The 144,179-nt window shown below is 41.8% G+C and overlaps 1 protein-coding gene and 1 long non-coding RNA gene across 3 annotated transcripts; one reads left to right on the top strand and one right to left on the bottom strand.

Annotated features, from left to right (window-relative positions):
* Nucleotides 1–11,222: 11,222 nt before the first annotated feature.
* Nucleotides 11,223–22,103, top strand: LOC140002341 (uncharacterized). The gene is made up of 2 exons (XR_011808715.1): nucleotides 11,223–11,374; nucleotides 20,487–22,103. It is a non-coding gene; the product is annotated as an uncharacterized lncRNA (long non-coding RNA).
* Nucleotides 22,104–40,094: 17,991 nt separating this feature from the next.
* On the bottom strand, nucleotides 40,095–94,093 carry KIT (KIT proto-oncogene, receptor tyrosine kinase). Of its 2 annotated transcripts, XM_038178686.2 has the most exons (21): nucleotides 93,905–94,093; nucleotides 76,481–76,720; nucleotides 72,567–72,845; nucleotides 69,027–69,163; nucleotides 65,682–65,841; nucleotides 62,631–62,820; nucleotides 61,928–62,043; nucleotides 57,385–57,499; nucleotides 55,971–56,164; nucleotides 54,743–54,849; nucleotides 54,524–54,650; nucleotides 54,162–54,266; nucleotides 53,964–54,074; nucleotides 52,104–52,257; nucleotides 50,258–50,346; nucleotides 49,818–49,945; nucleotides 46,787–46,909; nucleotides 44,412–44,523; nucleotides 44,224–44,323; nucleotides 43,438–43,543; nucleotides 40,095–42,258 (listed from the first exon to the last, which is right to left on the bottom strand). In XM_038178686.2, exons 1-21 carry the CDS (start codon nucleotides 93,978–93,980, stop codon nucleotides 42,133–42,135), a joined length of 2,895 nt encoding a protein of 964 aa, XP_038034614.1. In that variant the 5' UTR covers nucleotides 93,981–94,093; the 3' UTR covers nucleotides 40,095–42,132. The 2 variants fall into 2 exon arrangements, with proteins under 2 accessions (XP_038034614.1, XP_012948602.1); XM_013093148.5 differs by lacking the exons at nucleotides 76,481–76,720; nucleotides 93,905–94,093 and adding an exon at nucleotides 74,363–74,487.
* Between the last annotated feature and the right edge of the window lie 50,086 nt (nucleotides 94,094–144,179).

Consider the following 144,179-nt stretch of genomic DNA (forward strand, 5'->3'; position numbering starts at 1 on the left):
TTTTTTTTTTTTCCTGTACATCAGTGTCATGCCCAAAGGATGCTGCAGTAACCAGTTGTGTTACTGCAGAGTAACCAGAGAGAGCTCTTTTGTCAGAGATGTGACTTTTTTTTTTTTTTTTCTTCCAAAAAGGAAAAGCAAGAGGCTTCTCCATGCCCTGCTGTGACACATGGCACTTTTCATGCCATATCTGTTCATCTGCCATCACATTGACAATTTATGTAATGTTTCTGAATTCATTTGCTTGATGGGATCCCACTTGCTCAAAAGGGCTGAAGATATATAGTTAAGATCAAAGGCTGCCTCTGAAACTTTTCAGTCTCCTCTAGCCTTAAGCTGAAGCCAGAGCAGAATATTTAAAGACAAGCTGCAAGCTGTGGGCAAAATTCAGTCCTCACTCATCCACATTGACTAAATTTCAGTTATGAGGAACACAAGCAGCAAAGATACGATCCTTACCTCCCCAGCTTTTGCCTCCATTTTGCCTCCAAATTGCCTCCCCAGCTCTTGCACCATGTCACTCACAGGCATTGTGTTTATTTCCTCATCTATTTAGGTATGTACAGAAGATGACCTAAAAATCAAACAAACTATTGACCTTCTTTTGGAGAATTCTTCGTTGTGATTCCTGTTTGAGCTGCCCAGATCTGGCCTGGATAATAGGTGACTCAACCAGGGAAAAAAAAAAAAAAGTAAAACATCTGTGGTTCATTTTGAAAACATCATAACAAACAATATAAAGTGTGAAAGTTCATGCAGCTTTATTTGAAGAGGCTAAACCATCCCTAGCTCACTGTGTTTCTTTTCCCTCAAACTGCAGCACAGAATTAAGTTTGTCATAGCCCCTTGGCCTCCAGTTGGGTCTGCAGCTGGGTCAGCTCTCAAACGTAGAGTTGCTGGAAAGTTTGTTATTCAAAAAAAAAAAGCCCAAGGGGAGAAAAAGCAGTAAGTAACAGCTGTTACTTACTGAAAAGAAAAATTAAACTGAGATACTTTGGCCACTTTTCAGGCACAAGCATAGCAGCAAAAGTAAGGAATATACAGGTCTGGGTCACAGCCCAAGATGCAGGACAGTCTCTCCTCTCTACTTGCTGGCATCCTCCTCCATCACACAGTGAGGAGCACTGTGTGATACTCTGTGTATGTATGTGTGTAGGACATCCTCAGATTTCACTGAGCAATATTTGCACAGAGTCCAGTACATGTATGGCCAATGCCAAAAGCGATGCCCCTGTGCAGGTGGGATTTGGCATGCCATCTGCCCCCTGATAGCTGCCCTTCCGCCACAGCATCCCTCAGCACTACCTGGCTTGTGGATCTGTCACACCACAGGTTCACCTCCCCTCCTGCTGTGTGGCCATTGCTTCCCCTGAGAGCAGTTCCCAGGAGGAGCCCAGAGCCCATCTGATTTCACCCAGAGGTGGAAAAGGCTTGACCTCCCTGGCAGCCTGCTGTCACTGATAAAGGCCCTCAATCAAGTGCTGTGATCAGATCTAGACAGATTTGGCTTCCACCTGAAGTTCTTGCTTCACCTCTGGGCCCTAGATTCATCTCCCTGTAAAGGTAAATTCTGCATAATCAAACCACCTTCAGTTTTCTAGCCTTCCTCTCTCACTGCAGCTCTCTTCTGAACTACAATGGCCCCACTAAAATGTGGTCATAGACCTGGACATCTCCATTACTTCTTTACATAGGGAAAAATAATGCTGTTCCTTTTCCTTTACATATGCCTTTGAAGTTCATGCTAAACTTCTGTGGTTGCTACAGGTAAGGATTATTTTTGTGCACAATATTTCCACTGGTATTGACTCAAGAATCAGTTCATGTAGTGGAGTCTTGCCCTCGTTCTGCAGCATGGCCTGATTCCTGCATTCATCATTTGCACTTGGTGTTAAAATCCACTTTTTTGAAGAGCTTGCACATATAATATGCATTAGTTTGCTTTGCTGCTCTATCCTGGAGTTATTTATGCATACATACATACATACATACATACATACATATATATATATATATATATATATATATATACCAGTCCACCAAACTCAGTGGCATCCAGAGTTTATCAGCAATTTGGCAGTATTTTTTCTAAGTGCTCAGGAAGCACGTGCTGCCTCTACAGCTCTTGTATGCTCAGGTGAAATTCATAGCAGGGTGCTGAATTGCCTGAGGCCAAGGAAGAGAAGCAGTGTCTTTTCATCTCCTTATCTATTGAGTTGCTTTCAGCACATGGAAAAAAGATGTTAACAAACCCACTTCCATCTGATGATGCTGGTGGGCAAAGAGACTGGTATAAAGCTTTTGGATGTAGGGGATGCGTCTCACCATTTAGTATGGTGCTTTCTTAGTGCTGTGAGATCCTATCCTGCTTCTGTTCTGCATTAACACATACACAAAATAATAAAGGTGATGCTAATAAATGGGACCAACAGCTCTCCATCAACTGTTTCACACTTTTATTCCATAGCTAGGATAAAGAGGCTGGGGCATCTAACACCACACAGTATCGTACAAGCCTATATGATGAAAATTGACTCTATCCCAGGCCAAACCATGACATGTAGAGACAAAACTGAAGTTTCACAGAAGAGTGCAATAAACTAACTAAAACATTCCAAAAAATGTAAAACTAAATAATATTTCTTGCAATACAGAAATCTCTCCTAGCCATGGGAGAAGTACTTAATGCTGTATATACCTGATTTCAGGAGGAAAACACTGGATATTTATTGACTAATGGAGTCCTTGAGCAACAGTAGCATGGAGAATATTAGTTCATATCTCATCCTCCACCAGAGCATGTCCTACACGTGTGTCAGGATCCAGTGCTCTCAGCAGGGATTTCTCTGCTGGTAACACAAAAGGAAGAGATGGGAGGTGGATAGGAGGTGACAAATGTAAGCACGTAGCTACTAAAGGGGAATCACATCACAAGAAGAAAGGGGACTAATTGACATTATCTCTCTGCACTGCTAAATTCCATGTATGTGATGCTGAAGGATACTCTGGAGGAGTCATGACAGTCTGATGCCATAGCACACTGCTCTCCCACCTCACTTTGTGCAGCCTCCCAGAAACCCCATCATCATTCAGATTTTTCCTAGTCTATTATTAGGTCTTTTCTTCACTCTGATGCACACTCTTTTTAATTAAGCCATCGTTAGTGGGTTGGCACAAAACTAAGAGAAGGTCTACCTGGTAATACGACAATAATGCAGATTTTAAATTTTCCTGTCTGAAGAAATATTTCTCTCTCAACCATGTGACTAAGGAGTGTAATGAGAAAATTTTGGTTTGAAAATTGCAGTGTGAATAACATATTCAGGTATCATTCAAGTGTATTGTTTCTGTTATTGGCAAATATCTGAAATAGGAACTTTAATGAGCTTCTAAAAGATAAGCATGCTATTTATGCAAGCCCGTGTAAGGCCTCTTCATAAAATCTGGAACCTGGATGCATACAGATAATAGTGGATAAGCCCCTGAAAATGAGAAAACAGAGATTTGATGCGATGCACCAAGAGGCAGGAAGCCAGTGACAGGCCTCAGAGAGAAGTGACAAAGGAAGAAAAACAGAAAAGGAAGGTGACCTGCCCTAACAGCAGTGTTTTGGATAGATTTGAAAAAGGTGTAGTTCCCTACCAGAAGACCAACAAAAATATGGAAGGGTAGCTAGAAAGTGGCAAAAATCTGAGGAAGTTTTTAGTGGCTTATTATAACACACTGAGATATGAAGGGCATTCTCTGTGCCAAATGACTCCTGAGAGAGTCTGAGCCTACTGTTAACTTCTCCTCCAATAACCTGTTACCTTCATCTTAATGGCTTTCTCAGCACCAACACTTTACAACAAAATCTAGAAAGCTCTGACTTCAGTGGATCTCCTACTGCCTCTCTGACATAAGTAAATTAAAATTCCCCAAACTCAAACTACATTCAGTTTGCCTGTCCTTATGCCCCATCAGCTCACTGCTCATTCATTGTTCTTCTATGAAACTGAAATGACATTAGTGATTTTTACTAAAATGATTCCTTCTGCCAGCAGCGTATGTGCAGTGCTATGAGAATCAAGTCATTCATGCACTTCAACTCTCGTAAAAATAAGGATGAGAATCTGGTCTATTGAAAAATTAAAACGAACTGAGAATCCACATTAAATACTAATCTAGGACATGCTGCTTTCTGAAAGCAAGTAGTTTTTGCAAAACTAGTTTAAATCTCAGCTTATATCTGTTCAGAAACCAGTCACCCTGTCACTACAGGAGGTCCTGGGGACTTTGATTTTCACCTCCTTGATATCTTCTTCCTTGGCCCGAACTGGTATTGATTAGCAGAAAAACTCTCAACCCACCCAGAAATGAGAGTAAGTTTGGGAAACATCCTCAGACATAGAAAAAAATGTGAAATTCATCCTTAAAATAACTTCTGTAAAAAGAGCCAACAAATGAAATTTAATGTGGACAATACTTACTGTTCAAATTATTTATGACATATTAAGTCATTAGTTAAAACAGCTACAGACTGACTACATTTTTCTCTTGTATTTTAACTAGCCTACCTTTATACTGCATATATAATAAAACAATGTATTTTTTATGCAATGCATACAATAATCTTCAATAAAATATTTTAAAGGTTATTATGAAGAACATACAATCAAAATACATTAACATATTTAAAAGTCTTAATCTAGGAGAGATCTTCTCTTGCAGTGTTTCTCTTCCTCTTTAATAAAGACAGACTGAAAGCATTAGGTTCACCTTTGTGTCCAGTTACTGTATTTTGCCAGAAAACAACAAAACATCCAGCACAGCAGACTTTCTTCGAGGTTGTAGAGCCATCTAGTGTCTGAACGACAAGGCTTCCATATATATTTTCTATTTAGTCTTGACTCCCCAGTCATTTCCCTATTCCATACTTTAATATATATTTTTTACTTTTTATTTTTAATGTATTTTCTATAATTTTTAATAATTTTATGTATTTATTTCTATACATCCTTTATATATATTATATATATAATTTAATATATATTATAAATTATATATATAATTTACATATATATTATATGTATATAATGTTTCCTCAGGCTCCTTTCTATTCTCTGCATTGCATTCCTCTCTCTTTGTTTTCTTTTCAGTCTTTAGAAATCTTTGGGTATGAACAAACTACCTGACAGTACTTACTGCCCCATCCTGGTACAAAAATGATGCTACATTCAAATTTTTATTCTCTCTATTGGTTTCTTCTTTAGAATAGAAAAGCTACAGAAACAGAAAACAGAAAAATATAAAGATGGATCTGAGCTAAGAGTTTTAAATCCAATCCTCTGTGTAGGCTAAGAGGTCAATTATATATAGGATAGCCCATAGCAGATGTTTGTTCATCCTTTCCCTAAAAACATCCAGAACACTCCTATTCCAATGGTAGGAGTTTCATATTCTCTGTGTTCATCCTTTTCCCTATGCTTATTCATTCTTCTTGGACAGTTTGCTTTCAGGTCTAGCTTCAGTCTCTTTCTTGCAAGTTTAGGTGGATTTTTTTTTATTTATTTATTTTTTTGTCCTGCCTTAATAATTGCAGAGATATTTGATGAAGGCTGCCTTTATGGTAGCATTTATCCATTAGTGGAGGTGCCTTCAACTTTGCTTTTCTCTCTCGTGGGTATATAAATCAACATCTGAAGAAGGATGAGAAGCGTGGAGCTAATGAGCTTCTCTGTTTCAAGCTGAGGTTTTACTGCACGACATTTGGCTGCTGCTGCTGCTGCGTTTCATTTGTACGTATGGTGCTATATGTTGTCCAACACGATCTGCAAATAGATGTATCTCTATCTTAAGCAAGACAGGACTTCAAATGAATGCCTTTTATACCAACTTTAGGTAGAGCAGATTTCACTGATCCACTTTGGAACTGATGAAGAAATAATGGACATAGGCAAGAACAGGGCAAATATAAACACAAAACTGAAAAGGTCCAGTGATAGGAGAGATACAGTTACCTAACCATGACCGTCCATGTTAGATAACGAGAGGCATTTATCACTCATACCTCTGTGTAAGTATCTGGAAATACCAAGCCCAACAACATTTTGAAAAGCAGTCTGGCAGAAAGTGGGTAACCTCTGATTTCCGCTGACATAGTTTATTTTTAGTCTGGTTTCCTAAGAAACAAAGCATGTGTGATTACACTGTCTGTCTCCTGCTAATAACTTCTGAACCCACCGGACAGATCTGGTGGAAAACCAGCAATCTCAAAGATATGAAATTCCTCTGTGTTCCATGAAAGTCAGTCTCTAGGTAGAGGAAGGAGAACCAAGCGAGTATCCCCACAGAGAGACGAGTCATCTGATGAAGTTAGCTGTTCTTGGTATGTTTTGGTTTACCAACTGGGCAGTAAGTACATAGGTTCTGAGCAGCCAATAAATAAAAGTGTGTGCACATTGCAGATCCAGGCACTGGCTTTTGCAGCTGTGCTTTGTGCAGCTGCTGGGACCTGGGTGTGACAGGGTGAAAGGAGGGATGTGAGATAGAGATGGTGGCACTATTTACTGAGAGGTGGAATATTTACTTAGAGGAGTATGAAGGACTGTAGCTGTTGCTGGTGAGTGGAAGATGCTGAATGTAAATTTGTGGGAAGCCAGGTTTTGATAGCTCTATGTTTATGGTAGCATGCTCTTAAACTCAGAGTGTTACCTGAATCTTTATTTCACCTTTTATTACTGTCTCCTTCTTCCTTCTTTTATTTATTTAAATAAAGCATCCTAGATTTGTCTTGGCTTTTGTTTGCGTTAACTACCCAGTAACCAATGACTTAATTAGAGACTACTATTTTGGAAAGTGTCACTCACTAGCTCTGTCTTAAAATTAAAGGTGTTTATAAAAGATTTGGCTCACAATAGCTTTTAGGACATCTGAGTGGCAACAGAAGCACGGTCAGACAGACAGCTGCCTCTCACACGGGATGCCTAAGCCGAGCATATAAATGGGCAAAACCGTGGTGTTTTGCACATTTGTCCACTGGAGGCCTCCCTCGGTGCATCGAGAGGCGCCTGACGCCGCAGGCAAAGCTGTTTAGGAGCATTGGGTTTGGGGATACCTAAATGGGCAGATTTCTGGCTCAGTGGCTCACTTAAGAAACAGCAAGTCAGAGGCAAAAGGAGTGCTCATCGTAGCGAAAGGCAGCCAGGAGTCACCTTCATGGAGGCTTTTGGAGCTGAGTGTTCATGAAGAGTTGAATAACTTACATTTCAGTGATGCTGAGTTCTGCGTGATGGACTAAATGATCAATGATGGACTTAATTCACACAAGATTGGACTCAGAGGAGCTCGCTTCTTCGGTTCTATTTTTTTTTTTTCTTGTTGGAAAACAAATGTCATCAAAGCTGTCCCTGGGAGAGCAGTCTTCAGTGCAAGTAGGCACAAGAATGAGAATTGCTCTACAGCTGTCAAACTACATTTTCCAATACTTTATATCTCTGTCTTACAGGTTTTGTGTGTTTGTTTGCTTGTTTTGCTTTGTTTGTTTTGTGGATTCCTGTTGCATCTGTCTAGAGTGAGGTGGAGAAGGTATTATCGTATCCTCCTGTGCTTTTTCCCACACCTAAGTTTAGCCTGCTGGTGAAGAAAGACCAGAAAGCAAAGTTTAAGACCACAAAACAAGGTTAAACTGCAGGGCTATTAACCTGTAAAACTCTAATGAAGGGTTGTTTGCAATTCCTTAACAAAAAGTATATGGATTTTTACAATAACATAGCAAAAAATTGTTTTATCCCTCATTCTTTTCTATCCTTTCTGCTGTGACATACCTGATGGGAAATGTAAGTAATCAATGTAAAATTTATATCGCTGTATGTTGTATATAGCATACACACATGGAAACCCACTTGGCCCTTCTTTGGAGGTGAATTCTCCAGGTCTATGTTGTGACTGTGTCACACTGGACGTGTCACCTGGGTAATCCCGGCCTTCAGAAAAGGACGTCAGCAGCTTCTGCTTCATCTTCCTAGACACAGGACAGCATTATCTGGGCAAGTTATTGACTGGGAGACCTCTGCAGCCAACACCATTGTCAGCTCCTGGCTTGCTGGTGTCCCCTAACACTGGTGAAGCAGGGAACTCTCATGGTGCCCAGAGTGGAAGTATTTGGGTCAGCATGTGAAATCTCTGCAGTGATCTGACAGGAGGAGCTATGCTCACTGGGTGCTTGGGTAGGGCAGGTAACCACAGCATCTCACAGCTGCCCTGCAGCTCTCGCCAGCTGTGGAAGAACTGCCTGGCTTCTCTGCCAGTGAGCAATGAAATGCTCACCCAGAGTGAGTGACCTCCCATCTTACTGCTGCTCAGTCCTGATCTCTCAGTTGTCCCTGAGTTGCTGGGACTTATTGCAGTGGTCTTCCCACACTGCTAGAGCATGCAGCCACTAAATAAAACTAACCCTTGATGAATCTTTCTGGTGACTGCCCTGTGGTGTCATGCTTCTCCTCTCTCATCAGTCTCTGTTTTTTCTGTCCCTTAGCAAACTCCACAAGTTGCAGCCTCCGCAAGTTGCAGTTCTGGTACAGCTCCTACCTTAATTGATATTTCTTGCATGGCACCATGTCAGATGCTTCACAGAAATCAAAACAGAACAAATCTGCTGGGAATCTCAGCTGTCTTGTCAAAGGAAGATACGGGGTTAGTGTGGCACTATCTGTCTTTCAGAAAGCCTACACTGCATTTTCCCCCTGTTTGTAGTTTACTTTCATGTCTTCAAGCACAGCTTCCTCTCTGTCAGGTGACAGCTCTTGGAAGGGAAAAGCCCTGTGCTCAGACCAGGAATTAATTCATCACAAAAAAATCTACACTGGTGTCATAGTCTGGTATTCTACTGTGTTTTTATTTTGTTTTGATTTTAAATATAAAATAGAGATGGGCATCAGTAAGGAGCCTTATTGCTACTGCTGGTTGGAATAATCGATCAATTCATGTGCTGGAAAAATGTGTGTGCAAACATTTTTCTCCCCAGCGCCAGTGGTTAGATGAAGTGATGAGTGAAATTTCTTTTATTCAGAAATGATTAGTGAAGATAGCAATCAAAACATGGGCAGTGACTGGAACAAGCCATTGGGATGGCTGTGGTAATATAACCACCGTTCACGTTATTCGGTTACAAATTGCCACTGTTACCAGGCTCTAAATTCAGTTTGCAAGCAAAATCTGTTTGCTCATGTGAAATCCTTACAGACCCACCAGCTGCAGGCTTAATGATTGCCCTTTCTCACAGTGCCCAGAGAGACAGCTCCCTTTCCCTTTTTTCACCAAGGCACAATTACAATGCCCAGCATCATGTATTCCTGCAGAGACTTGAGATGGTGTAGCCAGGACCACAGTTCAGTCTTCTGCATGCGTCCCTGAGGTATGGGATTGTTCTCTTTTGTCTGCACCTGAGGTTTGGGTCATGGCCACGCAACACAAGGAAGCCTGGTTAGGTCATATGAGATGATCAAATGCTATTTGGCTGATTGACAAGTCTTGTTTCCCATGAAAAGGAAACAATGACTGGACTATACAGGCTGTAATCTTTCACCCTTGCCCTCTGCAGGGTATAGAGTAGATAGCAGGAGAAAGGATACAGTAGCAGATCACTGCTCATTTTTAGTAAAAAGCTCAGCTCATTGAAAGCAATGCCTTTTGTCTTTCAAACAATGTCAACAGCTAATACATGAGAATTAATGCAGTAATGCAGCCACAGGCAGTGTGTCCTCCCTTCTCCCAATACACTGAAATAAAGTGATTGTTTCTGAATAAGCATGTGCAATCAAAGCCTTGATTCTGTCTGAATTAATAAGGAATTATCGTCAGTGATTTTCACTGCCATTCTTCTGAAGCTTACAGGCTGCTATTCTGCATCAAGGAGATAAACACAAGCTTTAGGAGTCCCCCACATATTTCCCACATACAGTGATGTCTTTTGGAGACTTCAGAATAACAAAATTGTTATTCTGAGTCCAGTCAGACTGAGCAGCACTGCAGAGCTGCTGAAACTGGGGAACTGGCATGGGACTGCCTCTGCTTCTCCTGCACAGCAAGCTTGTGAGTTTTACACTGCACTTCAGCATTTTTGAGCAAACACAGAATTCTCTGTCTTTAAGCAAACTTCAATAAATACAGTAGACTGAAAGCTCTGATTTTAAAATGTTTGGGTCATCAGTCAGGTGATGGTTATATGCAACAGAGTCACAAGGGAAAGATAGCTTAAACATAACCTTAGATGCCTCTGAGGCCCTTCTATGTTCCAGCTTAGTGTCTAAGCACCCTTCAGTCAACACAGTCAATGAAACAGAGAGAGCAATTACTCTTGCCTGAAATTGTTTATTAGGTTTGACCAGATGGATTGTGAGATCTCAGCTGACTCGATCTCCTCTGGCAGGATGGGCACATGGGCACCAAGGTCAGAGATGGGCAGCTGCCACTGGGGTGGGCATCTAGCACCAGGCAAGATGAGCGTGGTTCAGAGATGTCGCCCCTCCTCAAAGCTACCAGGTGCAACTACTACAACAAGAATGAGGAAGATGCCATTAGTGGCAACTAATATGGTGCCAAAGCCAAAGCTTTTCTGAAAGAGATGAGTTCTCCACTACTTACTGACAGGAATACAAACCGGAGAGCCTGTAAATAACGAAGCTCCCAGAAGGCTTAAAAAGAAAGGAAACTAAAGGCCTTGCCTGAAGAGCAGAATTCAATTATTTATAAACCACCAAGAAAATGTGTCTCTCTGGCAGCACTCATGGCATGCCTTCACTTCAGGGCTAGTGCAGGGTGATGGACAAGTCATCAGCATCTCCCCAAAGCAAAGCCCTGCATGGTAGGGCCACCCTGGTGAGGCCCATCTAGAGCCATGTTCCCCTGCTCCTTAGGCCTCTACTGGCTGGACAAGGCTCGTTGGTCATTTTGGGATGAGAAGAACAGAAATGGGAGAAGGAAGGCAGCCAGTGCTTGGGTCTGAGCGTGAGATGAAGCAGTTGGTACTCACCCATTTCCCCCAGGCCTGGGGAGGTTGCCCAGCATTGGGTGCTTTCCAAAACACACCAGGGCTGCTCTGCATGCATCTCAGCAGCAGCTGCATCCAATTGCAGAGAAGAATCCTTGTTAACTATAACGAGCAATTTGGCTTTTCTTTTCTCAGGACTGTACTTAACTGCTTACTAATTGAAGCTCATCCTTCCTTTGCTTGTACCCTCCTTTCACAGAGCTTTCAGGCATAAGCAGGAATCCCTGCTGCCCCTTCTCAGGGGTCCCCTTTCTTTCCTTTCTGTCCCTGATGATGGTGGGGCCTGTACAACACCTGAAGTATAGACAGTCCGTGGTCATGGGCAGAGGACAAAGCTTCATTGTGGTAAAAAGACCTCAGTTCTTTTCTTAGATGTTTGCCTCTTTTGCTCATCTTTAAAGAAAAAAATATTATTTATAGATGAACTAAAGTAACCAAAGATGACAAATTATATGCATGCCTACATGTATTTATATCACAGGTTACCTATATGTGTTTGTATGTGTTATTGTGCATATTCTGAAGCTGAAAATATTCTTCCTCTCCTTTTTACATATTTTTACATATAATATTTCTCCTCCTTTTTACATCCTAGCAGTGAAAAATTTAAACATTAGTGATGACTGTCCATGATTGTGGAATGACAGTATAACCACTACTAGCCTGCACAGAACGCAGATATTTACCTCTATCAATTGTTTATGTGTAGAACATGCATTAGGAAATATACTTCAAGCAGTCTTCAGTTCAGACAGAATTTTGTTTTAAAGAGCAAGTGGAATCAGACAGACATTAGCATATTTAGGCCATTGTGTTAAACAATATCAAGAGATTTAATTAAGGAAAATTACCCCATATTGTGAGTAACACTGTGATTGTAGGACTGAAAGACTTGAGCAGTTCTTTGATGAACGCTGCCTGATAGGTTACTAATGTCAGATGAATAAATAATGCTGTCCCGTGCTTTCAAAGCCTCGTTTCTCAGCAAGGAGGCTCCCATAGTGAAATGCTACAGAGAACAGTTCAAAGATTTACATAGTCCAGGATGTAAATCTCAGGGGAAGTAACAGATTTCTCCAAGCAAAGAAACAGGAAAGGGAAAAAAAGAAGCTTTCCTTCTTCCGAGTGGGGAAAACAGATAAAGAGCCCTGGTGACTCTTGCCAAGTGCTCTTGCCCGGTGTGCTGCAGACAGTCCTGCCTTTCACAGCCTCAGAGCAGCCACCATTCATTCTCAGCAGAGAATTAACAACCACTTCTCCCATTTTCTTTTCTTTTGAAATTAAAAAAAAAAAAAAGTCTCTTTGGGATAACCTAAATGTTTTGTTAGCTGTACCATAGCATTTATGATCAACCAAGAGCTTTAAAAAGCCGACCAGAAATAAATTTTGTTTGACTGGGCCTTCTTTCCCATCCCCAATAATTATCAGCCTCTGTAGTTGATAATTACAGATAGTGTGCTAGAGATTGAGAGCCTCAGCTGCCCTGGAGCTGCGGCTCACAGGAGCCTGCTCTCCTCAGGAACCAATGGGGCCTGCGGGCAAGAAGTGGTAGGGCGCTGGCAAAGTGAGATGGCAAAACGGGCACATTTCCTGAGGAGAGCTTCCATCTTGATACCCTGACAGTTTCCCACGCAAGACACGTCAGTGGAAATTTGATTCATTTCTGTGTACAGCCAGACTCATCCCCATAAGGCAGATGAATGTTAAAAGCCAAAAAAAAAAGCTTTGTTTGGCAGGGATGGTTTCTATTGCACGAGTAAAATGTTGACCTTTTCCTGATCTAGTTGCTCTGAAATCTTCAGCTGGTGAAATGTGCTACAGTGGATGTAGAAAGGAGGCTCCTATCCTTCCCCAGAGCATCACTGTTTTTAGTGTTGTGATACTGCCAAAAAAAAAATTGTATCGGTTTTATAGTCCCAGAGAGGATCAGGGCTACAGCCAAAGAAAGATTGAAATGCTTGAAGCAAAGCTTGGAGGGACTTTAATCAGCAGGGTGGAAGTTTGTTACAGAAACTTTGATCTCCAGCCTGTGTACAGTGGTTTTGGGATTACACCTCTAAAGCACCTCACTTTTCCCAAACACAAAAAGGGGGGGGGTAGGTGTCTGGGCCTGGGCTTTGCATTTCCATTTCTACTCTGCTTGCTTTCAATGTCTCAATTCCTCTTAATAATTATAAAGTCCATGTGTACTTCTCTCTGCATCTCTGTGGCAAACACAATGCTCTGCTCAGTTAATGAGGATGTGATGTGCAAGCCCTCGGTTTCTCAAAGCACAGTGCTTGGGAGGGAAATTTCTAAGGTGGTTTCCAGGGTTTGGCAAGTTAACGAAAAACGTCCCCAGAGTGCACTAATTCCCTTGCACACACTTCATGAGCTTCTGGCAGGGGGATTTTACAGAACTTCCTTGCATACAAGCTCTTGCCACAGAGAGGCAGCCTCTGCCAGTAAGACAAGAGAAATAAAAGAAAAAAAATAAAAAAGTGAATGAGAAAGAGGAGCTCTGTAGGAAGCACCAGGAAATGGAAGAATAGGGTGAGTATGGTCGGGCTGTGAGCCTGTTCATGACCCATTGCCAAAGCACCCCTGGACCTGTGGTTTGTGCTGCGGATGGAGCCACACTTCACTCAGGTGTTCCACATACAGAGACAAGGTGAAGTCTCCCAAATCTGGGAAAATGAGAAAGTTTTAGCAGGTGTGAAATGACAGTGGTACTTCTGAAGCAGCTGGTTCTCAAGACAGGTGGGTTCCTGTGACCTTGCTGAATGGTTTGGGGAATTCCTGAGTCCACCTGCTGCAACAAGGGGACCTTGTCAGGGAAGACCACTTCATTTTAGCATGATGGGCAGTCTTAAGAGTGCTTGAGCAACAATTTAGAGGAGGTAGGGATTTACTAAAAATGTGATAACCATACATAAACTTTGTCCCTTGTGTTAAAAGACCAAGTTGAGGACTTGCAGATTTTTTTCTAACTGTATACGTGGGCCTTTTTTTTTTTTTTTTTTCCAACCTGGGAACTCTATGATATCAACATTCCTGAGGACAAAAGTTCTGAGCTTTCCACCTGCAAGACAAGGATGTTTTTCTATTAAAATCATAATTGTATCAATGAGGCATATTCATTGTTTCAAAGCTACTAGTAACAATTAGCATGCTGATGTTCACTGATTAAAAGAAAAAAAATGTCTAAGGTAAATAAATCAACTTAAAAATTATCCCTTTCTGCAAACAACAGCTGCACAGGAAAAGGAAGACTGTTAGCCATCTTTCACTGATGTGCGAGGCTGATCCAGTAGATGTGTTTCAAGTACTCTGTGGCTGCAAGTTAATATATCCTACACTCCACAGGAAAGAACCATGCAGGAAAACAAAAAAGGCAGAACAATTGTGTGAACTGAACGCCCCATCTTATTCTGAAAACATCTGGCCTCTGAACATTTCATTCATTCATTTGGTTTATTTGGTGAAAAATCTGCCCAAGCATTAGCAGCCTTGCTCAGTTAATAATAGAAAAAGCAAATGTTGGTGCAGGGGTCTTTTGCCTTTCATTCAATAAAACTTACACTTGGAAAACAGGAACCTCTCAGGGGCTGACAGTATAGGAAGAATGGCAAGATTCAGTAAGGGGAGGACTGCTGGGATATTCAATGCTGTGATTACTGAGGGAATAAGAAATGGCAGGAGTCTTGGAAATACTGGTTTATTGAGAGCCTCATTTGAGCACAAGTTCAGGAGTTCTGGAGTAAAAGACTACAGAGGTGAAAGAAATAAATGGAGGATGGAACACTGGCTTGAGGAGTCTGGGATGATTTTGGCACCAAACTTTCAAAAGCACAGGATTTTATCAGTCAGGATATCACAATTTCCCAACAGCTTCTGACAGCCTCAGCCATGAGACTCTATTTCAGTGCCGATGAGCATACCATGAAGGGTTAAACAACAAAAGAGCAACTGCTTCATTTTACGTGGATAATACAACAAAGCCTGGAAATGCAAATGCATTCAGAAAAAGCCTTTGAACAATTTTTATTTTTTTTTCCTCTCTCAAAGTTGTTACGTTATAGAGATTTAAGAAAAGCCCTTAGTGTTTATTGTAGAGTGTTTATTACTGCGGACGTCAAGGATGGCTGACAAGTTTATATAAAAAATTCCGGATCTTACATTTTCCCAGTTGTTACTTTTCCTTTTCTACTGCTTCATCTCTACAAAAGAAAGGGATTAAAGTGATGTATTTTGTTGCCCTTTTCCCTGCAGTGAATTAACCCTTGGCCAACAATGACAAGGAAGACAGCATAGCTATATGGAAATTAACTTGACAGCCCATAAACATGAGAGCCTGTTGTTCACTGGATTTCATTTTAATAGGTATTAACAAGGCATTCAGGTTAAGTAAGCGAACAGAACTAGCCCTGAAACTATCATTTAATTTCATAGCTCTTTTTCACAGAGATTAGCTATCAATCCTGTGTGGCTTCATCTTGCATTTTAATTCAAATCATACTGAATCCATAGCAATTCACTTTTGCTCCTGAAATGCCAAAAAATAATTATAATAAAAGGAAAAAATATTAATTGTGGATCCTTATATTTCCTGATATGAGTCAGATTTTCTATGAGAAATCTGAGGTTGGAAAGGTGGAAGTCAATGCTGCTCCACCGAGGATACGGCCATGCCTGTTCCCTGATCTAGAGTTAGTGGAAAGCTTACTTTACAATGATAAGTAAGTTTTTTAAGACATCAGTGGTACATAAACAAGCTTAAGGAACTACTAAGCCTATTTCCCCTCCTCTCAAATTTTAGGCATAGCTTGTGCCTGAGCTGACCTTCGTTGGGCTACAGGCTCTCTGGGTTGGGACACCAAGCTTGAGTTGCTCTACAATTTAATCAAGTTTGAAGAGACATCTCACTGCAAACCTAGATGCTACCATTCTGCTCATCCTCCTTCTCAACTATCTCCTCTCCCTGAAGTAATAAAGCAAATAACAATTGGGTAATATTAGGAGCATGCTATGCACACTTTATTTTGAGGGTAAAAGTGTGTGCAGCAGCCATAGGACTGGAGAATCAATCACTGGTTTTAATTACCATTCTGACCAAGAGCAGCACATGGGGAATTAAAATAATGTTTTTATACATGCTTGGGCTGAATAAGTCTTCCAACAAAGATAAACCTCAGAGCCATCTCAACTGGGGACAGCCAGGGGCGCTCTGTAGGTGTTGCCTTTAGGCCTGTGGATGGTGATGGTGCTACCATATTTATCCCAGCTTTGCATGGAGGCACCAAGGCTTGAACGTTTCAATGATCCTGAGCAGTCTGATGGAGTTGTACACAGATTGCATCTCACTGTGACCAGGAAATAACCATGAACAAGCAATTCTGGGGAGAAATCAGTTGGTGCTGACACCTGCTGTAGGACTATACCAACAGCTACTCTGCTCTTCATATGCTGCAGGAATGCTGCTGAATTGTGGCCAAAGAGCAGTGGTTGAAGGGTGCTCATGTTAGAGTATGTGATAGGAGGGTATATTGTGTAGTGGCACCATGCACATTGATAAATGCTTTTCAAAGTGTTGAGTGGATGATTGGGTGATTGCTGGAAAACTCTTCATCCAAGGATTCATGATTCAGTCAGCCATGCTTGTATCCTTTTCACCTGCCTTCATGAAACTGTTTGTGTGCATAGATATATAGAAAAAATCTTTTATTTATATGAATAACTATTATTCACATATAAATGAATGCATTGGCATATGAACAGAGACGTTCCCAGACAGACATGCTTGTTTTCTCCCTGTAAGTGATCACCTGCCTGCCACCCTATATGTACACATTTACTAGCTGTGAACGTGACTGGGGAAAACAAATGTAAAACATGCAGGACAGCCAATAAATGTGGTTAATATGTCCCAGTCAGGAAGGAAACCAGCTATTTTTAAAACAGGGATTTATAAATATAGTCAAATGTAAGGCAAGCTCTGAAGAGGACGAGAAGGAATTGAAGATGGTCTGAAGCTTTCCTGGAGCACACAGCTTATTCACCGTCATGATTATTGGCGCAGACCCAAGTAAAGCAGAGCCTTTCTAACATCCTGTTAACCTGCCTTCTGCTCTTATAACTAATAGCATCAGCCGATCAAAAAAAAGTCTGTAGAAATACATGCAGTACAGGGCTTAGCAGTTCTGCATGGCTCTGTAACAGATTTCTGATTCACGAGCAGCAAGGAGGTTGAGAATTCCCCTAGCTGTGGTTGCTGTTCCCCTGCTTGTTTGCTGATGGGGTTTTGTGGTGTTTGGTGACTCTCCTGAGCAAGAGAACCAAATTTATTTTCTGTGTGTCTGCCTCACACTTGCAGGCATAGTATTGTGTCTTGTGGAACACATGAACATGAGCATGGTTCTTCACAGGTAGTGCCAAGACAGCATATCCCCATTTTCTTTCCTCTTTTCAAGAATTCAAAAAGACCCAAATGAGTTACATTTCTTAGAAAAATCTCAGAGCAACCACCTGTACCCTGCAGTGCATTTAACCCTCTTGAGTCTCAGACAACACATGCTCTGGAGGATCCTGCTGTGCAGCTCCTATGAGAAGTATGGACTCACAAACTGAGATGCATGAGGAGAGTCCTCACAAGAGGGTATTGTCTGAGACTCAGGAAGCCAAGAAGCTCAGCATCTGGAAAAGTCTCTATTTCTGTGCTAAAGAACAGGAATGTAAATATTGATTTAAGATCTTGTATTTAATATCTGTGATCTCAGCAAAAGGGAGAAGGAGAAGGAGGAGGAAGAGAAGTTAACACAAAGAAAACAGTAATACTTAGTACCTGAAGTTTTCTTGAAATAGAAATGATACTAAAAAATATTTCATGTGCTATTTGCAAGTTGTGTACTAATTAAAACCTGCACTGAGATATTTATTAAAGTACTGCATTTTTGTCTTGGCTCCCTCTCTCAAGCTGACTAGGAACTATTGTATCAGCTACTTTGGGGGGGCTGTGTGCAACAAACAGCCCAGAGGCTTAATTTTGTGCAGTATTTTTTTTGAAAAGCTATGACTGCAAGCTGTTCTTCAGCAGAGTGTAAGGTCGAAATGTAGCAGGATATTGCTGTTTTAATGTTTCTAACACACAGGTATGTAAGGCATTGGAGGTAATCAGTAGCTAGTTATTAAAATCAATTTACTCCAGTGTTCTACAGTGCAGACATCCACCACCATAAGTATTATTAAAAGTAAATAAATAAATAATAATTTTAAAACCTACTGTGAATCTTCTAATACACAGATTACATTTTCTAATTTTTTATTGAAGCTACAGTTCCTGGGGAAAAATATATACATATTTTTCTTTTTCATGGATTAAGATTTGGTTACAGATCTGAAGCCTATGGGAAAAAAAGGACTTGGAAAGGTGATATGGAAGCATTACAAAATATCTGGACTGATAAAAAGGACACTGATAATGAAGACTTGATTTTATTTTCTAAATGACGGTTATAGCCATGAGTTTTTATGGTGCCATTCAAGAACTGTATCTTTCATATCTGTTTTCAGTTGTAAAGATATTATTACATTTCAGTCAGTTTGGGGTTGTTATTTTCCAGTGTGGGAGTCTGCCTCCTCCAAATGAATTCTGAGAGAGGCTGGAGGAAGAGAGGAAATGCTCACCCTCTCAAAGAAAAGAGAAGGTCTCCCTCAAGAAAACTTATTGCCTTCATGCTTTGAAACCACACTTTGCCTACTATGTTTAAATGGCATTATTCAGACTGCAGATTTATACATCCAAAAGACCAGAAATGCTAGAATTATAACAATGTATTTTGGTGGGAGTCCTCAGCATAATGTGATGTTGACCTTGTTGGTAGATTGTATGCTCTTTCTGTGCAGATACCATATCTTGCTTAGCAAGCTTCTTTCTTGTGAATTATACATTTTTGATTCAGTTGTAAGTACTGGAAAAAAGGCCTTGAAGATACTCTATTGTATTCTACAATGCCCTGGAAGTCCTTTTACATTATCATTATAGATACCTGAGAATAGTAGGCTGTTGTGTTCCTCCTATGAGCCCACACAATGCCGTGGAGGAACCATTTGTTTTGAAATTATAGGTATCTATTTAACATCAAGAAGGTTATTCAGTATTTTAAGAGCTTGAGTGGTAGCAAGGTCAGTGTAATGTCTTCCAAAGCTATCCTAGATTTCCACTGTTGATAGCCTAGGGAGAGATGGGCCTCAGTTGACAGTTCTTTTCAGGCATTTCTATGTCCTCAAGGCTCCTTTGCACTCATGTGCTGTCTGCAACTACCTTCAGGGAGCAGGCACTGCAGGCTCTGGCAGGACCTTCTCCCCCTTCCCCTGCCCTCCTGACACATCACCAATCTGGCAGCTGGGTGAAGATGACTGTACATATTGGTGTCTACAAATAATTAACCTTTTGGCTGACTACCACCTGCCTGATCGATGGATTTCTTTAAAAATAAATAAAAATTTGTCCACTTAATTGCTATTCAGAGAGCATCACTGAAAACAAAAAAGAGAGGACAACCTCTCTGTCCCAGGACCAAAGGCAAGCACCATGCTCTTGCCTAGCACAGAAGGGGTTTAGTGGTTACATACTTTTTTTATAAAACAAGAAACAACAACAACAACAAAACAAAACAGAAGCTGTCTCAGACTGATCACCAGTCTGGATAGCAAACCCAAACCAGACAAGTTAATGCAGGAACAGCAGGAAACTCACTGAGAGCCATTTTCAACTCAAATGTAGCAAGCCCACCTCCTCCCAATTGTGCAGATTGTACTACTGTATGGGCACACTGGTTATTAGCTGTATTTCTTCAAGGAGGACTTTTTGCTTAGCTTAGTTAAATGGCAAACAAATACCAAAAAAAAAAAGATCATTGCAAAATGTACCATAGTAAAACTACTTTCCAAATGCCTTGTGATTATGGCAAGAAATGTCAGCAAAGCAAATTGAGGTTAAATTTTATTCTGTACTTTCTACCAATATGGTGAAGCAGTGCAGCACTAATGTGTGAGGCTCTGGAAACTCCAGCATGGAGTGTTTTAAGAACAGGGTAGCAAATGTCTCCCAGCAATGGATGGGGAATTGCAGATCCTGCATTGCAACCTGAGAGCACAAAGAGAGATGGATGGTCTTGAGAGAGCCAGGGGTCACTCCAGGGCTGCCAGGTGACACTAGCCACCCCACCCACTGCAGGATTGGGAGAAGTCTGTCTTATTTTGCCTTCAAACTGGACTGATTGTCTTTGCTCAAGAAGGAACAAACAAAACTCTTTTGGAGGTATTGAACTGTGACTCCATCGCTCCATCTTCCCCTTGGCCATTGCAATAGTTGGTGGTGTAAAGGGGCATAAAAGCTTTAGCTTAATTACTGCACCATGCTAACAATTGACATTAGTGAAAACCAATAGCTGAAATATTTTTTTTCAATTCTTTTAAGATCTCATTTTAAGATTTCAAGTCTCAACAGAAAAAAAGAGCGTGTGTCTCATACCATCTTGAGAGGACAAATGAGCTTAGACAACTCGGCAGCGAACGACAGAAGACGGGGAGCTACTGAGCAGGGCCATGCCAAGAGTGAGCAGAGAGCTGCTGTGCCACCAGCTTCACTTGAATATTCAGGAAAGTTATTTAAATGGTGACACCTTGTCCTGGCACATGTCCTCATCCTCTTCCCTAGAACAAACCCTGGCATACAGCACTTGTCGTGTCACTTGCCTTTTTTCCTTCAACGGAAGAGCAAAAAGATTCTGCACATGGGGGACACATCTGCATTGGAAGCCACAATAGCAGGGAATGTAGATGGCTGTGCACTTAAAAAATTAAACCCCAGGGTGTATTTTCACAGAGTGTTTTGTGCCCTGCCCTTGCTAGACCAGGGAGACTTACGGCCACAGTCACATGGATTAAGGCAGAGGCATTACACAGATGGAAGATATCCACCACACTGTGTGGAGAGTTCAGAATTAAAGTGCCAGTGGTAACTGAGATGGCAGAGATTTAATAACGCTCCTAAAAGTGCCTATGTGAATATCCTGGCTGTTTGTGGGCTGGAGAAAATGCTTTCTAGGACCACAGTGGTGCATGTGAATCAACAGTTCATGTCTGCTGGGGAATCTGGGGTGAGAGGCATCAAAGTGGGGCATGCTGGAGAAGCTGTGGGGTGAGGCAGCAGGCAGGGCAGTGTAGAAAAACCAAACAGAGGAGCTGGCTGTGCCAGGCTGGGCAGCACACAGAAGGGATGTCAGAGACATCCTCTGACAGTGCCTGCTGTTTTTCAGAAATAACTCTTGAAATGCAGAGCTGAAGAAAACAACCACAGTCACAGAGGAGGGGCTGGAGTGCATGAACTCCGCCAAGGATCCTCCATTTCAGCCAGCTGGCTTGCCTGCCTGTAGAAAGAAATCCCTGCGCAGAACCAAAGAGCATGTTTTCTGAAGAAATTTGGGTGAAATTTCAGGTGAAACCAGAAAAGTTGATCAGAAAGGAAAACTTTTCCAAAATGAAAGACTGTGTCCCTGGCTGCACTGAGAAGCAGGACCGTCTCTAGTAAACAGTAATTATTCTTCAGGGGAGTAAAGATTTTGTGAAACATCACAAAGCACTGTCATAAATCAGAAAAGGCTAGGCCCTAAAACCTCTCATCAGAGACATGGCCTCAGGCTTCCCCTGGAAACTCATCCCTCAGGCTCTTTACCCAGGTCAAACGCAGGCTAAGGAAGTGCCTACACTGATCTGTTTAGGATAGAGGACCACAGCAAACCTCTCATGACAGCAGCTGACCTTACAAGAATGCCTCCCTGAAGGTGGCAGAAACTTGATGTAGGTGCCTAAAATCGCAAAATATGTGTCGTTTTGACCTGCCATGCTGTGACAAAAGTCCATCACACCCTTGGGATCCCCAGGCCTTGTTCTCTAATTGCATTTTGACCTGAAATCCAAACTGTGAATCAGTTCATTCAAGAAGAATCTGAGTAAATCTTCTGCAGTGTTTATTTTCAAATATCTGAGCTGACTCAGGGAAAGCAGGATCTCTTCATCTCCACAGCAGCTACTTCTCAATGGAATTGGAATGCAATTACTTTTAAGGTAAAGAAATAATTGTTTTCAGCTGGTTAGTAATGAAAAGAAATTGCATGCAAGAGTGTGTACTGTCAAATCCTCTTATTAAATATAGGGATAGACAGGCTGCAGAGCATGGCTCCAGGATGGGACAGTGATACAGCATTATCCCTTCTCCCCCTGTATTACAGCTTCAAAAATTATTTGCAGGCTGTACCTCAAGACAGCTGAAGACAAAGGGTCTCACAGAGCTGGAGATAAGCACCAAGTTTTATCACTGCAGATTCCTTCCATCTCCTGCCTTACTCAAACAGATGCAATCCAGACTGAAGGTCTAGTGTTTGTGTACCTTCTGATATCTTTCTGACCTTGTAAAGGGATCACAAATGGGGCATAAGTATAATTTATACATACTATAACCTCACGTTTTATTGTGCCCGGTGGAGACTTGCTAAATATGAGACTCAGGCCCAGAAAGTTCACATTAATTCAGGCATTTGTTGTTCCTTCAAAGTGCAAAATGTAGTTATGCAGCTGAAACTCCCAATGGTAGCATTGTAGCTTCACAAGATGAGACAAATAAAGCATCCAGTGTTCAGAAAATACCACAGGGGCCCATCTTGGTGAATCTGCTGATCTCCCTAGCATCCGTCAAAAAGAGTCTTCTCAGAGAAAAAGCATCTGTGTGAGAGACTTTTCATATATCTGATGGCTGGGAGCGACTCACTGGCTGGGGTGCTGGTGTGGAGTCAAAGTGGGGTGAACCTTGCCAAACCCAGCTCCAAGAGCAGCAAGATCAGTGGCAAAAGAAAGAAACAGCTCCCTTCTTGTGGCCCTGCAGTGTGGCTCCCTGCCCAGACCATGGACAATGCTGCTGGGATACGGCAGCTGCTTTCCTTTGCCTTCCCTTAGAAAACATGGGCTTTCACACATTTCATTTTTCTGACTCAAAGAGCAGCTGGACAGGTGCCCCACTTGAGCACCATGGCACAAACATCTCAGTCTGCACCACCAGGAGATCAGAGGGCAAGTCCATGAAGGTGGGCAGTGATGTCCTACACCCCTCATCTGCCAGGCTCTACCCTCAGGGGCATGATGCTTGGTGTCAACCTGGTGCCTTGTTAGAGTTAGGGTCTAGTAGGCATTGCCTAAAGTGTCCCTGAGGAAGGATGACCCAAGATTTCAGCTGTAACAGGGAGCCTTCTGGGTTTTGGTATTTCTCTCCTTGCAGCATCCATTTCACCTTCCTTAGTCCTCTGCACCAAAAATGTTGATCACAATTAAAAACATCTCTTAGCATGCAGACTAACTATGCTGTTTAAAACTAGATAGTAGTAATGCATAGACAACTAGTATTTGTTTTCTTAATCTCACATTAATCTGTGAATGCGTGTTTACATTAAAGATTTCTAAGTATCATGCTTCTCATGTGTGCCTGATTTTTAATGATCTCCTGAATAATTCATTTTAAAAGCCTCTTTATTTTCTTCTCTCTAGTTTAATTAACCTCTTGGTGCTGTTGGTGGGATTTTGCCATAAAAGCATAATGCATTTTGCATTAGCGTGTAACTCATGCTAGAAGAATCTGGGTCTGGGCACTAAAGAGTTAATAGCAGGCTCTGACTTAATGCTGTTTTATTACAGATGATGAGTAGTAACAGAAGGCTTTCTTTATATGCCGAATGCTACCTTAGGATACCCAGGAAAGAGTACTGGTCCTGCCCAAGGAGACTGGACAGAGCTTGGGGTGCTGCTCGCCCCTAATGCTGAGGCTGGGGCAGTATCCTGAATGAGTTTTCCATGGAGTTCACCTCAGCATTCCCTAAAGACTGAAGAATGTTCCCAAACAGATGCTGGTCCTCTGCCAGAGCATCAGGTGACAAATGCTATGGGTTGACACTGGAAACCCCATAGGAAGAACAGGGGCATCTCTCTGAAGTGCATAGCTTGAAGAAATGCCAAGGCTGGCTCCTTTCTCCTGCCTGCTTTGTGGAGAGCACAAAACCTGGTGATGTGATTGCAGTGTAAGGAGGCTCTTGACTGAAATCTGCTCTTGGCTTCCCAGGTGGAGCGTTTTTGGGTTCCTACTAATGGACCCCATTGACCATTCCCAATCCATTCCCACTTCATCAGCAGAAATGAACATTTCTTCTTTGTGTTGCATTTCTGCTGTGATTATCAATAGCCATGTGAGCTGAAGTTTCTTGACGTTAGGAGTTAGACTGCTTTCTGTAATGAGATATATTATGGGCTTTGCAAGTGGAAATTGCTGTAACATGGTAGTGGTCAAGTCTTCATGAATTCCAGTGCGTGAGATGTCTTCTGATTTCCAATATCTCCTCTGTCCTGGGGTTTGTAGCTGCCGTATGACTGTCTGCAGACTCACCTGCCTAATTTCACATAGTTTGGGCATGTTATTCTATTTTTTTTACAGAGTCTGGAACCAAATTAACAAAGCTGTCCCCAGTTCAGGCACCTGGGAGGGAACACCAAAGGGAATATCTGTTGGTGATCCCACTGTGATACTTCACCTGCAAAGCCAGCCTTGCTGTAAAATGCCTCCTGTGCTCAGATGTGCAATTGTCAGTGAAAGGGGCAGCTCACCCTGGCAGGGTCCTCTCTCACATCTACATCAGCTTCAGAGGCAGAAGATCCAGCTGCTGTCTTCTGTGGTCTATTCCCTCTTGGTATGGCGTTGTTCTTGGGTAAACATGTAGGTGTGCTCATGGTTGTGCTCAGGTCATCTTAGTAAATGCTTTGCAGCCAGCCAGCTGAGCATCATTTTGGTCCTGTTGTGAAGAAGCACGTTGGGCTGCACTGGACCAAGACACAGCTGCACATGCATGACTGTGGAGACCTTCAAGATGTTGCAACAACAAGGAGACATGCTTTTCCTGGGCTCAAAAATGATACCCCATCATTACATAGATGCCCATCCCTGAAGATTAGAGAACGACTCCTAAAATAGACAAATGATTGAGGACCAGCTGTTTTGGTCTGGCCTAACGACGATTTAAATCACTCAAGCACCGTCTCAGGAAACAGATTCTCTCATGCTGTTTTTCCTCCCCCTGTACCAATTGTCCGGGCTCAGGCTGCCAGAACACCATGGCAGTTACTTGCTGTTAATTACCCGACCCTTTCCTAAGCCCCTCTTATGTAACTGCCTCATTACGCAATTACACGGGCGGCAGGTTGCCACACGCCAGGCGGGGTGCGAGGAAGCCTTATGATACCTTAGATAAGCGCCGGGGGTTGGAGTGGTGACATGGGGACGGGGGACGGGGACGGGGACAGGGTGAGCAGGGCCCCACTGGAGGTGGCTGACGGGCACAGCTTCCTATGCACAGGCTGCACGGCCGTCTGGGCTTCCTGAGCATCTGTAGCTCACGAGACCAGCAGGCCTCGCAGCTCTCCCAGCAAGGGCCTTTCTGCTTCCTTTCAGTAGAGCCAAAAATATAACCAACCACCTACATTTTGCAATGGTTGCGGGGGGCTAAACTGAAACTGTGTGGGCTGGGGGGGTTCTCTTCCTTCTCATGTACATGTATGTATGCACACCAGTGCACCCTAAGGAGTTTGTCACAGCAGTGTTTTGCTCAGCAGCGGTACCTAATTTTGAGAAGATGTAGTCTACTAGTTCCTACATCATCGGTCATGGGATTCGTAGTTTGGAATCTTTTGTAATTTAGAAGATTTTTTTAAACCTTTATTCTTTCTTCAGAGCTCAACCTTTATTCAGAGGCAACTACTGCCACTATAGGAGAAGCAATGACCGTCCATTTTTTCGTTTTCTGTAGTTTCTGAAGATATCTGGGTGGTTCACATCCCCACTTTCTCTAAGTATGGATAGAATCATACTCAGCATCTTCAGAACCTTTAATATTACAGACTGCAAAGAGCCCTGTGCATGACCGTGGCTCAGAAAGGGATGAGATGGCACTTGGGCAGGCCTGTCCCCCAAGGAGACACTGCCTGAGTCCTGAAGGATGTTTTTAGACGTGGGCATTTGTGCAATTGTATAACACTAGGGTTTAATTTACTAGGTTACCTACGCATATTAAAAAGCATTTTAATTTAATGTATTCTAGTACCTTCCTAAATGCTTTCAGCTTACAAAGACCCTGAGTTCTGACAGCAGAACTCAGAAAAGAAGAAGCCAGCAGCTTGTAAGAAAAGGAATATTTGCTTGTTAACTATTGGACTGAGACAGCTAGAATTTGAACCACAAGTAGCAAAAAACATGCATGTGTATATATTTTCTTGTGTAATTGAAAAAAGATCATGCAGCCATAATTCAGGTCCTTTGTGTTTTTGTCTTGAAATAACATGCTATTTTTTTCTACAACATACCCTACCATTACAAACTTACAACAATCTGAGTTAAAGTGTTCGATCTTGTTTGATCCCAAGCTTCATTCTCAGCCAAGAAAGTCAGATTTCTGTGTCCAGATTTCTGGGAGCTTAATGTTATTATTTAAAATTATTTGTATTGGATGAAAAGATAGAAAGTGCAAGTAGCTTGTGGGCTTTCTATGTAGGAAATCCCTTCACTATCCAATCTGTCTGCCCAGCTGTAAGTTGCTGCGTATTGAAACTATTAGATGCTAAACATACAGCATACGGTTTAAGTCTCCTCATGCCATGGGCAGCACATCTTTGAAGTCTTAGCTTTAAAATGTTCCCTCCTTGGGGAGATCCACCAAGAGCTGTGCACACCCGGCAGCACTTTTCTGGGGAGCACTTTGAACTGATGATCACTGAGTTACTGAAGAGCAAAATTCCCTCACAGCGGCATTAGTGTCAGAACATACATGGCAATGTTTTATTTAAAGGTTTTCCAGATAGCCCCACGTACAACATGAACATGCTTTCTGAATTTTCTAGCTGGGGATCAGCTTTCCAAAATTGCTAACTACCCCCTGCATCTCTTTACGGGATAATGTGGTGATGTTACAAGAAATCCCATCTGAAGTGCATAGCGTAATTCTCCGCTATAAATTATGATCGTCAGCCTTCTGGAAAGCTGAATTGCCTAGGGCAAAACATCACCTCTCTTTGTCTGTCAAACCAGGGCAATGCTACTTACCTATATCACTAGGGTACATTTAGGATTAATTACCCCTCCTCATGCCAAGGATGAATTTATCCCATGGCATTTGGTGCTGCCACCCATTAGTGATAATCTGTATAACTAATTATTGTGAGGCCTGCCTGCCAATGTTTTCACACACACACATAACATTTACTTTTTTTCTACTAGACTTGCTGGCACTAAGAGAAGTTTTGGACTTTTTTTTTTTTTTTTTTTTTTTTTTTTCTCAGTAGTTTTTGCTTATGTTTTCTCTTAAAGAAGCTTATCTTCAAAGGAATCTTGACTAATGAGTCCCAAGTGGTCTGAGTTGTGTGTCCACAAGGCACAAGTATTTCCTGCTGACACTTTAGGATATGCTTCCAAGCACCTTTTAGAAAAGGAAGTAGAGTAGGACCCAGGGAGATCCTGCCCCAAAACTGGGCTGCAAATGATTCTTCTAGTTTGCTGGTATTAGATTCTGATGTACAGCTCAGCAAGCTGCCTGCATGGCTAGGTCAGGTTAGGTTTGAGGTAAATTAATTGGAAACTGAGTTTCCATTTCCAGAAGTCATTTTCAAGCTCTCTGAAACTGTTAATGATTAAAGGATCCACGTCCCATGGCTTCAGCAGCATAAATGCCGGATTTGCAGGCTTGAGTGATTCATCCAGTCACAGGGTAAGCATCCAAGACAGGTGAAGCAGTCTCTCTGTTGGCTCCAGAAAATAACGGCCAGGGTGGGCAGTGGATGCTTCACTGGCGTGTCTAACTTCCAGACAGCTGAAATTAACTGAAATTAATCCCGCTTTAAGATGCTTTTGAAGATGGGAATTAGTTTGCAAAGTTGCAGCAGTGCAGAACTTCAAGGTCAGCAAGCACCTAATTTAGACTCTTTCCCCGGTTTTGAAAACGTTCCCCCCTCTTCTCTTTGCATCACATGAAACTCTGGTGCTTGATGAAAAATGCATGTGCAGTTGTATATCTGAACTTATGAATACAATGTACTGTATATAGCACAGCACACTATACTGTTTGCATTCATTAAATCCCCTTCCACTGGAAAATTGGCTCTCCAGCTTGGGATAAGCATGACACATAGGAAGGATGTCTGTAATCACTTACACAAATGTCCATATCCTTCTGCTCTTCCTGCTCCGTCCTTACTGTCTATCATGCCCAACCAAAGTGAATCTGAAACTGGGAAATGACAAGCTGTAAAGTATTTTCGATCAGTTAGAATTATGTTTGGGTCTCTAGTATCATAAAAGCCAGAAAAACTGCATTTACTAAAACCTTTTTCTCTGAAAATATATTAATAATGTATGATCATACTTTGTAGATAATGCAATAATTGCTTGCTTGATTATGTAGCCAAAATAATCATTTTCAGAGATGTTTGATTTTTGCATGGTGACTACATTTTGTGTAATTTTCAGGGCAACAGATGCTCATCTATTTGTTCTGGTTCAAAAAACAGCTCTAAATTGAAAGTGAATTACTGTAAACCTTCTGCAGGCATCTAATTTTACTTTAAAAAAACACATGCAGTCTAAATGGTCTTATACTCAGGAGGGGAAAAATCCCCACACAAAATCCATGTTCAGAGAACTCAGCACAGTGCAATTAGCATCACACCATGCCAAAAAGGACAAATTACGCTCCCAGAGGGCCCACATTCACACACACACACATGAACACATGTGCTGCCTTCCCAATCTGCTTTTCAAATGTTGATTCTGATTCTTTGCTCCAGCACAATGGTATTTTATGCACGTTTTGTAAGTATGTGCCTATTTCACTAGGTAAATAAATCAAAGTTGTGATCTGGGCCAGGCTGAAATTTGGAAGTCTGTTTGGGTGATGATTTGAAGAGTAATGGACTACGCAAAAGCTGACCTCCAAAATGGGAACAGTCTAAACATATATCTAGGGATAAAGAAGTACTAAAAAAAAAAAGAGAGAGAGAGAGAGAGAGAGATTTGTCTTGTGTGATTTTTGTCTTAAAGAACAGGGGAAAATCCAGCAGTAGAAAGCAGAACAAAACTGCAGCTGGTTAGCTTATCTGCTTCAGTTTTTGGGTTGTTATAGAGATATTCTGTCTGAGGTTTTCAGAAGTCACCACCTTTGAACTGGTTATTTCCACCTGCTTCAATGCCAAAAAGAGCAGGACTTGGTGACGACAGCCCACTAGACATCTTTCTTTTTCAGCCTTCCCGTGTGTTTTTGCTGCTAGAATTCAAGGACAAAGTTTTTCCCTCCCAAGCTGATGCCTTACAGCTGCTCCCAGCTGAGGCCAGCATGGCTGGTACATCACTTGGTGAGGCTGAGCCACCCACAGGAGGACAGGAGAGGGGGCATTTTGGGAAACAGACTGCACCACAGCCTTTTGATTTCTTTATTGAATTGTGACAACTCCCATCTGATTTTAACTTCTTCACTTGACCAGTAAAAAGCTTCATCTTTTGAGTAGCTATGGTTATTTTTCCCTTGACTGCTTACCTTTCCCAGTGTAACTTCACTGTGGACAAACCTCAGGTTGGGGGCGATTTGCGAAGAGTGTGGTGACCGATGTAGCAGGCATCTTAAATGTGCTCCCTTCTTCTCCACCCCACTTATGCTGAGGATTATGCTTAGATCCTCATTCAGGGCATTGCAATTAGATGAAGTAATGTCTGAGACTAAAAGAGGGAGAATGATCTTGTTCTGGGATTTTTTTATTTTTATTTTTTATTTTTGTAAATAACTCATTGAAATGAAAACAAGGCGATGTTACAATGGAGAGGAAAATGCAAGAAAGAAGTTGCTAATTTGGTTAGCAAGAGGCTACTTAAAATCTCTTTCTAAATAGGAACTTTTAGAAAAAGGAGAAGGAAACGCCCCAAAAGGTACAGTCTGTCATGGCATGCAGAGTGAAGATAAGGGCATCAAAAAGAGAATCAGTTCACAGCCGGTGGAAGAGGCTGGCACTCAGAAATGTCATCTGGGGCAGGAGGAAGAGCTGCTCCCAAGATGAAATGTTCCTGGTGTCAGGCATCACCTGCCTCCTCCTTGTCCTTCCTCTGCCCAGGGCCCTTAGGACATTGAAAAGGCTTTGATAAAAGCTGCTAAGGATCTGGAGATTAAAGAGGGGCCAGGAATTGCTCCTGACCACTGGGCTTCCATAAAGCCCTGAAGAGGCGGAGAAAGGAGTCTGGAGAAAATAAGCTAAACAAGCAAAACCCTGTGAGGCAAACTTTCTGAAGCCATCAGCCTCCAGCCACACTCACAGGCTGCTGTTCACTGAACCCATGTGTTTGGAAAAGAAGCTGGAGGCAAGCGGGACGTTGCTGCTTGGATTCAGCTGATTCTTCGCACCACAAAGCACACAGTCATACCTGCTAAAGGACCAGACACCAGGTTGTGCTGCCTGTAAAACTTGCCTCCTGAACTGAAACCTCCAAACAAAATGTGATGGTAACTGCCTCTGCTTCAATAAGAGACCCTTAATGGAATAGCACAGGCATCAATATCAGACCGGTGTTTATTTAATATATTTCATTATTCATGATCTAGAATTTTACAAAGGAATCAATTAATTACAGTTGCAGAAAAAAACAAAACAAAACAAAACAAAACTCAAAGGTACGTTAATATGCTGCTGCCAGTAGTTCAAGTAAGCCAACTACTTCTTTGCCAGGAAGAGGTTTTTCCTTCCAACCCAAATTACCCAAATTGCTCTGTGCATTGGAGCGGTCTCGCTGCACACCTCCAGACACTGTCAGTCCCGCAGAGCCCTCCCTCGCAGCCCCTCAATGCTTCCGCCGGTGAGCAACGAGGCATATGGGGAAGGGAGCAGATGCACAAGAGGTGGGTGCTAGAGGTGGGTGTTGGGAAGCTCTGGTGGGGATGGAACGAAGACGATGCTCTGGCAGGAGTTATTCTGGTACCTGTGAGCATCCTCAGTGGCGAAGGGAGAGTCTAGGCAAGGCTCTCTGTCCCATCTGTGGGCATTTGGGAAAAAAGAACAATCCCATCTTTCTTCATGACAAAAGGTCTCCGGACACCAGGGTGAAAAATTCTGCACAAAAAATAGGTGGAAAAATAATGGGAATTCTGGGGTACTTTTTTCTTTTTCTTTTTTCTTTTTTTTTTTTTTTTTTTTGTAGTCTCCACAATGTCTGTCATGCATAGTCATGTCATAATATGCATAATATGCATAAGTCTCAATGCATAGATTTGTCGTTGGCTGTCACAGCAGCCCTGTACAGCCCACTTTCTCCAGTCAGGGTAAAATGCTAAAATATATCACAAAAAAGAATCATATTGGATGTGTCTGCTTGAAAGTGATAGACTTTCAGGAGCTGTACTGATGTTCAGGAATGGTCTTTTCAAGTTCAGCATATACTTAACTGGGAGAGAGGATTTAGGCATTATTAGACAAAATGAACCATATTCATATGGTGTTTATAAAATACATTTGGTTATTTCCCACTGCAGCAGATGGTACACAAAATAAGAAATGACCTGGAACCTCATTACCAACTGCATAAAATCTGCACAAAGCTGCTCAGGGAAGTAGGGAAATATTTGAATAGTTTTGTTTGGGAGAAGGCTTTGCTGACTTCTGGTCTTTTAGAAGAGAAAGTTCATGAAAGATATCCATCACAAAGCTCTATGTCACTGTGGGGCAGGATGGAAAGCCAGAGCTACTCAGCCTCACGCTGCAGGGTGCTAGCTGTCAGTCACTGCCAGAAGAAGACATATTCCCTGCATGAGGTGCCTGTGATGGGTGACTTGTTTCCAGCCTCCCTGGGGCAGCTGATGGGGCCGTTGCCCAAGTCTGCAACACCAAAGGCCAGTATTCCTTCTTCCAGGGACATGGCTGGAGTTTCAGACGTCTCTAGATAAGTGTTGTGGTGTCATACGATGCGACCAGCCTGCCTTGCCAGCCAGGAGGGCTCTCAAGGGACGGTGATAAGGGAAATTATCCCAACGCCCAATGCGCAAGAGGGCGCCCATCTCTAACACCTCCCTGTTCTTGGCGTCGTGCACTGCAGAGTGGTAGAGTTGGCAGCCAAAAGTGCAATCTCTGTGAGTTTCTGTCACTGTCAAGAGTTAGCCGGGACAAGTACAAGGCACCAAACTGGCGCAGTGCTGAGAGCAGCAGGACAGGGCCTGAGGCCCAGCACAATCACTCTCACGACCCTACCACAACATAAAGACTAATGCGGGGCTCCTTCCCTCCCGCAAAGAGCTGCTGTGCAGCTTCCCCTTCCACGTGGGTTCACAAAAAGTCAACCCCCCCTTTTCCCACTGGGGAGGGAATGACCTTCAGCAGTGCTGGCTTTCACGGGACACCCAACCGCAGCAGCATGGGATGCTTATCTGCCTCGCCAGCTGCCAGCCCCTCGAGGAGGAGCCCCACTGCTCTCTGCCTTGGGTCAGCCCAGCTCGGCACAGCCATCCAGCTCATGCACTGGAAACCTTGGTCTTCCTCCTCTTCTTGACATCTTGTACAGTTTTGTATTTTCATATGAATTTGAGCCTGGACAAATGTGTGTAATTCAAGTTTAATCTGACACTAGAAAAAAAAATTATTTTTTTAATGCAAAACAGCCATCTATCTGATGGTCAAGGTATTTAGTAGTTACAGCTGCAGCAAGGTCCATCCTAGAGAATAACAACACTTCAGTGCTGCAAAGCTGTTTTTAGACTGTTTTCTAAAACTTCCACCGAATCCCAGAGGCTGTTTTGTGTCACAGAGCAGTCACAAAACAGCGTTTGTTCCAGTCGCTTCTGCGAAGGAGCAGAGATGTTTCCTCCTCCAGCTGATACACTGTAGATCAGCTTTAACCATATTTGCAGGTATCGCTGTGGTTAGGCCGCTGCGTAACCACAGATGACAATTCGGGTGCCAAGCAATCCAGATAGCTTCTCATGTGACTGTAACGATCGCACAGCACAAGTGGGGTCCGCAGTTTGCTGTGACATCTGATTTGTTTTTGCACTGGCCACACGTGAGTGCAAAACAACATTTTTGTGCCTGCTCCTGCATTGCAAAAAGGTGTTCCGGTCCTTGCCCACAACCCTAATTTTGCATATCTGTGGACTTTATGAAAATTAGGCTCTGCTGTAAAGAAGCTGTCTGTATCATGAAGAGAAATTGTGAAAAAAAATGATGATTCTGTATGGGCTCTCTGGGTTGGTGACACTGGCTGTGTGCTGCTCTACAGCACCTACAGAAAATACCCTCGGCCATACTGCAATGTTATTTCTTAAGGCATTTCTTATACAGTACAAATGATTTCCTGGGCTGTCCAGATACTAGACAATGAAAGAGGCTTCTGAAATTCATTCCAGCTGGTTAACAGATATTTCCCTCATCATTTGTGATTACTTTGATAATGGCCCTGCACTGTGCAACGCGAAATAGTTTGAACTTCTCTCAAGAGCCTCATTTTTCTCTCCCCATTCCTGAACTGGGGGCAGTGCATGAGAAAACAGGTGTGTTGTATTTAGTCCTAAATAATTTTCTGTAGTGAAAAACAGGACAAACTGCTGCTCTCCTGCAGCCTGCCCCCTCCTTCCTCTCCTTCACTTCAGGAAATGATGCTGTAAGTGCTCTTTGCTTTATGTAAATGATAAGAGCAGGTCCAAAGCACTGTCATATGGTCATCCGCAGATGCTTTGCTCAGGGCAAGGCTGACAGTGCTGGTTGATCCCGAGGAGGTACATCCATCTATCACTGCTGATTAGAAAAGTGCCTGGGTGGTGAGCAGCACACATGATGATCACACGGCCTGGGAATCCTACGCAATTGCAACAATAGTTTATGAAGATGATTAAAGGGAGGTTTGTTCCTCAAGCAGTGCAGGGCAAGGCCAAAGGGGCTCATGTACAACATGCCGCCCGTCTCGACAGCGTGGTTGCCTGCGGGACGGCGCTTTCTGCAGCTGCAGCACATTAAGGAGCAAAATAACACAACACGAGGAGGGAGCTGGAGCCTCCCTGCTGCTGGAGAAGCATTGAACAGTTTGCCTAAAAACAATATCTTCCCCAACGCTGCGTAGTTAGGCCTTAATAGAAAAATAAAAAATATTAAACACAGCAAGATCCGAGGATTGTGAGGCAGCTTGATTAAGCAGTAAAAGAAAAAAAAAATAAGGAAAGAAGCATTATAGATCATTATTATTTTTTTTTCTCTTCCCAGTTATTTGGGACAGAGCCTGTAAGAAAGCAGGTAATATGCTTCCCGCTGGGATTAACTGCCAAAGAAACAGAGGCCACCTGTGAGGCAAATCCCCTAGGTTAACTCCTACCAGTCCTGGAGAAATTCGTGTCTTCCATCACATGCTGGTGGCTTCTGTGCAGGGGGCCTGTGACGTGTCGTGGTGGCTTTGTCCTTGACCCTTGAAGTGCCACAGATGGCCCCAAAGACTGAGCCCAGGGCCAGTGCCCCTGGGGGTGCTCTTCTCCACACTGGGAGCCCAGAGCTCCTGCTGCCCCACCTGAGCACCTTGCTTGGCCCTTTCCTCTGCAGAAACTCAAAGTGAAACTCAAACAATGGCTGCTAATCAATCAAAGGAGACCAAAAACCCTTAGAAAGCTCTCATGAGCCGATAGAGGATGGTGGAGGGGATGCAGACTGCCCCACAGCACCCAGCCATGGCCCATGTGCTACTGCTGGAGCTGCCTCCCTGAGACCTGGTGCTCCACTGCACGGCAGCTTGGGCGTTCCCAGGCGATGCCTTCAGCCTTCTGAAATCTCAAGGGGCTTTTGAAAAGTAATTATAGCCCTGGATTCTATTAATTTCCTTGGGGGATTTGTACCAGTACTGCTCACATTTGTATAGATCCCCATGCCCATAAGGGTTAGAAGCTCCAAAAGCAGGGAATGAAACTTCCAAAATGACTTAGATACCTAACTGTAATGAAGAGATTTTATTATATCCTACCTAGTTTCATCGAGGATGTTAACAACTATGCTGTGTAAACATTTATTTCTATTTTTAAAACAGAGGTTTTTAACCTACTTGACTCCCCTCCTCCCCTGTTGCCCTTTGCAGTCTTATTTTTCTCATCTTGAATAGCTAAAATGTACGACACCAGTTTTGATCTTGTGGTGATTTCAAAGTTTTCAAGGCAAATGATGGGAGGGAAGCCTGATATTAGTTTTAACTGGAGTTTTAAAATGGAATGGACAAATCTTCTCTTTTGCCTCTCTGAGTGTTACAAATGGCCCCGTATGCAGCAGAGAATTTCCTTCCTTCCTTCCTTCCTTCCTTCCTTCCTTCCTTCCTTCCTTCCTTCCTTCCTTCCTTCCTTCCTTCCTTCCTTCCGTCCTTCCTTCCTTCCTTCCTTCCTTCCTTCCTTCCTTCCTTCCTTCTTTCTTTCTTCCTTCCTTCCTTCCTTCCTTCCTTCCTTCCTTCCTTCCTTCCTTCCTTCCTTCCTTCCTTCCTTCCTTCCTTCCTTCCTTCCTTCCTTCCTCCTTCCTTCCTTCCTTCCTTCCTTCCTTCCTTCCTTCCTTCCTTCCTTCCTTCCTTCCTTCCTTCCTTCCTTCCTCCTTCCTTCCTTCCTTCCTTCCTTCCTTCCTTCCTCCTTCCTTCCTTCCTTCCTTCCTTCCTTCCTTCCTTCCTTCCTTCCTTCCTTCCTTCCTTCCTTCCTTCCTTCCTTCCTTCCTTCCTTCCTTCCTTCCTTCCTTCCTTCCTTCCTTCCTTCCTTCCTTCCTTCCTTCCTTCCTTCCTTCCTTCCTTCCTTCCTTCCTTCCTTCCTTCCTTCCTTCCTTCCTTCCTTCCTTCCTTCCTTCCTTCCTTCCTTCCTTCCTTCCTTCCTTCCTTCCTTCCTTCCTTCCTTCCTTCCTTCCTTCCTTCCTTCCTTCCTTCCTTCCTTCCTTCCTTCCTTCCTTCCTTCCTTCCTTCCTTCCTTCCTTCCTTCCTTCCTTCCTTCCTTCCTTCCTTCCTTCCTTCCTTCCTTCCTTCCTTCCTTCCTTCCTTCCTTCCTTCTTTCTTTCTTTCTTTCTTTCTTTCTTTCTTTCTTTCTTTCTTTCTTTCTTTCTTTCTTTCTTTCTTTCTTTCTTTCTTTCTTTCTTTCTTTCTTTCTTTCTTTCTTTCTTTCTTTCTTTCTTTCTTTCTTTCTTTCTTTCTTTCTTTCTTTCTTTCTTTCTTTCTTTCTTTCTCTTAGAGAGGTCACAGTGGGTGACCTTAAAATCAGAAGGCTGCAAAGTTTATTAACTTCATGGCTTCAGACTGGCCAACTGGTTGGCACATGGGAAAATAGCTAAATCGATACAAGAACTGTCACCTGGCTAGGAATCCCATTTTAACAGATTATCGACAAAATCTGTCATCTCACCTCTGAGATGGTAAGAACAGAAAAGGAGGAACAGGAGAGAGGAGAGGCAGGGCAGGCATGAGTAACGCATGAGTAATCCCTCCTGTTCCTCAAAGCGAAGCCACTTGCAAATGATGGGATGAGCAAGGAGACCTTTGCAGGTGTGAGTGGGGAAGGGATAGATCAAATGGTTCCCAGCACTCAAGGCTCAGTGGGCTGTGTCTGCAGCTGCTCTTCTGCTGCTCTTAGCCATACGGCACCTCAGAGATGTCCTCAGGTGGGCAGGTGGCTCTGCAAACCATCCATTCCTGATTTTGGTGGAGCAATTGCCATTTTTGCTCTGTTGTTTTTTTTTTTTTTGCCTGAGACCAAGGCAGTACACAATGCAGCATTTTGTTTGGGTGCTTCGGTTCAGCAAGGTTCTCCCTGCCAAAGTGAATTGTAGACCAGAACAGTTTGTATAGGAACTCTGGAACTTTCCAAGAAAAACTTAGTTCTGGACCAACATGACAAGGGAATTTGGTTATTGCCTTCCAGCAAAAGAAGTAAAATGCAAACAGTTCTTAAATGAAAAATGAAGGAGAAAACACAAAAGCATTTTCATCTCATATATGAGTTTCAATTGTTTAGCTCTTTTAACTCAGAACAGAAATAAACAAATCCAGCATTTGGGGGTTGCTATTGCCCCAGAGGCATGAGGAATATCTATCACTCCCTTTGTCCCTGAGCCACCGAGGCAGCATGACCCAGGTCAACCAACTGCCCTGCTCAGCAGCGCTCCTCACACCACAAGCAGGCGAGGAGAGTGTCACTTATTCCTTCAGTCACCCCAAGTGAGTGCTTAGCTGCCCCTCTAAGCCACCTTCTTTGATGACCACACCAAAACCTACCACAACCACAATCGATAGCAGGCCGCTCCGCTTGGTAAAGATATTTAGACCAGCCAAGGGTAGCATAACCCACAAAAGTGCAGCAAGCCATTGATGCTTGTGTTTTTCAGAATATATACACTCAGGGGAAGTCAAAGATTATTTTGCACTTTCTGCAGCTAAAGAAAACACCACAGCAATTTGCAACTCACACTGATTTATACTGACTGATTGGAGAAGCTACACACCGCACTTTCCCTCACGGTAACTGGTGGTTGGGTGGCATTAAACCCATCACAAGAAGCCCTTATCTGATGCTGCTGACTTTGCTTAGAGAGGAGCACACAGGGCTTTCAGGGTCAGCTGGTTCCTACTGCCCATCACAAGCTAGCTGAAATGATTTCCAGGACACGGGCAGAAAAATCAAGTCACAGGAGAAATTGCTGCTAGTAAATCATCTCTGCTGCCTGGCTGGCAGCTGATGGATAATAGTTATCATCAGAAAGAGTGACTGATAATCAATTTAAGAAATATGGACAACTTTTCAGAAAACAGCCTCAGAGCATTTTTTTTTTGTCATCTACTTGTTAGTTACAGAGTAATCTCTTAAGAAATTAGCGCTCAGGAAACATGGCAATCGAAGATGGAAACCACAACAGAACTGCAGAGTAGGTTTTTATATTTCTATTATACTATATTTTCAGTCCTGAAGTAGGGGCTAAAAAGTCTATGCAACTGCTCCTTTTCTTCTGTTGAGACTCAGACCTCCCCACAGGACAAGTAGGAAGTTTCCTAATCCATGTACAGGAAGAGGGAAACGTTTCACTTTCTCAGTTTCAGCCTACAACACAGTAGAATTAAGGATGCTGTTGTCCAAACTTTCCAGTGATTGCTGTGAACATTTTTAGGATGTGACAGGTTGTTCCCTGGTGACTTGGCTAGCTAGGAAATGTTTTAAGTGTTTCCTGATGTTCAGAGGCCACCTTCTGTATTTCAGTCTGTGGCCATTGTCCTGGCATTGTCCACCCTTGTCCTGGCATTGGCATACGCTTGGCTATCCTGAGAGCCTGGTTCCATCTTTTTAACAGCCCCCCTTCAGGTATTAGGTCCATGATGGTAACATGGTGGTGGTTTCTCTTTCTATCTGGGTACAATAATGATTCGAAGGGCAAATAAAATATCTATTAAATGTGTTCCTAAGGTGCCTTTCCATGGAAGTGATTGCTTAGAACTGGTGTAGGAAAATAATTCAGCAGGAAATGGTCTGTGTGGCTGTGAACAAGAACAGAGGCAGTAATCATTTCAAGTCTAGTAGTTAGAAAATAGGAGACTTTTTTTTTTTTAATAAAAAAAAAAAAAAGGCAGGGCTGCTGAGTTCTAGGTTGCTTCAGATGGGGAAACACTTCAGGAAAATGAAATTAAATACACACTAACCCAATAAATATATGAAACAGCCCTTTTGGAGATATTAAGAGAATTCCTGAATTTTTTGTACCAATTCAGCTATGAGGATGTCTCAGTATGAAGTCTGCTTTGCTTTAATAGGGGCAACAGGCACAACAACGGTTCAAACTCTGCCACAGTCTTGGTAATTTCTGAAGTGTTATTAAAAATGATGCTAAGGCTGGTAGGGGCAAAGCTTACATGTCCTGCCTCCTGACAAAATTATTTCTGAATTTTCATAATTAGTTTTTACAGAGCTAAGACCTGGATGAAAAAGGAAAAAAAATGAAGTTGTTTTAAAAAGGAAACTCTCAAAGAGTGGAGCTCTTCAAGCAAATCTGCTGATAGAACAGAAATATCTAGGGACCAGAAAGGTTGAGGTCTGTCTTGCAAACGAATTATCAGGGCTTTTGGTAGGATAATCATGAACAACTTTGCCTAAATGCTCTTCATCTACTATTAAACCCTATCAATGCAAAGCCTACTGCAGCACAGGATGGAGCAGATAACTCACAGACTTCAGTCCTGCAGTAACTAAAGCAGGGGTTGTCCCCTGAGATACATGGTACCCGGCCCTGCAAGGGAAGCATAATGTTTTCTCTTTATGGACCCTAAAACCCAGACAGTGCTAAGGAATATATCACAGTTGCTGCTATTTTTCATTCGAAGCCTAATGGACATTTGAATAGTCCTGACTTCATGAGGACAAACATCCCAAAATGCAGGCCAGTAACATCACCCCCTACAACTGGGAAAACAAGATGCAATAGAACTGACCCGTTAAAGATGACAAATTAACCAAACTATGTGTTCTCCCCAAGATGTTGCATATGGCCAGCCCAGCACAAGCACTAGTGCCAGCATACAGGAGGGAATAAGAGTGTGTACACCTGCACGTGTGTGTGCAGAGGGGCTCCAACTGCCTTCCGACCATACCCTGAATAACATGGAGATTTTTTGAGATGTTTTTGTCCAATTTTAAGTAATACTGTTTATGACACATAGACTGCATCAACAGTCTGCAGGATCAATCTTCTAGTTGCAAATTTTTCCAGCATCAAGCTGTGTCTAAGTACCCAAGTATTCATCCCATATACCCATATTACGCAGGAAAAGAACTTCCATAATGAAAAGCCATCAAGGTTTTCTGGTACACATCCAAAAAGGTGCTTCAGAATGCTCAACTTGACCTCTTTGCGGCCAGACACTGCGATTTTGCTTCAACCCAAGAATTTATTAAGACTTACATGAAAATATTCCATCTTAACATAGTACACATTGGTAGCATCTGAATACATATTTACAGATTTATTTGAACTTTTCTGAACTGCAATTCTACAACCGAGCAACATATCCATAAGTGTTTCATAAACTTTCAAACACTTACATATTTATACATATAGTTTTTGCATATATATATATAAAAATATTTTTGAGACTCAAGGACTGAGAATAGTCAAAAGGACATTATTGCTACATTTCCATATTTACAAAAACAATGCATAAAACCATTCAGAACACCAAGCCATTGCAAAATAAGTTTCAAAAATCCCCAAATTATAAAAATATAAATTTTAAGAACGAAAAAACCCAAACCTCTTTCAGCTAAGTGTCCATTAAGTACCGAGACATCTATAATTATAACAACTAGTTTGTCTACAGTTGCTCTGAAAGCCAACACACTACGAAAGAGCTTTTATAGCGTTAAACTGAAAATGCTCAACAACAAGTATGCATAAGAGTGCCTCCAAACAACTGGCTAACTTTGGAAAGGTGCAACAGCCTATGTAAGTTCAGTGCAAATGGCTACTTTTTGACTAACTCTGAAAGACAAATTCCTGTAACAATAAACCAAATGCACAGGTATATAAAGAGTGTGGTATTCAACATTACCTAAAATAGTGTGTGTATTTACAATTATCTTGCATTTGGGCAGTTAGTTACATATTTAAAATGCATGTAAACTCAACCAAACTCCTGGTAAAGTATAAGTTACAGAGTGCTTAAGTGCATTGTAAATAAATAGGTACTTAACTAGTACTCTGTCTCTGAAAAATGCTTCTCTCAATGCTAATTTCTAGGTGACAGAAACAAAGGTGAAAAAAAGAACCAGCAGTGTTTCTGATGGGAAGAGAAGGGGTTACAAGATACTTAAGCACAACAGATACTGACCCCAAAGCCTCGTATCTGTCAAACAAGACTGCACCCATTTAAAAATTCAGTGCTTCCCAGTTAAGCTCTTCTTCATTATGATCTCAGCACTGCTATAGAGATGGAAAGATGAAATGACTTGTCATGGGGGGAATAGCCCTTTCCAGTGAGCATTATCCAAGCTGGCCTGTGAGAAATATTCACCTGGGTATGACAAGATAAGCAAAGGGCCCCCAGGACAGAATTTTTTGCTTCTGCTCTTTCCAAGATAAGATGACTCGTTAAACTGCCTCTCCTCCCAACACACCATTTACTGTAAACGACCCTCTTCCTGTATTTTGACCATCTCAGCATGTCCCACCTATCTTTGGTGAACACTTTGGGACTCAGCTTTTATCAAGTATCTCATCCCTTTGGCTTCGGCTGTGGGGGATGCTCTGTGGTGGGATGTGACCCAGCACGGACAGGCCAGTGGGATATGGACCCACAGAAACCTAGTGACAAGTCTGCATGGCTGACAGCACAGGTAGGAAATGAAGACCGAGGTCCACACTCTTTTCCTTGCCACTGGTTCAAGCCCCAGTGCTTGAACACTAGTGTGTTTGCTGCTGTGCAGACCACCACGTCCTTTGGACGTACACCTCTCTTGCCCACGTACCCACAGACCCCTTGCTGGCCTCTGACCTGCAGTATCTGTCTGGGAAAGCTTCTCTGGCTTGGCTGGATGTGGAAAGGGGGCTGCAAAGCAGTTAGCTTTATACGTTTATTTCTTAAATTCAACAAAACAAGATTAACTAGAAAGTGACTCCATGCTTTCCAGGCATGGATCCAGAGAAGGATCGCTGCGGATTTGGTTTGATCTGTAGTCATCTCATTCCACACCATGGCTCAGGATTTCTTTTTTTTTTTTTCCTTCAGATCTGGCGCTCTACTGCAAATACACACAATATAGCAAATATATACAGCTTCAGTTAACATTGCAATGATGCCTGTAACCGTGCTCAACAGATTAAGTTTATGTGAAACAGTGTGTGGTAAAGAACAGTATTACAACAACATTTCAGCTACACAGTGGTAGTAGTGAGTAAAAGTAAGAGAAATTATTGAAGTCCTCCCTCTCTCACCCCCTGCACAATACAAACAGCGAGTACACCTGGGCTCCTCTTCTTCCAGGCACCATTCAAACATCTTCACGTACCAGGAGAGGCTGAGTAGATGAAGTACTGCTACCCACTGAGTTAATCCTCACGGAGTGATCTGTAGCATTTCCTTGACTGGAAGGTGGAGTTGAAAAGTTTGCATAGACCTGCAGAAGCCAAACACTGCTGTCAGTTCCCTGCAGATCGCTCTGTCCCTTCTTACCTGGAGAGCTCACCTTTGTGAGCCACTTCCCACTCTGCTACACCACCTGAGGAGCATCCAGCTCAGGTGTTTCTTTACAAATCTAAACACACAGTTTCAACGGGTCTTGGGCATAACAGTATTTTTAAGAGTCAGGAACCCCAGTCTCCATTACTAAAACCACTGCAACATACTGTATTTATTTATTTATTTATTATTACGTTTAGCAGCATACTAAATTTAAACTGAGCTTGAAAAAACACAGCTCTAGTTATTACTAGAATGCCCCCCAGAAACCTCGGTAATATTTTCTTCACATTCTTGTTTTTGTTTTGATAATGCCTGCACCTGCCAAAAATATGCTGCAGGATGCAATTGAACACCAGCAGCTTTCAGTTTCCTCTTTTCTCAAATTGTCAGGAAGCCATGCACTCTGTGCCCAAACAAGACATCTAGAAGGTAAAAGGAAGCTTTATTTTTAAACCACAGTTTAAACTTGCTTTTCTAAGACCCAGTTACACTCAGTGGTATTGTGAGAGAAAATCCAAGTCTCTGATGTGCCTCCACTTTTTCTTTGCACTGTTTTGTACAGTTACCTTCTAGACATGCTTTTACTAGGGAATGGCCAAAAAAATGGTGAATATACTTGTCACAACATACCTCACAGATTATGTAAATACAGCTATGTGAAATAAGAGGCTGAGGAGCAGCAAAAGCTCAATTCCTTCCTTTAGAAAGTTTTTCTAATTACAGCTAAATATACCTAATGTCTGAGATTTTTCCCAGATGAACAGATTTTCTCATAGTTTAAGAAAGATGAGTCTAAGCAGTAGCACTACGTTTTGTAAGATCAAAATTATTAAGTATATTTTGAGTGAGAAACATCAACCCTGTATAGAGTCTTCTCCAGCTGGTGGTCCCTGTTTCATGTACAGGCTTAGACACCTACTGCCTAACGACATGAGGAGGAAAAAGTGAGTAGCCCATACATCACTTCTATCACCCACACTTACAGTGCAGAGCTACATAAATAACGCTGGAAAATTAATGAAGGTTCTTTATTCTTCTGAGCTCTGGTCTAATGTCTTGTTTGAAACTACTTGGGCTCCATACGGATCATCAGTTTTTTGGAGTCAAAACTTACCCGGGGGGCACTATCTGAAAGCTGCTGTTCTATCAGCTGTACGATCTGTTTAAATGTGGGTCTCTGTAAAGGATCAGCATCCCAGCAACTCTTCATTATGTCATACCTGCAAAGACACTAAAATTAAGTACTGCTGATGAGGAAACCTGAGAGTTTTTATCTCACCTGCATTGTTATTTGACAGAAAAATGTGACCCATTTGCACAGTTAATGTTGTTTAAATGAGTTTTAAGAAAAGAAATAGCACTGCTAACGCTTGTGCTTATGACAACAAAGGAGTCAGTGCTAATGAGAGTCTCTGGACACAGTTTTCTTTGACAGCTTGCTAAGTACCAAGCCATTTACAACACAGTGAATTGGAGACAGCTCATGAAGAAGATAAGTAGTCAGTCCTCTTGCAGTCAGAAATACAGCACAAACGCAGACGCTGTACAGCGTCATGATACATCTCACTGACTGCTTCATCGGAATTAAAAATGTGTAATACATGCTGTGATCTGTCAATAAGTTACTGACATGGAGCAGATACCAAGACAAAGTGATCAGATGGTACAAGGCATGAGTACATTACATTGCTTGTAGCAATACTGACATACTACACTGGCTAGACTACATGAATTATTTAAAATGTTAAAGAACTTAAAAATAATTAAAAACAACAAACAAACAAACAAAACAACACAAAAAATGGTGCAGTACAAAGAGCCTTCATGCAAATGTGGAAGGTTCCCTTCCTTTGCACTGCTGCTTATGTGTGGTGACTGGAGGTACTGGTTGCTCACTTACATTTCAGGGGGTGCACACTCAGGGCTGAACATCCTGTATCCCTCCTTGATCATTTTATAGAACTTGGAGTCCACGGGCATCCCTGGATATGGGCTGCTGCCTGTTGGGAGAAGAGGTGAGCAATAGGGTTTCTACAAAACCAAGATGAAATGGAAGTCCCCTGAAGTACAGATTTTGACGGAGCTTACCTAAAGAGAAGAGTTCCCAAAGCAATATCCCATAAGACCAGACATCACTCTCAAAAGTGTAAACGCAGTTGAAAATACTCTCAGGTGCCATCCACTTCACAGGGAGACGAGCCTTTCCAGGGAAAAAGGATTAAATTAAGACAATGGTCATAAGGCATAAAAAAATTACAACATAAAATCAACTGTTTATACCTATTATGTGCTGTAAATACATGTTAATTCAATAGAAGAATCCAACCAAAAATGGAAATCCCTGGTTTTAGAGACTCCATGTGTTGCACTGTTGTTACTGATTCATCTCTCTATGGGTCTACCAAACTTGTGAAGTTCCCTGTATTCTGATTTTCTACACACTGTGCGATGGTTTATAGGGAATAGCAGGAAGTCAGAGGAAAATAATCCCTATGAACATGGCATGGTTTCTTATGCAAACACTCAAGTCTTCTGTGGACTAGCTACCTTAAATACAGTGCTTCAAGGCTTTAGTCAACAATTAAGACTGCTTAAGCTCTTTGATGTATGAGAAAAAAAAATAATGAAAAAAGAAAATTCACCTGATATAAATATATATTGACATATTTCATATGTTTCTGTGGGAACAGACAAAGTCTTTCCTCTCCCTACTTTGCCCTTTTCTTGTCTGACTCTGGGAGCCAGCCAGGCTTCTGTCCTAAGCATTTATCCTGCCCCAGCACGCCTTCATCTGGGTTAAGATCAGGCCAGATGCAAACAGATGCCTTCTGCGGCCACTGCTTCCTCTCTCCCAGGGCAGCTGCAGCCTATCCTCTTCTGACCCTTTCAGGCTAAGTAAAATCCTGTTGTCAGACTACTCAGGAAACGTAAAGTGTGGCCTAGACACGTAAAATTTAATTACTTACTGCCCACTTCCCGCCTAAGCTGCGGATCTGCACTTCCCACTCCTACCAGCCTTGACGGATCAAGCAGCTCCTGACCTGACCCTGAGCCTGAAAGCAGCTTTTGTACAATAAATGCCACTCAGTGTTTTGACAATACAGCCACGCCTGAATTATTTGGGTTCCCATTGTTCCTTAATCTCAACTTCTAGCCATCCAGGGGCTGGTACCAACTTTATTGTCAAAGACAAACACAAAAACATCTTTTCTCCCGGAGCCTACAGTGGGGATGCTGTATGTACCTGGGACATCAAGGGACTGCTGAGTGACAGCACAGCATCAGAGATATCCGAGATACCCGAGGGGCCATGAACAGAGAGGTTAACTGAGCTTGGTAAACTGATTCACTGAGACTTGTGGGATTTGCTCTCTTCATCAGTTATGAAGATACCAGACACCTGGATGGGCAACCTTCAGATCATGTCAAGTCCATAACAAGTGACTGACCCTTGACTGCTGAGCAGTCAGCTGGGATGGGGAGGACCTTCTTTTCTTTGAAAAAGGGTGCAAGTGTGAGATGCGTGTACCCTGAAGGCCTTAGATAGCTGCACATACCTGATGCAGACCTAAAACATTAATCCAGGCAAAAATCAGTTTCAGATGCAAAAGACCTCTACCTCATAGCATACTTCTCCAGTTTTAATCACAGACAGGCTTGATTTTCTTTTGTAGCAGGGCTCCTTTTACTACTCTTTAAAGGGGACTTCAAATACTGACAATGCAATCTGCATTGCTTCTAAGTGTCTGGTAGGTACTAGTATAATGGGTACTCTGCTGAATAGTTTGTTCAGAAGAGTTTGTCGTCTTGTACATTTCTTGTCTTGTACTATTACAGGATTTGACCTATAGCTGAGAGTTAAAGCTGTAGTTGTTATTCATATAGGGTTAAAATCTGTATATAGAATCAGAGAAAACTAAGGCTTTCTAACCTTTCACTATGCCCTAATCAATAAATTCAGACTTTAGAATCCCATTTCCATTGTCTGAGTAATGTTATATAGCAAAAACCAGGATGTAACCCCCTGAATATTTAGATATTTCAAACATAAACTATTTCAGTAACATATAAATACAGCAAGTTTCAAATCTTTTTTTTTTTTTAGGGTTGACCTGTCAGAATATTGCAGTAGTAAAATGTGCAATTAGTCACAGAGCTGTAACTTCTAGTATATTCATATGTAACAGAGAGATGGTGTGTTATACTTGTGCAGCAAAAACATCTCCTCCACCATGACATGCATTCAGATGTTTTTTTCCAGCATAACAACATGTATATATGAGGGCTTTTGTCAACACATGCATCTACATCAGCAATTGCCCCTTTTCACATTCCCGACCAGCACAAACCTAACAGCAGGATTGGGAAATCTAGATTTTGGTCTAATAAAGATTTTTTGCAAGTTGAGACAACAAGAAAGCCCCTAACTTAAAACAGGTGGATAAAGCATCACATATACTTACGTTTCCTTTGACCACATAATTTGAGTCATTCCTTATATCTCTTGCCAGGCCAAAGTCACAGATTTTTGTTATTCGACCATGAGTGAGAAGAATATTTCTTGCGGCCAGATCCCTATGAATGCACTAAACAACAAACAGACAAACAAACAAAGTTATTTTATAATATTCTTAACAGACTGTTGCTTGGTTACATGCTTTCTTAGCTATAAACTTACTACATTATGCATTTTGTAGCAAGCTGAAAGTCATAATGAATCCATATGTTAATAAGCGTACTCAAATGATTAAAAATTCTGGTGTAGTATGTTTACTATCATGACATTGATCCACACAGTTAAGGCTGCCTATGCATTTATTTATTTTAGAAAAGACCACCTGCAGTCACTTTGAATTTTCCAGCAATTCACATTTGCAGCTAAATATTAATGTACTTATTCTATGCCAGGGACATAATTTTTTCTCTGACTTTTTGATAAGAAGCAATTGGCCTGCTTCCTAACACGGGACAAATAAGAAGAAAATGTGGTTTGTCTCTAAAATAACTCCAGTCTTTTATTATGTGGCTATTGTGACTGAAGGGAAAGAGCTGAAAACAGGGAAAATTATGGTAAAGATTCAAAGCATACAAGTTAGAAAACTGAATCCCACTTCAAAAATCTCTGGAAAAAAGTTTTCCTATGGAAAACTTAAGGTATTAAGTACCTTGGAGAGTTTAATAAGCAGGCCTAAATATTTGATAATATTGTCAATCTTCACAGGCCAGTATCTTTCTACGAACGTCACATGTTTGATGACCTTGCTAGCTTATGTTCCAGCACTCATCTGAGAAGTGCGCACATGTTTGCAACTGCAGCTCCAGACGGGTGGCTGAGTTTTCCAGCAGTTGTATTTTCTTTGTGTGCAACCAGAGCCCATCTGTATTTCTTAGAGAATGGATGTATTTCTCTAATGAAATCATCTCTTTTTTCATCTAGAAGGGACAGTGCTAAGCTCCTGCTGTGCTGATGGTATACAATATGCAGGGAACGGCTGTCTAAAAAGTAGCTGAATTGTTCAATTTTTCTCTGCAATTTTTTCCTTGAAATATGAAACTTGTGGAATTCCCTACAAAAAAATATATATACTTAAAATATCAGGAGAGTTAAGCAAATCGAATTCAAAATGATAACTGCAAGTCACATAAGCAATGTAATCTCTGCCTCCTTGGCATGCTTACAGAAGGAAATATGTTTAATGACAATTAGTGTCCCTGGGGACTCTCATTGCATCCCAATCCCTATCTTCACTTCGCATACCTAAAGCTGAGAGCTTTAACTACACTGAAGCAGTAAAAGTGCTGGAATGCCCAAATGTCCAGCTTCTCTGCCTTTTTCCTCCAGAAGCAATACAGTTTGCCTTGAATACAGACTTTGTCTATGGGAGGAAGAAGCGTCTTGTGATCAAGGCACCGTGTGCTTGATAAGGGACTTACACCCCCAGGACAGACTCCTGTTCCTCCTCTCTCACAGAGGCACTTTTATTCCTCTGAGCCTGGATACAAAAACGAGTTGCAAAAAAGCAGCTGGGCACTCTGTGATGTTGGGCTGAGTGGACCATTCCCGAGGGCATGAGGCAATCTGAAGCATCTTACCCATCATCCCAAGCCACTCTGCATTCCCTAGCTGAAGCTAAGAGCCTCTACATACACAATGACTGAAGAGGACCAAGCACAGAAACTGTTAGCACAGTGTAACTTAATTGTGCGGTAAAGCCATTAATTCTGCACTGTCGAACAGATATTACATGTTACTTCCCAAGCTTATGGTGCTGTGGCGTAATATTCATTATCACTTCTGCTACTCAACTCCACAGTGTGTTTTTTTTATCAAGGGAAAAAATATAACAAAAACAATCACTGGGAACGATGCACAGTGAATCCTGGGGTTATTCTGGAGGAAAGTAAGAATAGAGAATAAATATGCGTGCTAAGCACTGGACGTCCTGAATAGTGCAGAATGCAGGAGTCTGGTAAAGACCATTAAAATCTGTAATGCAACATGTTTGTCTGTTGGGTTCGTTTTTAAGCTGGCAACAGATAGAAAAAAAAAAAAATACTTCTAAGGGTTTGTAAGGAGAAACAGGGGGGAAAAAATCAAGTTTTATTGTGGACTTGCTTTGGAACAGAATGAGAGACACATTTCCCACTATTAATGCAGGTTCACAGAATTACCATCAATTGCTCAAGAGTTATTTTGATTTTTTTTTCCTTTTTTTTTTCCCTTTATCCAAGGTGCACTTGTACGATCCTGTCACAATGTTTACATAGTGAATAGCATTTTTGAAGAATAACGTAGGAGATGCCATAGAAAGATCAGAATTATGCAGTGTTTAAAACCTGTATTCTTTATCAGACCCTTTCTGTTTTGCCATGCCTCTCCCAAGAAACCTGGAGAGTGCCTGTTATGCTTAGTGTAGCCAATGAAGATCATCTGTGGGTCTCTAGGCTGATTCTGTCTTTTTAAGAAAATTTAAAAAAGAAAAAAAAAACAACAAGATGTACCTTGTACATTAAGCCATAATGTTAAAAAAAAAAAAGTATACAGTGTGATAACTGCTCTGTTTAAGGCAGTATTCAGCGTGAGACATGGAAGTGCAGCTTTGTTTAAAACTGAACAGATACTCAAGGCGCTTTTATGCAAACAGATCAGCCATCTTCTCAATGTTCTTTAGTCTGTAAACTCTCCAGCAATGCCACAGAGAATAAATCTTAAACTCTCAAGATTTAATTGCTTTTGAGGATGTCCACATGTTAAGTTTTTCTGGTTCTTTCACGAGCTCCATCTAATTGCCGTACACCAGAGAAGCCTGAAAAACTAACTCCTCAAGGCTCACTCCTGCAGGTTTTGGTGTCTCCAAAGCTATCAAAAGTTTTCACTTAACTACCTGTGTGCTACAGAAAACAAGTGAAGAGATGAAGATCGAACCTGCAAGAATCACCTCCCAAGCTCGGATGAGTTCATCTGTTGTCTTCCAACACATGACATTAACTTACATTTTTAGAGGCAAGGAAGCTCATGCCCTTTGCCACCTGGTAAGAGAAGCTTAGTAGATCTTCAACATCTAGAGCAAGTTCATCATCTTCCAGCATGGAAAGGGTAACATCCTGATCAGTGTAGGATCCTACACAATATAAACATCAACAGCTTTTGAGCATACCAGGTATAATCATCTAGAAACAGTCTTCTGTTAAACAGATCAGCAATCTGAATAAGCACTACAACTAGAGCCACATAAACAGCTCAAAGCAAAATATAATAGTGACACTTCATTTAAGTGTGGAAAAATAGAAGACTGTAATTTAGCACATTGTTCTTTTTTAAGCCGTCTCATGTTTTTTTTAACTGTCCCCATCCACCAGAGAAGTAACATGAAAAAATCCATAAAGTCTTCTTCTCTACACTCCTAACAGCAATTTTTCACCACTGTACTCACCAGACTTTACTGGTCTTTTTTTATCAGCTTTTGGGGGGACTGCGTATGACACTCCTGGTTTCATGTCCATGTACTCATTGGCAGCATCACTGCAAAGGCAGCAGATGAAAAGAAATATAATTTAGGTAAAAAGACCTCAAAAGCAATCCAAACAGAAAGATAATTACACTGACCTTCTGAATACAATGCTTTAGAGATGATTACAAAAACATGGGCAGTAAAAAAGATGAGAAAAGACTTGTACAGAAAGAGAGGTTTATCAGTACAGATAGCAATGCATCAGGTAAGCAAACAAAACCTTTCCTATGTATACTACTTATATAGACTTCAGTCTCTATAAACTAATGACCCAGTGTTTCACAGGACCTGCTAGGACTTCCTTCTGCTTGGGCCAGTTTCTACTAGCATTTCAGCAACTGAAGTGGCAATTGAAATGCAGAAGACAAATGGTAAAAAATACCAAGTTCAGAGCTTCCTAAGTCTCCGAGTGGATTCACATGTATGTCAAAGAGTCAGCCAAGGCTTGGGAAAGTCATTTGCTATGTGTTTTTTTAAGTTTTCTTATCAATATATACATTGCAACTGTACTAATTTTCATACTGCATGGTTTATAAAGTTAGGCCCCTTTAGAAACGACAGATGCACTTTGGCATTTTTCACTTTCCTGCCATTAGAACTTATACCATAGTCCTTCTTTATCCTGAAGTATCTGCTTAGTTTATGGACAATAAGTACAGCCACATTGCTAACATGGAAAGTAGCTATGAGATCACTGACAGCTTTAGTCACCACCAAACCACAAACACATGTGAAACATTCAGCAGCTGCAACATTACTGTAAATACTAATCCAAGAATTTGGTAAATACCCCCTCATTAATACCTCAATTTACAAAATAAGCCCAAACAGTGATATCCCTGTACTAAGGAGAAGACAGACCTCCTCTATAGCAACTCATAGCTTTGTGTTCATGCTATCTGTGGTACCAACCTCCCTGGTATCACCATCTATCCATGCATTTATTGCCACAGCACAAACAGCTTCACTAGCACTATGCATTGCTGGGAAAAAAGGATTTTATCACCTCCTAAGGGGCTTCCTGGTTGCTTTGTGCCTGCCAACACAGAGTGATGGGCCCACTGGGGCAGTGAACAGACTAAAAATAAAAAATGGGCAGGTATTGTATCAGATCCTAGGTTCTGGAAACTTATGTCTCCCTCACTTTGCAAAAGGAAGGAGTTAGCAGGAAATATGCTTGGAAACGTACTCATAAAGAACTCGGGCTTGATCTAAAACTGAACTGCTAAAAATATACAGATGAAGTAACTGAAAAATAAAAGTACAAGAGCAATCTCTGACATGGGCTGGAGCATCACACAATCCAGTGAGCTACCAGGGGCAGCTTGCCTCTAACACTGTAAGGCACTGTTTTGGTTGTAGAAAGTCGTTTCTGAAGGCAGGAACTTGTGAGAACCCAGAATATTAACACCACAACACTGGGGGGATTGTTATTCAAGCTGCTAAATGAGCACTGCCAATGTTGAACACAGTAATGATAAACACAAATACATATGAAGATTGGAGCCAAGGAGCTGCATGAAATAACTACAGGAAATTTGATAAAGAAGTAAAACACAGAGTGTATACAATGAATTGAGCTCTGTTAGAATAAGCCACCCACTGTACAAATCATCTCTTTAACTAAATTGTTTCCTTACACAGCAAAGAATCTTCAAAGCCTGCTGCATGAAAGACTTCTCCCAGTTTTTCATCCCTAATGAACTTCGATATCCCCTCCTTCTCAATCTCCTGAAAACACAAGTACATTTCAGCAGGTCGCACTTACGCTGAGGGCTCTGCCTGCTGCAAAAGGTTCTCGTAAACAGCTGCGTGTTCTGTGTGTTCTTCATGTTTTGGACAAATAAACGAATCCCGCTTCCGCCTCAGAAAATTTAAGAGATCACCATAGCAGCAGTATTCTGTAATGACCAGTGTGGGTCCTGTAGATGTACGTGAGGTTGAGAAAGCAGGTGAGCATTGTCTTCAAGGCAGAAAACCTTACACAAAGACAGCATTCAGCTAAGCACACAGGCTGGTCTATCAAAGATCACACTGCCTAATGCTGTCTAGACTTGAAAAGTTACAGACAAGCAATCCAGCATCTTCCCTTTCACAGATTATTGTCCAGCTAAAGCTGTGTCACTCCCAATTAATTTTCACCCCCCTCAATAGTATAGCATTGTACAAAAAATTAAACAAATAAGTCTTTTTCTCTTTCTTCATGTGATAATGTGTCTGGCCAGACACATCTGTTTGATTTTGCTCACTTCCTGAAGGAAGTTATTTGTTCCAAACATTCGAGTAATTCAAGCTTCAAACATTAATCCTTTTGATTCACTTCTGTTTACAGTAGAGCTTCACACTCCTTCAGTAATGTTTTGGAAATGATGTAGAGTGTTATATTCCGCAGTATAATAGGAAAAATCATTCAAACAGAACAGCCTGCTGCGACAGAAAACTACACTGCACAAGGTCTTAGAATATTAAAATGAAATCGGAAAGGAGAATCAAGTCATCTCCAGCACGGATGTTTATAGATCAAATATATGTTTTCTGAGTGAATGACTGCAGCTATGGCCCCTGAATATGTAATCATGCTGCATGTTATTTCAACTGTAAGGTTATTCTGTACCACCATTTCCTAACCTCAATAGCTGATTTCCATTTTTCTGCAGTTCATAATTATAGCTTTACTAACAGTGAAAGCAGCGTTTGTGGTGGGATTTGCTCACAGACCCCACATTTCTTCAGCTGTCTGAGACAGATATGCATTCAGGCCAGTGATTCTGGTTTGCTGACTACTTGAAGTTGCTTCATCCTATTTTTAAATCATTAGAAGTGAAAGTGAGAAACACTTTGCCTTTGTCTAAAGCTATGAATTTTTACAAGCTCCTTTTCCTTGAAAAAAGGAAGCAAGATATGTTCTTACAGAACAAAGTTCTTACAGAAGAACTTACAGAAGAGCAAGTTCTTCTGTAAGGAACAACACCATTTTTCATACTCAAAAGCATATAAGTTAAAAATATGTGACAGCATCACTCAGTATTGACACTTCAGCTATTTTGTAGCTTTCATTATATATGAAAACAAATTTTTAAAAGTTTATTGTTTATATTTATTTTTAAAGTTATTGAATATAAAATACTTGGGTTGTGCAATGCTTCATTTTGGAAACTTTTTCTCAACTTTCGAGTACTTAAACTCCAGTGGTGCATTAACAGATACACTTGCATTCTATTTGAAAGACTAGAAGATCTGTTAAAAGACTTTTGACTTTTCAGTCAAAAGACTGGAAGACTCTACAAGGTATGGCTGCTGATTTCCCCCTGAATACCAGCAAGTTTTATCTTTTCCCGTTCCTGAGAAAGTGTGGTGGAGGAAAAAACCTTAAGTTATACGTTTTGTCACCTCTCAGCGAACTTCATTTTTAGCTGCAGCTACAGTGGTCTTGTCACTGTTAGCAGGATGAGCCTAAAACCTAGATTCAGGAATTCACAGATGATAGTCGTGATGATCTGCAACCTGCCTAAGGAAGACACGTATTTAAGATTTCTATACTTAGCAGCACTGAATTCATCTTTGTAAGGTTCTTCCTTCTGACAATAAAAAAGGAGTACAAATAATCAATATCCGCTGATAACCCTACCTCCAATAGTGCAAGCTCCAAGTAGATTCACGATATTAATGTGGTTACCAAGGTAACTGAGAACTTTTAGCTCTGACATCAAGGCTTCTCTTTCTGTTAAATGGGCGCTTGCTGCAAAGCAAAACGCAATGTTCAGTAAATAGCACACCTACCAGAAGGAAGTTAGAAAAAATTGGGCAGTGTACTACAGCAACTTACGTTTTAACATTTTTACTGCTACTGTCATTGCGGCATCAGATTTAAATAGACCGTAAGCAGTGGCTTCTACAACTTTTCCAAAAGCTCCAGCACCAAGGGTTTTGCCTAATAAAGAAAAAAAAAAAATCTTTACAAGAACTTGGAGCATTTCTTCCTGAAGGGTTCAGCATTTTATTTTATGATATTAGAGAAGATAGTGTATATACACCTGCTTGCTTTTTGTCCCCAGGTAAGCATGAGCAATTATCGCTATTTGCATTCCTGCACATCTTTTTGACAAAACCATGCTGTGTTTAACCGAAGTCTCATATGAGACTTGAAGGTTTCACCTTGCAGATGAAGTTAAATAAATATAAACTAACCAAAACTCAACCGGTTTCTAGGAAATTCCCATTTGTGATCATAAGGAAGCTGTGTTGGGTCTATGTAAACATAGTTGTTTCCATTTATTTCTTCAACAACTTTCCACTGAACTTCATATTTGGGTTTCTGAAAAGGAAAGAGAACGGCTGTCACTCCTGAAGCTTCCCCAGGCAGCTCCCACACTTTAACAACTCAGGCAGAGGAGCTGCTGATTTTACCTGCAAATATATGTACACCAGGATCATGACTATGATGCACATCAGTCCAGCAGCAACTCCAAATGCGATTAGTAAAGGTGTGAAAAGGGTATGGGTACGGATTTGCTCTGGAAAGAAACAGAGAAAATTCTGCTTGAATACCAAGCATAAGAAACTAAATTTAAAATAATCAGGTGAAAAAGCTTTCCTCGATTCTTTCTTATGAAACACAGTCTGGGGCTTCCATTTTCCCAGATGCACTCCATGTCCCTCAGAGCCACTTCTCCTGAATGACAGTGCTGGCCAGAACTGGCACAGAAACCACGCGGCGTGCTTCCTAAAGAGCCTCAGCTTCGCCAGCTCAGGAGGCACAACACTGAGATCAATTAAAGTGTGATTACAGTCAGCTTAGGGCACAGAAAGAAGCTTGTTAAGGGGACTTTTCCTAAGTCCTAATTTCTCTTCCTCTCTCTCCCCCCCCCCAACCCCAAGTGTGATCTCTACAACCTAGTCTTTAAAAGCAGATGTTGTACAGAGTAGTGAAAGAATACTGTTCTACCTCAAGTCTGGCTTATTTGTTTATATGTTGTATCTGGCTATAACAGGGAAAAAAAGAAGCAGCAGAACACGTGATTTTTTTTCCAAAGCAAGTAAAGATTTACAAACATATTTCAAGTCATCTGTGTTCTAGTGTGTTTTTTTTTTTTTTTTCTTAACAAACCCACAAATACTGCTACAAAACTCATAAGGCACTTCTGCAGTACATTGCTGTTACTCCTTTTACAAAAGCAGGGCCCTTAGGCTCCAGTCAAGATTGGGACCACATTTTCCTGAGACGCGGTAAAAAACATATAAGAATGCAGACTTTTCTTGAAAGAGATGATGGCTAAAACAAAGACAGGAAGAGAAAAAGGGATAGAGAGAAGGCAGCCTGGTGCCATGCTGCAGGTGCTTTGCCCCTGTGCCAGATCATGCTGCAGAGGCAGGAGAAAACGGCTAACTACTGCTTGGTAGTTTTGAAGCAGCAAACATACAATACCAGAATATTAACTGAGAAGTGAAAGCAATACTTTGGCAGGCAGAACATGTACTGTAATATATTATCATATACTGAGCCACAGTACCATCTACATTATTATGGCAAAAGCAACGCACTTAAAAGATGAATTCTTGCATGACAGAAAGGGCTGAACAGCACCAGCATTAACCATTCTTTCATGTTCACTGCCTTGTTCACTCCAGACAATACCTTTAATAGCGAAGTTGAAGAAAGCAGAGCTCTTGTCACCATTGCTGGAAGCCTCGCAGCAGACGGTGCCAGTGCTCCTGAACATGCTGGCGTTAATGGTGCTCTCAACCAGGATCCGCTCGAAGGAAGGCACTGAGGAATTTGTGTAACTGATTTTCACGTCCATGGGGGATATTGTTGGTGAATCAAAATACCTGGGGAAAACAACAGTGACAATTACCTGCTGTGGACTGCTGCTTGGAATGAATGACAGGGCCTGCTGTGAAGGCAGATAGTTACAACCAGACCACCAGGTAATTATACCACACTACTCCACAAAGGGACTGAGATGGAGATCTTACCCTCAAAACCCAGCCTGCTCACAACTCTCCTTGTCTTCTATGTAGTGGATGAAACTTATAAAACAAGCTAAGTGGAAACCATGAGGTCTTTGCATTTGCTGTTGAGTAGGGAAACACACAGGTGTGTAAGTCCACCATGGGTTTTGTAACCATAAATTCTGCATCTCCAGTTTCAGCTTTAAGCAGTTGTGGTCCATCTCCTACTCTTGAACACTTTCCTCAGGCATTGCTTTATTACAGCACAAAAAAATCCATGAAAAACCCATGATGCACCTACAACACCACCAAGCTTATATGCAGCCAGTTTTGTTCTTTCAAGATGCTGCTAGTTAAACTAGTCAGAAGTCTGCATCCCTTTTTAAAAATTAATTGCAATGTTAACAATGTCACATATTCACTATATGAGCACACATTACAAAAATTAGGATAATTATTTTAGGCATAAAACAAATTATGCAGGTAGGAGACATGACTTGCTAGTATGAGATCTGCAAGCACAGTGGAAGTCAACAAAAATCTTAAAATGTGCTTCACAAATGCTCACTTCACAGTGAAACTGTACTGTCTTTTTAGAAGCATGGCAACTAGACATCAGGTTTTATTCATAATAACTCCAGACTTGTTTACTTGTCATATGCTTCATGTGAATAGAAATCTAATTACTTTATGTCTTGAAAAATTATATCATTACACAATAAGACGAAAGATAACAGCCATATTCACAAGTGATTCTGTGATTGTCATTCTGTGAAATTGCATTGAGAATGTGTGCCATTTGGGGCCAAACTGATAAAAACCTTAGCTAGCCTGCAACAGAGAGAAAATTTGGCTTTTATTTTTCCTCAGCAGAAAATGTTGATTATTCCCTCTTCAACGTTGGAATACAAAGGGGAGTAATGAAATGTACTGCTCCCTTCCCCTCAAACCACTGCAAATAATGCAATACCTAAAATGATGAAAACAGTGATGCAATGTAACAGTTACCAAGTAATTTTTAAAGTCCTAATTTTTAATTATAAGTTGTGTATGTGGCATGTAGAGTCATTTCTGGAAGCTCTGATTACTTAACTCACCTCTGCTCAGTTCCTTGGCAAAAATACCAGTATATGGTAGGGGCTGGGAACCCAGCTGCTACACACTGGAGAACGCCATTGCTGAGAATATCCAAAGTGAGAATCTCTGGTTTTGCTGCAACAAACACAAACGAGAGTCACATTTTTATGGGAACACAGAATTTGAGATGCCACGTGCTCATCACCCTAGCAACTTGTGTGCATTATCACCCACGGAGTCAGGTGAACTGAGCTTCCCACGGCAAAGGGCATCCAGGCCTGAACTGGTGTTCTGTGTCACTGGGAAAATTTCAGTTCTTACACTGAATGCATGGGCTGGATTTCAGAACACCTAACCTCCACCATGCATTGGGGTTGATGAAAGATCCTGAAACAGCAGAGCCCAGAGTTTAAGAAAACAAAGACGCATTTGTTTTGGAACAAGAAGGCAGTTCCAGTTCCTGCAGAGGATGACTTTACCAGCCTCTAAAAAGACAGTTTGTCCACAGTTGTACTAAATGGGTCAAACCGCATCTCTTCTGCGTCTGCTCTCTTTATCAAATATTACCAGCACAGCCCGAAAAGGAACTGCAGTGCAATGCAACCAGTACCTGTCCCCGTCCCCACAGAAGGCATCCCAGTAAAACACCAATACCAAAATGCCCAACCGGCTCACTTTCTGAAATGCTGCATGTAGAGAAAGCTCATATTTGACTGACTACATTAGCTGTCCAAGCAATAATTCATGATTGCTGTGGTAGTTTACGAAGCTGCCTGGTTCCTCATGCCATGATGCTGCCTTCAGGCCACGACAACATCTACTTGGTTCTGGCAAATATTAGAAAGGTGTATTTCTTGGGAAACTTGAATTAGAAGCTTTATCTCCCATAGCTATCTTAGCTTCCTTGCAAATTATGTTAAAAATAAAGTTAATGGTAAAACCAGAGTGTATTCCAAAGATGTTGCTCACCTGGTACAAATTAATAGCCCATTATTAGTTAATAAAACTTTACAAAATATAAGATGAACTTCTAATGTTCTAGAAAGTTGCGAGGTTGTATTGATGACAGTGGAAGACAGATGATTTATTTCAGATAAAATCCACACGCAAAGACTGCATGGTGTTAGTTTTTAATGAATATTCTACTCACTGATTAAATTAGAGGCAATAAAACACACGTATACTCTCAATCACGTAGCATCTCCTCATGACTCATGTTACAGGAACCGAATGTTCTTTCGTTTCTAAATCCAAATGTTGTGTTTTATGCAAACCACCCAGAACCGAACATTGTTGCAAAATGTTGAGATGGGTTTTCAACATTACTCATTTGGTGCAGAACTTTCTGATAGCACGCAGCATCGTACACAGTTTTAGCATTCAGGGAATATACATAATTCAGCTTTCTGAAGCTTCTACCAACATGGTTAAATTGTGAAATTGTAATTAGCCATGTGCAAACAGTTTGTTTAGGTATACGCTATGTGTTAGGCAACGTTACAACATGATAAAACTCTGGCTGTGCGTCTGTCCCAGCACCTGTAGCACTTTCTTAAAAATGTCTTGAACCTCTAATCCCGCTGGGTTTATGAATTGCTTTTCAGCTCTTATTAATGTTGATTCTGAATGCAGCAAAGACTCATAAGAGGTCATTTCTGTTTTAACTCAGTGCTCTGTATGACAACATAGTGGAATCAATTGCTTTTTATTACCAACTTCTTCATCATTTAGCACAGAGAAATAAATGTCTACAAAATAACATTTAACAGGTATTGTCTATTATCACAGCCAGAGAGCTTTCCTCCTGCAGTCACATTTTCTGGACTGGATTGAATCTTTTTGTAGTATCATGGTGACTCCTTGTTTGCTCACTGCATATTGCAATGACAAGAAAAATGTTGATCTTGGTTTCACGTGATCTCTAGTGCCATGACCAGTTTTCTCCTTGCAGCATGAGTCCCAACCGCACAGATAGTATTTTGTTGACTATAATTAAATCCAGATATTATTTTGCACTAAATGCAGAGATACAAGTTTGAAGATTCCTCCACTAATTGCTAGATGCACAGTATCTTGCCACTCTGGAGATTTCTACAATTTCTTAATTGTAACTCAGTTCAGCATGCTGCTTGTCAAGTTGTAATTTTCTTTTTGGCTCCTAATGTCAGAGCTCCTTCCTTCCCTACTTTATGTCACACTTACTATGACTGACTACATTTTATTTTAGCAATTTAGTATTGTTTCAGATTAGCATATGCGATTGCTAAATGTGTTTAAATGAAAAGCAACTATTTCTGCACAGGGTTTTTCATGTCTTTCAGCAAATGCTTCAGCATCGATTTGTGTTTACGTGAAGATATCCTCCTGATTATGAATCCTGTTTTACCTGTTTGATTGCTTTCTGCTGATTACATGCCCGAGCCAGACTTGTAAACACCAGAAGCTAGATCGCAGCTTATGCAAAATCCCAACTGACAACAATGCCAGGTCACAACACATGATTAGACCAGTACCTGGCCCACCCACACGACTCTCCTGTGGTAGTTACTCTATTTCAAAAAAGATGTTATATTGCTGTGCAGTTTGGGTTCCATACCTGAACAATGAGCGTTTTACATGCTACTGAAAACAGGAGGTTATTTTTCCTAAAAAATGAACCCTCAGAAGAATCAATCTGTTTCATCTCCTCTTTTCAAAATGAAAAAGATATTTGCAGTAGTTGCATCAAAATGCCAAAAGAAACTCTTTCTGAGTCAAGTGTATCAAATCTGTTTCAGCAGTGTCTGTAGTCAGCCACGGCCACACTGAATGGTAAACAGGGCTCTACTGAGATGGCTTCAATGCCCTCATTGTATCCCAAGGCTGATCTTACTGCTTACAAGACCAGTAGCTGAAGCAAGGAAGGAGACCTAAACGCTGATGGTTGCACAGACAAGCCATTCAGAAGAACTACATCACAAACATTCTCTCCTGCCACTGCCATACTGATTCACGGTGTTGCTCCTAGCCTGGTTTCCTAGCCACGACCCACAGGGCTTTCAGCCTTTTATCAAGTAGGAGATTCCTCAAAAGCAGCAGCAGCATGGAGCTCTGCACTGAGAACTGACAGCTGATGGTGACGAACCTGTATTTTTTTATTTTTTTAAATGGTATTTTGCCCAGACTGCTCCTGAGTAGCCTGAAGAGCCCACAGCCCTTTGCTCCAAGCACGTGTATGATGCCACTGATTGGAACACATCATCCAGCCTCAAGGGAACTGATGGCTTCATGGGCAGCCTGCAATTTCTTCCATTCCTGCACAGAAACTAAACTTCTTGCTCAGCACCATGCTCAACTATGCTGTACAATAGTAGAATTCCCCCTTGTGACTATGACCCACTCCTACCCAAGGTGGCAAAGGATATTTGAAGTTGCCAGCACCCTCAACTCAGAAATCATAGCTAGGGAACTGAAATGTACAACACCACAAATGACATTCATAGAGAAAAAGAAATGCCATGTTCTAAAAGGAGCCCAAGTGGCATTTCTAGACCCAAACTACAGCATTGCAAATATTGACACTACAAATGTTGAACTTCAATGATAATTAGGCAGAATTCAGAAAGTAGTATCCAGAATTTTATGCATTTGTGAAGTCTCAATGGTCCTCTGCATCAGCCCATGCCCAGAGAAGGATCTATTACTGCTAAAGCACTTCAATGGCGTATTTGCAGCACATCCACTCATTTCCTACATATTTCATTGTCCTAGGCTTGAAAGCACCACTGTCTACCTTGCCTTAGTTTCTCCTCTTTGCCCTCAGTCCCCTCCTTAAGCTTTGCCTTTAGTAGCTGCCAATATTTGTCTGCTGAGAGTGTGAAATTCTCTGACAGGATGGTTCTGCTACGAAGGATGGAGTTTCCTGGACGTTTCATTTAATTCATTCTGAAGTTCAGCTTTTGTCCTGAAGAATGCTTCTTGGAACTGAGACCGATGCTTTTTATTTTTTTACAAGCATATAAAGACGACAGCATGTGCGTTTGTAAAGCTACACAGATTTCTCTAAAACAATGGAGATGTATATTATTATGCAGATGTATTTAGATACCAAAAGGCACAAGTGAATAATTCTTCTGTCAAGTTTTCAAACTTCACATCCAACTCAAACAATTTAAAGAAAATTAATAGCTTATCTTGGCTGCCAAAAATGCAAATTATATGTATACATATAAACTCTGTATATCCTGATCCATGTTACATTATCAAAGTTTTATGGTCCATGCTCATTTCTGAGACCATCTTTCCAGGTGTTATAGTTTTTTTCCTGTGTAAACTATCTATCTGCTCTCCAGTAACCTCTGGAATACATTTGCCAGAATGTAAGGTCATGCTGGATTGTAGGTGGATTTGTGTAAGTACTCTGCACTTTTATATCTTGACATTTAAATAGTTTTGCAGCATGTGCTTCACTTCAGAAAGCCTCTCATATGCTGAACCACACTGTGACATCTTGTGCATACATTATGTTGTATAAAATACAATGACTGTGATAATGAAATATTTCAGACTGTTCACTTTACTTACTCTTCACATAGACATTAAATGTTACAGAGGAGCTGGCATCTGAATTGGACACAAAAAATGTGTAAATGCCTCCCTCTGTTCCTTTTAATCGTGTAAGGTGAAGTTCACTTGTATAACTGTAAAGAAAAAGAAATCATTAGTGATGCTCACAACCTAAAGTCAATGGGGAATTGACAGGGAATTGTTGCACAAAAAGCTAAGGTGGGAATTATTAGTGAACTCTTTTCTCCTGCCTACACCATCCATACAGACACACTTACAATGAATTATCATCCCTTTTGCCCCTAGCACTCAAGACTACTTTTTTTTTTTCCCCATGAGATTTTTGGAGGACCAGGACTCCAGAAAGAAACAGTGCATGGCAGAAATAAAAGCATAAACTTTTGTCCGGAGCATTGTGCTCAACTGTGGTGGTGGAGGGTGTCTCCACACACAAACTTTTAATTCCCCAACTTATTGAGCAACAATGATATCTCGTAGGTGAGTTGTGAGGCAGACTGGTCTCTCAGAGGGTGTGCTTAACTCAACACTGCTTCATACCCAGGGTAGCAAGACTTCACACCCATTACTGTGGTAAGCCACGTGTAAGGCAAGACCTTTTAAAACACAATTTTCTTGCCATCTACATTTTCATATTTCCAGAACAGACTCTAGTTTGCTGTTTCAAAGGGAAATTGATAGCACTTAAAGCCATTCTTATTACCTGTTATTGCCCACAGTCTTGAACTTGACATAATGGTCCGATGAATTCTGCAGTGTTTCATTCATGTACATCCAGACTTCTTCCTTCGGTTTTGGATATGCCTCATATTCAACTGTTAAATTTCCATTTTGTCCTGCATTTATATCTATTGTGGTATTCATTGTTGCAAGCAAACGGACAAATCCTTTAGCTGATGGTCATAATAGGAAAAGAAAAACAATTTCAGGGCCATTTAGGAGATTGCCACTACTCTAACCACACTTACGCTACTTCAAGATCAGTGATCAAATGTCCAACTGTGAAACGGGAAACCTTATCTACAAAGCAGAACTTCAACCTTCACCTGCTAAAACCAAGACCACTAGCTATATATAGCAATGAGGCACACAACTTAAAGCAGTCTTGTATGCTTTAACAGAAAGAATTCCATCTCCTGGTGATAAATACCCTTTATTTGCTCTTGGAAAAATGCAAGCACATGCTTGATTCTACTCAAGTGTTTACATTTTTCAAAAAATCAGTCACTAACTTTATGGAATGGAAGAAACAGTAAAAAAGGCAAGATAAATTGATCATTTATGACAATATAGTACAGTATTTAATGATTCTTTGTCAAGTATAATTAAGGACGACGTTACAAATGAAGCTATTAAAAACTGTAATTAGAGAAAAATGTACTACGTCGAAAGGCCTGGATAGCGATTGTCTTAAACTAAGGCATTTCTGTTCATCTACTGCTGGGTCTTAATCTTTTCTTTGGCAGATACCATTTATCACTGGGTAGTTCTGTTCCAGAGTATCATGTGGAGCAGCAGCATCCTTACTGCAGTGGCTTTAATTTCATTAATAAACTCGTCAGCTTCAGGATTATTCACTTTGAAAGACAAATTTTTCAGTCCTTTTACAAAAATTCATGTGGGAATTACCAGTTTGACAGACAGACTACAATGACAAGGAAACATATTTCCTGGGAATGCTTGAATTTAGCCCCCAAATCAATCTCAGATCTCTGCCTCTCTCCACTTTCCAGTGATCAAACTGCTGTGGCCAGCTGGGCACCTGAGCTCATGAAAACAGAAGGCAACGGGCCTTGGTGAAAGCATATGGAGCTGACAGAGCACTTGACAGATGCTTCCGAGAAGAAAGGAAGACATACACTCATATCATAGCAAGCAGGTATGATACAAAGTATGCTCTATTGTCAAAAAGGAAAAAAAGAAAAGGTTTTAAATCTGGAAATTTAAGATTTTTAGTCCCTTTGAGACCTTTTTTCTATTTTCTGTGCAAGCACAGTGTCGCCTATGCAACCCATATTCAAAACTATGCCCAAGAGAGTGCAAAAAACCTTTTTATAATCATGCTGTCAATGCCCAAAACAAAGTTCTATAAACAGTTTATAGTTAGATAAACCATTTTTTATAAAAGTAACTAAAACATTCACCAAAATACCACTATTTCTTAGAAATCTTTTTGCTAACATTAAAGCCGCAGTGATTTAGATTCTGATACAATCCAGTATGTTCTATACACCACTTCCCATGATCCTGGGAGCTGGCACGGTTTAGATAAATATAGTCAACTTGACAATGAACGGTGAAAGGAATCCAGGAGACAGAGTTTATTTTATTTTAGGTCAAATTTGAGAGGGTGAGGGGAGAGAAGTATCTTGAAAATGAAATATTCCAGCTTTTCTCTGGCTTTTTTTTTTTTTTTTTTTTTTTTTTTTTACTAAGTACAAACTGTTTTTTACTAAATACAAACTTGTTGCTTTATTTTTTTACATTTTATAATGCTGTGCTTTATTTTACTCACATGACTTTCCAAAGTCAACCCTTTTTAAAACCACATTTGCATGTGCAGTAGTCTTTAGAATTCCTCTAGTTAAGAACTTCCCTCCTTTTATAATAAAAGCTTTCACATTATTCTCCTTGGGGAAAAGATTTTCTTTCATACTTAACACTGTTTCACTCTTTGACATATGAATCTAATCTCTTTAGTAAAAAAAAAAAAAAAAATTAGGAAAACACGTTAAGAGCCCTACCCCCTCAAATGTTGTAGCAAGGTTAAGTGCACTCAAACCTCCTCAGCTATGCTGGAGATTTGACCCACAGAGATCAAGTGCTTCTGTTTTCTTTAAGTTATTGGGAAAGCAAAACAGCCTATAGTGCAGGGGTATTTGTGCACCAGAAAAGCAAATTTGGTAAGGAAGAGAATACAAGGCCTGGCACGCAAAGAACAGAGCAGTCTCAGTTGTCCTCGGTTGCTATATCCTTGAAAGGTGAGGAATTTAAAGTATTTTAGCAAACTACCCAGACTCGGTCAGAATTATCAAGCATATGTCCTTAATTAGACTATCAAATTAGCACTTTTGGCAGCCATAAAAATTCAAAGGCCTGGTGTATCATACACACTAACATACAGCAGCTGAGATCTACATGAGTCCGTTATTAAACCAGGAGAGGAGGCGACTTCGCTCACTGTTGAGAGACATTATCCCAAGCCTAAGGAAGTGATGGATGGTGGATTTACAATGGTGGCGAGCTCCAAAGCAATTTTCGTGCTGCCTATGCACACTTCAGTGTTCCTCATTGCATTATTTTAAATAGAGATACATATATAACTTCTCCCACGTAAAAAAACATTGACGTGCCGATGTCAGCGAAATTTCCAGCGCTTGGAAGGCAGGTACTGAAGATACGCTTTGTGCTTGTGCTGCCAAATTACTAAAGCGTAGGGATAGTACCACGCAAAGGTAAATTACTTGCTTCATTAAGACTGGATTAAATTTAAAATTAAACCAGAAAGGATGAGAAAAACCAGAGAGATGGAAACAGTGTTGGGTGGTTGTTCTAATACCGCAATCCAATCACATGCAAAGTGCTACAGAAATTAAAGTAGTCGCACACTCCATAGCCCTTCCTGAACCATTTCAGTATGATACCAGTCTGCAGTAACCTTTTAATAAAGCAATTTACTCATTCAGGTTTGGGGGAAAGGAGATAGAAGGAAGGGAGAGCTAGGTATCTTAAGATTTCTATGAGAACTATTTACCTAATGCTTTCAAGGTTACCGTGGCATTGGTTTTTCCAAAAGGGTTTTCTGCTTGGCATGTGAATTCTCCAGAATCATTAACTCCCACTGAACGGATGTTCAATGTTAATTTCCTTTCGTATCCATAATCACCCAAATTTCTGCTTTTGCTTGTAACAATCTGTCGGTAAAAAACAATTAACATCTAAAACACTGTGTATGCAGCATCTTTCCTCGATAAATTAAAAATAGAAGTAATTATAACTTCGCTATATTAATATTCATAACTTTAAACCAGAATAATAAGCCATCACGACAAACCTGTCACTAGAATCTCTCCATGCAAAACAAGTGTGTGATCAGCTGTCTTTGAGAGATAATACTTCCTCAAGTACTAGTCCTTTTCTTCATTCTTTCTTTTTTTCCCGAACTGCACTGTAAGGCACCCTTCTGCTGCATTTCACTAGCTGCATTTCACTAGGTAAACTGCCCAGGTTCCCACCCGATGTTTTGAGGCAGAAAGTGCTTTCAGCTCCAAAAAGATCCAAGGAGCCCCAAGGGCACACAGCACCTTGTAGTCACATTCCTCCCTCCTCAGGCAAGAACAAGTGTTTTCACCTGCCCCAAAAGCAGACCAGTCCAAAATACAAAGCTGACCCACAAATATCTTCAAATATTTCAGTCCTGTGGAAAGAAGGGTGTTGTGCCTGCAGCCAGATTCAGCTCACTCTGAACTTCTAATGCCAATGATGATGAGGACCAACAGAAGGTTTTGTTTGCACTAACATTCTTAGAATCATAGAATCACTGAATAGTTTGGGTTGGAAGAGACCTTAAAGATCATCCAGTTCCAACCCCCAACCATGGGCAGGGACACCTCCCACCAGACCAGGTTGCCCAAAGCCCCATCTAACCTGGTCTTGAACACTGCCAAGGATGGGGCATCCACAGCTCTGGGCAACCTGTGCCAGGGCCTCACCACCCTCACAGTAAAGAATTTATTCCTTATATCTAACCTAAATCTACCCATTTGTTTAATTTAAAGCCACTGTGCCTTGACCTGTCACCACACTGTCTAATCAAGAGTCCCTTCCCATCTTTCTTTTAGGCCCCCTTTAGGTACTGGAAGGCTGCTATAAGGTTCCCCAGCTCTCTCAGCTTGTCTTCATCAGAGCTGCTGAAAATGACCTGCATGCCTTGACTTTCATAACGTTCAGAGGCTGCAGTTATTGTGAAAAGTGGCTGCAACTCTGAAGTTTGACTCACTACACAAGTGGTGTCTAAAAATCACCAGACTCTCTAATGATTGCAATGCTTCCCAGAGAAATACAAGAGAGAATTTAATGTACTGGAGCTTCATTTTCAGCTGGGTCACTTTATGCCCCAAGTCCCCACTGCAGGCATACTGCAGAGAGACCTGCTGGCAGCATGCTTTACACAGCATCCTTGCTCTGGAACCCACTCTGCTTCTCAGTCCATAGCAATCCACATTTGCTAATCTTACAGGCAGCTGGACACCTCCTTTCCAAAGCACTGAGTACATGATGACTCTATGTCTACATATGTGTGCTGGAACTAAAGAAAAAATAACTAATTTAGTTGTTGACTTTAGTTTCTGTGAGATTGTTCAGTGTGCATGGAAAGACTGATAAACTCACAATGATTAATCCAAATTCACTTGCTATGATTTTCTTGTAGAGTGATTTCAATTCTTGGAGGTGTCAGGAAGTTCTGGATGAATTTTATTTTCTCTACACGGTTTTGTTTCCTTCTGAGTAATAATAACCACCTACAAAAGTCTGTTTTGTATGGAGGTGCTTGCTTACAGCAAGTCTCCTAATTTTCAGACGTGGTGATAACCTCTGTCACATGAAGAAACAGGTGTGCAGTTTTTTCCTTTAACCTATTCAGGTAAAATTCTGCATCTATTTAAACATGAATTTTATGTATTCTGTTTCAGTACAAAATTTAATTTGGTAGTCAATATTTAAAAGACAGCATCCCCTGCTATTTACCAGAAAGGACAGAAAGGTCAAATTTATTTGGTCAAAAATATTTTCCTCATGGCTTTTACTCATAAAATGAAAAGGGAAAAGCATGAAAACATAAGGGAAGACCCCAATCTCATCAGTCATAACAAAGAAAAGCAGGGGGAGGGACAAGGAAAGAAATGCAGTTCTCAAACGAAAGACTTGCGGTTGACCTTGGCACAGGACCAAAAGCCCCATCTGCAGGTCCCACACTGCCTTCATGTCACTGAGACCTCAACAGCCCCCAGAGCCGCGAGGTGGGATTTCTGGAGCAACGAGCACTTAGTGAGAGAAGCTGTGCCAGATACCCACCCCGGGGAACCGGCCTCCAGTTCACTGTTTGCCTGAGGATACGTGATTTATCCGAACATCACAGCATCACAGAGGCCTTTTTTCTGTGAACACTTGGACTAAAAATTATGCATTCTGGTCAATACCAGTAAAAGTAAAGGCCCAGCCAATTAGCATGGGAGTGTATACGGGAGGATTTACCAACAGGTCTTCACAAGGGCCTTAAATCATTTAAGTTTTGGGGTACAGCCAGAAAACTAAAACGTGTCCTTAAACGCAAACCAGTGCCTGCTGATGCCTGGGCCTGCTCTTACTTACAATTTTTTGACTCATAGCCCTGTGTTTCAAGCACTGAGCTGCAGGACATGCTGGGTGACCATGGGAGGGACCTCTCTGCCGCTGGTCTTCAGCAGAGCTGCGCTGCTAGTAACCAACTCTCCTGGAGTATTTATTTTGCTAATAATTGAATTTGGGCATGTCGGGCAGCAACTTCAGCGATCACTTCAGACAGTTCCCTAGTTCATTTTTTAGAACTTTCCCAGTTAGTGAAGCACACCATATAATTTAAATGAATTAATCATTCCTATGAATGCTTACTACTATTCCTGTCACATACAATCCCATGCTAATTAGCAGGTATTTTACTGTTAATGATAACGACTAGAATATGTAATTTGCAGTCCATGTGTTGATATTTGCAGCTCCCATTGATTGCAATGTGATGTGTAGGCACTCCATGCTTCCGTATTTAGGCAGCCCAACAGAGGTCACCTAAACTTCACATTGAAGTGCCTAACTTTAGCTTCTGTTTGGAAAGAGCAGCCAGCACTGATAACTTCCCTCCCAGAAATTTTCAATGATCCTGGAGGTTTACATGGGCACGGACCAGTCGTTGGACCCTCACCAGTTTGTAGGATGTGGTATCTTTGGAAAGGCAGCAAATCCAAACCGACCCCGTGTCAGGTATGCAAGACAAGCACATGAACATTTACAGACAGGTAGTGTACTGTGCTGAGGCATACATGATGCAGCTAAAGGAACTCACCCCACTTTTGTGAGAGATCCAACTAGCTTGCACGCTGCTATCCACATCCGTGATTATGCATGTAACTTCAAATTCTTCCCCTTCTTTGAGAAGCTCATAGCTTTTGGACAAGGTAATGACTGGAAGAGCTTTGTGAACTGGAAAACAATTTATAAATGCATTACTTTTCATTACCCTTGGAGTTTCCCAGAGGGGATAAAAATCAACAGTCATTAACTTTCCAATAAAATTTCAGGCCTCCAAGGGGTATTCAAATTTCTTTAACATATTACACAGTTGTTTCTTTACAACAAGCACATTTCAGCTTCAATCTCCCTTCAAATTAAACCTAAGGTTAGACAATACTTGTTAGAGCTTAGCAACTTGCATGAATAAACTTGCAAATGTTGAACCATCAATAAGACAATGGGACATTCCATGACAGTGATTAAAATGTTGCATTCTATAACTGAAAATACAGCCAGGATCGGTCACTGAAGAACCACAGCCTAACATTAATCACAGTTTTTAAATATAAAATAGAATAGCTGACGCAAAGTACTGTCTGAGAGGTCCCTGACTGGCCCTGACAGGAGGTGGACCTCCTTGGAAGCTTCTCTCCCCACGTAGGACAGGTACAGCTCGAGGTGTTCAGCACACCCGTCTCTGAAAGCGCTACAACTATGAAGGTTCAGAGACAGGGGTGGCTGGAGCCAGGACCACTGACAAGTTTGTCACCTGAAAGGTAGGTGGTTACAAGCAGCCAGGATTATGTCTGTTTTGAGAAATACTGCAGACCTACCGCCCTGTGGGCTAGCTGTACCCCTGTTGTGCTTCAGGGTGCCTTTTGACAAGTCAAGTACACTTGAGGACTATGCATCTCTTATCTCAGCAAAGCTCCTCAGCTCTGGTGCTTCCACAGTTTTCTTCTCTGTTTTCTTAATCCTTTCCTTCAAATTTCCTCACTTGTGAGACTCCAGGCTTGCACCAGTAGAAGTTAACCTCCCACTAGGGCTTTTATGCAGGAAGACTCAATTTCAAACTGTGACTGCAGAAAATCAGATAAGGCATTCTAGACTCTCTTCCTGCCTCTGACACAGACTTTGTAGTTGTATTAAGCAAATTATATGAAACTTAGGAAAATGCCATGCTTTTCATCCATTCATATTTTAACAATAATGTTTTCCTCATGTTGCTGCAAGCGGCTATGGAAGGGAACAAAGAACCATGTTTGCTCTCTTCAGATATAAATGCCCACATAAAAATCACACCACAGCAGCACCCAAGAGACATGAGGAAGCCAGTGCAGAATGCATGCTGTGTTCTCACCCACCAGCAACTTCTAAGGAAAAAAAAAAAAAAAGCCATAATGCCCCTCATTGTTTAGAGAAGGGCTGGACATAAGCACTCCCTGTGTTACAGTAACAGGGTGGTGTATGTTTGAGTACGCCTGCACAGTTCCCCGTTTCGTGGACCCTCTTCTGACATTCTGCACCAGAAGTTCAGGCTGTGGGGTTTAAGTGCCATACTTCTGATTACAAAAGCATTGCCTACAAAAGGTGAACACTAAGTCTTCAGCTAAGGAGACAGTGGGGACTGGTACTGATTTAACACTACAGCCCAGTTATTACAACAAATGCCAAGACCGCAGTGCTGCCTTACTGCTGGTGGCCTTCAGCAGATGCTTCCACTCAGTGCACACTTCCTCCCAGATGGAGAACATGGGCAGGCTGCCCAGGTCCTCCAGGCCACCTACTGCTGCCCACCATCAGTGGGCTGCTGGCGATGGATGCCAAGTTAGTGCCTTGTTGTCTGAAGTCACCATTGTATTAAGCAAGTGCAGGCTTCTACCCCATAAAAAATGAAATAGTCCAATATGACAACTTGCATTCTCCTATGTCAGAGACATGACAGTTGTGTCAATCAACTGTTAAGCAGTTTCTTTCTTTGGCCATTCCTGAAAAAACAGTTGGAAAAAAACTTGTTACAGAACAAATACCAGAGACAGCAAGAATGGACTTGAATTTTTTTAGTCAAAGGAGAATGCCAGAGATGCCTGTACTGATTAAACTTTAGTTCTCTTCTCATTAATTAAAATTTCTTATTATTCATTAGAAGACATTAAAATTCTCTCTGTTAGATTCCAAATCACCAGGAAGAAGACTTCTTCAATTTGCCATATCAAACTGCAGACTTCAGTCAGCCCCTGCTGCCAACCCCTTCCTACTGCTGAGGGGGAGCCCAGGACCAAGCAGGGCACACCACCACAAGCATGAAGAAGCAAACACCACCGCGTCACCTCCTTCATGAACGCGAGGGGTGATGCTTGTCATGGCTGATCAACACCCTGCTCCTAACTCCACGTGGGAACCCACTGAATACCCCTCTGAAAGCACAAGGATGACCACTGGGATCCCCACCTCACGCTCCCTGCACAACAGCCGCCACCTCAACATGACACCTTGGCCACATGACAAACACACTTGCAGTGGCAGAAACAATGCAGCAAAAATCTGCACAAGCGAGGGATGGTCCCTTGCTAGGCCTCACTGCAGCCCCAGCATTGCCCACACGTGCTAGAGGAGACACACTCAGCTGGAGCAAGGGATATTTAAGGAGCCCAAGAACTACACGGAGAGTAAACTGTCGTACTTGCCCCTGAGGAAACACTGAGACAGTCTCTCCCTCCGCTTCTCTTGGGAGTATTTATAGAGCAGATTAACAACATGTAGTGCGATAGCAGGCTCCAAACCTTCCACACAAAGCCTGCCTGTATTGCACTGTGCAGCCAGGCATGGGGCTTCTCCTTCCCAAACCCACCTACCACCCTGCCCTATTTCACCTGAAGGTAAAATACAAAGCCTCATCAAGGTGTTTGCAGAGCTAAGTGGTATATTTGGCTGCCCAGCCACATCACATTTCTCATTTGTACTGGGAGCACAGTTGCTGTCGTGAACATCCTCAGTCATAAAGACGGAGACAAATGATGACTCTGTGCTCCCCCAAGATCTGTCTCTCTGCTGAATCCCTCTTCTTCAATGTCATCTATCAGTTCTTCCTGCTGTCACTTATGGGCAACAGGCATGTGAGTCATGCATCCAAATTTCCACTTTGCCTGCACAAGCCTGTCCAAACCTCAGGGCACTGGTTTGTCCCCCAGGTTTAACAGCACAACCCAAGTTTCTTACATGGTGAAAAGAACACCTGGAAATCACCTTAAACAGGAAACATGAGTGATCGTGGCCAAACCTGCCCAGCATAGCCACAACCCATGTCTCACATGACAATCTGTACCCTCACACAATTTGCCCAGAACAAGCTTCCTAAGACCACCAGTTTTCTCTGGGCTGCCTACAGCAGCCAGAGGTGCCACAAAGTAATTCCTTGGTGCAGAAGCACATCTGAGTAGAAGATTCCAAAAGTCTCTAGATGAGCCACCACCTTGAGCCTCCCTGCGGCAAGCTCAGGACACAAGGGAAGACTTCTCTTTGGAGCACTTCCCATCAATTATGTGAAGATGAAAATCAGGTGCTCTACAAGAGGACAAAAATCCTGTGTTACCTGGCCTCACATTCAGGAAGATGTGCTCCGATATTTTCTCGACTCCGTTATGCTTTGCCAAGCACTGGTAGCAGCCCTTGAATGACCTCTGTACATTCTTTATAATGATGCCTTTCTGTGGATTAGGAATGAATGTCATATTTTTGGGGAGAGGTTTGCCATCACATTTTCTCAGGGTGAAATTCAAAACATCTGGATCTGTTAGTGGGCACACCAGCAGGATGTCACTGTCTTCTTTTCCATAGATGAGAGAATCAACAAGGAAGAGCACATTTGGATCTGTAAAGGAACACAAAGACCTGTAAGAACAGCTGACATTGCAGTGGAAACTTCTGATAACCTTAACTCTGCAGCTGGGCACTTATTTCAAAGAATGTTTTACATTTAGCCAGTAAAACTGAGTATTACCCAATTCATGTTTACTAAGAGACATTAACTTTTGTCTTAAAAGAGCAGCACAACAGGAGATGTGCAGTAGCATTCAGTACCAGACACGCTAAAGAATAATGTGCACTAAAAATAAAACCTACTGCTTTTTTTACTGGGGGATGGAATTTTTTTTGTGCTTTGTGTAGTTCCAAACCCCCACCATCCACCCCCAACAACAGTAAACAGATTTTCACAGACCATTAAAAGTAATTTGCTTTTAGCTTGTGGCAGGGCTGTAAGGTTTCATGCCCACAGGAGGATTTTGAAGAAATTTATGAGCAAATGGAACTTGAAAAGCACCAAAATTATGGTTTTCACTTCTGTAAAATACATAATCTAAATGAACACACATTGCTACTAGAGGAAGCACCAAACAATTTCTCTCTCTCTCTCTCCTCCCTGAAACCAGGGGTATTTTTAGCCTCTGTAGAAAAACCTAGGCATAGAAACAGCATATCTGATTGAAAAATCATCATGTAATCTTTCACAAAATAACTTTTCTAGAGCATTTCATCTTGGCCAACCACAGTACACAAACATACAGTAATTTAAACACTTTTACAACCAATGTTGAAGCCCATGATAGCTGATGACCTTGAAACACTAAGAACCTGGCCATTAATAGCAAACACAAAAATAAGGGATGATGTAGTGACACTCTGTAAAAGCATATTTCAGCTCTCATCTGCCCTCTCTACAAGGTAGCATGAATTAGAATTTTAGAAACAGTTTTCTTTCTTCTTGTAAAGTGGCCTTGAACAACTTGAGTCGCTAGAGATCAACAAACTGTGACAACAGAGAAGACTGAGAAGTCTGTTAAGATAACAGATAATATGCATTTGGTTTAAGACAAGACGTATCAGACTGAATATGAAGCATGGGACATTTAGGTAGGCCATTGGGGAATGCTTTCTATCACAAAGGTGGTTCATCACAGAACAGAGAAGTTAGTATCTGGTTTCTAAGTGAGAGTGAGGAGTAGTTTTAGCCCTTTCAATACTGCTGCCCAGGAAGAAACCACAAACTAAAAACATAGAAAACTAAAGCATCAGTCTACACCTAGAAAATGGAGACTACTAACAGAAACGGAAGTGTAAAGTATGTCTGAGCAGACCTAAAGTGTGACATTTTGCACACAGAGATACACAGAGAAATGCTACAAACAGCTGTCACTGCTAAGCTAGGAAACCGCATACTAGAAGTGCTCATCTTAACGTCCCTGGTCTCAGCAAGTTTACGGATTGGTTTCCTCACAGTCCAGTTCCTCCCCAATACAGACAGAGCCAAAGTATCTTCACTGTACAGAAAGCACGGCTCACTATGGAAAAAATCAGAAGTTCTTGAAAATAGAAGAAAGGAACAAAGACCTGTTTCACCAACAGTTGAACCTGCAGGGAAGGCCTTGTTGGGGTAAGCAGAATCACTGAGGAGCTCTCCTCCCATCTTCCATCCCCCTCTGGAAGGGAAACGTCATGGTCAGAAGACATGGAAGGATTTGTTATAGGGAATCCAGGCTCAAACAAGGCTGCTCATAGTCATACTCTTTCCTGCACAGCTTTTCCACCCCAGGTACACATTGCACCTGCCTTCTGGGCATAAGTCAGGTTCCCAGCACAAGTTGTGGAGGTGCTTGTCATTGCTCATGTCTGAAAAGACTTAAGATCAAGGGATTTTTCGCTCTTATAAAAGCATGTGAACTAACTTGATCTTCACTGAACTTACTTGGACAGAGACACAAACTGCTTCTGTAGATACAACACAGGCACTTTCTGCCAAAGCAGAAAGGTGAAAGAGACACACGCCTAAAGTCTGTCAACAACTGCGTCATCCTTGATCATAGGGACACAGAAAACTCATTGTTAGTAGATCAAAATCAGCATAAGAGATAAACACCTGTCACCATTTTATGTGCCACTTGGGACTGTGTAGGACTGAGGCTTTCCTTCTGCAGCTTTACTTTTGGTCCTGTTTTCTCTTCATTCCCAGCTGTACAAGCAGAAACTGTGGGTGCCTGTGGCAACCTCACAAGCAGCTGTGCTCATGGCACTATTTTCAAGGTGTCATAAGATGTCACTGAAACACAGCTATAAAGGCTGCCCTACTAAAGGCCACCCTATTGCAAAATAATGGCCAACATCACAAACATTCATTTTACTGCCAAGAATTTGTCAAAGTGAAGCTTGCACATTTTTCACACAGTTAAGACAAAGAAGTTAACAACACGCTGCATGAGGGCCACACAGCTTCTCTGATGTTTTGGCAATCACGCTCAGCAGGAGGGTTGCCTGCTATCCTAAGGTGAAGGAGTCATTTGAGTAATGGAAGACACAAATGTATCTATGATCACAGCTGTCTCAGATAATTACCATGACCTTCAAGAAAACAGTTGTGGAAGATAAAGTCAACAATGTTTGTCAGGTATGGGTAAAATACATGCCCGATTTCCTTTGGTCATAGTTTCAAAGAAAAACAGAAGGTCAAAAAAAATCATTCATGGTAGCTGCATGGCTATTTGGACAACTCAAGGGCTTTGTACTTTAAGCTGTGTGCCCATCTGATACCTTCCCTTGCGAAAATACTCCTTACTGTGCCGTGCTGGTATCTCCCCACCTTGGAGAACAACCTTGCAGTAATTCCCAAAGGACTGGTAGGGTTCAAGGAAAGCTCTCCAAGGCAACCCCTGCTGGATGCAAGAATGTGGAAGCTGTAGGACTTCTTTACATCAACAGGGAAAAAAAAGATCACCAGAACTATGCAAAGCAGAAGCAAAGCAACTGTCTTCCTTACAAAGGAAAAGGGAATTCCAGGCATGGTAAACTGGCAGCTTGAAGACAGCTGATGAAGCCACAGATTGGGAGTGAACAAAAGAACAGAAGAAATATGAAGAACACACTGGACAAAAAGGAAGAATTAGGAAAATGTGTCAGAGCAGAGGATTTTTTTTCCCTTCTAAGACGTATCTGAGCAGACACAAGGTAGATCAGGAGCTAGAGGCAGAGGAATCATTTGCTGCCTGCTGGCCTAACCCTGAGAGCACAGCCTCAAAAAGCCAAATCCTACAGCTAACTGCCTCAATAAATCAAGAGCTTGGGGTCAAACCTTACATTACTCCATACTGATGGATAGCATTGAATTAAAAAACACATTTCCGTACATGCTGCTTGTTTCCTTATAGTACAACTGACTCACACAACTGATTTAGGTCACTTGACTAGCTTCTACATGAACAGCTCGGGTATAAAATCTCACCACAAAACAACAAGGATGTAAAAAGAAACTCATCCAGAAATTTGCTCTGGTGAAAAAGCCATTGCAAGCAAAGCTGGGATGAAGTTTTCTTTCTGCTGGGCAGGAAAGAAGTTTTCTCCTATTAGTCCCTCGTGCCTCAACTCAAACATGTTTCCTCCTCCAGCATTTATGATCCTGTTATTTTGGGAGTGAGAAAGGATGGGGGAAGCAAAAATAAAGCATTCAGTAATAGTTACCTTTAACAAAAACATAAAAAGAGGTGACAATACTCCCTTTGCTTTTGCATACATATCTGCCTATGTCTCTGACTGTTGCATTTTTGGTGTACCACTCTTTCTCATTGGAACTCTTTGTTTTTGCTGATGGGTCTGAGTTCTGGAAATTCCAAGTCACAGGTCCATCCTTGTTGCACTTCAGCCTTAATTCCTCCCCTTTATTCACAACCAGTGAAGATTCTTCATGAGGCAGTGAACCACCTAAAAAAAAAAAAGAACAAAAAAGAAAACCACAAAATACAATGCCTGTCAATACAATGCTCTCTTTTTTTTTTTTTTTTTCTGCAATGAAATTGTTATTTCTAGTTATATACATGCAGTTAATATTTTTGGGGTTGTTTCTTAAAAGTACTAAGCTGTAATGGCACTCCATGCAAGTATACAGCCACCTTTTGCCTTGCAAGACCCAGTGCACACATAGCAAATAACCACTGCAGATGGAAAATGGCCTTTAAAAAACCATTTGAAACTAGTTTCAGATGCACCAGTTTCTGCAATGGTTTGGCTTTTGAATGGGAACAGACCCAAGCTATTTAAAAATTAAATTCAAGAACATATGAGCCTGATTCTACATGGCAGCACTTTTAATCATTCTTTGTCATTTACTCAGTATGTTGCCAAGAACTAAACTTTCCTTGCTCAACAGTTATCTTTTTTTAACTGTTCTCCCATACTCAGAAGCTCCACTCACACAGTTAGAAACGTCCAGTTTAACAAAAAAGCCACCACCTACTTTCCACACTTTCTTTTCTTGAGGTAGTAATTTGACATTTGTTTAAAAAAAAGAAAAAAGGGGGAAATATCCTTCAAGCTTCCATCCCAACACCATCAAAACCTTGTCACCAAGGCACCAAGCTCCCAGTCACTAACACTGCTCAAAGTGAGCTGTTACTATCTCTTTCACTGAACATACCGTAACACAACTTTTTTAAGCTCTCAGAAAGTAAAGTGGTGTAAAATTACCAGCCTCAATTCACAATTCCCAACCACTTCCCAGCTTACATGGTGTACTTGGAGAAAGAAGCACTTCCAGGCTTCTCTGGCTTCACTATTTACATCAGTCAAGCAGGGGGTTGCTGTGTTAGCATACCCTGATAGGAAAGTCTTAGTGAACATACAAAATGGAGTTCATAGCTGAAAAAGCAGATACATCCTTACTACTAAGTACTTGCTTGAATATCCGAATGATGTACACAAGCACTGAGCCAGTATTTAGTAACAAGCCTTTCCCCTTCTGGAGCTGCTCTTTTGTCCTACAAGCAACCCCTAGCTTGCAATGAGCGCTGTTAGCTAACGTCCCTCTCATGTGAAGCACAGCTGTGCACGACTGTACGACATCCACATCTAGAAGCAGAGTCACGCCACTGAAAACACTGTCTGCATTCAAAAACACTCTCCGGGCTCATTTCTGAGGCTGAATTTCCCTGCCCACACAGAAGACAACAGACGCTTAAGCAAAACAATCGGATAATTAGCTGGGATGAGATTATGTAGTCCAGACTTAATTCACTTATCTCACGGCTTTAGTTGTTCTGAAGGTGCATACTGGAGTGAGACCAGGTCAGGTAACTGCTCCCCTTCCTGACAAACCCAGCAGCTAGGACAGAGTGGGCTGCAAAGGATGGTCAGACCACCTGCACAGTCTAATTACTTTGTTTGTGGTCTGGGTCTTGCAGGGAGCCCTCATTCTCCCCCCACCTTCCTCTGATTAAAATTCATTTATCAGCGCTCAACCCAACAGGCAGTTATTTTTCCAGCGTCACCAGAAATTTTCCACATGAAGCCCACTAACCCTGCATATACATTTCCATGACTGAATGCATAAGCAAGCATCCTAGAAATAATAATTGACAAAAAAAAAAAAAAAAAAAGGCAGAAAAAAACACTTCTAATTTCAAACCTGCCACCTCAAACAGCAGGTGTGAGCCTATGGCATGGCAGCTCAACCGAGGAGGGTAAACTCCAGCATCTCAGGAGTGAAGGTCCCAGCCAGCAGTGGCTTGGCACACAGGAGGGCAGAGGCAGACTGAGAGCAGGGCAGAGGCAAGGAGACCTCTGATGTGCAAACCCCTCAGATCAGAGCAAAATAGCAAAAGTGCAGGGCTTTAGACCCACTCTGGCACTAGATTCTCAGGCTGCAGCCATGAGGCAAACACCAATGCTCCCCCTCCTCATACCGTGCAAGTGCAGCCCTCCTCCACAAGCACAAGGGATGATGCTTGCAGAGGCCCAGTGTTACACAGATCCTAATTCCACACGTGAAAGGGGCCAGGGGGAACCCACTGGACACCTCTCTGAAAGCAGAAGGATGACCCCTGGGATCCCCACCTCACACTCCCTGCTCAACAACGGCCACCCCAACGTGACACCTTGGCCACATGGACAGAGACACACTCGCAGCAACAAGAACAACGCAGCAAATGTCTGCATAGGTGAGGGATGCTCCCACACTATGCCTCACTGCAGCCTCAGTATTGCCCACCGTAACACACCATGCAGCCAGGCATGGGGCTTCTCCCCCTTCCCAAACCCACCTACCACCCTGCCCTATTGCACTTGAAGGTGTAAAGTAAGGCTTAACCAGCTGGTTGGCAGAGGTAAGGGACAGACCTGAGGCAACCAGTGCATAGACAAAAATCAAAACCGACCTACAAAAGGAGTGTGGATGTTCTGTCTGAACCATACAGATCACTGTGATGTGCATGAATGCTGAGGGATATTGCAGCAACAAACCCGTCCCCTTCCGAAGACCAGCTCTTTAATCCTAACAATATCCATCACCTCGTGCCCCTCTAACGTGTAGCACAATACAGCACAGTTGGACTTGACATGTGATATCCATGTCTGAGAGAGGGAAACATTTATCAAAAAACATCCCCACTTGCATTCAAAAAAATGAGTCTTCTCATTTCTGAGGCTGAATTTCCCTGCCCACACAGATAACAACAGATACTCAAGAAAAACAATCAGATAATTTGCTGGGACGAGATTATGTAGTCCAGACTTAATTCACTTATCTCATAGCTTTAGTTGTTCTTCAAGTGGATTGAGACCGGGTCAGGTAACTGCTCCCCTTCCTGACAAACCCAGCAGCTAGGACAGAGTGGGCAGAAAAGGATGGTCAAACCACCACAATCTAATTACTTTGTGGTATGGGTTTTGGAGGGAGCCCGTGTCCGCTCCTCATCTCCCTCTGATTTATATTTGCTTACAACCTGAGAGGCAGTCCAACAGCGACTGTTTTTCCAGTGCCACCAGAAATTTTCCACACAAGGTCCACTAATCCTCTACACAAACTCACACGACTGAACACATAAACAAACATCCCAGAAATAGTAACTGCCAGAAAGATTAAGAAATACATCATTTTGTATTTTTATGTGACGTCTGTGACTTTTACCTACTCTTTTTCTTAGCATTCATCATACCCATTCAGGTTAGGAGTTCAAATTGTGTAACATTTATTACAGACCATCTAGCAAGTTGGTGGGTAGTTTTTACAGGTGGTAAACAACACAGCAGAGTATGACTCCATCCAGGGGCACAAGAAATACATTGCATACTGGAGCCAGGGAAAGAAAGGCAAAGATGAAAGGAGCATACTGTGGTACCCCACAAGACAAGCTACAATATTGCCGTTGAAGCCATCCTGCACATTTCAAGACAATGTTTTTATGGTTCCTTTTACACAGCCTAGAATTTCTCTGCCAAACAATTTACAAATTGATTTAATCCCTTGTGCAAGGAATTCCCACAGCCTAAAGTTTACCTGTCACCTTCTGAAACAAGGTGTCTTCAAGAAAAGGAAATATGGCAGCGTAAAGACGACAGGTGGCAAAAGGAAGGACTACCAGATGTGTTTAGTGTTCTACACCCAAATATCTCCTATCCTTAAAAGAGAATTAAAACAGTGCTTAGAAAGAAAGGAATGACTTTGTATCTTCTTTTTGGAGGAATAATTAAATAGCAGAAATCTGAGAGTTTAACCACCAACTTGTAATCCAGTGTATTAATCCCCACAGCATATGTCCATCTGCCATCTCTTGATCTTTTCACAGATTGTTAATGCCTCATGTCTGAGGCTGATCCATTTGTACTGCACCTGAAGTACAAGGGTGCTCTTCCAGGCACGCTGTTGCTCTTGTGCGCTCCAGTAACACCAGCTATAAACATATAACCATAATGGTAACACTAAGAACTTGGCAATCCTGTCTGGGGGCATCCTATATGCTAAGGATGATCTCCAAGTGCAGAACCCCATGGGATGCAGTCTGCTGTCTCCTCCCAGGGCTCCGTGTTGACCCCGAGAAGGACCATGACTTTACCAGTCACCAGTGGGACTATCAACTCTCTAAGCAACAGGATGGAGGAACCCACAGCTAAGTCTCAACAGAAAATTCCCAGGGATAGGTCAGGTACATAGAAAAAATGCATCCTGGCATGCTGATGCTCTCTGCCTACCTCCTTACATCTTGGAAAAGGAGATGGACCACAATTTCATTATTCAGCTGAGTGTCCCAACCTCAGTGATGCCCACCTGACCGCAGGGGCCCCACAGGACAAGGGGAAGAGAGGAAACTCATCCGCTGCTCCCATGGCTCCTGTGGACTAGCAGAGACTGTTGGCCATGGTCCCACCATGAAACATCCAACCCTTCCCATGTGTTCCATAGCCAGAACACCACACTGGGGCTCTGCATGACCCTCTGGAGTTGTCCTCAAGGGCAACCAACAGGTAGGTAATTATGCTAGCAAAATAAATTGGAAAAGGCAAATACTTACTAATTAACAATGTAAAAAACAAACAAACAAAATAAATTGCAAAGCTCAGAATTGGACAGCCCAAGGCTCATTTTGGATGTTCTAAATCTGTGTCCCACAGCCAAAAACAGTCAATTCCACCCTAGCTTCTCCGTGTAAAATAACAAATCTGAATTAAGAACTACAATGCTGGGATCACTTGAGAACAAGGCTGCGTAACTGCAAAAAGAAGCAGAATACATGAATATATTACAAGCAGTTTCCTAAGCCCTAAAAATGGAGGGAGAGGGAGGAAAGAGGGGGAGTACGGCACTGGTGAGTTTTGCATGCAGAAGGAACATCTGGAAAACCAGGCTGGAGGAATTAGAAAATGAAACGGCTCTAGATAATACCAATAGGAAATTCAGGTCAAATTGCAGGGATATGATTAAGGACAGCAGAATGTTCCTGTAACAATTAAGGGATGTGCAAACACAAAACCTTTGGCTAAGGAGTGCACCAACCTGGAAAAAAGTTGTTTTTATGTGGGAGTTTTTTCAGCCTCAGCCACAAGGCTGCCATAGCAGGGGAAAGCACGTCAGGTGCACATCCCCATCACACTCATAAGCAACTCGAGATCGTCTCCAGCTGCCAGGCAAACAAAGGACATGGGACTGCCATGGGATAAGCCAAAGAGTCACGCAGTGTGGATTTTATTCCCAGCTCTGCCACAGGTTTCCTGCAAAACCTTAGGCCAGCAGCTTAGTCCCTCTACTTCCTTTTTCAACTCTTATCTAAACATTAAAAGAAACAAGTTTGTAGTATTTCAACAACACAACAGATAGCTTTCAGAGAAGAAAAACAAACAAACAAACAAACAAAAAAAAAACCAATAACAACTACCAAAAAAATGTGCCTTACCCTACCCCCTTCCAAGTTAAACTTATCTGAAACATCTTCCAAGATGAGGGCACAGCACAACTTCACATTACAGCCACCATATACAAACACCTCATTGTAAGGACCCCTATTTTGCTATTGTCATGCAGTGTTGCTGTTTAAGGAACCCCAGGCACACATTTGGGAACCCAGCCTTTCTGCAGCAGCTGCAGGTGGAGTAGCCCAACAACAGCAGAGCTGGGCACTGACTTCATTTCAAGAGATATCACACAGACCTCACTCGCTGCATTTTTCAGTTTCTCATCTACAACAACATAAGAGAGCAGAAACAAGAGATAGGCTTTATCAGTTAAAGTAGTGGCGCTGTTGTAGATACAGTGGTCTGGGGATATCAGCACGACATGGCTTGCAGGGAGGTAATATCCTCTTTCAGCATGCCCAGTACTGCTGGAAAAATGAATATGGTTTCAGACACACAAGCCTCCTGCAGTTCTGAAAGAGCAGAAGCAAAAGTAACTCTAACTCACATGCAAAAGTCGCAGACAGCAGAAGCCTGTCTGTTTTTCTGTATTAATTGGTCTATCTGAAGAGCAGCACCTTTCCAACTCTGTTTCTTATTTGTTAAAGCCACTTTACACTTGATATATGTTTTGTACAGCCAAATTTAAGACCATTTCAGTAAGATTTTTTTTTTTTCCTGCCATTTTATGCCCCAAAGAAACAAGTAAGTGGAAAACTCACATGTTAATCACGCTGAAGGAACTTTAATTTACTCTGGTGCATAAAAACCTCCCAGATTTTTTTCAAAGGAGAGATGCTATCATATGCTTACTTGTTTTGTTCCACTTCACCAAACAGACACTCTCCCTTATGCTAGATGAAAAGTTTTGCAATGGCAAATGTCAGTTTTCAATGATTTGATCTGAAAGTTGCATCACATACCACTACAGCTACGCTACGGATGAAGACAAGGCTAGCAGTATACCCTCTTACTTTGCAGAAGAAACCATCCATGCCAACACCCAGGCTAGTGTTTTCCTCAACAACATAGACCAAAAAAAAAGACCAAAGACATGATTGTTCCTCGCAAGTATTGCTGAGTCTCAGGACATATGAATGCCACAACTCCTTACTGACTAAAAGACTGACCTGCCCCGCTGCCACAGTTTCACTCTGGAAACTGAAAACTAACTTAACCGTCAGCAAGCATGTATTGTAGACTGATTAGGCTGCCCTGCAGACCCAAGTGTTTTGCTTCTAACCCATCTAACAGAGTCACTGCCATCTGCAGACCAACAGACTTTTCAGTGCTGTGCATTTCCCAAGTAGAAGTGCTCCTTCCCAGTGGCTGTGCTAGCACTTGCACTGAAGTTTTGCATCCTCAGAGGCTCCAAGTTACCAAGCAGAAAAACGGGGGAGGATGAGCTTTGGTGTTTACCCAGCTGCATGAGGGCAATCACTGTCTTCTCACACAGCGTCCTCATCACCCCCTCCCCAGTCCCAAACCCTTCGCCCTTTAGGGGCAGAGAGGCAGCGTGGGGCTGTGGGGAGGGCAGGAGGAAGAAGCCCAGCGCTCAAAGGAGCAGCCAGAAAGAATTCTTCTGCAGCCAGAGGAATGGAGAAACGGGTATCTCCCAACACAAAGAGCAAGTGTGGAGCCAGGCGATTCCCACCCATGACAAACTCTAGAGAGGAAATGGAAGGAGCCTGGAACAAAGGTTGTCTTTATTATCTGTTAAGGGTTAAGTGTGAGAAACCATAGGTGTGGCTGGACCTTGGCTGCAAGACACCCCTGCCACGCCACCTCCCTGTGCAGTGCCATCCCACAGAAAGGCTTCAGCTCTATGTCCTGAGACTGCTCTTACACAGAACTGCATCACTCAAGTCCTGGGAGGGGACTCCACAAGACAGATCAAAAGCTTTGATAACTGAGCTCAGATAACTAAGACACCTAGTTACTTCCAAAGAGAGATCACCTGCCCTCCAAATGACATGCGGTTAATCGGAAACAGCAAGTATCATGGCCAGGTGGCAACACGTGGTTGGGCAGAAGACAAACCCAGCCAACTCTCCAACCCCCTGCAGATCCCACTCTCCAAGAGACAGTCACAGGACAGGACAAGCATGAGCACCCAGCCTGATCCCTTGCTTGTGGGCGGAAGCCAGCAGGTCCTCCTGCAGGGTGAGCAATTAGCATATGCAGCTTATCGTACTTTGCTCCCTTATTTCAGAAGCAGGCTGAGCAGACCAAGCTCTGCACATGACCTGTGAAACAAACATGAAAGAGATGGCTTACAGTGCCATGCTCCCTCAAAGCAGAAGGCTGGGGGAGGTACCTGGACCTTCCAGAGGCAGAAGACATTCGTCTTCCCCTGGATTTGTTTTCCCTTGCTGGAGTGAGGAAACTCAAGCCATGCAAACAGGGCACTTTTCCCATCTACCAAACAGCTTGCCATTTCTGATTGCCATGACTTACTCTGCTAATACAGTAATAGAGTCATTTCTCAAAGGCAGTCACGTTAACTCTGGTTGAGCACACATGACACCAAACGACCTCAGCAGCATCAAACACCATGCTCCTCTCCATGTTTGCATGACACCTGCCTGAATATTGTTCTTCAGGGTAGTCACGGTTTTAGGGCTTTTTCTTTTTGTAAGATCACTGTATGCACTATAGCAGCCCAGCCATTCATCTTGAAGCGCAATGAGCAGTAACCTACTCTAGGTGATTAATCCATTTTATTACATGATGTAGACATGCTATGGTCTCCCACACCCAAACTTCCTACCACAGAAGGCAGTGTGTTCACAAGCAAAACCAGAGTTAAGTTTTTAAACAAAAAGAAAGGTCTGAGCTTAAAGCAACTACCTGCTAATTCTTATTCAAAGTAAAATTACAGAGGACAGATAAATAAATGTGTATACACACATTTAAGTAGGATTTATGGAAAGAAGGAGTAATTGCTTGCCAAAACACTTGTCAATTTTGAGAAATATACAGCATTTACACTGATCCTTACTTCTACACAAATATTTCTTTTTTCCCCTCTAATTTCCAAAATTAGTTATTAAACAGCTGTTCCCACACTTTTTTTGCAGCTGGTAGACACATAAAATATACAAATTATAAAGTAAGTAAGGAGAACAATTAAAGGGAATCAAAAAGTGCACTAATACACGGTATATTCAAATTCAGCTGTCATTCATCCAGTCTGTTTCTTTGATAGCTTTTTCTTCTCACTTCTCTTTGCTGACATTTACATTAAAAGGTGCAGTATCTTTCAACTTCCATTTTGAACAAATGTTCCTTGTAATGAACAACATGGGCTTGAAAGCATGTTTTCCAAAATTCAGTGAAAAGGTAGTTTTAACGAAGATAAATGAGAAAACTGGAGAAAAGTGAATCGTTCTGCAATCTGAACTAATTCCTATTTGGAACAGGCTCAACTGAGGAAGGAGATGTAAGACTTTTGGCAACGCAAATTATAATTATTTAAAATCTTGGCAGTAATTTTATCAAATAGTAGCAATTTCATTAAAAGGTGCACTGGTAATCATCTACATAAGGCCTCCAGAGGGGAAAATATACCAATAATTGCATAATTATGTTATCATTGCTCTTATGATGGACCACATTAAATACCACAAAGAGGAGCATTGCTTTTTACTTTCTCTAGGTACTTAGTTCAGTACTATTTCCTAGAAGATTGCAGCAATAAATAAGAACTTCAGATTAATAAACATGCTCACCAAATTTTGCAGAAAAAGGCAGAGCTATTTTTTATGTACATATTACACTGTATTCTCTTTTCCCTTGCTGAAAAAACTGGCAGAATCATGAGATAAAAATTGTTTTCAGTGATAAGGTGGGTAAGGTATTTATATACCTCTATTACTGCAGTACAAGTCATTTCATCACATGTAATCCATCCACATGGCGAATTAATGTATTTGAGAAGTCTGTTTTGGAGTATTTCCACATTTGTCCATATAAACTAATTTCATCCATTCAGTGATTTCTAATAAGCTTGAAATAAGTTAGATTTCCTTCATTTAACTAGTGCACAAGCTTTGCTGCTAATTAGGATGCTGTGAAAAAATTGTGTAAAAGCACTGTCTTACCAGCAACACCAACTCTAATACATGTACTTTTAAAGGGGGACACAGCGTTAGAGAAATATTCTTGCATATGTCTGCTGAAACTGTGAGCACAAAGACTTCTGGAGGATTCATTCACAGGTTCTTCAGAACCTCTGAGGATGAACAAATCCAGTTTCGGGTAATCATGCTAACACCCAGCAAGACTGTCAGCGACAACGTCTTGGAAGTGCCTTGAATATAGAGATCAGGATATATTTCTGACGATCCAGTTTCGTTTCTCAAGTCATCTTCTAGCAAGGAGATACATAACTCAGCCTTTTAACTTTATCTCCAGTGTCCACAGAAGTCCCACGTATATTTTTCTTGCGAGTTGTACTTTACCTCCTAATTTATTACCATACCCCTACCACAAACTGCATACATGGCATGCATGTAGGTAGCTACTTACTCAAACAGTTGTCCTCCTTCCTACCCCAGAAGAGATTAATGGACGTGCACGAGATGGCATCCTGCTATGAGTACGGTTTGAATACCTGCCTAAGCAAGGAATCCCATTTCTGTACCTTTTCTGATGGTATCTAGTTTATAGGAGGAGACCAGAAATGCAGAGTTTACTCCAGCAGCTTCAATCTGACCTCTTTTATTGTGCTGCATACCCCAAATCCTACAGATGATGATATTAGCATTATTGCACAGTCAGCAATTTTATATATAATACCTGGAAGTCAGACGTGCTATGGAATAGGAAACTTCAACAGCTTGTGTTACAATGAATGCTACTGGGAGGAAGCTTTTATTTTGTTGAAGATAACATGATTTCTTTTCAAAGTTATAAAGTTATGCTCATCTAGGCACAGAAAGTGCTTCCATGCCACATAAAATAGCAAACAAGAGGCAGCAAAAGTAAAGAAAAGAATCAGGCAGTCGCTAAGAAGCAGAACTGAATGCATCAGCACTAGCTGCTAGTGCAGAAGAGCATCTATATAATTCCAAGGTATACAAACAGAACCATTTCCGGCAGAAATACCACATTAACATGCATTTTTACTTTAATACTATGCTAAAAATTAAAAATGTGGCATTTTATACTGCATATTTTCCTTTTAAAAAAGTAAAAATATTCAAAACTAACTTTGAAACTACAATATGAATTAAAGCTTACACATCTTATAATCCTTGAAAAATTAAAAGGCATAATATTATTCAAGCTTTACACTTGCTGCTAACATTTTAAAGATAATCAAACAATTGAATTAATGGAAGTCATTAACTGAGCACCTCTAGATAGGTTGTGCAGCAGTGATAAACCAGTCCTTGGCATCTGGAGTTTCCTTGCAAGTGCAGAGAAAATATTTTCCTTACTTAGTTCATTCAGTCCAACTCAATTAAGCGACTTGCCCATTCAGAAATGAGCTAGTGTAAAGGAGTTGAAAAAAAAAATACATGGATGTTTCTTTCCATTTCCATTCTAGGAATAAAAAGAGGATGAGATCGACTAGTTCTGAAATTTTTGCAGCATAGTGACTAGAAACCGCCAGTTTTGACTACAGATAGGGCTTTCAGACATTAATTCTTTATTTCAAAACATTTCTCAATGAGTTTTTTCTTTGGAATTGGCTGGCTTCTCTGTGGTGCTCTTTATCTAACAGAAGAACATTTCAGAATTCTGGTTTCCTCCATTGTAATTGATGCAAATCATAAGTAAAAAAAATCAATTATCTAATACATAAGAAATGTCAACACTTTCTGTCTTCATACTGAAACATACACATGAAGAATCAGAATAAGTGTGTATGTAACAAGCTACATAATTGCTTAAATACAAGCACTGTGATTAATCAAACTGAGTATAACATTAAGTGCAAAGGCTATATTTAATTAAAACTATTTCAATGGTAATAAAGGAGGTTAAACCTTTCTTTACAAAATGATTAAGTACAAATGCAAAACAGTTAGAATGAGGCTTACTGTTGGCTGATTTAAATCATGATTAAGATCAGATTTACAATGCTTTGAATCAAATTGCAGCACACTACACAGGGAAATAACTATCTTGTTAAACCTGGAAGCACTACATTTCTTTTCTGCAGTCAGGTGTCGTCCCTGGAGGTCATGCAAACAAGTTGGAGAGAGCTGAGACGAACAGCAAGAGGAGGATGAGTTACAAAAGACGCACCAAAAGAAAAGGCTGAAGAAGCTGTCCTTGTTCATCATAGAAAAGTCAAAGGTGTGATGTTAGTTGACAATACATAAAATGCTATCTATCATCAAGAAGATGTTGATCACTTCAGTATGTCCACCAGAACAGGGCAAGAAAGAGCAGAACTCAGCAACTTCAAGGGAGATGAGGTTAAATATCTATCAACAGAAGCTTTGAACTCCAACAATTAGCTAAGCATTATAAAACAAAAACAAACAAGTGGGAAAATCTGTACTGCAAGTCTGTCTTAGAGCAGCCAGCCAGAAGTCTGCCTGGAAAGACATGCTATGCCTGACCCTGGTAGATAGCAGGGGACAGACCAGATGACCTCTGCAGGTCCCCTCCAGCCATACTCTTACAGCTAGCTCTGTGGCAGCTTTCTAATATTTGTTCTGTTTCTTAGAAACCCTGCTGCTGGAGTCAGGTGAATGTGTGAGAAAGTCAGATTTCATTTAGCAAAGAATGAAGTTTCCAGTCCTGAGGGCTGTGGACATAAGCGTCAACCTGTGACGTTGGTGCACCCATTAACTCCTGAACAACAACAGGAAAAAAAAAAAAAAAAAAGACATTAAGAGAGCCAGGTACCAGTTTTTAATCTCATGATGCTGTTCAGCAGGAACCTAGTTAGTTCTGAGCTGCCTAGGTATGTGAATACCCAAAACACTGCTGACTTACACAGCTTATTCATTATTATTTATTTTTGCCCCTCTGAAACACACAGGCTCTGAATGACAGGGGGATATTTGCACAGTTTCTTTCATAACCGGCTAGTTTCATTTCTTTTTCCAGTGTGGCTTTTGCACAAAGCTTTTCCTAGAAGTCTGATTCATGTCCTGAAGAGCATGGTCACCTAGCGTGAGCAGAGAAGCACTCAGCGTAAGACAATGACTGATGGGAAAGGAAAGGAAATGCAGAACTAACCTGGCATTTGTCAGGTCTCAAGGAATATACAAGAGATGCGTTATGACTTTCCAATTTCTCTTCTATAGTTTTCATCTCTTCTTACTTTAAATCAGCCCATACATCCTCTTTATCACTTAGATTTACAGCTGTCAGTGCTTAGCAGACAGTACTGAGTTCTTCTCTGTAACAGGTATTTAATGATTATATTACGCGATCAGGGACTTGGCTGTCAGATGACATTTAAAATCATAGACTTTTAATGTTGTCAGCCCCACAATGACAAAACTCCCTGCAGTTGATAATGCTACTAAATGATGCTTTATTTTAGCTACAGTCTTCAGGAAGGATCTGTACAGAGCAGCAGAGGAGTTGCACAGCACGTTAGCAACATTAGAAACTTATCTGTTATTTGTGTGCCTGTTTGCTGTAAAAGATAACATAACCAAGGGCCTTACATGCTGTACAAAATAATTCTGTTGTGACACAAGAATGAACATTAAAAATCCATTTAAGGGTCTATCTGAAAACATAGGTTTTCAGAATAAATCAATATAATCCCCAAGAGTAAACCCTCTCAGAGATTAACACTTACTGTGTTTTCTAATTGGTATAACCCAGAAAATAGGAGTCGCTCGCTCCCTTCAAACACAGATGTTTACATTCCTCTTACGCTTTTATCACTAACTGCAGCAATCTTGGCCAGTGGACAAACAATACACTCCAGTTGCCATTACGTCTGGCAACAAGCCCATGAGACTACTCACACGCGTAAAATTATGTCAGTTTATGGCCGTTTGCGGGTCACATTGTCAAAGAGGGTCAGGCACCCTTTGGAAAATCCCTTCTTGTCTCCAAAAATTTACTTAAGGAGCAAAGCACAACACTTCCGCAGTAAAATAATACAGACAAATTTCAAATGCCTTTCGTGTCAAGTTGTAGTAATTTGCATGCACATTCCCTTCAGATTTTCTTTAATAAATGTCCCAAAGACATAAAACACTTAAGTTTGGTTTGCCACTTTCTATTATCCTCAGTCTTTAGCATCAGATCTCTTTTGCCTAAGGTCACAGTGAACACCTCAAGCTGTTCTAGGGCTGAAGAGACTCAACAGGGGGAGCTGAGTTTCTGAAGGACAGAAACAAGTGCAGGTTTTTTCCTGTGTAGGGAAATATTCAGAAGGTACTAAGTTATTACAAAAAGGCAACATTTTATACTTAAAGTGCGAGGGTTCTTACAGTAACTACAACGCGTTAGGACATCAGACCTCATTTCCTCCAGCCATTCTTTATACAGCTGAAAGAGACTTAAGGAAATGAGTCAAAATCCTGGAAGATGTTTGTACTACACAAGAAAGAAAACAACATCTGTAAAATAATGTGTGTCACATACGTACAGCAAGACAATGTGCAGCGCTTGATCTCTGCAATGGCATTCATCTTCATGGACACAGAGAGAAAAAAAAAACAGCTGAAAAGTGTCTTAACCTTGAGCGATTACTGCCTCTCTTCTACGAGACTGATATCAGATTGGATCAGTTGTCATGTATTGTAGATAAACATATATGTTGTTGAAACAATCTGATGCTGTGCAGTTCTCGTTTCATCCAGAATTTGTTATTCCTTACCCTCGGATTACACCAGCCTGTTTACTGAAAGTTCAGGCTAGAAAGAAGCTTTCCTTCAAACCACAGATGCGTAATATTTGGTATTTAGCTTGACAGCTACAGCTATGCCTTAAAAATCTTGTGAATAGATTAAAAACCAAGGAATTACAGTTAAGAATACAGCAGGCTGAAATGCAGAGAATACAGAGGTATCATTAGAGCCCCTTACTACAGACCGCAAAGTGAAAAGGCCAAGCTCTACTATGAGAAACTCCTCCTGACTGGGACATGACTCAGATGTTCCTCCTGAAATCTGCCCCTGGTTGGGGCTTACATGTGCTTAAGACATATCCTTTCTGATTCCACCTTTGTCCTGCTGCAACATGTCCCTGCTTGAGGTGCGTCAGGACCCTTGAATTGACCCACACACCTGCAAAGCAGTCTTATTGTTTTGGCAGGTGACAGTAGGTTCCTGGTAGAAAGCCCACTGAGAGCCAGAGTAACCCAAGCACGCTGCAGCTGCACTCGTCTGTCGACGAGAGGCTCTCGCTCACGAAAAGAGCACAGGGAAATGCCTCCAGTCTCTGTGAATGGTACTTAAACTGGACGCAAATGTGAGTCTCGCTTCTTGCCAAATTTATCCCAGTCTTCATTATGAAGCCTGAAGAAAAATCACTTAGGCACTTGCTCGGAGAAGGTTCCCAGTTGTAACGGAAGGAAAAGAGTCGAGTATTGAGCAATCTTTAACATTTCCACTCTGCTCCTGGCAGTGGCCTTGGCCCACGTTTATGCCCAGGGGAATCAGCACTGCTGCAGGGGAGGGAGGAGAAAAAGACGAGGAGAGGTGGAAATGGGGGAGTAGGGAGGGCTGGGTGTTCAGATGGGCTGAAGGGGTCAAGGCAGCGACTAAGCGACAGCAATCAGAAAACTCATCAAGTTCAGTCTTCCTCCTTCAGTCCTCCTTCCCCCCAGCTGACAGGTACCGGGGAGCATTATGAAAGCAGACATTCTTCCCTCTGGGCACGGGGAGAGCCTCCTATTGCTCTGCAGCTGACTGAAAGGAGGGTATATTGATGGATGCTGGAAGCAACCATGTCCAGTCTTCCATGACCGCGGGATGGAAATGCCGTGCAGGCTCTGGCAGAGCACGGGGGGACGGGGAGGGCCTCGGGGGAGGACAGGAGAGGCACAGAGAAAAGATCATTTCAGAAAAGTGCATAAAAGGAGGACCCAGCAATCCCCACGTGAAAGGAAAAGTGGAAGCATATGTTAGGACACAAGAAAAACAAAGAATAGGAAGGGGCTATGGACAGAAGAGATGAATGGCTTACTCCAAGCAGCTCCGTTAAGCTTTGTTTTCTACATCCTCCTTCCCTATCTGCAACCAAAGGAAGAAGCTCTTGACTAAAAGCCAAAAAAAAAAAAAAGATACTTAATATAAGTTTGCATGTGAATAAACAACAGGATAGCGGACAGGTCTGAATGAGCACCGTGGGAGCTCATCCAGCCATGCATCTGCAGCGAGGCAAGCACAGTGACGTGCTAACTCCAGAGCAGTCCTTGAGCAAGTCAGCTCTGCCAGGACACGAGCCTCTGGTCTGATACCTCCTCCTGTGGCACAAAACTAGCCCTCGATGTCTTATGGCTGTGATGCACAGGTGTTACACGCACCTACCCAAAGGTACTTATCTTTTTTCTGCAGCAAGTCACTTCTACCCACCACACTGTGTATTTTTGGTCTACACAAGTTTGCCTAACACGCCCCCGGGGTGAAATGTCTCCCACAAGTGTCTGAACCCAGAACCTGACGAAGGATGGAGAGAAAGTTTCTCCTTGCCCCTCCATACTCTCACGACCTCCAGGAGATGCTTCCAGCCTCCCAAGTTTTCCTTATGGACAGCTTAGCCATAAGAGGAAGGATAACCTTTAAGTTCATACAAGAAGTACACGAAGCAAAGAAAGTTGGTGGCTATTCAATTCTCACGTCCCAAAGCAGCGTGCTTACAACAGAGCCCCGTAAATCACCACGGGAGCGGTTCCAGGTTATTTTACCCAACACAGTGGCCGGGGGGAGGACAGACCCCGGTGGTGCAGCCCCCAGCATCTCCTCCTGCCTCTCAGCTCCGTGCCAGCTAGCAGGAGGCGCACAGCCCGTGCCTCCCCGCTCCGGGGCGTGCAGCTCACCAGCAGCCGCCTCCCCGGGCACCTGCCGAGCTCCGAAAGCCTCGTGCAAAGCCTCCGAGCACCGCAACCCCACGCCGCGCCTCAAATCTCCAGCCCTGCGAGGTCGAGCCGGGGGGGGGAACCCCTTTCGCCCAGCGGGCAGACGGGATCCTTCGGGTCCCCCGCCCGGCACACCGAAGTTTTGGCACCCCCGAAGCCCCTCTCGCTAGGAGGCGGCTCGGCTCTGCTCAGCAGCCCGGCTCCGACGCCTCTCCCCGGGGCTGCACCGAGCCGGGCACCGAGCCCACGACCCCCAGGCTCCCCCCGGTACCCCCGGGCGCGCTTCGCCCCGGTAGGGCAGCGCCGGGCACCTGCCGGCGGCGGCCGTCCCCTGCCTATTGTTCGAGCAGCGCTAAACCGCGGGGACATTTTGTACTGATGAAGAGATAGTTTATTGTCAAAACAGCCCGGCCCGGAGAGGTTGGGAGGGTGGGGGGGGAGGGAATGCTCCTAGCCCCCTCCCAACCCCGGAGAACCGCGCAGCGCAAACAAAGGACTTTTTTTTCCAAATTATGATTTTTATTCTTCCTACGGGGCGTCCCGCGAAAGCGACTGGGGTGGTGGTGGGGGGGCGATACCAAACGCAACCGGGCTCTCTGCCTCCCCCCTTCCCTTCACCTCTCCCCTCCCTCCCCTCCCCGGTGTCCCCTAAAGTTCCCCGCCACCACCCCCCCCCCTACCCAGCCTTCCTCCTCCTCCTCCTCCTCGGCTCCCACCTGCGGGGAAGAGGCTGAGCAGCAGCAGCAGCGCGGCGTGCGCCAGCAGCTCCCGGCCGAGGTGCGCGCCCTCCATGCCGCCGCCGCCGCCGGGCCCCCCCCGGCTCTGCCGCTCGCACCGCCCGCCGCTCCGAGATGCCCGAGCCCCCGCGGGAGGGCTGCGGACTACAACCGGCCCCGCCGCCGCCGCCGCCGCCGGCCCCGCCTCCGCCGCCCGCCTCCCCCCCTTCCCCGTCCTTCCCCGAGCCCCCCCCTTCCAACCCCGGCCCGCCCCGACGCCACGAGGATGGGCGCAGGTGGGGGGAAACGCCTCCCCCCCCCCCCCCCCCCTCCCCGAGGGGCAGGGAGAGGCGTCGGGAGCCTCGGTGGAAAGAGAGAGCCGCTCCCCAGCCCCTCCTCGACCCCCCGCAATTAATTATTTTTAAATTTTAGGGAATAAGGACCCCCCCCGCTGGGAGGGGTTGGGGTTGGGGGAGCCCCGGAGGGTGCACATGGTCCTCGCCCTACGGCCCCCTTGGCCCAGCCCTTTGCCCTCCCGATGTGGCCGCCGCGGTGGGGTGGCCCCTGCTAGGGGCCAGAAGTGAGCCGCAGGTGTGTCCCGTACCACAGGATAAAAGGTGGAAATAACCCGGTTTGGTACGCAAAAGAGAAGGCTGACAGGGAGCTTAAACGTGGAGGAAGAAAGGTTCTTACAAAGAGGATTGCGAGCAATTGTTTTTTTCACGTCCCTCAAGGGCAAGATAAAAAGTAATCCATTTAGTTCTCAGCAAAGACAAAAAAAAGAAAGAAAGAAATAGCTTAAATGTTAGGAAAGCACTTGCAAAGGGGAAGGAGAATTTAGTCTCCCAACGCATCGTGGAGAGGTGGTGGAATCCCACAGAGGGAGTTTTTTAAGCACGGATGAGACAAGTGACAAGGAGGATCCGGGAGCACTTGCTTATTTTTGCAGCTACGGAGCCAGAGCGGAGCTGCTCTGCAGGCAGAAATAACGCAAACTGCAGAAATGTCTGCCTTAACGCTGCCTTAACGCTGCTTTGTCAGCCAGTGCCACTCCGCCGGAGCGAAGGAAGGCAGCACTGCGTGATCCTGGACGGTGCTGGCAGCGGGACAGCCCATGGCTGTGGCCAGGGTCCTGCTGGCAGCACCCAAGGGGGCAGCAGGGCAAGGCCACGACTGTTGGCACAGCCACAGCCGCGGCCCTGAGTGTACAGAAAGGGGTAGGGGACACATGGCAAAGCCCTCACCCGTGGCAAAACATAAACGTAGACTTCTTGAAACGTGTCAGTACAGATCAGAAAAGTTATTGAAGGTAAATTATTCATTATTTTTTTTTCTTTTCTTTTTTGGCACTGTCAGATTTTTTTCCAAGGTTAATAGCACTGTCCCATATGGTCCAGCATTAGATGAAAGTCTTGTCTTATATGTTTAAAATGGCTCTCTCAGTTTCTTTACTCTCTTTCATCTCTGACAGCCAGTCTCTTTTGATGGGTGAGTACTTCCCTTGCTGCAAAACGGAATACATTTTTGTTAGCACTCTGACAATTTCAAAATCAAACATCATTTTTAAGTCATATTTCTTACTAGGTGCTAGCCTCATCAAATTAATTCTGGGCAGTGAGGAAAAAAAAGAAAAAAAAAACTGAAATACTTAAAATTTTAGTGCACTCCAGATTTTCCATGTTCCTTTCTGTAGGAGAGAAAAAGGGACTTTTATACATGTAAATGCTTGGAACATTTACAGTTTAATTTCTTAAAGACACAAAGGCGGCAAAGAATATGCTATGAGAGGTTTCCCCTAAAACATTATCAAGGAACATGCGATGTTGTTTTTGTGACAGGTTTCTCCCTGCTCTGCTTGATTAGTGCTGTTTCGGTTAGTGGCCTGCCTTTATGTCCTGCACATCCCTGATCACATGAAGCTCAACTTGCATGGCCCTGCATCATGTGCTTCTCTCCACAAGCATTAGCTGAATGTTACATCTCAAAATCAGAATGGCAACAATATTCTCCATCTATTTTGCCTGGCTATAAATAGCTACCGTAAGAAGGAGACACAGGTGAATTGGCTTTAACCTTGCCACTTAATTTACTTATAATAATAATAACAATAAACATAGTTGCCCTTTTCACCTTATCCCAATGTATTGCATTGAAAGCTGTAAGTTCTCTTGTCCATGTTCTTTCTGCATTATAGAAAGAAAATAATAACAAAAGTTTCTTAAACAGTGAAGGACTCTCTTAGTCCTTTTACTACTCCCGTCTGAAATATGTGAGCTTAAGAGCTTAACAAGGTTCTTGTCTGCATTTACAGCCAACCTCACACAACCCTCTAATTGTCCCCATAGCACTGTGGCCGTATGTTGGGATAGGTAACGCCATCTCCTCTCATTGCCTGCTGCAACCAACTTGCAGTAGGTGGATGTGCTAGAGGAAAAGGAGAGATCCACAGACTTTGCAGAGAATGGATACAGATTCGGAGATAAAAATGATAGGCTTGGAGAAATACCTGAAATCCTCTATTTGGAAAGCTGACTTCAGTTTGAAATCCTTAAAGTGATTTAACTTTTGTGGACCAGCTCCTTCAACTAGTCAATTCACAAGATTGCTTTTACACATCTGTGGGGCTGCTTACTGAAGTAAACATTGCCCAGATCGATAACATTCGTAAGATTAAGCTAATGTCATTGAACAACGGGTGACCTAATGAAGGACTTGCATTATTTCTATATCTGAATGAAAATCCATTTGGAAATTAACTAGTTTAATGGTTTCATATAGTTTATTTGCAAGGGCCATGAAAACCTTTTTATTCTAAACCTTTACAGCATAAATAATCTGCGGGATTTATTTTATCTATGGCATAACATATTTAATGGGAAGAGAGGAAAATGCCCTTCTGATACAGCCAATCGATGCCAGCAGGAATCCCTCCTGATAAACAGCAATAATGAGTCCTTCTATAAAGCTATATATTCTGTCTCTAAATTGCAGATTAATAGATTTTTCTGTGGGACATCGCTATTCCACATAAAATGGAAGCCCCAGCAAGGTAGGGAGCTCCAGAATTAACTCATCTGTGATTCCTGAAGGCTTTGAGAAATTATGAGAAACATCTATCGATTTACCAATGTTGTTGTAAAAGCTCTCTGGCTTAAACAGTGGCTTGTAAGTTTGCTTCACTTCTGTAAAGTGAAAAGTGATTCACTTTCTGCCTTCTGAGTTGATCTAAAACGGCAGCTCTGAAGCCTCGTTGTCAGGAACGTCATATGACCACCGTGCAGAAATTCTTATGCATCACTCTGCTCTATCTTAACTTTAATCCACAAAAGTGTATCTATGAATTATCCAAGCCTCTTTTATTTATTTATTTATTTAAAAATGAATTAAAAAAATAAAACAAAACCAAAACAACATGTGAAATCTGCTAGTCTTACCTGTTGCCATGGCAAGTTGTGTTCTGTCCGGGCCTGTTTTCTAGAAGGTCTGAGGTTTCAGGATGTCCCACTGCCTTTAGTTTTATTAACTTCCAATCTGCTGTATCCTCACACTGGAAAGTAAGGGTGGGTGAGTTGGGAGAACTGGGGGGTTTGACAGGCATATGTCTTCAGACTTCATCTATATATAGTAGGATTTTAACGTCTTTCATGCAGCTTTACAAAAGAAATTTCTGTTATTTTTAGCAGGAAAGACTCTAAAATTAATGCAGATGAAGTGGACACCTTTATCGCATTCCCCTCAGGAATTTGAGCCTTCAAATTGAATCCATTCAGTCTTACTAAAGTGGGAGGTATCTCTTACTCCCCTTTTAATCCAATTTTGTAAAATATTCTCTAAATCCCATTGTGCCCGTGATCTTAAATCTGCATTGCTATCCTAGTTAATTAAAGAGTTTTCCAGCATCAAATGTCAAGAGCCTAGATACAATCATCACTGAAGCTTGAAATATATGCTGTTTTAAAAGACATCTTGCATTATCACATGCACAGCACACTATTGTAAAAACTGTCTTATCAGTACAAGCTTAAGTGGAAAATAAAGGCTCTAATCTTCTCGATGGCATTTTTGTTAGTTTATAACCTACAATCTTACTAGGAAAAAAGATTTGTCTTTATGAACGGCTGAGTATGATTCTTGCCTTTATCACGTACTGCTCTGCTTGCCCCAGCCACTGCTGCGAGCTACAGCTGTAGGATTAGTTTGTAAAACTACTGTAACTCCGTGCACTACCTTAGCTTGAAAGGTCCTCTCAAGTGCTTTCTTGTCTTATTTCATTTTGTCACTGGGTTGTTTTTTTGAGCAAGTGTAACATACCAAATTACTTGTAGAGAAACATCTGATTCGGATTCCTGAAAAGCCTCCCCTTTTCTCAGCTAGCTGCTCTCTTTATCCTTGCCCAATCTCCCCTGTGTGGCAGCTTGACCTGAGAGCCCACGGAGCCTTTTCCTCGCCCTCTCCGCCTGCTCTGAACAGGATATTAATTCCTCGGTTGCTGGAAACGTATCCCGGCTCTGCATCTTGTGACAAGAACCAACTTTGCTTTGCGGTTCATAAAGAATCCTTCTGTGTTTTCTCACAGGCCTTTGTTGTATATGAAATCTAAATACATGTCTGGAAAGGGGCTTTGTCAGGCGTTTCTCTTCTGAGGCGATTAAAGCCACATGAGATCCAGTTGACTCCTTTGGCATTTTTGTTAAAATGCAGTGTTTTGCGTATGATTTTGGGGGTCAAATAAATAAGAGGCTGCATCCACCTGCATGTAAAGCCTATGACCCCTCCTTGGTTGAGATGGTATGTGTCTAAATTGCGCTTTGGAGAACAGGGAGTTCGTCATGTCTGTACGCCCTGTATAGATGAACTGAGAAGCTTGCTTGTTTTATCACTTCTTGCGTGTTGCATTACCTCTCCAAGTATCTGTGTTTACCATATTTTAATTTATCATTATCAAACTGTGTCAGAATTTGTTTGGGTCCTTCCGAGCCTTTCTGGGCACCTTCAAAGTTCACAAGGTCCGCTTTTGTTTACATCCCCATGTCATTTACGGAAATGTGCTGGCTGCCGTTTGCTCACCTCTAAGCTTGTCGCTAACCTGGGCAGTGCTTCAGGGGCAAATTCCTTCTCTCAACTCCCTCAGCAAGCACTTCTCTCACATGTCCAGCCTGAAGCCTTCAGTCTCTGTCAGGGGAGCATCATGTGAGGCTCCTGTGCCCTCACAGTCCCAGATTCAGTGCCTGCCCTGCTGGTCTCACTGTGCACAGCAGGGCAGATCTGTCCCCGCCCTGCCACCTCATATGGAACAAGGGTACCAGTGTCTGCCCTTCAAAACAACCGGCACTTATTAGCATCAAAGACTTCCAGAGATGGAGGTTCTCAAAATAGTAGACAGCCAGCACATGTGACCCACTTAATATTTCTCTTAGAAAGACTGAGAAGTCTGCTCTCCCTATCTGCTTCTCCACAAATCTTGTTGCAGTTTCTGCTGAGTTTTGTTCAGTTCCCATGAAAGTCATGGGCAACAGAGCTTCTTAGAAACCGAGGCACTTTTCTGCTAGCGCATCGGTCTTTGAGGTGGTAACAGATGAAGTACCCACAGAGCTAGCAGCTTCTCCATCGCCTCTCTGTTCTGCCCGTGCAAATTTTTTTGAGGAACCAATACTAAACTGAAATACCGTAGGGATGTCCTAAGGACATTGTTACCCTTCTGTGTGTGGCAGCCCACCCTTAGCAGGGCAGTGCCGCAGTGTCCCAGAGTACCGTGCAGCAGGTACGAGCCTATTTATGTTTTCGTTGCAATCTAACTTCACAGTTCTTGCTAACCAAAAGTCTCCAAGAGATTATTTTCCTATCAGCCTTATTCCATTTTCATACAGCTATCTTGTACTGCCAGGGGCCTTTGGGGCTTTTTGTCAGCGATGTCTATTTGCTAATGCAGTGTATATTATAATCCCCAAACCCCCAGTGCTGATAGGTGGCAGGAAAAACATACATGCCACTGGTGGAGTAAGGGGGAGTCGAGGGTGCGTCCCCATTTGGAAGGTCATGCCCATCACATTTGTCATCTGATCCTCATTTTTTTTTTTCTTTTTAACCTGTAGAAGCGTTTTTCAGCCTTTTTGATAAGTACATCTATAAGAGTTTTCAAATTGAGATGATTCCGTCACCTTTGGAAATTTCCATTTGCAGCCTGTTATTCAGTGTAAGTGAGCTTTTGCAGATACTTTTGCCCACCTCCCCAGTGGATGTTGGCTGTCCCGGCATCCTGGGAAGGATGCCTGGAATTGTCACTTGATGAATATGCATTTTGATGGCTTAGTTGGTCCAGGCTGGATAGCCAGAAATAAAAAGTCAGTTCATGAAGATGCCCAGGAATTGAAATGGTATTTGTCACTGTGAGACAGGTGTCATAAAGCCTGCTGATATTAATGAAATCGTCTAGTTTTAGGAGGCTTTAAATTTGGACCTTAAGAGGCAATAGTCTGTTAAATGGAATAGCTACCTCTCCATTTTTCCCCTCCTTTTCTGTGTTTAAGCAGATTTAGTGGGGCCATAGGAGTTTAATATACTCAAATTCAGTCAAATGAGTTTTCAGATACAATTTCTAGGATGCTTTTTCTATTTTATCACAGTTCTCTTAGGGAGTTGATATTGAAATGATGCATTATCCAGGTGCACAATGTTTATGTAGATGTTTCTGCACATTTTTCTTGAAGTATCTGATATAAACAACCGCATTAGTGTAAAAAATATACTCTAAAGGCCATATGTGTGTTGTTTTTTTTTTTTTTCTGATATGTTCAGCTGCTTCCCTCTTATGTGCCATTTCTACTCCCAAATTCAAGAACACTGCTGGCAAAACCCTAATCCCAGCTGCTGGCCCTGCATGGGGCCGGACCCCAGCTTGTGCACAATTTCCCGTGCTTGGTGGCTGCTGCTGTTAGGATGTGACTCCCAGCATCTGTACCAAGGTGCATCCTCAGAGATCACCAGGCCTTCATGCTTCCAGCGTAAAAGACCTGCTTTCACTTCTGCCCTTCTTAAAACTTGCAGATGTTTGTAGTCCACAGCCCCTCTTCCCCAACCCAGGTGCCAAAACACTTTATTAAGTGAATATAGATTGGTCTGCCACTGGAGACAAAGCTGGAGTTACGTGGCATCACACTGAACCACTTTTGGGCAAGAAATTATCCCACTAAAACTGAGGTTTGGGATTCTTTGGGGTTCACACAGAAATGCACAGCACCCTTTGCCATCTGCTCCTGGTTGGAAATAATGCAAATGCAAAAGTCAGGTTTTGTTTCAATTTAGGAGCCTGTTACCCCTCCAGGCATACAGTCTTTCTTGCTGAGGGGACGTGCATCCCCTGGGAGTTGACTTACACAGTTCATAGCATGGTTTCTGCCTCAGCCTTCCTGAACTACTTCCATATCATTCAGGTCTGTGTTTGTTGCATCAGTTTGAGAGACACTGGCTGCAAAATGGGCTTAAGAAGGTCCTGACCCTTCTCTCCCTAATTCTGTCCCCCGCTGTGGCACTTTAACTTACACAAAGAACTTGCTAGTTCTTTGTTTTGCTGCCACAGCTATTTTGAGGAACCTCAGAAAAAAAAAAAAAAAAAAAAGGTTATTTTTCACCCTTAATCTACTCGGTGATCTGGTTTACCGTGTGGCTTTTGCAAACAGGTCTACTGCCAAAGTGAGGGAGGAAAAGTGATGAGAACAAGCAGTGAGGAGGAACTTGGGCTGGCTTGCTGTCAAAGCCAGCCCCACACAGGGGTAAACCCTTTTTATTCTGCATGGGTGAGCCTGTTAATACCAAAGCAAATGCCATGATGCCTCTATCTGAAGCCAGGTATGAAGGTACTTACAGGTGATTTCCCCATTCTGGATGGGCACCCAGACAGGCAGGGCTCTTTACACAATGCAATTCCTACTCCTAGGGCTGATTATCTTGGAGCTGTATCCCCTGCCTCATGTCAGCTGGCCGATTGTTGTGTGCCCAGTCTGTGCTGCTGCTGCCTTTATTTATCCTTATATTAAACATCACACGAGATGTCGGCTGTAGGTGCAATCTGTGAAATGCATGGTCTCTGCTGTGCTAGCGACCCTCTCCGTGCAGACCACATATGGCTCATTGTTAACACAGATGTCAGCCCAGGAGCAGCTTGTGTACCCAGCTACATCTCGGAGAGCGGCGAGCTCCCTCCCCAGCTTTTGCCTGAGTTCATATGTCAGAAAGGGGATCATTCGTTTGGGGCTTCGGGGATGAAATTAGTACACCAATTAGAATGTGGTGGTGGCAAATGTCCACTCATTAGTCTATGACAACGTGCTCAGGATTTATGGCAGTGGCAAGAAGTCAAATAGCACGGTAGGATAGCTCCTTTCAAAGACAAATTTAACAGGTGCTGTTCGCTGAATGTGAGTCAGAGTCTCAACCTGGCTTAAAACTTGGGGGCATCCTGTATGTAGAAACTTGATGCCATGTTAAAAATTCTTATTGTGCAACCACTGTATGCCTGGCAAGCAGAAGTATGCAGAAACATGGTGAATAATATTTAGAATTCTTCTTTCATTTTGTTTCACAGATGATTTCTCAGTTTCTCTAACATGATCACACGATGAAACGTGTCATTTTGACCCCTGAAAACCTGGAAGAACATTAGCATCTCAAGTTCCTTTCCAAACACTTCAGAAATCCTTTCACAAACACTGGAGATATCCAGAGCTAGCAGGAGCTCACAGACCTTGGTTTGACAGTTGGCTGATGCTATCAGCCACCGATAAAACAGAAAACTGTAGCCTATGCCCAATGTGATAACAGGGACCTGGTCAGTATGTCAAATACCCATTCATTTTGTATTCATGACATATTGCTGTTTGGTCAGCTACCTTGGATAAAACAGTGTCAATTGACAGTTCATTGACTTCTGCTCCTCCTAGTTCTTTAAAGAAAGCAGGATCCCTATTGTAAAGAGCCAGCTGAGGCTGAAGCTCACTTGGGTCTAGTGAGGGGCTGTCTATATCCAGTGCAGAATTGCAGGCATCTATGGAGTGATAGTTATCCAACCTGAAGCAGAGAATATAAGTCATGCTCTGGAGATGTCTTTCTTCTCCTCAGAGGGAGTCTAGCCAACTGGTTTCATCACCTCACATGTAGGTGGCTGAAGTGTTATGAAAGTTGGTACCTAAAGCCAACAAGGTGGATTAAGATTATCAATGAGGAGTTTCCTCTGTAAATAAATCTGAAGCAGTGTTAACAGAATATTTAGATGTAGATTCTCCATCACAAGCATGGATCTATCCAGGTCCTGCATCACTACCAGCTACATGGTCTTCACACCACTTCAAGGCTATCAGCTGTGGATGGCATAGCATTGTGCAGGTCTGCAGGTTCCCTGGCTCAGTGTGACACAAAAAGGACCTGCAGCTACATTGGCACTGGGATTTTGGAGAATGTCAGTGAAGCTTCTCTGTGCCACAGTGTCTCCAGCTATAAAGTGCACTGACCTCCTTCACAACATGCTTTGAGCTCTGTGGCTATCGAGTGCAGCGTAAGAGCTAGGTACTAGCCTCGCAGAGCAGTTACTGAGCATCTCCAGTTTGTACCATTTTAATTTCCAGTATGCCTCTGGCCTCATTAGCAGGCTGGTATGCATGCCTGCCTGAAGCTCCTCTTCTTTCTTTGTATCAAGATGATCGTAGCACAAAGGCTGCAGGTTGTAGATGCCCTCTCATGCCATTTCCCACAATCACTCTTCATGAACTGTCATCCTTGCCTTAACAGTGGTGCGGAGCAAAAAGAATTGCCAGATGCAGTCAGCAAGCCCAGTAAATACATTTATAGGTGAATTCCTCTCCTGGTGCACACTACCTTGCTTAATCCTCCAGGAGCACTTAAAATTCAGAGAGACAGAAGGTAACTGTGCATTCGTAAGCTGGACCAGCCGCAATAGGTGGTACCAGAGTCTTCTGCATCCCTGCATCACCAAGATGCCACAGCACAACATATTCTCAAGCTGGTTGTGCTGCCCTTTCCATAACTTACTCATGTTTGGCTTTCTTTCCTTAATTGTGCTGGGCAAAGCTGTGTGTGGCCAGTCAGGGAGCTAGCTAATATCATAATACAGAAAAGGGAGTTGGAGAGCAAAGTTGCTGAAATTAACCCCACAGCCAAAGAGGTGCACAGTGTGCTGCAGCCCGTGCAGGAGTTTTCTAGGTCTTTGTTGTTTCCTGAAACTAACAACTTCTGGCCGCTGCCTCTGATAGTTTTCAGTTCCTTCGGCTGGACTGTGGTTCCACACAGATCTTTTAATTTCCTTCTACCGAAGATGTCTGAGACAAATTGCAGCTTCTCTTCCGTGGGCATATTAAAGGAGAGAGCAGGCACAGGGAATGCTCTTCCCAGCCCATCTGCACTGAATCTCCTACTGATGGCAGGTGCAAAGCATCCCCCAGCAGGATGCACCTTGGGGCAGGAGAACAGGAGGGGATGGAGATGACTCCCCCAGTAGTTAGAAATGCTACCAGATTACCTTTCCTACAGCTACAGCTCTAGCCACTGCACAACAGGCAGGCAGCATTAAATGTTTGAAAAAGCGATTTCCTCCTGTCCCTAGCTGTTGAGTGTGCTCCAACATATACCCAAAGCACCCGCATCCACATCAGCTGGATGGCTGGGAGCAGAGGCTTAATGCTGCTTGTGCCTCATCTGCATGGTCCCCCTTGCAGGGGATGTTACCAAAACGCTGTCACCCCTGGCTGTATGACCTGTTTGGGTGGATGCCACTACAGTAAATAGCACCTGTCTTGGAAATGAACCATTTGTGCACAGTTTGCTGGTAGACATTAGCACATTCCCTAATATAACATTTTTGAAAAGCCTCAACCTATACGTTACATTTTCCACAGACAACTTAAATTCATATTCACAGCCTATGTTTTCCACAGACAACTTTAATTCATATTCATTCATAGCCTTCTTGCACCATTTGATTGACTGCAGCTGGATAAAAAGAAAAATGTTTGCTAACTCCTTTTTAGACAAATATGCAACAGATATAAGAAGTGTTTCAATTTTAACAAGCAAGCATATCTTTAGAGGGCATCTTTTTGTTAAGCAAATTATTGTAGATTTTTCCCAATCTATAAAAGAGCAGTTTCACTGTTCTTCTGATTCTCTTTTACTTTTATGATAATCTAAACATTTATAAGAAAAGATATCATTTAGATTTCAAAATAGAATCATATTTTTGGACCATGACATCAGTTTTTTATGCCATTTCACTCTATTTTGAGCTACAATTAAAAGTTCTTTTTAAAACAAACTGTATCTAAATTCTGTGCTAAATCAAACCAGGCAGCAGGGAATGTTTTTACTTTTAACTAGAATGTCATTAGAGTCAAGACATGCAAGTACAATGCAGGATTGTAAGACATCTCTAAAAATAAAAAATAAAAAAATCACTGCAAAGTCTTTGTCTACCCCAGAAGTGGCTTGTGTTTTCTTTTTTTTATTATTTTTTATTTTTGGTAGAGACATGCCGGCAAACCCTCAAGAAAAACCACCACTTGCACCAAAATAAAGTGATTTCCCAATAGAGCTTGTCTCAGTTTTCTGAGCAGAAGCAGCAATACCAAGATTTTGCCAGCCTAGCAGCATTTGCTAGCACAACTGTACTGCTGAGGACTGTGCATTATTGACTCCTCCTTGACATAATTATTCCAGCAAAAATTTTGGACCCAGATAAATCCTGCAATTAGTAGCTTAAACTGACAGAATTATTGAGTAACTGATATTCATTTTACACATGGAGTGAGTATGCAGAAAATGGGCAACAAGAATATTTTTCTTTAGGATATTAAGTTTGTAGATAGACTGTTGTTCCAGTTATTTTTGCAAAATTACATGCTGGGCCTGAATTCCTTTACAGTATGCCTTTACAGAGCCACACATTGCATATATATAACTTCAGTATTGCTTCAAACATAGCGTTGTTCTCTGAGAACATAGCCTGTGGCAAAATTGAAGTTCTGAAAAGCAACTTGCTTCTTGGGTTTTCTAGACAAAAAAACAACATATGACCAGTGTCTCTTGTTGTAAACAGTGCTGCAGTATTCCCACTCAACTAGCACAGCTAAAGCTTAAACCACATCTAGCTAAAAATCCACCAAAATAGTTTGTGCAAAATTTCTCAGCCATTGATGACCCAGGTCAAAAATTCATCCCCTGTGGAACTGTTGTCTTCAGGATGATGCTAATACCTCAGGGCCCCAAAAAAGGTTCAGTGTTGAATTCCTCCCCCACATGGTAATAACGAGATGGAGCATTACCTATGACCCAGGGGAAGGCTGCAGTATCTGGGACTTTGATGTCTCTGGCACTAGTCAGCGTTGATTAAAGACTGGATATGAGCTAAATGAGAGGCACATGACTGTGCTTGGTTAGCTGTAGAAAGAGACAAATAATCAGAGCCTAAAATTATACCCTTAGATCTCTACCTTTAATACGACCCATGACTCATGGGGAGGCTCGCAGGATCATTCAAATCCCTCTTGCATTACTGCAGGTCTTGCATTACTTCGGGTCTCTGCAGCTCCTGCTGCCAAAACATCTCTTACTGAGTCTGTCTCGGGTTGCTGGGCACACCCTGCTCTGACTCGTGCCAACCCCGGGCAAACAAGACCTGAATTTGATTAGGCAAACATAGGTGTCAACAGTCTGGTCACAGAAATGCATTGTTCCTGACATGAAAAGCTATAGCAACGTAGTTACCAGCTACCAGCATCAAAATAGAAGGTCATCATAATCAGTAACTTTCAGGAGCTAAAAGCAGCAATGGCTTTTCCCGGGTTATTTCAACAGCTGATAAATAAGAACAGCTCTGTGGGCATTCAGGGCAGGATGCTCCTCTGAGCAGCATGGAAGAAACTGCTCCCCATCCTGCCTTGCGGTGTACATTCAGTTTGGAGAAAGTTGTTCCCTGTTTCCAGTACTCCTAGCAAATCTGCATCTCTGCTAACCCTAGGAAATCTTTCCCAGACACACATGAATTGCCTGCTTTGTTTGACCTCTTTCTTATCTGTTAAGGAGAGTGGACTTTCCCCAGTTGCTTCTTGGTTTCTTTCATCTGTTGGTTTGTTGTTGTTGATTATTTTTTGTTTTGCTTCTCTACTCCATTATAAACAAGAATTTCCTAATTATTTCTCATATAACCTTTTAAAAGTTTCATGTGATGATGACACAGTAAGGAAATGAAAAAAGGAAGATATATTTGTAAATTGATCTGGTCACCCTCCGGCTTTGAAGTGGGAAAAATTTAGTTCTAGGCAATCCATTTCTGAAGCAAATGCTTCAGCCATATATCTGGAGCCCCCATTAGCAAAGGGACAATCTGTCATAGACTCTGTCTAGATGAGATGCTTTGTTCTATGAGGAAAGAGTTGTAAACACAGGAGGTGACTATTACATTGAGGGATTGAAAACACCACTAATAATGATCATTAACAGAAAGAGAATTACTTTTTTTTTTTTTTTTTAATGTAAAAGGGAAACAGAGATTTGTTTTTATTGATATCTACGAGATTAAAAAAATAATAAACATCTATTAAGTCTACAGATAAATAAATTTCCTTGCAACATGAGATGTGTAATTCCATGGAAACAAACACATAGACATAAACTGCAGAATGCTTGGGGGCATTTTTAACTTATCAGCATAGGAAAAAGGGAAAGTAAGTATAAATGTCACAGAAGCTATAACCAAAATTAAAAGGCCATGCATGGTGTTTAAATCTTATGGATAATGTGCTAAATATTAAGTTGCATACTAACAACACAGCACACATTTTAAAGTGGCAACACAAAATCAGGTGAAAAGGACAAACACTTAGTAACATGATATGTATTATGATCATGCTAATATGGATTTGTAGGTGGTGAAATTCCTGCTCACATTTTTAGGAGGCTGTTAATTAAGAAACTATGGCATTGCACGCTTTTATAAACTGCAAACAAAAGCCAAGGCCACAGTTGTGTGTGAGAAGGATTTAACCTCTGCAAAATCCCGCTGGGCACATTAGACAGACAAAGTTTACTAAAACTGATGTCAGATTATAGAAATAACGATTCTAGCAGATACTCTTCTGGCTGATGCACTTTGGCAGCATTGTTTCATTGTTAATATCGTAGGACAGAGCTGCAGGAGCTTCCCCATGGGAATCCCACTGCAACTTCAAATATTAGCATAAACAGCTGAGTTTTTGCCAGGCTTGGCGACCCCGCGAAGAGCTGCTGCAAGCTCGTTCAAGCTTGGAAAGCAGCAGTGTACTATAAATGAGACACTGATCGTTTGTCCTGACCTCTCATACTGCTCGCGCAAGGTTGGAATAAAGCAGGCTAATAACTACATGTATTTCTCCAGATGAAATAGAGGAGCCTGTGGGCAGGTATATTGCCTGAATCCCATTTATTCAAGTGGATTCGAATTTTATGGGGTCATTTTAATGAATAGGACTGTGGCTGGTGGCAGGAACATGGATGTATACACGGAAAGGTGGCATTAATTTGTACATGCGAACTGCACATGGTCTTTCCTCACTTTTCTGTTCACTCCTATACCACAAAGCCTGCATTTTGAGAGAATTTCCATAATTCTTGGATAGAAAGTAGAGAGGAGAGCCTTTCTCTGAGCTTCAGCACAGGTCAATCCACGCGATGCTGTGCAAGGCTGGCCTTGACCACCTGAGCCCTGAAAGCAAGGCAGCAGGATCTGAGTACAGCATTTTCTTCCAGCAAAAACAAGGACCTAAGTAAAGCTTGGTTAGCTTCCAGATTCCAACATCTTCCTGTCTATTAAGCTGTCATACATCAGTGGCAAGTGGATTCTGCAGCGTGTATTTCCTGCAGAAAAATTTTTGCAAAGAAATGTGAACATGAAGTTCCCTTTCTCTCCCAGGTGTCTGGAAAAGGCACTAAACTTCTGATATGCCCAATATGCCCAGCACCATAACATGCAGTGGAAGCTCCTCTGGGCACTTGCAGCTTCTTCAGACATTGCCTGTCGCTTTTGGATTCAGATATGATATAATTTATTAACTTTCTCTCTGCATATGTTGTATGTCTCCAGCAGACCTAGTTTTGGAGAAAAGCTTTATAATATTGGTTTTACAGAATGCTTTTTACAGACATCTCTAAAATGATGAGGCTTTAAACCAAAGGGAAGTGATTGTGAAGGAAAAGGTGGGAGAAGAGTGAAATTGCTGCAAAGTTCAAAATGTTTCCAACAATTACTAGCAGTTTTCCAACGCATCTGAGTGTTGTAGCATGAATTATGTCTTCAAGCAGTTCTTGAAGCCTTCACAATACAGATTTTCAGATATATTTGTTTATGACTGTGGCTTACTGCATAATGCAAATAATGTAGCAATACAGCAAGCGTGAAGCATGACAGAAAAAATACGATTAATGTCAAGCTCGCAGATCCAATGTCTGCGTGATGCGTCCTCAAAGCGCCCTTCGCCTCTGAGCTACCCATTTGAAATCAAGAAGACGTAGCCTAATTTTTCATTATCTTTGGATGCTCAACAGTACTTAATAAGAATGAGACTTGTGCAGGCATTTTCTCACAAAGATCAAATTTTACTTGGGAAACTTGATAGCTATTCTTCGGAGGTTCTCAATTCTTTTGGTAAATTAACAACTGCAGAAAACCTGGTAGTTTGTAATTTGAATTAAAAACAACAACAACAGCAACATTTGATACAGCACCTTCCAAAGTCTCACTCTTAAAATGAATTCAGATTAGCTTGGGCATAAAAAATGCTATGCAAATTGAAAACTGAAAGCCTTAAGCATAACCAAACTGGATATTTATAACGTTTTCACAACCAGCAAGCCTTTCTTCCTCCATGGGAAAAACTTTCCAAAACACAATCATTCCTTGTTTGTAGAGCTGTGGTCATGACACGAGAACCCAAGTTTTCTTCTAAAGCTTATAAACTGTAACTGTTCTGTACAAGCAATCATGGTATACTTTCCTATTCTGATGACTTCAGCCAAATCAATATTAGCTGACCCCTTGGGAGATCTAGATTTACCAGGATTCTGTTATTTGGAACTCCTTCAGGTCTCTGACTGACACAAGCCTTATTTCCATTAATTTTTCTTGCTGTTTCAGGGTTCCCTCCATCAGATTGCTCTATTTGATCCCTCATGAATTGAATACAATTATTGTTGGTACCATTTAGGATGAGTATAAATAAATAAATAAATGTCATGCTTAGCATACCAAGTTTTTAGACATAGTCTTCTGTTTCTGTCTACTTGTCTGAAAAGGAAATTTAGTTTTCAAAGGAAGGGTCTTTCTGGCACCCCCTTTGAAGTATGTTAAAGATACTTTAGAAATGCAGGCGTTATTAATCACTATTATGTCACTGGACTGCTGAGCATTTTCTGCATCTCTAGAGCCTGTGGCAATAAGCCTCAGATGTTCTTCCAGTAACAATTATACCTTCAGACATACATTTCTTTGTAGTTAAATGCACTTGATTATGGACATATATCAAATTAAATATGTACTTTCAGGTGCAGTTTTTCTGGTCAGCTATACATGTATATTGTAGCGTGGCAATCAGGACAAGCAAATAAAAGAGAGAATCTTCACCACTGAAAGAATTGCTCGATCTTTTCTGTAATGTAAATAAACAAGGCAGGAGGTTATAAGGACAGTCAACACTCCAGGCTGATGTAGTTGAGGTACAACAGGAGAGAACTTCCCAGTGCCAGGTAAAGAGCAGGTTACTTCTAACAGGGGTGCAATGATTGATGTTAACCGCTTGCAATTAAAGACGGTTTACCTAGAGGAAACGGCTCACTTCTTTGTCTGTAGAGGTGAGAAAACAAACATTGTGCTCCTAAATAAATGTCCTCCCAGGAAAAAAAAAAAGAGAGAGAGAGAGAGAAAAAGGAAGGGAAGCTGTCAGGAGTAAATACTTTTGCCCTTCCATTGTAAGACACAGAGGCCAAAGATGTCAGCTCATCCTGAAACTGGGGATTGACTCTGTGACCTTCAGAAGCAGTTCAGAGCAGAGTTTTAAGCTCATCTGGGGACTTGTCATTCAGATACAGGACAAGTTTGGTGTAGGGATGGACATGGAACTACATCAGCACCTCAGCACACCTGGAGACCTCGCTGCAAGCTGACTGATAATGCTAAAATTACAGATGAGAGAACCATAGAATCATAGAGTAACCTGAGTTGGAAGGGACTCACAGGGGTCATCAAGTCCAGGTCCCTGGCTCCACACAGGACCACCCCAAAAACGCAGTCTATATATAGAATCATAAAATATTCTGAGTTGGAAAGGACCCATAAGTAGTCAATGATGCCCAGGAACATCTCAGGGGTTAGGGATGTCTCAGGAAGTGAGGGTTTGCTGTGACTGAGTGATTTTTGAATGGGGACAGGCATTTACTAGTACCTTTATTAAAAATATATATATATTTGTCAGCAATGAGACAAGAGCCTACTGTGAGAAAAGTTACCACTATGTTTTATCCATGTTTCTATAGAGAAAGAAACTTGTTTGGATCAAGATCCCATAAACCTGCAGCCTCATTGCTTCTTATTCCAGAAGTCTTTGATACAAAGCTTGGAGGAAAACTTTGAAGATGGATTTTTCCACAGCTTTAGCATTTATCAGAAGGGACTCATTACACAGATTCCCTTTGATGAAAATGTGAGGGCTTGCCAGCTTGGTGAGGGAACCGTCACACATTAGCTGTGTCTGCACCCAAAGTTGGCCGGACACAACCCGGATCTCTCAGAGGTCCCCAGGCCCTTCAGGCCCTGCTAGGCCCTTCAGTGGACTCACTTGCTCAGACATGGTCTGGGTCATGCTTCCAGGGCTCTGCCACCTCCATGGCTGGAGCAGCGTGCGTGACAGGAGCCTGGCTGGAGAAGAAGCTTGCTTTGATGAGACACAGCAAAATCAGAGCACACTACTTCCTGCCCCCCTGCCCACAGCCTCTGTGGCGATGTGAAATTTTAGGTCTCTTTATGAACACTTTCAGTCACACTCTAGTGATTCTGGCTCTTAAGCTCAGTAATGCACAGCCTCTTTGATGTGCTATAATGGCATGTGGCTGAGTAACTTGCAAATGTGGACAAGGAAAGCATTACTCCTTTATTGCAGGTGACAAATGTTATTTGGCATGGTAAATTTCCCTAGCCAGGATAAGGCCAACAGCTTATCCACTGCAAAAGCTCCGTAATACTCACTATCACCAGAATTCAGCTGTCAGTCCCAGAAATTTACCCAGAGCTGATCAGCAATATCTGCAGCCAGTTCTGTACTGAAAAACTTTACCTGTATCTAATACTTTAACTGCCATTTTCAAGCATTCAGTGAGCATTTGGCTGTGCTGGCTCTGTCTGAGTGTGTTTCATTGCCTGAGATGCACTGCTGAGATCATGTGAAAGACATTTATATCTCCCATCCAAACTAGCCCTTCAGCCACTTGTGGGGTTCTCCCTCTGACACAGGATTTCTATATTGGTCCTAAATGATTTTCTTTCCCTGTGTATTTCGATGAAAAAAAATCCATGTTTATGAATCTGCATTTTCTCAGGAGAAAATTTCCCATCAAAACATTCTCTATCAGCTGCAGTTATATTCCACTTCAAAAACAAATGCTATGGCAAGACCTAGCATTTCTATCTATTCATCTATTTCTAGCATTTCATATTTCTAGACCTATGGCTAGAAAATTTTAAGTCAGATGTCTTGTCCTGAATTGTTCTGAATGAAATAAGCTTTTTTTTTTTTTTTTTTTCCTTTTTTTTTTTTCCTTCTGTGGTATGTCTGTGTGTGTAACACATAATGCCCAGCATTAAGTATTTGAGGTAAACCACATTAAACTAGAATAGCATCGACAGCATGCAACATTTGTCATTACCTGATCGGTGACCCAGAGCACTCTCTTTTTTTTTTTTCCCATCATAAACTGTGGTGTCAACACATTGTTGATGGTTTATAATAATGCTTAAACTGATATACTTACTGAATTCTCATTTGCTTGCAAATAAAAAAATGTGGGGGAGGTCAGTGGGGAAAGGGGGCATTGTTATCTGTTGAAATGCTGGCTTGTAAGTGCATTTGTCTGAGTAGGGGCAGTACAGAAGCTATCTGAGTCTGAATATGGCTCTTGGTTTGGACACATGCTGACTCCCACTTTGGGTTGCAGATAGGGACCTGGCCAGTCTGACTGGAGAGGCAAACACAGCTATGTGCAAGGTTACCCATGTCTTCTCTGTGTCTTGGAGGAAAATATACCTGTCAAGGCAAGTGGAAAGCAAAAGTGGAAGCACAGCACCACTGAAGAAGTTACTAAGGGTCTAGATCTCAGAGATAGTGCTAAGACTTTTATCTTGATATTGGGCTATCTCTGATATAGCATTTTGGTCCAGTGTGCATGCAAATTTGCACTACTTTAAATCTGGTGATATTGCAGCTCTATGTGTGGACTAGCATTCCAGGCATGAAGCTAGAAGAAGTCAAGCAGCAGCTACAAAGATTAAACATCTAAAATCAGCAGGTCTGGATAACCTACACCTGTGATTTTTAAGACAGATGAGTGAAGAGCTCTAAGGAGCAGAAATGGTGATTTTCAGCATGCTGGAAAACTTCCAGTGATTTCCAGAAGACTGGAAGAAAGTCAATGGCATGTCAGTATTTTAAAAACCCCATAGCAGGAAGCTTTGATATCACAAGCATGTCAGAACTATTTGGAAGCAAAACAAAATGTTGCATTGTGAGTATAGGACTTGATTTTAAGGATAAAAATAAAACTGATTCCAGTCCAAATTAGTTTATGGAAAGCAAACCTTGTCAAACTAAAATAATATATTTCTGGAACTAGACTACAGACTATTGTTGGAGGCAAGATTTTTTTTGTCTCAGACTGTATGGCTATTCTTAAGATCTCAGTTATCATACAACAACATACATTTGTTGTTGTTTCCTTTGTTTGTTTTTCTTTTTGAGCTTCTTGTTCTTGTTAGCAGTGAAGGTGCGAATGATATCTTCTAGGTGATTATTGTTTTGTAGGCTATATGTGTTCACCATTCCATATGGCATGAATGCTAGGACTGCATTCAGCGATACAAGCAAACTGTTTCATATCAGCCCCCAAATGCAAACATCCACAGAACTGTTACCTGTTCACTGATACTCCCATTCAGATAAAATATATCTTTAAAGTACACATGCATTAGAACAATCAATTACAAAAGTAATTAAAATAAAAGGAAAAGACATAGTAGTACTATTTTTCCAGAAACTATAACGCATCAAAAATTTCATGTTTAGACTGAAACTGAAAAAGATGTATAAATACTTAAATTGCTTAGCCAAAATTTATAGAAATAGTTCTCAGGTTCCAAAATGACTAAACACTTCTGACAAAACCTCCCCTCCTTTGCAAGCACTTTTGAAATAGTAAGTTTCATCCATACTGCTCACCCATATAAATGGAGTTTTTGCATAAACGAGGCAAAAACTAATGATAGCAGGATGCTGATGGCTTTGATTGTTGTTGAGCAGATCAACTTATGCAAATATGTACATACTGTTTCAACAGATGAATAAAGGGCAGTGGCAGGTAAGTTCACCAATAAGCCTTTGTTTGGGATGTTCTCTCTCATATATTCTCTCTTAAATAGTCAGGCTGTGGCATTATGCTCCAAAATAAATAAAACTTAGTCGTCTGCTGCACATCAGCAATATGCACCAGATGTTTGAAAGCTGTGAATACATTTAAAGTGCCATTTTACAGTGTCTGATTATTAAATAGGATGAAAATTTTGGGCTCCATGCAGGAAGCTGCAATGACTGCCTTATCTATGAAGAACGCGTTTAATTTGTGACAGAATGGCTGAATTTCCCCACTGCCAGAGAAAGTGGAGGAAATTAGTGCAATCACACTGGTACTGAATGAAGGGGAAGGGAGCTAGTCTGCATGTACACACATAGAGATGTAGGATTTACCTTGGTCTGAACTCACCAGACCTGTAAATTGAGAAAAGGTGAAGGAATCGCTGTTAAAATCCTGTATAGTCATTCCTGTGTGGAATGAAATTGATTTTATTGCTTCTTAATTTAATTCACTGTCAGATGAAGCAGTCACCCCTCAGACTCAGCTGGGAGTTGGCACTAGCTGATGTCCATTTTTGCCATTGCAGGTGACCCCACAAAACAAAACAAAACAAAACAAAAATACGGTCCAGTGAACACAAAGGATGAAATAAGTACATTTCAAAAACTTGCTGCTTCTTGGCTGTGGATTGCCATCATGAACAGGAGATGTGGGGAGCTGATTCCGCTTTTTAGTGGCCTGAGAAGCCCAGGTTTAGGGTGATTGTATCTCCAATTCTCTGACCACCCCCTGCCACCATCTTACCGCACCCAAAAGGTCCACATCTGAGATCCATGAAGATACTTGGCCACAGGACTCTTCTGGCGGCCTTGCAACTTCTGCATTGAAGTGTAACCCAATCCAGCTCGGGGTGCCACAGCACCAGTGTTTCTGTTCAGATCAGAAATGCCTTTTTGATCTGAAAGTCCCTGTTTGGCATGCTTTCTGAAGCTGCATTGGAAAGCACAAACTGGTTTCTTATGGGATTGATCTAAACCAGATTTTGATGGCCAGGAGCATTGCCACTGGGAAACAAAAACCACAAAAGAAGGAGAGGGCCACACTAGAGCTAGTCTGAAGTAAAACTTCCATAACCATCTATATCATGAACATCAGGTCCTCTGTACCAAAACTGAATTGCTTTGCTGTTCACCCTTAGTCTCTGTGTAAAACAAAACTGGACTTTCTGTATTCCAGCTGCATATGCACACAAACCATATACTATGGATGAAAACTGTTCATTTATTTGAGACAAAAAAAAAAAAAACTCCTAAAAAAAAAACTGAAATAAAATAAGGGAGATTTAATGAAGAGACACAGGAGAGAGCAAGAAAACACCACGAAGCATTCCTCAGAGAGAAGTCTTGAGTCTCAGCCCATAGCGTGTTTTCTGCTATGGGCTTGCTTATTCCTCTACAAGCCCCCCAGCATCTGTGGCTAAAAGGAATAACTTCCTACGGCACCCTAAGGAACTGGTTAGGTAGGTGTCAAGTGTAGTGTCCAAATCTTTTTCATCAGGAAAATGGAATTTTACACTGATTTTTTTTTTTTTTTTTTTTTTTACAAGAATTGACTGCTTCAAAAAATAGCAACATTTTTTGGAAGGCTGTAAGTTTGACAAAACTCATGAGATTTTTTTTTTTTTTTTTTTTTTCAGAAGTTTTCAGCCTATGATCAGTTTAGTGCTTAAAATCTGGGGGAATTTTTAACCAAAAAACCTAACAAGACTTTCTCTCTTGCTTATGCATAAATCTTACTGGGAACAAGATCTATGTTAAAAGAAAACACAGAAGGTCTTTTCCAAAGTGCTATAGTTTACTACAACTGTCACAAAGTAAATTTATGGATTTTTTTTTTAAGAGCAAAAGAGTGTGAATTTCAATTCAAAGGTGAAACAAAAATGGAGGACAATGTTAGCAATTTTTATTCCACTTGTAAGGTAAAAAAGGAGTGATTTTTAATTCACACATTTAACATATCTAGGTTTTTATGTGTGTGTGTGTGTTTTTTTTAATACATTGAAAATCAGAGAGAAAATATGATGTGCTTTCAGTGTGATAGAGCTAGCTAAAATCTAGATGCATAAATGCAGAAGCAGATGTAGAAATTTACCATTTGAAAAAGCTAATTGTTGGAAACCTGTAAGGATATCCACGTGACATTTGCATTCACTTACTTTTTATTCACTAATAGATACATAAAGAACATTCAGATAAGAAGAGAGCACTAAAAAACCAAAGCTGTCATTTCTGACTCTGCTGCCTACCTTTTCAGCAGCCAGGATTTTGCGCATGGACTGTTCCCTTGGCAGACACAGAAATCCTTTTTGTTATATTTTCTCTCTCGCCTGCTTGCTGCTTCCTGTCTGCATGTGATGACGAGATGTCATTTCAGCACAGAGCGCTGAGACGTCTGACAACAGCCACCAAGCCGCCCTAGTCTGCACTGCTTTTACTGCCAGAACCGGGACACCTTGAGCATGAAGACGTTCAACCTGGGGTATAGCACAGAAAAATATCAGCCTGGGTGCTGCAGGTGTGGAAAAGCACCGTGCTTGGCTCAGGGAAGAAGCAGGCTCAGGCTGCCAGCTGATGCTGTCCATGGAGCCGCACTGATGCCATAAAGCACGTAGGTATTGAAGTGTTCCCAGCAGAAATGTTGTGTGAAAATTTCAGAGAGGACTCTGGTACCATGCAGGGCTGGGATTGTCCAACGTGGAAAGTGAGGATCCTCTTATCTGGCTGACCATGAAAGTAGACTCCCACTATATTCCTTGTCCTGTGCCCATAAAACTTGATAGTAAAATGCCATATTTAGGATGTTCCTAAGAGTTTCATGCTCCAGGCAAATCTCCCTTGAAAAAAAAAAAAAAAAGTAAAAAAAAAGTTGTCCTGACTTGTACTGCTTAATTAAATTAATTACTTCTATTCTTTCATTAACCCATGGTATTTATTTGGAGTTTGCTGAATGGTCTAGTGGCATTACTTGTGTTTTTTTTATCTGTAGCGTTGGCCAGTACAGGAAGGTTGCCTGCTTATGTAGCATGCATAGCACACGGACATCAAAATGTCCAACCTGTGCCCAGCAAAGGCAGCAGCCCCAGCGGTGAGGTTGCATGGCAGGATGCATACATGCAGTGGTACTGCAGCTCCAAAGGGGTGGTAGTGGGGGTGAGGCTGGATTTGGGTTGAGGGCAGATGGAATATACAGTGCAAGAATGGGAGCCAAGGAAGGGCTGGAAAGGGGAATGGTGGTGGAAACTTGCAGCCACCTCTTTTCCTTCCTGCCTGCCAGTGTTACCCCAATGGTACCTCCACAAAATCCGTCTACCCCTAGGTGATCACAGCAAGCTATGCCCATTTTGACAGTGACTTGTAGTGGAGCCTCAGGAGAGTCCAAGTATGGAGCCCATCTCCCACAGGACACCAGGGCTTGGAAAGAAAACTGAGAGTCTCTCAGCTCTTTCTGGTGTCCTTAGACACTTATATCTTTCCCTAAGCAATTTGCTAGAGACAATTGTCTGGGCCCGTTTTAAAGACCACCAATGCTAAGGAACTTTTGCCCCCTTTAGCAATGTCTTCCAGTGCTTCATCACTGAGAACAGTCTTGCTGTTGGCTAACATAACCACTCTTGCTGCAATTTAAGCCCCTAAACCATTTGCCCTGCCCACCAGGGATGAGAGGAAGTGTTTTCTCTGTCCTCCTTCCAGCTACTTCTTACATATCTGAAGACAGTTTTATTATGTCTCCCTTCCATCTTCTCTTACTGAGGCAACCATGACAATAGCAATGTTCCTTAAAGTTTGTAATCAATAGACACGGAAAGAAAAATCAATCAGATTGACTTCTCAAGGAAAGTGAATTCTTTGGCCTACTTTGTAACAATGAGATTTCTGACTGACCACAGCATTGCTCTGTGTGCAGGGAAAGGAGAGATGGAAATAGTTCTGGGCTGAGCAAATTGGGAGGGAAGTGAACACTGGTGTGAAAATATCTATTTACCTGCTGGCTATGTTTTATGGTACTTATCTATGGCAATCGAAGAAACAATTTTCAAAAGTACTTTGTTATTAAGTTCATAAAAAAAGACAAACCCAACCTCACACAGGACTTAAAGTGCTCCCTCGTCTTTCAAATTCTTTCTCTGTGTGCTTTTATCAGGGACTCCAGAGTGGAGCCATGAGTCCTGTTCATGCAAGACAATGCATGAAGAAGAATATGGTAATGGTATGTTTCAAAAGGTCTGCTTCCCCCAAATGAAGCCAAAAGAAGCACACTGAGTGTCACCAGGGCCAAGTTTCTGGTGAAGTCAAGGCCCTCTGTGTTTCACACATCATGTCCTACCAGCACAGGCTCTTCCATGGTCAGCTCTCAGAAGCAGTTTTTCAACAGAAAAAAAAAAAAAAGGCAGCACAAAGTAATTATCAAGTGGTTTTAGTTTATGCACTCATCATTTCATGCTTTAAATGACAGCTTAACTGGAATAGGATCAGGCAGCAACAAAAGCTGCAATGGTAAGTGCCATGAAGGGCTACAGTACATATACAGTGTTAGGTTGTGTTTAATTAGATAATTTTATTATAATACCATTGATCGATAAAATGTTCAGAGATTTTATAAGAATTAAACCTTCAAAATTTCACTTCAGTATTGGTTTTGTTTTTTAATTCAGTATTTGATGAAGATGGCATATGCTGCCATTCTAATCAATTCATTATTCCATGCAACTACCAGCAAATGTATTAAAATATGATTAATTGAATTATGTTAATACTAACACAGATGTATTCACTTCCATTAATTTGAAATAAGGTACAATCAAGTAATTAAAAAATAGCCTCTGGATATTATGAGATTTTACAAGAACACAAAAACAGTACAATTCTGGGGACTGAGCAATAACAGCACTGCTCACAAGTACAACAGATCTATTAGCAAAACAACCAGACTTTCAACTTACTGTTGGCTATAACCAATGTGCTCCTCAACTGTAATGCAAGATAAGACACGACAGTTATTAATTTCAATGACTCATTAAATAATACAGAACAAGTGCATATAGCTTTACCTCATCTCTATAACCACCATAATCAATGTTCCCACAACTTGAAGGAACACTGTGTTGTCATTGGCTGTCAAAATAAGCTACAGCTGAGAACTGGCTAGGTTTCTGATTATAATAATCTGGCAAACTGAAGCAAGTTAACCCCATAGTGAAAATGATGCAGTCACTTCAGTGGATAAGAGGGGCTTATTATGTGCTATGCTCTGGTCAGTGCTTCGACCAGATTCTGCAGAGCAATGCAAGAGGAAGGGTCACAGCCTGTCACCTTCCTGATGCTTTGAGGAATTGCAGGGCATGTGATTTTGTTTGCTTTTCCACACACCCTCGCAAATAATTCAAGAAATACTCACTGGATCTATTTCAAAATTATTTTTGCTGGATGCTGTAACAATGTTTTAATTGGTTTCACTGAAAAATACGTACATCCCATACTGCAACAAATTCTATTTGTGAAGCTTATGGCCCACTAAAGCAATTTGTTAGTATGATTTGTCACAACAATAGCATAATTTGCCTGTTTTAGCAAGGAAAACAGTCTTCTGGAAACGTGCACAATATTTTGTTTTCCCTATGACAATTAAGACTGCATAACGAAGAAGAAATGTATCCCAATAGCTAGGTCCCTAGCCAGAGATTTGTGCCTAGTTTCACCTTTGACGAGTTCTTCCTTAATCTTGCTGTATCTGTAAAATTGTGGTAATGCTACTTTCCACCACTCTTTGTCTCAGGTTTGGACTGTAGCTCTTCAAGGCAAGAGCTGTCTCTTTTTATGTGCAGTACTGCCAACTTAAGATGTTTTTCACATGTCTCATGATATTTGATGTTTTCCCCAGCTCTTGTCATTATGTGAGAATCTTATCATTCATTTAAAAGAGGAAAGTTCCAGTCCTAATGGCTGTAGATAAAAGCTCAGATATGTGCCACACATATACTACAAGCCTCAAAGAGCAGGAAAAAAAAAAAAAGAAAGAAAAAAAAAAAAACAGCAAATAACAGGAACCCTGTGTTTTTATAAATACTGGTAGATCAATGTTGGCTTGTCTGCTTTCAGTTGCTTATTTGTGAACCCCCCATTTTGGGGTTGCTTCCTCGGTAGGTACAGCACAGAAACCAAGGGTGTTCTCACCTTCAGAGACTGATGCAGCAATAGGAGAAAACCCCCACTTTGTGAAAAAGTTGGGACCTCAGTCCTACCTCTGGACTTGAGAACATGGACCCCTCCTCCTGGGGTTGAGGCTGCTGGAGTCAGTTTGGTTCCTGATGTCTCCCCAGGGCTTGAGAAAGGGTTTATCCTGTGTAATCAAATGTGCCATATAGTAAAGAGTGCATGTCACTGCTTTACTGGGACATGGGGCTCAGAGCTAGCAGCTGATCAGCATCTTTTTTGTTTTCTTTAGAGCAATTCTTTTTCTCTTTGAGTGCAGATTATGATTATGTTTTGGGGGAGTAAGATTTGACACCATATTAATTGTCTGCAAGCACCTGCTTCTACTGTTGGTCCACTCAGACCAACTGAGTGGTGTTCAGCTGATAGGAGAGCTGTTTGGTCTGAAGTGAATCTCTCATGTCAAGATTCCCTTGTCATGTTAGTCTTGCAAGGGCTGTATCTGTAAATCAGTGGACATTGCTCTCAGGTGGTGCCATCTTACCTGTGGGGGGGGAAAAAAAAAAGAAAAAAAAAACACCTCACTTTCTATACTTTAAGAAGCACTTATCCAGCAACACCATACTTTGAAGAAAAATAGTTTAAGGTGCAAAGGAAAAAGACATTTTTGCTCAAAGACAACTACCTTTCACCACCTGCCTGCTGCATCCACACAGAATGAAAGACATGAAAAGTATAATTTTGCTTTCCCTTGAACTCTACTTTAGCTACTCCACAGTAGTTGATTCCTTTTTCCCTATCTGTGACAAAAGCATATATGTGTATATATACTATTTGGACACTCATTCAGTTACAGCTAGTATGTTTCAGTGTGGATTTCTCTTGTGGTGGTTTATCTTTCTCGTCATGCCCCAGTGAAATTGTTTTTGACAGAAGACGTGTATTCTTTTCCCTTCTGCTGGTTTCTGCACAGAGGCCACGGCAAATTCCAAGCAGTTGCAATACCTGCAATAACAGCATTTTTAGACTGCAGTGTTAACAGTTGACTGTAGTCTGCTGAGGAGCATAACTATTTCTCTCCTTTCTGCTGCAGGAATGTAACTTAATCTTTTCATGCAATTTTTATGGCAGATTTGCACTGTCACTGTAGCTGAGGAATATGCTTATACATCTTCTGTGACTCCAGTGCAGTACTTCTGCTCAGTGCAAGGTACAAGCTCAAGCTGGCATGGTAATAATATCTTTAACCTCAGTTTCCAAAATACTCTTGATCTATTTTGATTTTAATTAGCATAAACTCCTTTTTGTCTTTCTCCAATTCTCCGTTCCTTTGCTGCAATGTAACTTTTATGTTACTATCTGGGTGAAGAATAAGAAAGTTTGTTGGGTACAATGCACTAGTAATTTAGATTGCAGTACCCAATAACTTGTAGCACATCTGTCCCTTTGTAGGAGAAGCTGAATCATTGGAAAGATCCTGCACAAGTCCCAAGGTCTTATTGTTCACAAGATAGATAGTATAGGAGATTATTTGTTGAACAGCAATAACTATTCCAGGTTTCCCAAACTGTCAATGAGCTGCAGGCAACAGGATAAACTCATCTCATATATCTTTATATCTACAATACAGATGTGTTCCTCCCGGCTACCAATTTAAGAACCCCTAAAAGTCAATAGAAACAGGTATTTTTAGGGAATAATTTTAGAGAATAATCAATATTGTAGACATTTGCTTTAGGATCAAATGAATCATAACCCCCAAAATGCTTCTTTTCTTCCAATGAATATGCTAAACAACCAGCTCAGATGCAGATATTTGCACTGTAGCCATCCACATATGATCAGATAAACTCCACACCAGTGGACTCATTTTTGATCTAGAAGCTACTTTAGACCTGCCGAATGGGCTTTTCCATCCATCAGCCCATTTCAAAGTGGCCTTCCCATCAAGCTCATTATCTTCCCTAAAACTCATGCTTGGCATTGCTTCAGGTGGAAGGCATTATCATTTCCATTTTATCATTGCTGTCTTTCTAATGGCTGGGTAAAGAAGACATTATAAAGAACAGGTAACAGCTATTCCTTTGAGATTTGCACTTTGGACTGTGGTTGTAGCCTGCTTCAGTTACAGCTCACCATGATTTATGCTGAAGGAATTTGAGCTTATTTTCTTCATTAACATTTTGCAGCCTCCACCATGTGTGCTGTTAACTACAAGTCACCAACCTGGTTTGCATTACTCTGTCAGCTAGATCTGACTTTTCCCTGACTGCCACTAGGACTGGACTAGATGCCAGAGACTTGCTCTAAATAACACTCCTAGAAAAAATGCTGGACATTTTCCAATGTATAATAACCGTCTCCTTATTTCTTAAGAATCATCACCTCTTTTGTAATAAAAACATGGTAGCAGAACAGCAGGAGCAAGGAAGGATGATAACAGGAAATCTTCTCAAACATATTTCAACTACCAAGTATCTACCACTTGCAGTTCCAGGAACACTGCCTTTGGATTTTTAACAGGGAGAGGGGCTGCATGCACATTTTTTTAAACAATATGAACACTCTTTGTGAAAGTTGTATCAGGCAGCATGATTCAGGCAGTAAGAAGAAGGTTGTACCAGCAACTGCCTTCTTACTACTGCCTTATAGTCAAGAACTCCTTCGTCCTTCTTAGTCTAGTGACAGCTGTCATTCCCAAAGTCCCAGACATCCCCACTGGCATCTTAAGTGCCAGTACAACTTGTGAAAAGACCAGTAAAGCACAATACTACATCATGTTGTGTTCTTCATGGTCCTGTATCTGTTCTTCTGTAGGTACATGTGGCTCAGAAGTACTATTTTGAGTAAAGGGATTGCAGCTCTTACCAGTTTGCAATTCTCCCTTTGTGAAAGTTAAATGAAGCCTGGCTGACCTCCATTGTTCCTCATAACAGACCTTTTTTTCACTCAGAACACCAAAACTCCTCTTTGAGTTACATTAAGACCCAAAGCCACAAAGACAAACCAGGGACAAGAGTGCTCAGGGCTAGATGATCTGTTGTGATGCAGACAGAAAAATACAGAAGTAATTGTGGGGTGCATAATGTTGGTGTTTCTTGTAGGTGGAGATGTGTTCATGCTATTGTACAAATGACTGCGACAGTCTGATCTACGCCACTCCACACAAGTCCATACCCAAAAACGTAAATTTGAAGTGGGAGAAGAGCAAAGAAGGGTCATTAAAAAGAAGAGAGAAATGGAGAACTCATCACACAAGAACAGAATAAAGAAGTGTGGGCGGCTTAGACTGGAAAATGGAGTTATGATTGCTCTGCATAAATCTGTTAAATGACTAATCACCAGGTAGTCATTAAAAGATTAAGAACTATTTAAGTAAGATGGCAACACTGGCACAGGGACAAATGAGAGTAAAGTGATGATGAATAATTCTGAATGGGAATTTGAAAGCAAGTCCTCATTCTCAGAAGAAATTTCTTGAATATAGGCAAAAGGGAAAAGTCAACATTTTGTTCTTAAGAAGATATTTGTCAATAATGGAGAAAGTAACCTGTTGTTAAAAGATCAGTTCTTCATATTTACAGCCTTGTGACAGGCACACCCCTTTACCTGGACCCTAAAGTTTTTTTTGTTTGTTTTGTTTTTTTTTTAAACCCAAAGACCATTGAAGAACCATTTGAAGCTAGACAATTCCTTTCTGCCTGCTTCTCATAGATAGTCTTTGCCATTTGTAAAATCTGGAGAAAGTAATCTAGAGCAATTAGTTGATGACATGAGCACCCAGAGTACATGAAGGGTTGTGCTGTGTTCAGTAATCTTATTCTCTAGATAAAATTCTGGCTTCAGTGAAGGCAAGGCAGGGTGGGTAGTGTCCCTGAGTTCAAGTTATTTTTTTCCAATGTTTCTGATATCCACACTATCTTGTTTTATGTGACCACATCTCAGAGAAACAGGCAGAATCCGGTGGGATGGTCAAAGTGTATTAATGCCCTAAAAGAGAAAAAACCTGCCAAAACAAAGATGATGGCATTAGAATGGAGCTCAAAGAAACAAATTCTCCATCTAACCATGACACAGTAAATGTAATTTTCCTGTGAGTAATGCTTGCTCTCTAAGGGGTGGTTTTCTTGTTTTTGTTTGTCTGTTTGTTGTTTGTTTGTTTGTTTGTTTGTTTTGTTATTGTTGTTTAAGCTTGTAGTTCTTCGTTCTTCTTTTATGTCATTTCTCCTTCAAGCACTCTGCTTGCTTTTTTTTTTTTTTTTTTTTTTTTTTTGCTTTTTTTTTGCAATCTTCCCCCACTCCTCCATTCCTTTTACCCAGCTGGAGAAAGATGCCTCTGGAAAGATGAAATATAGAGAAAAGCACCTGCCATTTCTGATGAGTTTGGGTAGTTTAATGTCCCTTCTAGTTTTAAATTCTTCAGGGTCTAGCCTCGTTCTTAAATCACACTTCTGATTCACTTACCTTAGGTTATGCAAAACTCTGCTGGACAAAGAGCAGCAAGGATTATTTTCCTGAGTAAAATTAGCAGACATTTATTAGTAAGACACATTTACATCCATGCAGCTCTGGATCCCAAAGCACTGCTGAAATGTAGTAGGACTTTGAAACTGAGGAACATTGTAAAAGCACTAATTCTTCTCCCGTTTTCACTAATTTAGCCCACTGACATTGGTGGGCTACATTTCTACTTCATACCAGTGGAAATCAGAGTAGAACCAACCCATAATTTCTACCAGTCATTTACCAAAGTTATTTCATTCATCATGGACCTTCCATTACCTGATCATGAAAGATTTCTGCATGTTTTCTACAATTGACTTCCTCTATATATTCACCAAAAAAACCCCACCATGTGATTAAAAAAGAGGGCTTTGAAACTCCAGCCTTTTTTACGTAGCTGGCAGGATATAACTGTTCATCCTGGATTTGGTTTACAGCCTGCCTGAAGTGTGTCCTTCGGAAGTCCGTACTTCCTACTGCCTCAAGATTCTGAATGTGTTCAGCCTGCTTTGTCCCTCCCTGTTTATTCCATTCTTTCACGAGGCTCCTCTGAACCTGTCCTCAGCTATCCTCCTGTCCTGCTATCCCTGCTTTTATACTCTACACTTCAAGTTGACCTATAGAGAGACTTATGACATACACACACCTTCATCTACTAGCCGTATACCTAGATCTATGTGATGATATATGCACTAATACAATACTTTTATACAATTCAAATCTATGTTTAAAAGAAAGACGACAGGTACAGCAGAAGCTGTTTGGCACTCTGCAATGGAGGTAAATATTTCTAGCAGACTCAGAAGAAAATGCTGTACCTTGAGTAACTATGGCCATTTCTTGGTGAGATCTTGCTTTTGTTTAACAACAGCTCATTTCATCGCCGGATCAGCCTGGAGTCCCAGTGACAACACAGACATTTTCCAAGTAGTTATCTTTCTTACAAGCAACAATATATCCTGTAGCCTAGAAATAAATGCTAATGCCGTCGTGATGTCTACAAAATCGGCCAAATTTTAAATCTGTTTTTCTGAGAGTTCAGAGAAAAGGAGAATATCTGTTGTGATAGAGCCTATTGTGCCAAATATTAATCTAAAAAGACTTAAACTGGATTATTGATATACCTGTCTGGTTTCATTAACATGCTTTTTGTAGCTGTCCCTGCATTTTCCTGAATATGTGCATTAGACTCCAAAAATTGGCAGACAGCAGAGCTTTCTGATAAAGATGTAAGCCTTGAGTCGAAGCCAAATGTCAGCAGGGGCCTTTTTTATGGTCTTCAGTAGGAACTGGATCACGCCTCACTGGCATGAAAATGTCATGTATCACCCAGCGTATTTGGAGCTCTTACATTAAGAGGCCCTGAACAGAAAAATCTCCAAACGCTCTTTGTTCCGTGCATCACATAGTAGTTCTGGATGTGCAGCCTTTGTTGCTAGTACGTTCACGAGAGACACCTAATTAGATTAGGAGGGCTTTAAATAAGATAGTATTAATTGGCTCGGAGAACCCTGTGCAGACTTGCCAGCGGTGGGGAAGAGCAACTTCTCCAGTTACCAAGACTACGAGGAGCTTTAGCGGGTGAAACAGGAGCAGAAACCAAAGCACAGAGTTTAGGGCTGAGGTGGGAACCAATGCCTCACAGGACAATGTGTTGAGACATCAAGTATGGGCTTTTCATGGTGGCACATCTTCCCTGCTTTATAACCACAGACAACTGCCCCCTGCCTCAGTTTACCCCCCTGGAGAAAGAAGACAGGTCACTCTGCAGCATCCACTGCTTAATGACCCTTATCAGAGCACTTTGTAAGGAATCTCATATAAAGCTGAATGTTTTCAAGATGTCTGGGGAAATGTTGTCTTGCCATACAACATGAAGCTGTCCCAGTGGCCTTGGAGCCGTGTGGGAGGTGAGCATGGAAGAGAAGGCCCCAGGTTGGGTGCCAGTGGATGGGGTGGGAGCAGAAAGGAGAATGAAACAGAACAGTTTAAAGCACTGTTCATTATAAACACCCTTTGTATTCAGTCACAGCAGATAGGAGACAATAAACTTGAAATGCTAATGCCATTTGTAAAGCGTGAGAAAAATAAATACTCTGCTATTTGACTGCAGCTAAACACACGTCTAATTAATTAACATGGCAGTTAATTAACAGGACAGTTTTGATCTGCTGTAGCAAAGCTTTGAAATGCAGTGGCTCACTAAGTCATTTATTTCAGTCAAAATTAAAAGCAAATATTATTTTATTGGCCCATTTGCAGTGCTCTATATTACTCTGATGGCATCAACCGGGTGTCCCAGTCATCTGAATCCAGCCAGAATTAATCCAAGATTATAAAAGGTAAATAAAGGTTGATGTGGGTCAGGGAACACAAAAGTGGCCAGGAGACATCCCCAGATAAGAAGCTGGGTGCCTGGTGATGTGCAACCAGCCTCTGTCAGCCTGTTGTGAGCTGTCCTGGATTGTTCCCCTCTCAGAAGCCAGACCAAGACTCAACAAACAGAAGACATTGAAATATGTTGAAATAATTTTTTCTCACTCAGCAATGTGTCATCTATCTTGGGATATTGTATGTTAAAGGAATCACCACTAACGTGGACAAAATCCTTGGAGAGCCCAATTTCCCACAACCTTGCATGGTAATACTGGGATGGTTGGAAGAGCTGGAAGAGAAAGAAAAAAAAAAGAAGTAGATAAAAGTACCTTTGACTTTTCAAGGGTTTTGTGCTGCACCCACCAGAGACACAGAACGGAAACTCACCTTACGTTTTAATCAGTCTTTCCCTCACTTAATTTTAATCTGACCCTGAGTAATGCCCCTGAGAAGATTCATTTAGAAGCAGATTACAACATCTAATTTGCTAATGATGAGACATCATCCTCAGAATCACAATCTTCTGTCAGGACTTAGTAGGTGCATCAGGAAATAAGATTAAAATGCCATGCCCTTCTTAGCATTGTCTTGCAGCTGGAACACTCATCACGAGCCCAGGCTTCATCCACAGCTCAGGTGCCTTGGCATATACACAACAGATTGACTGGACTGCAGGAAATAAGAAGGAAAAGCCTGGATAAGACAATGCTTTGGTCACCTGGGGAGAAAAAGGTGGTTCCTGTAGCTTCATGCTCCAAGCCCAGCACACTCGTGTGTACAGGTCACAGCAACCAGGTGCAGCTGGCCCATGCAACTGGGAAACGTCTTACCAAGAGATCCTGATTTCCTGCAGGGAGATTAGAGATCAGATGCTCCCTGTTTAGAGGGAGAGGGAAGGACAGCAGGTTCTTCACATGTTTTTGTGGTCAGGCATATGAGCAGGATTTTCTGGGAAAGGCAAAGAGTAATCACAGGACACCCCTGGGGAGTGAAATGCAGGAGAGCCTTGTCTACTTGCACTGGGGCAAGGAAGTGAGAAGAGGTGCTCTAGGGAAGTGATCAGAAAAAGTGCTTAGATAATAAAGAAGTCATCAGAAAACGTAGATTATACTTTATATGTTCTGGTTATAAAAAGTGGCTCGTGATTACAACCTGACTCAGCTTAAATTCAGTGGAGGACTTAAAAGTTTTTCAATTTCTAAAAGGTACCTTTTGTGGAATGAAATTAATTCAACTGACTGAAGAAATAGATGACAGGAATGGAAAGTAGCTCACATTTAAACCAAAGTTGCTGTAGTATCTGCAACTTTTATTCTAAGCAAAAGAAAATCTTTTATGAAGGACTCCAGACTAAGCAAACTGAGTCAGCATCTCAGCAGTCATATTAAGAGTAGCAGAGAGCTCAGAAGTATTGCAAAAGGATTTGATCAGCAAAGAAATCTGTGTTCAATAAAAGGAGTATTGCCAAAAGTCAAGCTGAGTCAGACCTGTGGAGAATATTAAAAGAAACAGCAAAAGGTTCTCCAGCTGCTTGAAAGAAAGAGGAACAGGTAAAGAAGAAAGTTGTAAGAGTAAAGTGAAGATCAAGAATCAGCTTCCCAGTGTTTCCTGGACCAAGCCCTGCACACCCATTCACTATGCAAAATCCAAAAATATTCAGAGAGACATCCATAGACAACCATAGACATCCCATCTCATGGCAGACCCAGACCACAGGTGGGGTCTCCAGCTCCCTTCTGGTCTCCCCCACTACAGACATGCAAGCAAGGAGGGCACATAGCATTAAGTTAAAGTGCAAATAGCATTAAGCTAGACATGACATTTTATGTAATAAACTTCAGAATTGCGTTACTGAAAAAAAAAAAATCTAAAAATAATCGCACTCAGAATTCACCAAAATAATAGGTGTGAGTTGATATGGTATCTTTCATATTCAGGAAATTCCTCACGGGCTTCTGTGATGACACATGGTTGCCTGATCCGTTGGTCTGTAGCAAATTCAGTTATAACATAGTTCCCTGTAGTCGCAGAGACATTTCAATATACAGCTAAGGGAAGAAATACAAAAGTGGGCAGCATATTAAATTTAAATCTCTCTCTGCAATATTTCTTTGCCTAAAGAAAGTCACAAGCTCTTTAATATTAACTTTTTGTGACTTCCTTTTGAAGGAAGAAGGAAGTTATGGCACAAGGTTTGACTAAACTGGAACTGGGATTGAGGAAACAGGGTAAGCCAGATGGGTTGGGGCAAGAGGAAAAAGTGTTCTCTATTGTAATGAAATGAGATCTACTTTGACTAGCAAGATCTGAACTAAATGTGTATGGTGTAACTGGTGGCAGATTATAGCTGTCTACCTTAAGGGAAGGACATTCAAAATGAAGTGATGAAGAATTTCCAGGAAGATACAAGCACATGGTTTCTAGTGGTTAATCACTTTCACCTTTAAAAACCTGCTCATTTCAAGACTTATCAAGTTGATCATCGATTTCCTGCCACTGGATCTTATTACATATGTATCTATTGGGTTGAAACCCGCTGGTGAACATCAAAAGCCACATCCAGCTTTTGCAAAGACCACATTTCCCTGTGACCATGCACAATTTTCCAGAAGTTGCTCAGAATCAGCCCTAGTTCACAGTGAAGTCCTGACAAGTTTCTGCACAGCCTCTCCTACCTTGTCTTTCCTTGTGAGTAAGGGGTGTGTAACCATTCAATGAAAGGCAGCAAGGAAGGCAGTTGTATCTTCAGGTCGTTGATGGATGAACCCCTATAGCACTGAGGCCCTAGCTTTGAATCCCCACCTTGCTTGGGATGAAGGAGAGACATGAACCAACATCTCCCGCACTAACCACTAGCGAAGTGTGGCTGGAGTAGGCACGGCTCAGCCTCTTCCACCAGAACAACTGTAATTTAACACAGAGGAGCGTGCAGCCCCTGGGAAGGGTTCAGCCTCCGGCGAGGAAGCTGGCTCAGCTCCTAGCATCAAGGATACAATAAAGTACATTTTCCACAACTGCTCAGGGGTACTCATGCCAAGCCTTGCAGCTGCAGCTAAGGTTTTACACATACTGTGGCACTGAGATGAGCACTGGGAGGAGGTTTAGCTCCTGGTCCTCTTGGCAGTAGCCCTGGAGGACCCCAGCTACAACTGAAACACATGACCAAGCGAAAAACTGCTAGGACAGGAGAGAGAAAGGAAGTACCAAACACCCATGTGCAGCAGCTTTGAGGAGCTCAGGCCTCAACTGTGCTCCTAAAGAGCAAAAACCACAAGAAAATACATCTCCAGTACCATTATCTACCAAGAGCAAGAAGCATGAACTTTCCCAAGCGAGGATCAATCTGTGGTGTTTCTGCCTCCTGTTGATGCACACTTTTGGGTGGTGTAAATGTCCCTGACACCCTATAAAGCCTCCTGTGTGCTCGTGTTGGGTAGAAGAGGTGACCCGTCCTTGCTGTGGGGCTGCCATCGGTGTGATTCCAAGCAAGTATGAGCTCAGTCTCAGAGCATGACAGGCTGTGAAAACAGTTTGGATGGTTGTTCTGGGTCTCGGGGAGGGTCTGTGACTTGGTTAGTCATTACAACAATGAGCGTTGTGGAGCTCCAGTCTCATTATGGATCTCACCCCCTGTTAATTCAATATTAAATTTGCCGTAGGAAATGTGCTTCTGGAGCAAACACTGCATTTCTCTTGCCAAGCCAACAACGTAACATTGTAAAGACAACAGCAGCCTAACAAACAGTCTTTTCTCAACATGTGGCACAAAATCTTTCCTCACACATGCAACAAAAATTATTAGAGCAATTTAACCAGGAACAACATTAATCAAAACCCTTTCTATCCTGACTCCTATTTATCTGCTGCCATCGCATTACCTACACATGCTGCTGCAATACTCATTGCTACGTCTTTTCAGAGAAAGATTTCCTTTATATCCTGAACATTTTGTATTTGTAAGGGCTGAACCTCTTGGAAGAGGCCAAGGTAGGAACAGCATTTGGTGGAAGGGAAGGGGGACAGAAAGTGCTGTGGACGGGCAAAGAAAAGTGCAGGCAAAAAACAGAGCCAGAAAATCAGAGAAAATAATAGAAAGCAGCAGCTAACATGGGAGGGGGCAGAAACAGTGAAAGAAGTGTGCACGAGAGGAAGATAAGATGGGGAGGAGGAGGAAATGCAGAGATCATGGGGCCATTGGACCACATCACCCTCCTGGACAGGACTTGAATCTTTCCTTGTCTCAGAGGTGTGCATAAAAAGCATGCCTTTCTTAACCTTAATGTAAAAGCAAAAAAACCCAGAGGATAGAGGATTTGTTATGGATTCAAAATGTCCCAACCCCACTAGTATGAGTCAAGATAGAGTCACGTAATGGATCATGGAATATTTTTTTTTTTCTGTGGTTTGTCTGGATTTTTTTTTTTTTTTTTTCCAAGAGAGAAAATAGGAAATGGCATTTTCTTCCCAAATGCCACATTTCAAGAATTTTAAATTAATAAATTAGGAAATGGCAAAATTAAGAGTTCCTGGACAGCTTTCATCTGACTGGCTTTACTCACATACTTCATACCTCAGTCTGTACAACACTTTCTTTTCACCCCACAGGATCTATTCCATTTATTGAAGGTGCTGGAAGGACATAATTTGAAGGAGACAGTGGTTTGCAGGAAAGAGGGACAGACACATAGCTGAAGCAGTTGAGTGTTGTCCCAGAGGGCAACTGTGTCTGATTTGTCTGGACTGTGTCCGAAAGGATTTAAGCCTGGTTCTGCTCAGCACCACAGCGTCTGTCTGGACTGCAATACTCCAGCCAGGCCCTCAGTGCAGGGATGGATGGTGAAGCCATCATGATGGTCATCATGATTATTAGCCAAAGAGTAAAAACTCAGAAAAAAACATGGAGGAAGCATGTTACAGTGGAGACCTCTAATGACTAACCTCTGGACCTGATGCTTGTGGCATCTCAGGGTTTGCCCAGAGCCTTGCAGAACATCTCTGTGGCTGCAGGGACTGTGTGGGAGCATCCTTCCCAGGCAGGATTGCCTGTTTCACCAGCAAACGGCTCTACTGGCCTCTTGCATGCCATCAGCACTCAGTCCTCTCTCCTGCTCCCTTCTGCTGAGCTGCAGCAGTGAACAGCACTTCAGCTTCTTCTCTGCTCATTCACTGCTGCTTCTGAGACATTGCACCCCATTGCACCACTGCCCATTTTCCAGGGGCTAACCCTGCCTTTTTAGTATAGGACATATTTTAGGCTTGGATTCTAGGACTGATTATATTAATATCAGGAACAGAGATTCTGTGATCAAATAAAACATAAACCATGGAGCTTTTCTGCACTGCAGAAGGCTCCGTGACATTTCAGTGTGTCTCCTTGAGAAGTCCTCCAGCAAGTCCTGGCTGCGAAGATGAGAAGTGAGCGTCCCTGCAGACATCCATCTTCTGTCCTCCCCTTTCCCTTCCTACCTCTTCTCGGCTGAATCATTTGTCTCCATTTCATCTCTTATACAACACTAATTTGTCTTCCTGCTCCTAATTTGCTTACACTGCAAATGTAAACGTAGTGACTTGAACTTTATAATCCCCTTTTATTAGTATCCTTCCATACAATAAGGTGTTATAACACATTTTTTGTAATCTTTATTAATTTGCCATGGCTTGCAGTAGGCAACTCTGAAACATATTAATAGGTCAAACCTGTTGATTCATGATGATCTTGAAGTTTTTCCAATGTAGATGATTTTCTGAACTCAGCTTACTAGAGACTTGTGTGAACATGACACAGGTGCAGCATCAAGGTGTTTTGTCCACACTACCTATCCCTGTTTTTGGTTTAAGCATTTTGATATCACAGCTGTTCCAGTAACTGAGAACTGAGGTCTTTTTTTTTTTTTTTTTAGGGAGAGCTACTGTAAAGCTGTATTCATTAATATTCATTAATAATTTTGCACGAGGAAATTAATAATTTTATATTCACTGCAGCGTCTGAAAGGTACACAGTAATTAAAAGATGGGAAGGTTTGAGTGAGTGTCTACCTTTCAAAGACTGAACGAGACGTGGGTTTTGTAGCAAAATGTAAGTGCTATCATAAGGACTGTGTCAAGATGCACACTTGCAAGAAGACATGTTAAGACTGCCTGAGGTGACTTCTTTCAGTCGCTTTCCGATCTGTATTTGATTACACAGTTTTACCATTCCTGTAACTTAGAAGCAACGTTGAATGGATTTTAAAACATTTATTTCCAAGAAAGGAACATTTAGAGAGATTCAGGTGCCTAAATATAAGAGCTGTCTAATGTCATTTGAGATGTTCTGAGCAGCCCGTCTGGCTTGCAGCTGCTGCTCCAGCAGGGCACAAATCCTTCCATAAATCCCATGTCAAAACTGCCAACACATTTAGATGTCTCCAGCAACTGCCGTCATCTCCAAAGGCATTATGTTTAGGTACCTGAATTTCCCCATTTAAATTACATTTGAACAGTGAAAACAGAGAGTCATCAGATAAACTTGGGAATAACTTCAGCCAGGATTTCCTAGCCGCAGTGCACATTGCTCCCATTTCTCTATTTCAGTCATTCCTGCTTAGTTTCAAAGTTATTGCCTCTTGGGGTGTCCGGTCAATTTTGGTGAAATGGCTGACAAATCAGAAGTGCACAGTCTGAGGAAATGCTTGTCTGCCTTCAGAAACTGGCAGACGTGGCATTTCCAGGCAGCTCGCTAATCCTCGTATAGCAGGTTTTTAAAGTTATAAACATGCAAGCGCTGCCTCCTCTTACCCTGTTTCCTGTTTTATGTGGGTTTGGGGATTTTTTATTTATTTTGGACAGAAATTCATTTCTGAACTAGACGCTACTCGGAGAAGAGACAATGTTTCGGGAGTCTTAAGGCAGGATTGGGAACACACAGAAGAGACAAAATGACGATGTCAAGGTTACACAGGTACCTGCGATTTTATTCCCATCTGGTGAATCTGGTCTGTAATGTTATCTCTGAGGGATTAATTTTCCTGTCCAAGCAAGACTAGGCAGGTACTGCAAGAATATTGAAAGCTCAAAAGCTCGCAAGATATACATAGTCAGATTTAAGGTCTCTCAGTGAATTTTGTTCCATCTGTATACATCTGCAATCTTTATATTAACTTCATTTTGAGGCTGCAAAAATAAGGTTTGCCATGTCTTCCTTAGCTCACATATGAGAGTTTATGGAGAGAAACTATGCTAAGGCCTGATCTGCTAAACAGTGTTTCCACCTAATTTCAGTGGATTTACATACCTGGATATCTTTGAGAATTTGGCCTCCAAACCCCGTTTACATTAGACAAAGTTTGCTGTTGTTTTATGAGAACTGCACACCTTTCTTGCTTTGAATCAGCTCATGTTCAGAAAAGAGGTTTTGTGTCAGTGCAGTTTGTATTATTTTGCCAATCAAAATATGCTGTATAACAAAAAGTTGTTTTATTTGTGGTCTTTCTTCTACAATACAGTTTTCAGCAGTTTGCTATGTCAGGATCTGATTTTATTATTTACTCACATTGCTAGCTGCCATCCATGCTGGCAGCACCTTATAAGTGCAGCACAGGCCAAACCAAAGGATGAACTTTACTCAGAAAAGCGTTAATGTCATCAGTAGCAACAGGCATGAGAAGGATATCTGTAATGTTCGTAGACATCAGAAAGCTGGTGAAACACGCTGAGCTGTTCCAGGTGCTTACCTGGGGACATGTTCATGCCACTCTAACCATTGATACTTGGTGAAAATCAGGTTTACTTACAGTATCTCTGTGTGGATATTCCAGTGGAGAGACACACAACATTTCCAACCCCATTGCAAAGTACGGGTCAAATAAATCTTAAAGAAAGAAACACCATATTCTGAAATTCACTGACTTGGAAGTGTATTCCCCATGAATATGCTTATGTGGTCTGTGTAACGATGATGCTTTCTTCCTCCTTTGTTTTGGTTGCCTCGTGTGTTTAGACTGTGGGATCCTTAGAGCAGGGTCGATTTTTGGTGTATTTTTTGTGCAGCATGACCTTTAACTTTAGCTGTAGCTCTTACAGCCCAAGATAAAGCGAACTGCGGCCAAGAATATCAGTGTAAACAAGGAAGACAATCTCTGCATGTAGGATCTTCCTCTCCCTGTCTCAAAAACATAGTGCATACCCCAAACACACCACCAAATGCAAATAGCAAACACATGCACTGAAGCTGAAAAAAAAAAAAAAAAAAAGGAAGAAAAAAAAAAAAAGGTCAGTTCCTAACTAGTTCTGTTACAAATTTCTACTCGTGGTTGCCATGGTAATTATACACTGAGCAAGCTAGGTTATAGCCCAGGAAGTTATGTTCCGGCTGAAAAAGGCAGCACCCCGAAGTCACAGAATAAAATGAAGCCGAAGGACATAGGTGCAAAGGTTCATTTCTTTTTTCATTTGTATATTCTGTGATATGTTTTCAAACTAGCTTTATAAACTCTCATAAACAATATCAAACCACGTTCTTTCTCGTGTCTATCGTTGTACGGTTGCTGTGGGAGCTCAGAAATTAGGGGAAGGCCTCAGGAACCCCATAGGCCTCCTGCTCCAGATGGTGAGAGGACACCAGAAGAAAGAGCTCCGCTCTGACTGCCCTCGCAGGACTCCCTCAGACTTCTAAGAAACCTCGCTAGGCTGCATGAAGCTTAGGTTATTCTGAGAAATGATATAAAAAGATAACTTTTCATATCTGCACATCAGATAGTGTTATTTGTGTATCTGTTATCTGGCGTGTTTTCCCCTGTTGCTCTGTGCGGGTCGTTCACACAACAAAGAGGGGAGCTGAAAAAGAGACCTCAAAGAAAGGAAAATATAAAGCCTCGTAATTTCACAGAGGGGTTCAGAAGGAGGTGAGAAGACAACATGCTTAAAATGTGTTTGCTTTAATACTGCTAGCTTTCATGACACGGACCTTTAAATATCTGCGAGTTTGGGGACGTTTTTATTCCAAGGGCCTGGATTTGGTGACCCTGCAGATGTGGCAGAAACCCTTGTGCCTGTTTTGAAGGGAGGGATCTTTATTTTCATGTGATCATGAACCTTATGTATTCTGACTTCAGTATTTACACTATTTCACCACATTATCTTACAGTATGTAATAGCTTTTCTTTCAAGTCCCAAATTTCACAAATCACAAATAAATTTTGTAAGAAAAGCCCTAAGCCTGTAGCCTCCAGAACATGCCTGACAGCATGGCAAAATAAAACTCTTAACAGCAAATGACCAAATCTGTCCACATAATATCCTTTTTGCTTTGGTCATCCCTAATGGAAGGAGAACTTGGATTTTGCTTTTTTGTAACTGCTTGCCAACTGCGTTTCTTGTATCATAATCCTGCTTTACCTACACCACAAGCTCTTGGGAACAAGAATCACGTTATATCATATGCTTTCACAGCACCCAGCTTGAGGGCTAGCACACTATTGCTATGGAAAAAAATGTTAGAAAGTTAGACGAAAAGCTCACTGAAATAGATATGAAAGGGGAGGTAGCAGAACAGCCTCTTTTTATACTAAGGACGTGGGGAAGCAAAGCATGCAGTATCTGTATCTGACCTTTAAGAATAAAGAGAAAAAAAAATCTGAGCTTGTTTGCATGACCAATCAACACCAATCTAGAGAAAAACAACGGTTAGAAACCAAGGATTTGACCTCAGCCTGACATGCAGTGGAGAAATTTGCAACACCAACAGTCATTTGACTCATAAAACACACCACACAATCAGCACAGATAAGAGGACAGTCTTCCCCTTCTTATTTCTTCCCTTTAATTCATTCCTTTCATCTTATTTTTTTGCAAATGTCTCTAGCGCCTTGGCATATTGCACTCTAAATGCACTTCTACCTTTAATGAAATGGGAAAGGGAACTGCAAGAAATTGGGAATGACCTGAAAATGCTGTTTCTATTAACTTGTTTAGCCTTTCCAGGACTGAATAGAATAGTCCTGCGGCAATGAACTCTTTAATCTGCATTAATTTCTTCAGTTATGCTGTAATGGCTGATGCACTGTAGTAATCACTGATAAATAGACTTGGTTGGTGTAGGCAAATTGGAGCTGTAGCAGCAGAAGAAAAGAAATCTCAGCTTCACAGAAAATAAAATCACAATTCCTATCTATGCCTCAATGGGATGAACCTGTGTTCTGATCAAAAACATTTCTGTGAACAGGCCATTTTTACAGGAATACAGGCAACGGGAAACCAGCTGAATAATGTTGGCAGAATGAAACTTCATAAAATTTGTCTGCCCAACATCACCAGTCCGTGGAAAAGGCAACTGAACTTGTTGAAGTGCTTCTCTCTGGCGCTCTCAAATCCCTTCCTTCAGACAGCTCAACATAGTAAAGAAAAGGACAATTGGGAGCTAACTGAAATGAACTGTATGAAAATGTAAAACAAACAACAACTGTGTTACACTTGTCATTGCAAATTTTTCTCTTTGGTTGACTACCACAACTGGCTTTGAAAAAGTACCTGTACACATGATGCATTATTTTTCATATGAATAAAGCACAAAGTTTCCTTAAAGACTCAGGAGACTCAGGAATCATGCCTCCCAGGTCCAATCAGACTAACCTAAAATCACGAAGCATGCTTCAAGTAACATATTTTGGATATTTTTTTTTTTCCTTTTAGAACTTCTAGGTGAAATTGCTTCATGTTTTACATTTTAAAAAAGCTGGAAATGTTACAGAGTCTTTATTCCAAGAATATAAGTTTTAAGAAATGCATCAAAAATCATGAAACTTGAAATTAAAACATGAGACTTGGCAGCAGTGGTGAACAGTAATTCACTCTTCCAAGCACTTCCTCACCCTTTCAAATAGAAATTGCTAATCGTTAGAAAAAAATTCATAAACGCAAATTTGTAAAGCACAGATCCAGCCAGCAACATATAATTAGTTCTTCACTTTTTTTTTTTTTTCACATTTAAAACCAAATGCAACATTAATTTCACTCGTCTAGCTCCAGTTTCCCAGCACTGGTCTGAAAATACATGTAAGGAACAAGCCCAGCTTAGCACCACGATGCCCTTGCCTTGTACAAATCTGTGTACACGCAGCAACAAGGGATCACCTGGCTGTTTGCATACAAATCGACCCAAGTCTATTGACTTCCTCTTCTGTAGTTCTCTCACATGTACTATGCAAAATTCAGCAAGCAGACATTATAATCAGCACATTAGTCACCAAGCAGACACCTCCAAGTTCCTTGTAGCCCCCCAAAGTCACATTCTGAGCCTCGGGCATTTCGGGGAGTCGGCATCTCATTGTGGGCACACCGAACCAGAACAAAATGGACATGCAACAGGCAACTCCTTCTGGTCCTTGCGTGCACATACATACACCAGTTTGTTTGACCCTTTGCCACCTGCAACAGGGAAGAAAGTTGCAGGAGTCCTGCAAAGGTTGAAAGGACTATAAAATTCTGGTACAATCTTGATGGAGGAAGCTCGTCTGTGAGCTCTTCTGGAGACGTGAGCTCTTCTGGAGAAAGACCACAGGAAAGGAGACTTCTGACACAGTTGAAAGCAGTTGAACAAATATTTTTTATTAGCAGACAGACATCCTTTCATGGGCAGTGCAATTCAGTCCTCCTAATGGAATTCAGCCTTGTATTAGAAAGTCTGAACTGTGCTGAGTAATATCTTTTTCTTGCTGATGTGCTCCTAAAATTGCTGGCAAAGTGAGAACTCAGAGCCTACCCACAGTTTTCACTGAAGAGCTTCTTTCTGACACAGCTTAGGAATGGCTGTAGCTGAAGCTCCAGTGCATTTGCTACTGCAAGATGCAAGCACAGCGCTCACCAGTGACTTCCCAAATTATTGTGCTTCAATAATCCTGGAGTAGCCAGAAGAAATGCAGGCTGAGGGAAGGAGGTACAGTGCTGCAAAGTCAGAGGCTGAGCACTCCGGAAATTTGGAGAAGTCTCTTCCTGCCTTCTGGCATCAGATGCTGATCCTTCTCCCAGGCACAGCAGAAATCTTCTTCCCATCATCTGCTTTTGGTGCTCACCCAGGGGAAGCCAGGCAACAGACCTACAGCTAAAGCTTTTGGCTGTCAGCAGTAAAACATCATCCAATGGTTGCCCCTACTTCTTGCATTAATTCAGCTGCTCTTCTCTTTACGGAGGTACTCCCCAGATGTTACTGGAGTGCCACTTCCCATGCCTTGGGGATGCTTTTCCTCATCTCCAGCTGTGAGCATGCTTGCCAAGGAGAGAACAAGAGCTGAGCACTCCCCTCCTTCTGTCTGCTTTGAGAAGCATCCTGGGAAATGGTGCCACATTCCTGAATTTGATGGATTTGCATGAAGGATCCTGGCAAAGTGACGAAGCTCCTCAGGGCTTCTAGAAGCACCTAGCTTGCTTTCTCTAGTTTTTAATGCTTGAGAGCTGTGCTCAGGGCATGTAGGCAGCACAGGACCAGGACAGCCGCCCCCTGCTCCAGCAGCGATGCTGACAGCAAAATTTCTCTGCAAAAGCAGAGAAATGCTATTAAAATAGCAACAAGTATACCCTTCGTGCTGTTTAAGACAGCTCCAAGTCTTTTTTCCAATAGTTATTCTCCAGTACAGAGTTCAATTCAAAGCAGGTCAAAAGCTCCATTCAGTTTTAATGGTACAGGTTATAGACTTTATCTTCTCAGACAAGCTGAAATATTTATCTTAAGGTTAGCCACACTGATCTGAAACTTCAGACTTGAGAAATCTGTCTGAAAATCTCTTGTATTCAGGCTTTATTTTTTATCTAGATTTGTGGCACTTCCCGGTCTGTTCTGAGCAAAAGACCATAAAAACCACTTCTCTTCTCTCAGGATGCCCCTTCCATTGCTAGTCAAAACCAGGAAGCATAGAAATGAGAAAATTGCAGTGTGGGGACAGTGAAAGGTTAAATTCTTCTGGGTGTGTTTTGGTCAAAGATTCAGACCTGTTCCTTCATTAACCCAACTAATTATTTTGTTTTTCCAACGCCACTTACAAATGTGCACAACCTTGTCCTCGAGAAAACTTAGAATCAAAGAATGATCTTTTTTGTTGTTAAAATGATCCTTTGACATCTTTGCTCTAAAGCTGACTTTGAACAACTTAAGAACATGTGAGCCTTTTTCCAATCTGGTTTTCACTTAGCTGTAATTACTACTAAACATTTTAGATTCTGATAAAGATTTGTGTATTTTCTTTTGACTTCTGCAATATTTTGATAGCATAAATGGCAAAATGTTTTACTGCAGATAAATGTGACTGTGGGTTTGTGACTTTACTAATGATCATGAGTCAATAAGTCTCATGATACCTACAGTAGCTTGTTAGATAAAGGACTATACTGGTGCTTATCTCCAGAGAGATATAATATTTAGAAAAGCTTAGTAATGCTGACTGTCCCTCAGCCATGCATTGCTTAAGCTTATAGTAGGTCAGTCTATAACTAAATGCAAGTCCAGCTGCCAATATCTGCAAATTCCTTCCATACTCTCCGCCCAAAAAATCCCTTTCTGAAATGTCTCATGCTACTGTCTCAGCAGACTAAATATTGTCTGCTAGCTTAATCCTAGAGAGAAGCAGAAAAGGAGTGTAATATTAAGTTTTTAAAGAATGTTCCCTTTGATTTTCACTTTTAAGGGGCAAACTGTTAGCTCTGAAAATGTGCAGAGATGGACTACATAAGAACTAGAAGTGTGCTTTGTTTTATGGATCATCTGGAGGAGAATTAGCTTTTAGCTGAGAGAGTTTGAAGGTAGCTGGGAGGAGAAGGTATGGGACATTAAATAACCCTAAACAGCTTATACTACTGTGGGCTTATTTAGGCATGGATGGGATTAGCTGTGGGCTGGTTCGAGGAGATTTTAGAGAAGGAGGCAATGGGGGAGTGTGTGGGGTAAAGGAAGCAGTGCCGCCTGTCCAGCCACGCTGCAGGGGATTCAAGTAGCACAGTGCTGTGGCAGAAGGGCTGTGCATTAATAGACCTGCAATAGTGCATGTTGGTGGGGTTGGGGCATTGCGCACCATTTGGCCATTGGGAATTAGAGCTGAGAGGCTGATTCATATGGATTTCCTTGAACAACTTGAGGAGGGGGGCTGGGAAGAGAGCCTGCAAAGAAACCTGGAGGGCTGGTGGCCTGGAGCTGAGCCACCTTACAATAACTCACCGGCAACATACCCCTAAAAAAATTACATCTGCAGCAGTTGCTCAGGTCCCTCCTCTGTGATGGCTTCCTAAGGCTTTTGGCCTCCTGCAGTCCAGGGATTTGCATACAGCCCGTTTTGGTCCACAATAACCATCTCTCCAGCTATTATGCAAATCAGATACCATGAAGCAAAGGGTACACTACTGCTGTTGGGGAGTTACAACTACTGTTAGGAGTCCAGGAAAGAGCCCTCCCCACATACGATCCCTGCTGTGACAGGAAGGCAAGGTGTGCCGAAAGCCCTGGCAGCCCATGCAGAAGAAGGACAGATCACTGCAGAGATACGCAATGCCCATCCACAGCAGGGACAGTCCAGCTTCTGCTGGACCACATCCTGACTCTCCCAAGAAATTCAGCAGGAGTGTGTTGCGAATTGAGCCACTTAAAAGCATTAAGGGAAAAAAAAAAAGAAGAAAAAAAAAAAGAAAAAAAAAAGAAAAAAAAAGCAAGGAGCTTCTTAGCTGAGGAAGAAAACGAGCTGTCTTTAAATTGAGATTTTAAATGAAATTTTACAAGGACTTGCTGGAATATCCTTACTTTTGGTTCACTCTTGAAAACAGCATTGTGTTGTTTATTTAAACTGCTCTATCTCAGCCTTGTTCAAAATGCTTAGACTGGGGAGCTGACAGGGCTGTGCCATGGATTTCTTTTTCCTAAATTGTCTCTTCTTGAAGATACACGGTTGAAACATGTCAAACTGCAGAAATGTGACTGGCAGCTGAGCTCTTGCACATTTTCCAGGAGCTCTGTTAGTGGCTGTCAAAAGGAAATCACCTGTGAGCCAGGGAAGCTGCGGAGGGGAACTACCAACAATTTCAGAAAGGACATCTTGGGGCTCAACAGGGCTTGGAGAAGATCTCTTATCCCGCAATTTCTTTTGGTTATGCTTACTACAGGTCAGCCCTGCTTTGGGTATTAAAGAGAAAAAAACTGGTTGGACACTTTTGTCTAGAAACACCAGAGGTGTTTTCCTCTTGGAGACCACCTTGGTGAATTTCTGAGGAGTTTCAAAAATGCCTTCTCCTTTAGATGTTGCATGCTGGCTTTCTGCTGCTGATAAATTTTCTATTGGAAGCACGGAGGTCTCAACAAGCTGAGCATGCTCAGGTTCATAACCACCTCATAGGAGCTACCTTTGCCCAGTCATCTTGGAAATATTTTAGTGATATCCAGGGGCCCTCTGCCACAGGGTGAGCTCCTCCACAGAGAAACGACACGGGTTTGTGTTTGCCCATGGGTGCCAGGCATCTCACCCAATATAAGCGTGGGTTTGAGGGAGTGATTTGCTTCCCAAACACTAGATGGAGCTGGGTAACTGAGGTTCATTTCCAGCCCTTTTGCAAGCAAAGGTTTCAGGAGGAGGTGATGGAGGCGGCTGGGTGGGTGTGCATCCCCCTCCTGGGAGCTGGCAAGGGGCTGCCAGAATAGGGCTTGCTTTTTTATCGGCCACAATAGCCTCATACAGCAAGGCTAGCCTCATCCCGACGTTACATGAAATAGGTCAGTATTTGGATAGACAGATTTATTGTGCAGTTTGCATTTAGGCTTAACGGTTAAAATAAATAGTTCTTTTCTTCCCTTGGGAGCTGATGAGCCAGACTCACTTCCAAACCACTGAAGACTTCTGTACTTTTTGACAAACACAGTTCTCCAATTAAGAACAGTAAATAGGATTATACAGTCTGAAAAGGCTCTTTATCACTAGAAAGTTTGTATGTGGGAAGTGGGGTCTCTCGTTAGTGTTCATTGTAATTCTTTTACAATACAAACTAATGATTTTGTCACATCCAGAGTTTGGGGGTTTCAAAGGCAAAAGCTTCTTAAAGGCGGCCAGACTTCTGAGGGAAGAGATCTACATCCGTATCATTAATTCTGTATAATATATGCAAAATTAATATATAGTTTTTAATCAAAGTCTTTAAAATGTAATCTTTGCATTAAACCACATGAAGAATTAAGTCATATTTATTTTTCTTTCAGGAGAGTGCTTTATCATGTGAGGTTGACAAATATATATATATATATATATATATATATATATATATATATATATACATATATATATACATATATATATACATATATATACATTTTTTTCTTTAAGACAAAGTATAATAAATCACAAGGTCAGAAAAGGCCAAATAGTTTAGCACATCAGAAACTCGGTGTGACAGCTGCCTGCCAGCTGCTTTAAAGATATTGCAAACCCATTGCAGAAGAGGTGTAAAATAACCTGTCACTAACAGAAGTGTTACCCAAAACTCTAGCGGTGAGTACCTGGGTGATGCCATACAACGTGAGGGCTTCCACCCTATATCAC

The sequence above is a fragment of the Anas platyrhynchos genome, chromosome 4, assembly GCF_047663525.1.
Source record: "Anas platyrhynchos isolate ZD024472 breed Pekin duck chromosome 4, IASCAAS_PekinDuck_T2T, whole genome shotgun sequence".
Classification (NCBI taxonomy): domain Eukaryota; kingdom Metazoa; phylum Chordata; class Aves; order Anseriformes; family Anatidae; genus Anas; species Anas platyrhynchos.

Coding starts and splice junctions, on each gene's coding strand:
- KIT (XM_038178686.2), bottom strand. CDS start 93,980: ATGGAGGGCGCGCACCTCGGCCGGGAGCTGCTGGCGCACGCCGCGCTG. Junction 69,164..72,566: donor CTTCCTGAATGTGAGGCCAG/GTAACACAGGAT, acceptor ATTGTTTTCCAG/TTCACAAAGCTCTTCCAGTC. Junction 43,544..44,223: donor GAGTGTGCACCCCCTGAAAT/GTAAGTGAGCAA, acceptor GTGTCTTTGCAG/GTATGACATAATGAAGAGTT.